General features: G+C 42.3%; 5 protein-coding genes across 8 annotated transcripts; 3 read left to right on the top strand and 2 right to left on the bottom strand.

Moving 5' to 3' along the window:
• Nucleotides 1–4149: 4149 nt before the first annotated feature.
• On the bottom strand, nt 4150–18951 carry slc25a16 (solute carrier family 25 member 16). 4 transcript variants are annotated; one of them, XM_036546941.1, is made up of 11 exons: nt 18882–18951; nt 18747–18795; nt 17712–17855; nt 14304–14396; nt 13394–13527; nt 12143–12206; nt 11824–11945; nt 11323–11389; nt 10240–10402; nt 9713–9781; nt 4150–4310 (listed from the first exon to the last, which is right to left on the bottom strand). In XM_036546941.1, the coding sequence occupies exons 3-11, from the start codon at nt 17806–17808 to the stop codon at nt 4154–4156; spliced, it is 966 nt and encodes a 321-aa protein (XP_036402834.1). In that variant the 5' UTR covers nt 17809–17855; nt 18747–18795; nt 18882–18951; the 3' UTR covers nt 4150–4153. The 4 variants fall into 4 exon arrangements, with proteins under 4 accessions (XP_036402834.1, XP_036402835.1, XP_036402832.1 ...); XM_036546942.1 differs by having other exon boundaries at nt 17712–17843; XM_036546939.1 differs by lacking the exon at nt 18882–18951 and having other exon boundaries at nt 18747–18873.
• Nucleotides 18952–31256: 12305 nt separating this feature from the next.
• On the top strand, nt 31257–91082 carry tet1 (tet methylcytosine dioxygenase 1). Its single transcript, XM_036547312.1, has 13 exons — nt 31257–31312; nt 31375–32145; nt 33118–33493; nt 66484–66534; nt 72682–74905; nt 75291–75381; nt 78038–78131; nt 80274–80482; nt 83022–83172; nt 85912–86001; nt 86961–87098; nt 89088–89418; nt 89824–91082. The coding sequence occupies exons 1-13, from the start codon at nt 31257–31259 to the stop codon at nt 90981–90983; spliced, it is 5742 nt and encodes a 1913-aa protein (XP_036403205.1). The 3' UTR covers nt 90984–91082.
• A 7301-nt stretch (nt 91083–98383) lies between these two features.
• eif4e1c (eukaryotic translation initiation factor 4E family member 1c) lies at nt 98384–113351 on the top strand. Its single transcript, XM_036546359.1, has 7 exons — nt 98384–98479; nt 100083–100171; nt 105606–105701; nt 108550–108613; nt 110796–110909; nt 111057–111196; nt 112185–113351. The coding sequence occupies exons 1-7, from the start codon at nt 98462–98464 to the stop codon at nt 112297–112299; spliced, it is 636 nt and encodes a 211-aa protein (XP_036402252.1). The 5' UTR covers nt 98384–98461; the 3' UTR covers nt 112300–113351.
• A 2915-nt stretch (nt 113352–116266) lies between these two features.
• On the bottom strand, nt 116267–127053 carry si:dkey-228d14.5 (uncharacterized protein LOC796266 homolog). Its single transcript, XM_036546358.1, has 7 exons — nt 126732–127053; nt 122804–122851; nt 122454–122525; nt 120724–120791; nt 119948–120078; nt 118498–118675; nt 116267–117462 (listed from the first exon to the last, which is right to left on the bottom strand). The coding sequence occupies exons 1-7, from the start codon at nt 126791–126793 to the stop codon at nt 117275–117277; spliced, it is 747 nt and encodes a 248-aa protein (XP_036402251.1). The 5' UTR covers nt 126794–127053; the 3' UTR covers nt 116267–117274.
• Nucleotides 127054–132396: 5343 nt separating this feature from the next.
• zgc:110319 (uncharacterized protein LOC796111 homolog) lies at nt 132397–138678 on the top strand. Its single transcript, XM_036546357.1, has 9 exons — nt 132397–132478; nt 132607–132721; nt 133364–133464; nt 133753–133888; nt 135450–135516; nt 135998–136109; nt 136661–136727; nt 137342–137516; nt 137965–138678. Exons 2-9 carry the CDS (start codon nt 132657–132659, stop codon nt 138034–138036), a joined length of 795 nt encoding a protein of 264 aa, XP_036402250.1. The 5' UTR covers nt 132397–132478; nt 132607–132656; the 3' UTR covers nt 138037–138678.
• The last annotated feature ends 5501 nt before the right edge of the window (nt 138679–144179 follow it).

Here is a 144179-nt window from a genome sequence, read left to right as displayed (position 1 = left end):
TCTTCCATGGCCCACCTATCACACCCTTTCGCGCGTACGGTCACACCGATGTGATTAGCTGTTTAGCGTGTATGCTAAAATTGGTGCGATTAGAACACGAGATTGGAAAAACTCTAGCTAATTTTAGCTTTGAGGAAACAGCGATTTAACATTTAAAAATATAGCAAACTATGAGAACGCTATAACGCTAATGAAAACATAACGAGCCATGTAATGTAACACACACGCTACATAGCATAAAATAAGTTACATGCGAAAGGGTTAGCCAGGTAAAATAGCACATAATGTGCCTAATGAGATTTGACATGGAATAGAACTGATGTGGTTAACAGATTGATTGTTGACTGTTCGAACTGATTGACTGTTTGATAACAATAGCTGCACTTAGACACAAGTCTACTTGTTCTGATAATAGGCATGAGTATTTCAAAAAACTTTCAACAAGAAGTTTGATAGTACTGAATGTTTGTATTGTTCTGGTAATTGTACTTATAACACTGAATCTAGTATGAAAGGCTAGCGTACATTCTGTTTTACTGATGAGAGAAAAAAAAACAAGAGCCTGTTAACTCGCCTAAATGTATTTATTTGGTCTCATTTATAAAGTATTTAACGTGTATATGTTTTCAGTAACACGTGCGTAAAACGAAGTTGTGATTTATCAAACGTATATCTCTTTGAAATGGCTGGTCTACCTATTCAAGATAATTTAAGGTGATGCAGAAATGGCAGTAAAAATTGTCAAGAACGTTCATTTAAGCACAGATCTACTCTTCTCATGATTTATAGATAAGGCCTATTATGAATTGGGTCGTTATGGTTTGTCATTTTTAAAAAGTGAGTCCCCAGGTAAAAAAGTTTGGAAAACACTGATCTAATCTACCCATGTGCCCTTGTTTGGAGATGATTGTTAATCGGTTCACCTGTGAGTGGTCATAATGTTTTGGCTCATCAGCGTATAGTAAGGTAGGGGTGGATCTTTCGAATGTTGTACAAAAAGAATCTGCATGCCCGACTCACCACTGCAACCTGAAAAAAGGACAGCTGGCTGTTAAGTATTTCGCCAAGGTTAGTACTAAGACTTAAAGGAAAAGGGAGGCACTTCTCTTCAAGCAGCTTTAAATAAGCAAAGAAGTGACCACATAATTTAGACAACACAACAGTCATCTTCAGAATACTACTGTGGACTGATTTTATTGTAACCAAAAATAACATTTAAATTTTATTTTAAAAGCAAAGCTGACAACTCAAGCAAAAAAAAAGTAATTTAACATTACAAAAGAAGCTGTCACCATTTATCATTGTCTTCCCATGTTACAAATGGAGCTCCTTGAAACCCACCACAGGATTTGCTGTGACAATGCTTCCATTGCAGTGAAATTATGAAACACACAAGAAAATATGAAAATAAAATGCAACAAAATTTATGAACAATCCATTCCCAGCAGCAGCTATGTGAAGAGTGGTTTAAGATTCCATGGCATTATTTTCAACCAACACCGTCTTTTTGTGATGGTGGTGGTGGTGGTGGTGGTGGGGGGGGGGGGGGGGTGCTTTCTTACTTGTTTACTCTATTGTATTGGTTCTCAACCAGTGTGGGTCGAGAGATATGTGTGGAGAGAGAGAGAGAGAGAGAGAGAGAGAGAGAGAGAGAGAGAGAGAGCTTTAGACACAATTATAGAAACAGTAAGGATCACTTCACAACTGACCATCATATACATATAAAAATCATACAAAAATAGTTTGTAAAGATGAAAGTTCTTTGTTTCATGTTATTGATAAATGCACCTCACACACTGAAAAAAAGTCTGAAGATGAGTTTGCTTCGTAGAAGAAACAAAGGCCATGACACTCCTGGAACATGAAACGGTAAATTGACTGACATATCCTTTGGTAGGCAGAAGACATGTCAAACAAGATGGGTGTTTTGGAGAATACCAGGCACATATTCTGGGCCACCCATGTCTACATTCCAGACATAAAGACAGGAAATTATGCAGCAGATGCAATAAGTCTGAAAAATGGAGAACATAAAGAATGGAACATAGAGTACTGACTAAGACTGCCACCCTGTGGACACAAAAAACACTGCCCTTATGACAGCTCTTGTATAAAGTAGTTGGGCACCGGGTGAAAGAGCCAGTTTGGTACAACAGTACAATTTTGATACCAGTGTGATTTTCTATTAATTTCTTGTTAATATTACTGCAATTATCATGGATTTCACTATTTCTCACTCAGAGGATATTGCATTATGTCCGTTTGTCTGTCCGTAGACATAGGTGGAGTAAGGACGTTTTTCGCACTGGGTATCAAGGTTGCGCCAAAAAGGCCAGGATCTGTGATCTCTGGACAGGTATTATCTAAAACATTACAGGAGAAAGCTAGAATCTATGAACAAAACATTGAATGCACTGAGGCTAATAATTTATTTACAACCCAGTATATGGGCCAAATCTAAATCCTAACAATGAGGCAGTTACTTCTTACAGTGTATATGCATTTATATATATCAAGGCCACAGTACAGTTGTTCAGAACAGCTAAATAATTCAATTAAAGACACCTCAGAAAACACCACAACACTTGATGACTATATGGGAAAAAACCTGACAAAACCTTTAACCCGCTTGTTTTTCATTTAAATTTATACGACAGGTACTTTCATTTATACGACAGGTACTTTCACTTCACACACTACACAACCTTTCCTTGAAAAAGGTGCGTAGACAACTGCGCCAAAGAAAACATCAACAATTGACAATGTGACAACACATTCATAGCTCATATCTGACAAATGCAATCATTAGTCTGCACAGATTAATCACCGATGTTCATTGTAGTTGGTGAATTGCTATCCAATCTCCTCAAATTTTTGTTAACATATTTCCTTTATTAAATTGCTCCTATTCAAGTAAACAGTGACCACAGCAACAGTATCTTCTAAGAGACATCCCATTAAAATAAAATGAGTCTATGGATTTGATAGGCAGAGTTCCCAAGTACACAAACATGCTTTTGTCTTTTACGTAGCAGTTGATCAAACACTACACACGGCATTGGACCCCATACCCTCACCCTAGCAGACACTCACAGAATCTCTATGGCCGCTTAAAAACTTAAGTTTCATCACGTATATTTGCATATTATGAAATCATTCATTACTGCATCCACAACTTCTCAAGTACAACAACAGCTGAAAAATAATTGTTTGGTGTAATTAATATCCCATTAATATCACAGAGGGTGTAGCAGTAAGACTTTAGGTGGGCATACAGGGGAATAAAGACAGAGCAAATGGCACACATTTTGAATATAAAATATGAATAGCATGTCCGTCTAGTTAAAGCACGATCAGTCATAATTCCCTGCTGAATTCTACGAGGATGTGAACAAATATATAATTGCTACTACAGAGGGCCTTGAGGAAAGGACCACAACTGCAACTTCCTGTGATGGGCACGCAAGCTCTGCCTCCACTTTCTCTATCCAATCTGAAACAGGGTTTGACTTTGCCCTCTGCACTTCAAATCCTAAGATCAGACCTGTAGAAAAAGCACATCCCATATTCCACTTTCTGAAATGCATGTGACCTTCGATTCACACGCCAGCAATGAAGCTTTAAATTGATAAGTAAGGAGCTTAACTGCTTACACAGAACAATACATGAGAGCAGAGGGAAAACAAAACTGACAAACACAAAATCAGTCGTGTATTTCCTCGGGCTTCCAGACTAGAAATGGTGCCAAGTATTCAGGGAAGCTAAATATCCATTAATCTGTTAAGGCAGATTGTTTTTGGCTAACCCCCCCCCCCCATTATTTTTTTTTTTGCAAATGGGATGTCTGAAGGAGGAGATACGAGAGCTGGTTGTCATGGCATCCTTTGTGACATTGTTGGTTCTACCAACAAACCATGCACGGAGAAGCAGGGACAGTTGGCAACTGCGCGGCAGTTTCCAGGGTACTGCATGAAGCAACACACACAGAGGTGGATGGCAGTAAGGGTTCAATCCCTGTCCCTTGAGGTCGCGGAGGGCCAGGAGTGCAGCAGGTGGCAGGGGTGGGTGTCACAGGTGGACAGCCGTGGCTGCGAGGCCTCCCCTCTCCACCCCCCCCCCCCCCAGCTGAAGGCCCCTGAGTTCCCCACGGTTTTTAGTTGAGGTGCAGGACCTGCTTCATGAACTCATAGGTGGTGAAGGCCACAGCCTGGGAGGGAACGCAGCGGATGTAGTTTAGGGACAGGCCGCGGTAGAGCCCCTTCTTCACCCCATACTGGCTGTACACATACTTAAGGGTCTTGGTCAGAGTACTGTGGGGGAGAAGTCGTCAATCAATCAAATTTTATTTGTCATAGCACATTTTTACAAACAACATTGTCAAAAAGAGCTGTCCATACAGCACAGTGCATTTCTAGAGGGAAAAAAAAAAAACTCAGGCCAATTGGGGAAAAAACATTGGCATAACACATAAGAAAGCATTAGAACAGTTCACCAGAACACTTCCATCCATTTCAAATACAACTTGAGAAAATACAAATCCTTGTAGTGTCAGGCTGGTACCAACATTAAAAGAAAATGCTCCCAATGCAGGGAGCTATGATTTATAAGACTGCGTGAGGGAGGTGTCTATAATGTAATGTGGGCTGTGAGTTACAGGGGCTCTCCACCTGAAGCCATTGCAGGAATTGCAGCAGTATGCAACGGTCTTTTTCCTAAAGCGTGTGTGCAAGGAAATGGCCACAGTAATTCTTGGATAATGATCCACAACATGTGTGGATCATAAAAAGAGCCTTGCCTGCTGACCAGGTATCGACACTGTACTCTCAACTCTGTGTGAGGGGAGTGTGTTCATCAATTAACAAACCTTAAATGTGTTAAATTTAACATCTGCCTTTAACAAAGACGTACCACAACAAGAGCCTGTGACTGAACAACTTCTGAGATCCTGGGCAACTGAATGACTGAATTATCAAGCCATGGACAATTTATAAAGAGGACTCTATCGGCATTTAGTGGGTGGCGGAATTTACTGCAGTCTGAAAACAGCTCACAGCCCTGCTTAATAGTAACAAAAAGAGTATGTAAATCAAAACATCATGAAGTTTATTTGCTTACAAAAACCAGCCTACTGGAATAAAATTGGCTATTTGAATTGAAATGGCTATTGAAGATTTGTGGGGAAAAAAATCACTTCTTTGTCCTAAACCCCTGGCCCTAGGATAGCTGTACCATGACCTTTCACTACCTACAAGTACACAGAATTGCGTACTTTACTCCACAGGTTGGGCCTAATTATTAAACGACAATTAAACAACAACCTCTTCCATTCACGTAATGTCAGTTATTTTCATATTATCTTCAAACATTCAAAATACAGACACTGCAATTACCGTAAAACTTCCAATAAACGCCGCGTGTTTATTTGCTTTAATTACGTAACTTTACCGGCGTTTACTCGGCGATAATAAGAGACCTGCGTTTATTTCAGTTAAAGACCTGCGTGAAGTTGGCACCCCAAGTATTTAAAAAGTTCGAAATAGTATTACTGTTCGTTTGTGCTACGTTTGTGCCATAAAAATATTCGTTTGTGCTGCTATGGTTTTTTAGATATAAACATTGCATTTTTGGGCGATGACGTCACCCAGCACCCAAGCTTCTCCGAATTGCTCCAAAGTGGTTTCCTTCGTTTGTGCTACGTTTGTGCCGTAAAAGATTTCGTTTGTGCTGCTATGGATTTGTAGATATAAACTTTATATTTTTGGGCGATGAGGTCACCCAGCACCCCAAGCTTCTCCGAATTGCTCCTAAATGGTCACGTTAGTTTCTGCTACGTTTGTGCTGGTTTGTGCCATGATAATTTTCGTTCGTGCGGTCATGCTTTGGATAAACACTGTACTTCATGGCAAAAACTTCCAGAGCGCTGCTTTCTCCATAACGAAGAAAGTGGCTTCTACTGTGCAACGTTTTGCTGGTTGGTGCCCTGAAAAAACTTACATTACATTATTTCCTGATAGGCCTATGTGAGATACAGGATATTTCATGTCATGTAATATTTAATATGTTTAATAAACATAAGCCATACGTGTGTGGTCCTGCAGGTATACAGGTAATCTTGAATGTCTAATAGACACCGCCCCATTTCATTTTTTTCCTGTACTGTATTTTAACTGCTCTGTTTGAGTGTAGAACGCACGAGACCACCTGCGGGTATTTAAGCTGTGGGAACGCGCTGTGTTCTTCAGTTGGCAGTTGACATCGGCCGACCCCCAAATATTTGTTCATTCATTCATTCAGGTGGGCAGATATCACCATAACCACTGGTACACTGTATTATTAGCGTACGTCGTCTGGGTAGTGAAACTGTTACTGCCATGCAGCTCGTTGTTATTACTATATCAGTTTATAGCAGAATCGTTAAAATGTTACCGATATGCGTATGGTAGCTTGCCATTTACGTTGTCAAACCTAGGATCAACACGAGTATGAGTGAGTCAGATGTAACGTTTGCCTGACTCCACGGATGCAAATTCAATGACAATAATCCAATAACAGACTGTTTTTATGTTATATGCTGTGTAGTTTGATTATTTATGTTTCCCGTAACTGTAATAGAATGTTAACAGATTAGCCAGAGATCGAACGGCTGACTAGCCGCTTTAGTTTATCGTTGCCAAGGCAACCTGGAAGCTCACTGGCTGTGAGGCGTCAAACATAAACAGAGCATGCCTGAGATAATGAAGCCTAGTTGGGGTGTGACTGAGAATAAATGGGAATACAGTGACTATTTCACACTTGTAATGACTTGTACAAATTGTAGATAATCTAATGTTACAGAATAATAAATTTACCTTTATACAGAATTGATAATTTTCCAATAACCTTTTCCAATAATACTTTTATGATTCTGAACTGAAGTAAAAAAAAAAAAAAAATCAGCTGACCCACAAATATTTGTTCATTCATTCTTTCAGAATCCACCTATTAAAATATGTCACCTGTGGAGTCATCTCACACTCCATATGCGTAACACCTACACAGAGCGCTTCAATGCCAAGAGCAATAACATTACATGGGATCCCAGTAAATTTACGTTGCAACGCTATTTGGAAATATCCACGTGTTTTATTGCCAGCGTTAATGTATTATTTTTACCTAACGTTAATGACACAACGCTAATTACCTTGACGGCTACTACGTAACTAACGTTAACCAGCTAATTAGCAAATGCAACTCAGGCCTTGTAAGTAATTAGCTGGCTTAAAAAATAGCTACAAGTGCTTGTCATTTTTAAGTGTTGGATATTTCCAAATAGCGCTGCAACGTAAGTTTACTGGGATCCCATGTAATGTTATTGCTCTTGGCATTGAAGCGCTCTGTGTAGGCCTATCAGGAAATACTGTAATGTAAGTTTTTTCAGGGCACCAACCAGCAAAACGTTGCACAGTAGAAGCCACTTTCTTCGTTATGGAGAAAGCAGCGTTCTGGAAGTTGTCAAAGAATTTTTGCCATGAAGTACAGTGTTTATCCAAAGCATGACCGCACGAACGAAAATTATCATGGCACAAACCAGCACAAACGTAGCAGAAACTAACGTGACCATTTAGGAGCAATTCGGAGAAGCTTGGGGTGCTGGGTGACGTCGCAGTACATACAATATAATTTGTTATATCTAAAAACCATAGCAGCACAAACGAAAAATTTTACGACACAAACGAACAGTAATACCATTTCGAACTTTTTAAATACTTAGGGTGCTTACTTCACGCAGGTCACCTAAAGTCCTGCAAGTTATTGGTAGCTGAACTGACCAGGAAAATTCACCATTTTTTCCCCAAGTAGCCCACTTAAACATTATGCAGTGCTCTTTGGTAGCAACTCAAACAGGAATCACAAATAAAGTAAGCTACACATTGTCATTGTAGCCTATGATGGGAGAACAAAGTCTGTAAGGATAGCTTTATCACTGTAAATTTAGGCTACCATGATACAAAAGACAGCTTGTTTTGTTCGTTTGTGTTTAATTTAATTCGTGAACAGATGGGCACGCATAAAGCAAACTGAATTCACTAAAACAACCTCATTTAGGTTGAGTATTTGTTTGTGCTGCAAAGTCATTAAGAAATAGGCTTAAAGCATCCCCAACAAAAGACATAGGAAACACACCGGCTAAAATTATGCTTGCAAAACGATTTAATTTACAAAATCCAAATTCCATTTAACATTTCAGCTATCTATACTATGCCGTAATGTTTCAATTAGCCTCCTTTATTCTCTGCTGTGATGAAACTTTCATAAGCACAATAGACTACGGTAAAGCATCTTCAACATATTGTAACGTGCCGGTGTCACGTACAGTTCTTCCCAGTGTATAATTTTTCCCGGGCATTTCCGGTTCCGTCGCTCGCCACATGACGTGAACACCTGTTTAATGCCTGGGAATTCCAAATAACCAATCACTGCTGACCTGCAACCAGTAGTAACATCCATTTAGTTGAGTGTTGTCCAATCAGAAAAAAAACTTTCCGTTAGGAATTTCCATTTCCTATAGAACGCATTGTTATAAGTAACAATTGCTACAGGTCCATTAAATCTACGTTTTAACCGGTCTATACTTACACAGAAAGCTAACTAAATTTTGTAATTACCCGAGGACGAAGTCAACAGATAGTGACAGTATGAACTGTCTTGTACAAAGCTGGCTAGCTGGCTTAAAATACACTATTATTAACATTTTATTAAATGTGCACAAGCATGAAATATACAGATAAAACGGACTTCGGTTTCTTTTATTACAACAGACGTCCAATAACCTTTGAATCTTATCCAAGTGCTAACACTTACAGCTACAGTACTTTTGCAATTAGCTAGAACGCCTCTTAGCGAGCTAGCTAACTGCAAAAAGTATTGAAGTATTTAATAAAATTACTTTTTTTCTCCCCTCACTCTCTGTTACCACACTGTTTAATGGGAGTAGGAAGTGATCAGATTTTGTAACTCGCATTAATCCATAAAATATGGAATAGAATAAAATAGGCGACCAGCAGGGTGAACTTTGAAAAGCATGGAAGGCATGCCGCTGCAGGAGCCTGGAGCCTGTGACCAGGTCCCGTGTGCTCCAGTCATCTGCAGCATGTGATTAATGCATAAAACTGTGGCATCCCCCCAGGCGAACAGCTCAAGCTTGCTTTAAATCACCCATGCCGTGGCCTGCAGGAGAGCGCTGCCACACTAGGGCTGCGTTCTTGTGAAAAGCGGGGTTTTCTTTTTTGGCTCCTGATTGGATCTCGATGAAGACAGTCCTCTTGCTACAGTCAGGGCGGAGGAACATATCCAACCTGCCTTTTACGCTAAGGAAGAGTTTATATTTGATGGGTTTAGAAAAAAAAAAATACACTCTGTGCTGTCTTCCACACCACTCAGTTATACCAACATCCGGCTTGGTTCAATTTATCACCTTATTAACAATTACTACCCCACTGGGACAGAAATCTACTCTGCAGTCATGGGGCAACCAATGGACCTGCAGCAAAGTGGTTTGGGATTCTGGCTTGGACACACTAACTCAAAAATCTATCGTGACTGAGCTGTTAAAAGCAGACAGGCTTCATGAGCAGATAGGCTCTGCATGAGGCCAGGCTTCGTGTGAGGTGTATAACAGCACGTGGCTGCTTTGGTAGAGACACAGCGCCCACAGGTGGGGGGGGGCTCTTACCGACAAATCTCAGAGTCTGGGAGGACAGCCCCCAGCTGCATCCTCCTGCGTGCCACATCCAGAGGGTAGCTGGGAAAAGAAAGGCATCCAGTCAGACATGGCCGTTTCCAGCAGGAGCAGCGACATTTGGAGGAAGGGTTAATTGCCCCCTTCTCTGTGCCTGGTTTCTCAAAGGGGTGAGGCCAGTCTGCCCTCTAGGAAAATTTTACTTTCCTTTCTTAGAGTGTTGAAATGTGCATGTTGTGATTTGCCCACTGGCATGGACTTCGACTTCCACGTGAAATAAACCAAGATTGGAGCAAAGAATTAGCAGAGAACTTTGACACACTTAGAGCTACTTCAGGGAGATGCTTCCTGACACAAGCTCCAAGACCCACAACCACAGTATTTACTGACTCGTTTGGACAAGCAGGTAACAGCTGAAATTAACCAAGTTTATGCAGCTTGTGAGTCATGTTTGAAGCCCCAGCCCTTGCCGAGGCTCTCCCTAGTGCATGTGGTGAATGCACAGCCCCCCACAAACTCACGATATGGTCTGTGCTATCGCCCCAGCAATCCCCCCACACAGCAGATTGATGTGTGTTTTGAGGACCAGGACGTCGGGGTTGTCAGAGGAGGGACGTCCCAGGAGCTCAGGGGCGTGTTTCAGGCCCAGACTCTTCAGGGTGCCAAAGGTGAAGAAGGAGAAGCCTGCAGAGGAGGGGGAGAGGGGGAGTCAAAAGTGCCTCTTTTAGGACAGTCCCTAGAACAAATGCATTCCCTTCCAAGTTCTGTAAGGAAACCTTCAAAAACATTTCTGATGGCACCCTCTCATAAATACATCTAAAGGCAACTGATATAGCGACACTTTGCAAAATGTAACTAGCAATGGTATTCACAGTGAGCACTCCACTGCAGCACTTGAAAGTGATTTGTTATTACACTGTTGCTCTTTACAAGCATGCCGAGACATGAGGAGGAAAATCAGTGCAGGAAAAACAGCGAAACACAGAAACATAAACAAATTTCACTCTCACTTTACTTAAGATTGCTTTATGGATACAGCTTAGTAATAACAGAGGGTGCATGGTCCATTTTTAGCACACCATTATATGTATAACATATGAAAGACAGAGACACTTTATATTATCAAATAGCATAGTTCAAGGTAAAAGTCAGTACACCCATTTTGGTACACCAGCTGCTCTAGTCTTGCTACTGGTATGTGTGTATTCCACATTCTGAACTGCAAAACAGTTGGTGTTTGTTTATAACAGTGGTTTCACCTCCATTTGGCAAAAGAATACACCTCTGTGTATCTGTAAAAGGAGTGCATGTTGCTATACTCATGTGCTGACACATGCAAAAGGCAAGTGAATATGTAACATTCTCAGCACAGGACTGACTTCAAATGCACTGTGGTGAGAAATGTATTTATCTGCACTGCTTTGGTTAAATGCATGATGTTTACTATGTGTGGCATGGAAACAACGTTTAGTGCATAGCCATGTAATGTGTTCACTGATTCCAGTGTAAGATTCAAATGCAAAGAAGAGACTGTAAAATGGTATAGATAATGGAGTTATAGGCAGTGGTTAAAGGTTAGTAGATCGGGGGGCGTGATGTCTCACCTGCGTACGGCGCCATGCCAATGATGGTGGGTGTGAGCCCTCTGTAAAAGCCAGACACGCCCCCTTCCTTTAAAGAGAAAGATTCTGCATTCAGTTTCCTTTCCACCTAATGACACAGTGTTTCTGCTGACATCTAACTGATTTCCACCTAAGAACATGACAGTGCTTGTGGTAAAATTTAGCTGATTTCCACCTATGAGCATGACAGCATTTATGCTTAAATTCAGCCGAATTCCACTTAAAGCCATGACAGCATCTGAGCTAAAAATCAAATGCTTTCTACCTAAGAACACAACAGCGTTTGTCTTAAATCTAGCTGATTTCCACCTAATGACATGATAGCATTTGTGCTTAAATTTAGGTGACATACCAGTATAAGTACTAATATTTAACTGATTTCTACTTAAGAACATGACAGCATCCGTAATAAAAGTAAACCAATGTCTACTCAACATCCCACTGAAACAGGCACGTGACAGCTGATTGTGATTGGGTGCTTACCTTTCGATAGATGGTCTTGAAGGCATTTCCGATGCCTGTGTACTTGTGTTCCCCTTTCACCTGGAAGGCCAGTCGGGCACGGACAACATCCAAAGGGTAAGTGCAAATAACTGCCGTCATTCCTACAGGGAAGAAGGTAGAGGTGAAACGGACACAATTAAAACATACTGGATAGAACCCATACAATGGATACTTATTGTACTGTGTGTTGCAGTCATAACAAAAAATGACAATAAAATCAGTCACTTCACCTGTTAAATACTGTGTTATGGCCAGAGGCAATCTCCTCCTAATATAAGAGTAATTAAAAGGATCTCACCTGCCATAGATCCTGCCATAAGGCGATGAATGTGACCAGAGATGCCAAGTTGTTTGCTAAGCAGCTGTTTGAATTGATAAAGACAGGAATGAAAGAATGATTCCAATGTGTGAAGTCTTCCTAGGCAAATTATACATTGTGTCAAAGAATCTAACAGATTTACATGGTGAAATATTTACATGTCATTTGTCTACACACAGATACAGGCACAGTGGCTTGCATATGTTTAAATACTAGGAGTGTATACAACACACTTGTCTACATTTTTTTCCTTTGCATCATTTCATTGTTGTTATCATTCAGGTGAATACATTTGAAGGCTGCTGTTCATACAGCACACATCAGCCCTAGCAAATGTGTACCAAACAGTTCCCAATCCATTAAAAATGAATACTTCATACTTGTCTCACTTGCTCTGCCATAAACTAAGTCCAGACTTAATATGGTAAGTATCAATCTCAAGACTATAATGATGTATAGTGATATTTATTTGTTGCTTAGATAATAAATAAATATTACATTCTGGCACTGACTGACTGACAGCCCGCCCCACCTCTGACCCCTCCTGCTGATACTGGTAAAAGCTTGAGTACACAGTAGCCTGTTGATATTATAAGCCTTCACTGCAGGTAAAGTTCAATGATCAAAACTTTGTGGCGATAGAGGCCTTAAGTAATACAAGCTTGGTGGCCACAAACTGCAATAGTAGTACATGGCTCTACACCTGAATCCCACAATGGAGCCAAAATACAAGTTTGGTGCTCATGATAACAGTATCTATACAGCTACTTGCTGAACTCTATGAATGCACTTTTTGTAAGTCACTCTGGATAAGAGCCTCTGCCATATAAATAAACATAAGTGTAAATATACGATCACCACAATTAACTCACTTGGTAGACACTCCTATTAAACAGTAACAAAACCAAACTAACAATTGTACACCTTGTGCATTTGGTCCGTTTATATGGATGAGTTTTCACTGGGGTGACTGGAGTCAAGCACTCATCTAAGGAGTGCATCAGCATCCTACATTTGCAGTCAAACTTAGACCTGCTCACAGAGTCCAACACACTCACAGTCGGAGTCTGACATGCCGCACCCCTCACCATCTGCTCACCACGTGGTCCGTCATGCTATTTTTACCCCACAAACCACCTCAGAGAGATGCACGTCAGCGAGAAAGGGGCAGTAAAAGCCTCATGTGTAGGGGTAAAGTTCACCCCCGGCTGAGATGGCAAGCCAGTCTACCTTTTTGTAGTTGTCGAAGGCCATGAACTGGATGGCTCCGTAGGGGAAGATCCTGACCATCATGGCCCCATTCCCTTTGTAAAGGCCCAGGAAGCCCTCCTTCTTTGGCACCGCACGGAGCGTGGCAAACACCCCTACAAAAAGAGGAACACCAAAGGAACACAGGACACATTTAGTGAGCCAACAAACAACAGTGTACCCCTGATAACTGGAGATAGTTAAGGTTTATTGTTTTTTTACGCATCTAAATCCTTATACAACACTGTTTTATGATCTGTAATTGTATGCTAGGTTCATCCTGCTGTGATGACCACTGCACTTACACTGGAGTGCAGAAGCACCAAAGTGGGATGAATGAATCCAATACGCTAGCACACAGCCAGCAGGTGTTTTTCGCACTAAAACCCACACAGTGCATGACAGTGAAGTACACCGCAGCTCACTGGAGGATGAGCACTAACAAACCCAATTTCTTCTGCTGCTGTGGGCTTCCAGTCACTGCCGGCCAGTGACATGGCTTAAATAAAACCTGGGCCATAGAGCTCAGTTTGCGCTCAAGGAGAGCAATTTGCAGGCTGAACCACTCAAAAGGTCCAGGGTCCAGTGATGACCTTTTGTGCATCTCTCAAAGTGAAGTGTGACATTGAGTAAAATTGCATTTAACACATAAGTGATAGCATGGCCTTTATAATTTGGGACTGCGCTCAAAAAATTCCAATGCATGGCTGTGCTGCTTCCAACTATGAAGACTTACACAAACAATAAGGGAACACACTGACAGATGTGAAAATAAACATTCAGCATCATCCACAAAACGTGTCTGCAAATTTCACATTGTATTTGTGTTGCTCAGGAAATCCTTACACATGCAATCAGATTAGAATCAACAGAAACTGATATTTCCACTTACCAAGATGTTTGTAGTGGGGATTCTGAGCTTGCAGCAGGATCTTCACTCTGTCCAGAGGCGCAATGGTGGATTTGGCACAGCATCCTGCAACACCTTCACACAGCAGGAAATACATACATACATCAGCCTTCAAAAACCACGAAGTACAAACAGACATCATCCCTCTCAGCTCATAATACAATCATAAAATGTCAAAACAGCTTTTCACAACAACAAGCGTGTGTGCTACTGAACCACCATGTACAGATAAAGAAAAACAAAAGGCATAATTAAAGAATCTGGATCAAAACATGCTTGGCCTCTCAGCAGGTTCCCAAATATCTGTCTCTACAGTTATATTTCAACAAAGACACTTGTGCATTCTACCACTGTACCTACACCAGGTCCTTATCAATGCAAAGCAGCTGTATGCAGGGAAAAATAACCAGTGTGAACACCTCTGTGTAGTAGGAGAATGACATCAGGTATTCTGTAGGTAGGTCATAGACATGACATGCCAGATTAACCTGCTGTGGACCTCTTGCTTTTAAATCCTGATCTGAGGTGGATTACTGCACTTAATTCAGGTCAGTGTTCAGCATGTGGAATGTGATGAAATGACCCCTCCATGTGGCACTCTGCCTCCTAAAGACAACACATGCACAGAACTCTGCCAAGTGAATAACTCCCTGGAAGCTCCAAGACTTTAAGACCTTTCAGAATTCAGGATGAATGGAGCGTTTTCTGTCTGGCCCCTAGGAACATACCAAGAGAAAACAATCACTGCAGTCATAATAATCATTGCTGAGAATGTGGTGATCATTCCAACATTTGCACAATCAATTAACATCAGCAACAAATACTGTCTCTGTGATGGGCTGAGGGGGAGGTAGTGACTGAATTACAAATTGCCAAAAGCATAACACCACCAAACAACTGCACTGTTTGTAAAATCTGAGTTACAAATTAGCTAACACTACCAAAAACAAAATTAAACCACTTAAATGGCTGCTATTCTTTAATTTAAGACAAGTTTCTACACAAGGAAAGCCTGAGCAAGATGATGTGGATCTAAATGACACCTTCTTCTCACACAAGATATCTGACACCCTTCCAATCAAAACAGTCCCCTTCACCATGGATGAACTTCAGATATGCTTAACCAAACAAAGAAAATCCAAAACCCCAGGTCCTGACAACATACCAGCAGTCATCTGGAAAAGCCATCTCTTTCAAAAACAGCTTTTACGGTTCTGTAATGAAACTTACAATGGAAACAAACCTGACGTCTTCTCAAAGACTTGCATCATTCCTTTACTAAAGAAAGGCAATCTTCAACTGCCTCAAAACTACAGAGGTATCACAATGTCTCCCATTGCTTGAAAATCTACAACTCAATGTTCCTTAACAGGATCACACCGCATCTCGATCCTATTCTTCGACACAAACATAACAGTTTCAGGAAGGGCAGATCAACTTTACCCCAGATCCTTGCACTTAGAAGAATCATTGAAGAGATGAAAATTTCCAAGAGAAGAGCAACCATCGGGTTCATAGATTTTTTCAAAGGCTTTTGACAGTGTCAACAGGGAAGTTATGCTGCATATACTTCTGAATCACGGCATACCCAAGGAGATTGTAAAGGCAACTGCAATCATGTACAACAACCCCTCAAGTTTCATTCAGAGCATAGAAAAGAATTTAGGCACCTCTGGTTTAGAAGAAAATATTTTAACGGGAGCAGAGGAAATTGAACTTTATTTCTTATGGTTATAATGTCTTATTTAAATTAATGTTCTGTTTAATTGGTTGGGTATTCATGTGCAATTTGTTCAATAAAAGCATGTTTGAAATAATTTATGTTATTTCTTTAATCAATGGGCATAGGCTAGTCAATGTTTGGGGTCTATGTTAGCAGTGTACCTATTAAAGCAGAAAGACATAGCAACTGTATAGATAATATGCATACTTCAATATTTGTTTATTTATTGCAAGTCATATCGTCATCGCAATACTGAATAATGTTATCGCACATCGCAGATTTTCCTCATATTGTGCAGGCCTAGCTGGTATCCTCCAAGGAGACACATTGGCACCCTATCTCTTTGTCATTGTTGTCAATTACATCTGACGACAGTCAATGGACCCTAACCACACCAACAGTCTCACTGTTGAACCTCGTAAGTCCAGGAGACACAAGAGTGAGCATCTCACAGATCTTGATTTTTGCTGATGATATAGCACTTACAGCTGATGAACTCCAAGCAGCACAGGATCTTTTAACATCTCTTGAAGAGGCAGAAGCCAAAGTAGGTCTTTTTCTTAATGTGAAGAAGACTGAATATATGGCAAATAACGAAGAGAAGGGACACCAGGTCATTCTATCTTGTGATGGCACACCTATCAAAGAGGTGACTGGTTTCAAATACCTAGGCTCATACATTGCGGATAGCAAGAAAGACTTGCATGTGCAAGTGACAAGCATGGAATGCCTGCGACAAACTACACCACATCTGGCACTCTGACATTTCAGAACAAACAAAAGTAGCTTTCTTCAAGGCATGTGTGGAGAGCACCTACAGATGCCATCTACACAAAACTTCTCATGAGGGTCAAGAACATATCCTGGCAAGAACATCGAATGAAGCGTGAATCTATGGTGATTTACCACCAGTTTCCACCACTGTAGCACAACGCAGAGCTAGATTTGCTGGTCACTGTTTGCGGGCCAAAGTTTTCTCAGACCTTCTATTATTGAGGCTCCCCTGCCATAACAGGGGTAGGAGACCTCTAAATTACACCGATACCGTTGCCTTCAGCTGCCAGCGGAAGATCTGGCCAGACTGCTAGCAGATAGGGAAGCCTGGAGGCTTCAAGTGACTTCGATCTCGGCTGAGGCCAAAGGATGATGATGATGATGATGATGATGATGATTCTACATGAACTAGATTTGCTGCAACCCACAGTACGTATATTAAAAGAAATGTCAAGGAAGCAACCTATATGTAATGGTTAAGACCACATAAATTTTCTATGTACTAATGTCAAAACTATAACGTATCTTGTATACCTATCCTTAACCCCAACAGAGCTCAAAGTGTTTGTGATGTCACTTCCTGGAATCACGTTATGAACTGTTCATAATCACATTCTTACATTTGGAAGGTTGACTCAGGTGATTATGGAAGCTACCGCTTAAACATGTGCCAAAACCATACTGGTAACCGGGGTGTGGTGTATTACCAGTGCAAATAAGTATCAAATTTGTACTGCAATACTGGTACTGTTAACGTTGGGGGGAGCCAGAAGCATGTTTTTCAATCACTAACATACTATAACGTGCTAGTTAAATGCCATGTATTCACGTAAGTATCATTGCACTGTAGCGGTCTGTTAACTGTTAGAATTGCGATGAACTGACAGTCTTACCTCCGGCTACAAAGGAGCGCACCCAGTAATAGTCCCTCTGTGCTGGGTTTGGTATCTGTGGAGGGCCAGTTGCTGAGACAGATGCTTCTGTAGCCATTGTGGATATAACTTAGCGGTCACATTCATCCATATCTAGCGTGCACCCTAAAAACGAGCAAAACAACAGTTGAGAAATGCGTATTTAAATCTAAAACAAACACAACTGTCAAATTTCACTGACGGTGAGAATGCTAAGTGAAAAGTATCTGACATGGCATTCAGATAATACACGGTCAAGGAGGACAAACTATTTCACTTAAGACTGACTGGGATGAAAACGTTAAAACAGACTTCTTGACACGTGATTTAAATGTTCTGTGATGTAGAAGATGTACAGACACACATAATCTAAGGAAATGAAAATATCCTTTACAGTCGTCCTGCCTGCAGAAAGACCCTGATGAAGTCCGTAGTTATCAAATTGGTGACTTAAGGGGCAACGTACAATTCTCCACAAATTCATAATATACAGAAACATTTTCACCGTTGTCACATCGGAGACAACGCCCTGTCCAGCTACCTAGAAAGCCTGCAACGTAGCATTCTCCCCATGTAGACAGCTAACTAGCAAGTTAACTAGTTAACAACTAACTAGCAAGGTAGTTTGAAACCCAGCTAATCAACGTCTTTTCATTCATTCTAGCTAACCAGCAAGCAAAATGTCAAAGACTGGCAAGCAAGACCGGCGCTCAGTTGCCAGCTACCTGGTTAAACTAACTAAGCAGCTGATATTAAATCGATATTATATCGTCTTCTGACGTCGAGACTATTTAGGCGCATACAAGTTATCTCCGTCCGTGTCGTTGGCAACGCTGCTAGCCAGCAGTTCGGGAGCTAGCCTGTTAGCTGGCAACAGGAAAGCAAGGTCAACTGTCAGTTTAACGTTGCACAATGTAACTAGCTAGCTTACCACGGTAGCTAACAGTTCCTGTATATTTTCTTGTCTCTACATAAACCAACCAAGCGCAGAATGCGCACTTTCAGTTTAATACGTACCGTGTTCGACGTTACATTTCCCCCGTTTTTCACAGTCAGCGAGGTTTTGCTGGAAAGTAAAAAGATGTGCACATAGCTAGTTACCTTCCGACCTATCTTAGAATATTTATGAAAGCACGTGTCTTTAGTGAATACCAATCATCGTTACGGTGTCCTTCATCCCTCGGCTTCGGTCGCAGAGTGATGGCATCAGGGTGGTTCCGAGAGGTGGGAGTGGCCGGGGAGTTCTGAGCTCGATGACGGATGAATGTAACCTCCAATCCAATCTTAACCAGTTCATTTATGCTGTTTCACAGTGAGTTGGTGGGATCATTCACGCCACGGAAGAAGAGGAAAATAAAGAAAGAAAAAGGAAAAGAAAAGTTTGGCAGATGTCTCGGGTTTGTCTACAGTATCTTAGTATGTGTTCCAAATATTACAGCTGTTATTCAGTGAACATGGTATCCAGTAGCAGGCTGATGTTAGTTGCCTGGTCAGATCAGGTTGTACATTTGAATAACTGAGCATACTGCCACTTTGGTGGCCAGGCACATACAGGATCAAAAAGACAAGTACATTTACATTTATTCATTTTTACATGCTTTTATCGAAAGCGACTTACAAGTGAGGTAGAGTACAACACAAGCAAAAAGCCATATATAAGGGGTCTACAATATTAGAAATCCTGCATGACCAAGTTTCAATTGTTGGCCAGACAAGGTAGAGACTTAAGCTGTGTGTATATATACAGACAGATGACAAATTAAAGGAAAACCCTGAATAAATGAGTGGAGAAACATAACGAATGCAGATGCTTCCACACAGGTGTACTGCATGGTACAATTAAGCAATTAACATCCAATCATGCTCTGTGACATGTATAAAAATGCTGAGCAGACCCAGTTGATCTCAATTTTGGATCAAGATGGCAAGAGGAAAAGATCTAAGTGACTTCGAAAGAGGGTTCATTGTTGGGACACGGGTGGCAGGAACTTCAGTCGCAAAGACTGCTCAACTGGTTAGTGTTCCAATAGGAACAGTGACTAAAGTGACATCTGCATTTAGATCTATGGGAAAGACATCAGTAAATAGGGTCGGAAATTGTGGTCGACAGCGCACATTCGATGACCGTGATGCTTATGCGTTAGTGTGATATGTAAGGAAAAACAGAAGAGCAACTCTTCCTCAGGTGACTGAGAATGTCAGTGCAGGACGTGATCAGACTGTCAGCAAGAACAGTCCGTCTACAATTACATAGAGAGGGATATTATAGTAGGTTAACAGTGCAGAAACTCCTCATTACAAAGATGAATGCACATTTGAGAGTTCAGTGGTGCAAAAACCATAGGCACTGGTCTACAGAGATGTGGAAAAAAGTGATATGGTCAGATGAGTCATCCTTCACCATATTCTCAACTAGTGGGCAAGTGCATGTGTGGCGTACACCAAGAGAACGGTACAGGCCTGAATGCTTGACCCCTACGGTGAGGGAGTCCAGTGGCTCTGTTATGCTGTGGGGGGGCATTTTGCTGATATGGTTTGGGTCTACTTGTCCCCTTAGAGGGAAGAGTCACTGCAAATCAACAAAAAGTTGTTCTATCTATCCTATCCTGATGGGAGTGGTCTCTTCCAGGATGACAATGCCCCCATCCATAGGGCACGAGGGGTCACTGAATGGTTTGATGAGTATGAAAATAAGAATAAGAAATACTTTATTAATCCCGAAGGAAATCTGAGAATCATGTGAATTATATGCTATGGCCTACACAGTCACCAGATCTCAACCCAATTGAACATCTATGGGAGATTTTGGACCAATGTGTTAGACAGCGTTCTCCACCATCATCATCAAAACACTAAATGAGGGAATATCTTTTGGAAGAATAGTGTTCCAGTAGAGTTCCAGAGACTTGTAGAATCTATGCCAAGGCGCATTGAAGCTGTTCTGGCAGCTCGTGGTGGCCCAACACCTTACTAAGACACCTTATGTTGGTTTTTCCTTTAATTTGCCACCTGTCTGGGTATATATATCCTAGGTTTCCACTAGGATTTTTTCTTATCCAGTCCGGTGTTTGAAAAGAATTTATTATTATTATTATTATTATTATTATTATTATTATTATTTATTACACATATATGACAGTCTATGTTCCAAACGCAAATATAATGTACACCTAGGTTGATGAAAGAATGACAATGACCTCGAATCAGTTTGACTATTTAATGAACAGTAACAATTAAGCAAAACGAACAGTAATGATTGAGCTCTCAACATTAGCTGATAAAATGTAGGCTATTACGAAACATCTGTTTTTTTTTTAAGGAAAACAAAGTTTAAGACATAAGAAGTTGCTTTAGGTGGTAGTGTTTCATGTGAGCATGGAAGAGCAGTGTCTTCAGATGTTTCTTGAAGACAGAGAGGGTCTCAGCAGAACGGATGAAGTGTGTGGGACAACAGCAGAGAAAGTTCTGGATAGTGATGAAGTGCTGCAATGCAACGGGACCACCAGACACTGTCTGGTAGCAGAGCGTAGCAGTCGGGGGGGAACATAGGCTTGTAGTGGTGAGTTCAGGTAGATAGGTGCAGTTTTGCTGGATGCTCTGAGTGCATGCATCAAGGCCTTGAATTGATGCAGGCAGCTACAGGAAGCTAGTGGAGCAAGACAAAGAGATGTGTGACATGGGCCTTCTTTGGCTCGTTGAAAACCAGAAGCTCAGCTGCATTCATTATCAACTGCAGAGGCTTGATGGTGCATGCAGGTAGGCCAGCCAAGAGAACATTGCAGTAGTCCTGAGATGAAAGGAGCTTGGACAAGGAACGGTACAGCATACTAGGGCCTGAGGGCCTGTAGGGCTTGATTTTCCTTATGTTGTACAGCACAAATCTGCATGATCTGGCAGTCATCGCGATGTGGTCAGTAAAGTTTAGCTGACCATCAAACGCTATCCCCAGGTTCCTTGTAGACCTAGATGGAGTTAGTGTCATTGAGCCAAGCTGTAAGGTGATGTCGTGCTGAATCGACGGGCTGGCTGGGATGACGAGGAGCTCGGACTTAGATAGGTTCATTTGAAGGTGGCGCTCCTTCATCCAGGCTGAGATGTCTAAGAGGCAGCCAGAGATCTGTGCTGAGACCGTGGGGTCGTCAGGATGGAATGAGAAGTAGAGCTGGGTATCATCAGCATAGCAATGGTAGGAGAAGCCATGTGCTTGAATGATTGGGCCCAGTGAGGTTCTGTATAGTGAGAAGAGGAGAGGGCCAAGCACTGATCCCTGAGATACCCCAGTGGTTAGCCAATGTGATTTAAACACCCCACCTCTCCAAGTAAAAACATTAACAAAATCATTAAGAGTTAGCAATAAAAATTTTAGAATAACTGTATCCAGAAAGTTGTGAAAAAGTCTAAAAAGATATTGTGCAACAATTTTGATTTGCAACAATTTTGTTGTCACAGAGAACCAATGTTTAACCCATCTACTGAAAAACCTGCAAACTATGGCTAGTCCTTTTACTCAATCTGCCTGTACTTGTGTATGAAAGCTGTTGTAATTTAATGCATATGATGCAGGCACGCATCAGACCTTCAAAGGTTTATCATATTGCTGGGGTCCTAATGAGTTCAGAGTTCATAGAGAGTGCAGACTGAATGTCAAGAACATTGTACAAGTTCTCTGTCTATCTATTTAATTAATTAATTTTACATTTAGTGAAATTACTTCTTTCCCACTCCCACAATATCTGCAATAAAATAAAGTATTACATTATTAAAACACCAGCTTATTTAAATAAATAAATGAGGACAGTATGTTAAGCCCAGCTAGCTGGATAACAACGTTACATCTATAGGGGGCTTGACATATAATTCCCTCACACCTCACAGACTCCCATCCTTCCCGACTTTGCACTGAGTATTTTGACTGTTGCAATTCTGTGTCATCCTGGAAAGACAGATGCACTGGGGCCATTCTGCACTGTGACATGGTGAGGGTTGCTGGTTGCTGTCCAGTGTTTCTGCTGTTTCCAAAGCCCAGGAGACAGAACCTGGGACATAGGTGAGCTGAAGATGTAATACATGTAAAAGATGATCAGTAATCAGCCCATCAGAAGTTTCGCTTGTTGAAATCAGGTACAAAGGTACCGGCCACTGGGAGATCTACATGGACGCAGCCCCTGTGTGGGCTAGCCTTCCTCTAACCTGCTGCTCCTCTCACCAGCACTGGAGGAAGCTTGGCCTCTGTGGGAGAACCTCCCTCCGAGTAGCCTCGGTGTTTTATACCTTACTTTCATTATTTTCTCTTGTTTCCGTTTTGTTTTTACCCCATGGAAGGAATTTTGAATGGCCATTGGCTAAGCTGCAATACCTGTGTCTATCCAATCACCAATCAGCATGGTGGATGCAACAAGCAATGAACTGCAATATACTGCAATAATAACTGTTACTCAGTTGTCATCCATGTTATTTCTTTAGAAAATAAGTCTGCGGGTTGTTTTCATCTATATGATATTTATGATGTCATGCCCATGTGCAAAATAATATATTAATATATTAATAATATATTAAGAATACATATTTCAGCTGAATTAAAATATTGAAAATATGTAAATCATTGCTGTTTTGGTATATTGCAATATATCTCTGCTTTGCTTTGATGAATTTTACATTTATTTGCAATATATTCGTGGGCTGAACAACATATGTCTCGGAATATTACGAATATATTCAGTTTTCATATGGATGTCAATGTACAAACTTGTGAGAGATTTAGATACAGGAGGAATTCAGTGTTCTTCCTGATCTTCTTGTTTTTCCTCTTTTCCATATTAATTTTCCTGTTGCATTGTGCCATCAAGAATGTTCCTGAAATTTATTTTTCTCACCATTGGGCCTTCCTCATATTCAAGCAACTGCCACAGTGCAATTGACAGTGCTTGAATGTAATAAAATGTTGACCAGCTGGAAACTGTAAAATTCACAAATCTGCAACTAAGAGCCCAGAAATATATTTATATTAACCTAAAAGTAGAGGAAGACGACACATCATATTGTTATCCTCATAATTGTTATCATTATAATCATAAACATAATAAACTTTTGCTACTTCTCAAATGTGTCACGCAAAGCACCAACATGAAAATAACAGGGAACAGATTTTGACATAAATAATAAATGATCAAAACATGTATAAAACAACACAGTATTTACAATGACATTTGGAGCATTGCTAAAGCACGAGAGGCACATTTCAGAGAGGGGTGCTTAAGAGTGCTTTAAAATTAGTAACTTCAAAGTCCTGGTGTGTCTGTCAGGTACTTCCATAGTCAGCATGGAAAAGGCTATGTCACCCTTTGTGTTTATACAATCGAGGACATGCAGGAAGCCCAGCGGAGTGGAGATTATTCTGAGGCACGCCTGAACTCTGGTATGCTCTTGGGTCAGAGATGGTTATTAAAGTGATAAATAAAACCTTAAGATATACTCAGCAATAAATATGGTAGCCAATTAAGGGAGGCCAAGATTTCAGTGGTATATGTCTCCCTTCTTATGATTAGAAGTCTCATAGCACATGTTCATCTAGTGGAGTTGTTCATCTAGGTGTTGTTCAGAACCGCTGGATGACAGATTAGATATAATTTTGGATATTTGTTTTCAATTAACTGAAAAGAGTATGCCTCAGATGCTTTCCTGATAGTGGATTGCTGCTTTTGACCATTATTAAAGCTTCTGTGTTTTAAAAGTTCGTCTGGAGGAAATCCCAGGACATGTGATGAGACATTCATGAGCAACAGATATAGTACTGATGTCAGCTGGTTTTACTGTAAAATATGGTTGAGTTTCATCTGCACAGTAGTGTAATGAGACATTGCATTCAAAAATCATGTCACCAAGGGGAAGCATACAAAGACAACTAGGATTGGGCCTGAGCTATAGCCCTCAGGGACTCAATAGATAGAAGGAGCACATCTTCACAGAGGTAGAAAACTATCAGCCATATAGACCGGCCCAGCACATTTCCAGCGAGGCCCACAAAGATTCAACCAATCAGACGGAACTGAAATGGAGGATGTGATAGAGACAGTTTTCATTGGCAGTATGTTTGTCAGTCTAACACCGGCAGTTTAAGCCAGAGCAGGCACAAGAATTACATTTTTTAAAAAGGTTGTTGCTATTCAGAAAAGCAGTTGTCTGCTTATGAACAATGGGAGGGATCTTTCATATATCATCCTTAAACTATAGTTTCTAGGAGTGGAAGTGACAAAATAAGACTTTTATGGAGGTAACCTACATGTAAAATAAGTATGAACTACTGTATATCAGTAGGAAGTAAGTGTTGATAATTATAAGATTATGACCACACAGTGATCTGAACATTTCTTTCAACAGTCTGTTCAGGAAACAATCAAGTGAAAATAGTTCCTATGCAGTGTCAGCTTATTCATGGTTTCTTATCACATGAAAGTATTCTTATGCTGTGATACAGTGACAAACCACATTGGAATTTGGGCTCTCACCCTATGTCATTGGTGAAGAATGACATAGTCTCACACGAGAATGTCTCACACGACACAATCAAGGGGTCAAATTTAGCCTGTGGTGAGGAATCCATCAAATCATCAGTCCTGGAGTCATGAGTGATTAGTGTGAGGTACTAAGAAGTAATATAGGAATATGGCCATTTTGACCAGATTGTTGGATTTCAGCATAATTTTCACTTGGTAGTGATACATCATTTCAAGACCTTTTTTCTGTCCCATTTCTCTGTACAATGTTGTTTTTGACAACAGTTAATCTGGGTTTTTTCCTTTCGTAAACAGTGGTTTGGCTACACAGTCATTAACAAAGAGAGTCCCAGAGGCCTCCTTCAACATGCCTAAAAAGCTGATGATACATTAATGATTGTTGTAAAATTTCCTCAGCATATATGCACTATGCTTTTCATATGATTTAATGACACTGTTGAGGATTTGCACTGTTCAGAATCCTATTTCTGTGATTGAGATGAGGAAATCCTGAGAAATAGACTTCTAAAACATTGGTGGCTTTAGCAGTTGACTCTGTCAGCATCATGTGGCTGGAGGACTGAAACGCAGTTTAAAAAATTGTCAAGCTTTTACTGTTCTATGAAATGTATTTCTGATAAAGGCTGATGTTACATCTTTGCAGCCCATTAGCTTTGTCACTGTCACTGAATTTCACCCTTACTTATTCCACAGTTTCTTCTGTCTTCATCTTATTTTCTCTCATGTCTAAGGCAGGAATGAACAAATTGAGCTGCTCCCTTCACAATTTTAGCATTTTCACCTAAAAATAGTTTGGGCAGAAATGAACAACTTCAGGTTTTAGTGTTTTTTATTGTTATTTATTGAGTATTTATTGTGTGCATTTTCTTTCCTATAAAGGATATCAGTCACGTGAATCGCTGTTTAAAGAGTGTATCTATCACCATCAACTGAGTCAACAGCTTGTGCATATTTTGACTTTCCTGTAGTGACTTTCCTCTCTGTTTCCTCTGTTGCTTGCTGACGGTACGTGTGAAGGACTTTATTGATTGTGATTGGTTGCCCGATCTCACCAAACACATGCTTCCCCTTCTGCCAGAGCATGCAGAACACAGGAAGCACATGTTCTGGCCAGGGTGAAATCGGCCAACCAGAACAAGCAACAGAAGGGACTAAAAGGTTTGTGGGGGGAGAAAAATTAATCTTAAAGAAGTTTAGGAGAAAGACTTGCTGTGCAAGCTTTACCTCCTTGTTCATTATTCATTAAATGTATTTTTGTACCAAATTGTAGATGTCAGCCATTTCACTTGACAATGGTTTGTTGAAATGCATCCTTTATGTTTTGTTCATCATTAAACATGAAGGTTGAAGTTAAAATGAAGGTATTGTTTATGCATCCCCACTACATAATAGTGAGTCCTTCATCACCCCTTCAGGTTTTCCAACACTGCCAGTGCATCAGTAGGGGTAGATACACTATATGGACAAAAGTATTCGGACGCCTGACCATTACATCAACAGGGACTGTAATGACATTGTATTCAAATACATATACTTTAATATGGAGTTGGTCCCCTTTTTGCAGCTATAACAGCTTCCACTCTTCTTTGAAGGTTTTCCACAAGATTTTGGAGTGTTTCTGTGGGAATTTGTGCCCATTCGTTCTGTAGAGCATTTATGAGGTCAGGCACTGATGTTGGACGAGAAGGCCTGGCTTGCAATCTCTGTTCCAGTTCATCCCAAAGGTGCTCGATGGGGTTGAGGTCAGGGCTCTGTGCAGGCCAGTCAAGTTCTTCCACACCAAACTCATCAAGCCATGTCTTTATAGTCCTTGCTTTGTGCACTGGGGCACAGTCATGTTGGAATAGAAAAGGGCCTTCCCCAAACTGTTGCCACAAAGTTGGAAGCATAGCATTGTCCAAAATGTCTTGGTATGCTGAAGCATTAAGATTGCCCTTCACTGGAGATAAGGGGCCTAGCCCAAACCCTGAAAATCAGGTGTGGCCAAATACTTTTGTCCATATAGTGTAGATATGCCTCATATTTATCACATTACATTATTGTCATTTAGTAGATGCCGTTACCCAGAGCATTTTATATGTTATCCATTTATACAGCTGATATTTACTGGGGCAATTGTACATTAAGTACCTTGCCCAAGGGTAGAACAGCCCAACTCATTTCTGTATTTATATAGCTTTGGTTCATATTTCACTTAGAGTCTCTGTACTATAACCACCTCAGGAGTCTTCATTAGGAATGATTGCCCAGCAAGCATTCCTAAGACAATAATCAATACTTAACAAACATTCCAAAAGAAGTCTATTATTCTTTTCATGGAAAACTTCTCACAGTTAACAATACACACATACAATAACTCAATTATCTGTGGTAACCAGCTAACTATATGTAGAATAATTTGAATGCTACCCTGCAAGGCAGCAAGAATGGCTGAGCTTGGACTTGCTCTAATTTTATCCCAATAAGAATTTGCTACCTTAACTATTTTTATGTAGTAAGTACTGACTTTTCCAAACATTCTGTTCTATCATTATCTATTATCTGTTCTATCATTGGTGTTACACGGTAGCTTAATGTCCCAGTGACCTATTACATTTAATTACAGTTTCCATTATAGTTTCTATTTTTGTTGTAAGGTTATATTTATAGCCATTAACATATGCCCAATACATACACACAACATTCAAATATCAGATATATTGTTACATGTATTTATTTAGAAGGATCTGTTTCAAAAGAGGAAAGATGTCTGTAAAATGTGGGTGTGTTCACATATTGTTCCTGCTGTTCACATATCTGTAACCATGGGGCAACTAACTGTCCCATGCCGAAGGGGTCACTCCTCTCAGGCACGATTCCTGTCTGTACTGGTCCCTCGGTGGATGGAATGAACTTCCCACAGGGGTCAGGACAGCGGAATCATTGGCCATCTTCCAACGCAGACTGAAGACCCACCTCTTCATACTGCATTTTGGTTCCACCCCATAACTGCTACTTGTATTACTTGCTGTTTATTTTGTGTGTAGTATCGTGATGTGTTTTGGATTCTGTCACCTAGTGACTGTGAGGTATGGTAGTATACTTGGCTTCACATGTCTAGTCAGATTGCACATATTAACTTGTATATTATGCTCACACTGCTAAATGAATGTAATGTTATAATGATGCTGTAATTATGAATGAATCAAATGAAAGGTCTGTTTCAGATTGAAATTCACTAAACTTTTTTTTTTTTAAATAGCACCTCTGGTGGTAAGAGGAAGCAAGCGCTGCAAATTCTCATTGAGGCTCACTACACAGCTGAAAGTAGAAACCGCAAGCAGAATGGAGAGTTCTCAAGAAATGTATTGCTGGCGATCCGTATATTTATACTGGAAAGGAGATAACAACAGCACATCTCAGTTTTAACAGTAGTTTCAAAGTGAGTGTTAGCTGTAACACCCAGCCCTCCATTATCTGATTGCTTTGCACTATAGAATAATGTATACAGCTATAATTTTCTTATGAAAAAATGACATTTGTGTGTCTGTGTGTGGCGCGCGCGCGTGTTCATAGCATATAACAAACTGAAAGGCTCCAATACTTAATCAACCCCCGTGTCTGTAAAAATAAAAAAAGCATATGTTCGTGGGAAATCAATACATTTGTCTGCTACTGTCTCACTTTCACTGCTTCGTTCATCTTTAAATCGTTATGCAAGTCTGAAGTGCAACCATACACTTGAAGTAAACCGAACTGCCTATTGTCGAGGGTAGTGTTATGATTAAGCATACGAAATATATATATTTTTTTTCATTTTATGGAACAACATCCATAAATAACGAGTACAGAACAACTACCTTTGTATTAATCAATAGTTACAATAGAAGGACCGTTAGAATAATATTTAGTTGAAGACCTTTCTTATGTGGGAAATAATTAACAATATCTAATTGGATATTTGCTATTGTTAGTTTAGAGAACGGACATTGAAATGATGCCGCACTAATGCAAATCCGTTCCAGGTTTTTGCTTCAGCCAGCGAGCGTCCATTAAAGAGCCGAGTTGAGTCGAGACTGTAGGTCGCGTCTGGGAGAGGGGCTGCCCGGAATGGATTGACATACCTAGCGAGGGAGGATTTACGTTTTAATTGGTGCTTTAACTCTCAATAGCTATTTGAGTGTGTTACTATCGCAAAGAACACTTGATTAACACGCTATTGCTGGTTTGCCTTAATGTATTATCGTATTAAAGTGGTGCTGTTAACTATATTTGCAAAGGAAAAAAATACATGGATCACCAGGGTCTTGCAGGAGTGGAGTATTATTAGCAATTGAGGCAGTGCAACTGTCCTTCTGGTATGTAAAGTATTTGGGCTGTCTTTTAAAGTGAAAGTGTAAATAAAATAACACAAAGAACAACTATGCAATGTGTGTCACTAGTTTAACCAATTCGATCAAGTTCGTGGGTGGGCAAGTTCGTAAGAATTACGTTAGCTATCGTTAAGATAACTAGGTGTCTAGGAAGCAACTGTAACTAGCTGCGCTAGCTTGCTATGTAGCTACAAAAGCAGACGCGGCAGTTTAGCCACCTTGCCCGCCGGAGTTGACCAACTAGACCTGAAACTTGTCAGCTAACAACGGGCGAGCTGGCGGGATGCACCGAAGCCTTAAGAACCAGCTACGCATGAACGAAATAGCACCTGGCACGCTGGCTGGCTAGCTATCTTATTCACGTCTTAAACATGTAACTAACGCTCGCTAGCTAGCTACTTACAGAAGCCTAGCTGTCCGTCCGTTTAACCGCAAAATAACCTTTTCGGTTTTTTACTGGATAGATAGTTGCTGGCGAGCGAACTAGTCTAGTTATTTGTAAGTCAAAGAAAGCATTTGAATGTTAGCCGAACGTAAGGAGCTGTGTCTTATTCGACGCATTCTGCTTGTAAAGGGTGCAGCGTGTCTGTCCCTCACGGGTTCATGGTTTGACAGGGCGTTCAGTGTTGTGACCATCCGGAGGGTGAATGCCCAGATTACACGGCCCATCGCCATTCCATTTCTTAAAGAGGCACGACAGATAAAAGATTATGGGATCATGTGGTGCAGCGATATAATTTAGCCCATATCATTTAAACATTATTATACTTACTGATACGTCAAAAGACCTGGTTTATTGCAAACTATTAACACTATGTTACACCAAACAATCACAATAAATTAAATCAATTACATATATCATATGGCCTGCTAACTAGTTTACTCTCTTCCCAATAGGTTTCCTGGTTATTTCCTATATTTACACTTTAAATACAATGTGCTAAAAATCTATTATTTCAAATAAAATGTATGTGTTGTGTTTTATTCTGTAATGAGTCGCTTATATTCTTTAAAACTAGTCTTGTGAGAAGAATATTTTTTACGTTTCAATCACCAAAGTTGTTTCAAGACACGAAAAGTGTCTGAATTAGGAATAGATTATAAAATATGATTGCTCAAAGGTGTGCATTATAATGCAGAATCTAAAGGGAATGTTTAATCAGAAGAGTAGTCACTGTGCATTGTTTAACAACGTGTAGTACAACTGAAAAAAAGGCTGACTTTAGCAACTTACAAGTTGATGTACATAAATCTTGCTGTCATTCAGTTTTCTTTCTGTTGTTTTTTTTCCCCCAGTGTCCTTTTACCAAAGTGCTAAAATGGAGCTATAGGCCATCACGGATAGGAGTCCAGAAAGCAGACCATAGGAGAACAGAAAGCTTTTTTTTGCGAAGAATCGCAGACCACCTGTCGCCCATGACTGCACCCTTGCCCCGCCCCCTCCCCACACGTGTCAAGCCAAGCTATGCCTCGCGTTCCCAAACCTTCCAGGAAGGCCCCGCCTCGGGAGAAGAGCGGCGGGGGGAAGGTGGCCCAAGCTGTTGCCAAGCGACAGGCCTGTAACCCCAGCAGAGTCCGGGGGAGGACCGCACAGTTGAAGGTTAAAGAGGCTGGGAAGCCCAGGGGCAAGCAGGGCAGTCGCACTGGCAAACCCGCTAATGATGCATTGCGGGGCTCCCAGGGCAGTGCAAAGAGGGCCCCCGCTGCGGTGGAAAGTGTAAGGCTCAGGCGTGGGTCTTTGTCTCGGCACGGCTCGTCTGAAGACCCCTATAACCGCAGGAAGTCGCTCCGAGGCACTGCTTTCTCCCAGGGGCCACCAGTTGCCCAGAAGGCCAGCAGGAGGCGACAGGGTGGGAGGGGCCGGCCACATGGTGGGCAGAAAGGAGGGGACCACCCAGGACGCGATGACCGCGCAAGTGCCGACAACCAGGGGGAGGAGGTGCCCAGCCCTTGCAGCAAGGACTGCACCATTGGTGTGAGATCTGAGCCCATTGCAGAGGAGGCAGAGGGTGAAAAGGTGCCCTCGCCTGGCAAGCTGGAAAAGCCAGGCCTTATTGACGGGGCTGAGGAAACAAAACCCAGCACTGCCGACCCCGAGCAAGCAAATCAGTCAGACTCAGAGGGTGCCATGACGATACAGTCGGTGCTCACAGTGGAAGCGGGAGGAGTGGCGGGTCTAGATCCCCAGGGCCCCGACGAACCCCCCCTTCATGGGCCATGCATCACAGAGACTTTGAAATTTGAGGCAGACACGAACCAAGGTGCTGAAATCCACAAGAAGGTGTTTTCCACTTTTTTCCCTGTAAAAGACAAGGTGGGACGGGCGGCTCCTACAAGCTCAAAGCCTCCAGATGCCTCAGTGGCTTCCCCCAAAGCTGCTTCTGAAGAGCTGCAGGTCCACGTGACATCCGAGCACCTCACTGCACCTCAGAGCACTGAGACATGGCCTGTTGCAGTAGTTCCAGGACCAAGAGGCGTTGAAGTTCAACCCCACATTGTGGTTCCTGGGTCACAAAGCATTGAGACTGTGTCCCACATGGCGGTTCCAGGGTCTCGGAGCATTGGAGTTCAACCCCACATAGTGGTTCCAGCTCCACAAAACGTTGAGATTGGACCCCACGCAGTGGTTCCAGAGTTTCAAGGCACTGAGACTGAAGCCCATGCAGTGGTTCTAGGCCCAAGAACCACTGAGGTGCAACCCGACACTTTGGTTCCTGGGCCACAAAGCACTGAGACTCTGTCCCACATTGTGGTTCCAGAGTCTCAAAGCAGTGGGGTTCAACCCCACATAGTGGTTTCAGGACCTCAATGCACTGAGGTTCAACCCCACATTGTGGTTCCAGCTCCACAAAGCATTGAGATTGGACCCCATGCAGTGGTTTCAGAGTCTCAAAGCAGTGGGGTTCAACCCAACATGGTGGTTCCAGTGCCGCGAAGCGTTGAGATTGAATCCCAGGCAGTGGTTCCAGGACCAAGAACCACTGAGGTTCAACCCAACAGTTTGGTTCCTGGGCCACAAAGCACTGACACTGTGTCCCAAATTGTGTGTCCAGAGTCTCAAAGCAGTGGGGTTCAACCCTACGTTATGGTTTCAGGACCTCGAAGCACTGAGATTCAACCCTACATAGTGGTTCCAGTGCCACAAAACATTGAGATTGGACCCCGTACAGTGGTTCCCAGACTTCAAAGCATTGAGATGAGACCCCACAATGGGGTTTCTGAGCCACAAAGTACTGAGGTTCAGCCCCACATTGTGGTTCAAAGACCTCAAAGCATTGAGACTGGACCCCACATTGTAACCCTAGAGTCTCGAAGCACTGAGGTTCTTCCTCACATTGTGCCTCCAGGGCCAGAAAGCACTCGCATTGGATTTCATATAGGGCCCCAAAGCAGTGAGATTGGATCCCACACAGTGATTCCATGGCTACAAAGCACTGAAGAGACCAAAGATCATCCTGGAAGCTCGAAGCCATTGGTTAGACCTGAGGGGGACCCAGGAGCTCCGTTGTTCCTCTGCTACAGCTTGGACGTATCCAGTCCCGCTTCAGGTTTGAACTCAGCACCAAAGACCACCTTGGGCCTGGAGACCAAATTCTCCTGCAGCTCAGAAAGCAACCCCTCCTCCTTCGACACAGAGTCAGAGCCTGGGTGCCCGGACCTTGTCCTTGACCCCCGCCCCCCAGGCGCCTCCCCGCTCCCAGATGGGGGGCGCTGGCAGGAGCAGGAGCGAAGGGAGACAAAGAAGCGCAGCCGGTGTGGGGCCTGCGAGCCGTGTCTTCGAAAGACCAGCTGTGGCGAGTGCAGCTGCTGCCTGAACCGCAAGACTGGCCACCAGATCTGCAAGCTGAGGAAGTGCGTGGAGCTGAAGAAGAAGCCCTCCACTCCCCTTTCGACTGAGGTAAGCCCCTGGGTCCTCCCCGCCACCGTGGGGCAACAGAGGCTCTGGCCTACGGCGCAAGCCTAAAGCTTCCACCAATCTGGCAACGCCTTGTTGTCCATTCAGCTTCCCTATTTGTTTCAGCTGCTGGCAGTTTCAACATTGTGATGCTCTGGGGCAAAAAGATAGTGGCCTTTCCCAAGATTCCCTCAGACAATGATAACATTCAGAAACATTATGGTTTGTCTACCGTGTGTACGTAATGCAAAATACTTTTTTTCTGATTTTGCAGTTGAAGGGTTGAAGAAATCATTTTAATTTTTCCCGATAATGCTTTACACCCAGAGAACACTGGTTGTGAGGCTGTCTTATACAGTCATGCATCATTGTGCCCAGATGTACACCCAGAGAATGTGCTGTGATATCACATAGCTTGCTCCCAGTTCTTCCTAAAATTTCAGACCGGCAGTCTGAAGAATCGTTTTTGGTGCTTTCCATCGATAATTAGCCGTGGATAGGATGTGGTGATCTGACGTTTTACCTGCCTGATGGAATTATGGAAATGAATTCCCCACCCATCTGTATGTAACTTAAAACAGACAGGAAAGTGTCAATGAAAGGGTTTCAATGGTTTTGTTTAGTCCCGATGAACTGTTCTTTAAAATAGAAATGATCTTTAAAATAACTGTTCTCTGTAAAATACCTCTTTCTCCCGGAGGTGAAAATGCACAACTGCATAACTGGGTTGATCCAGGTGTCCAGTATCAAAACTTCCTCTGCTTCCTGACACACACAGTACCCTTAATAATTCAGGTGAAGATCCAGAGCGTACCCTTATCTCAACTGCAGGTGATGCATTTCCCAGCTAATTCAGTCAGTGAAATGCTGTTAGCCTTTGCGCTATCACACTGGGGGAATGCTGTTAGTGCTGTTGCTGTCCGTGTCGAGCGTTTCTGACCCGGTTTTTGCTTGTGGTTGAGCTCTGCGCTGGAATGGCGCCTGCAACGATTATCAAAGGGCCAGACGGCGAGCACGCAGGCAGGGGAGGGGAGCGCCAGAGGGGAGGCACACCCCTCGTCGACGAGGGAAGCCCTGTCACGTGCGCGGCGGCCTGCTCTGCTCGCGACGGCGGCATGAATGAGCGGGTTGCCCACGTGCAAGCCACTGCCGCTAGCCACCCCCCCACAGCGGGGAGAGGAGGTGTGGAGCTCAGGCCGCAGAGCTGCGCCTGACTGTCCTGTGAGCGGGGCTCTGCATCCGAGCCTGCCACAAACCTCTCCGGGGAAACAGCATGGGGAGAGGAGGTCCAGAGAGACAGTGAGAGGGGCTCCTTGGCAGGTTTTCTCAGTCAGCACTGACTCACCCATATGATAGGTAATCCATATGTTTACTCACCCCCAGACACTCTCAACTTCTGACTGCTCTAACTGACTTAAGCAGTGGAACAGTTGAGTGAGGAAGCCCTGTGTACTGGCTGGTAAGTTAAGAACTTACAGCTGTGTAAGATTGGGCTGGATTCCCTAGGCATGGTCAAGGACTAGTCTCCGGATTGCAAATCATCAAACAAGGACAATATTATAAGGGTGTTGGTCCAACAGCATCTCTTGTTTTCAGCATGCTTGTTGTGCAACAAAGGAAGGCAATAATTGAGCAGTTGTTTTCGATAATTTGATCCCTGCATTTGTTACTCTGTGCACTTTGTATTGGGGAGACCCCTCATAATCTAAGATGCACATGAATATATGAGATACAGAAAATAGAGTGGTTTTCCTTGTACCAAGACATTAAGGGTGAACCCTAAGGAACATGCATACATCACTGTCAAAATTAATACCTCAGTGCAGGACCTGATCTAAAAACTGCATAGAATAACTATACAGAATGTAAATGACTGTGATTGTACTGTCCAAGTTGTGAAACCTCTTGTTGTAATAGTTTATCAGGGACTTATTACCTTGAGCTGTACTATATTGTATATTGATCAGCCAATCTGTCCCCATGGTGATGAACGACTGCTGAAAGGGGACACAATTGTATCAGCTCCCCCTTGGCTTTTCAGTGAAAGTTCTGTGTATTTTAGCCTCCTTTGCAGAGCCAGCTGGGTTTGAGCTTCTTGCAGAGTGGTATGGGGGAAAAACTGGCAGCTTTGCACGTGTTCAGTATACACAGCACAGTATGTTCAGCAGCTGTGAAATCTTAAATCCAGGCAAGTCACTTTGTCTTCAGAAGCCACCGGCCATTTGAGCTTGGATAAATAACGTGCAAAACATTTAGAAAAAGTCATGATTCGTTTGAGGTGATGGGTGGACCCCCCCTCAGAGGAGTGTGCTGTCTGACTGCGCTTTGTGTCTGTGGAAACACTTCTTACAGATTCATTCATAATTTTCGGATACCATTCAAGAGTGCTTTAGTTTGCATTGGCTGAGCACCACTGGCTTTCCATAGCAATCTAACTAAAACCTTTGCTCTTCCTTTGCTAGAGTGGCAAGTTGAGTACGACTTGGATCCTTATCCTGACCACTGCAATGCCTCAACAGTTCTGTGCTGCTGTCCAGTCAGGCATCAGTTACCCCTGATTTTCTTACAGTCTCTATGCAAGCATAGCAGTGCCCTGTTGAAGTTATGTTGCAGTCGTTGGGCTGGTTATTTGGCAAAGAGGAGAAGAGCGAACTATGGTCTTTTGATGTGACTGGTTCTCTGCCCATGAGGTTGGTTTGGCAGCCCTGTGTCTCTGAAGAACTAGACAGCCATGGTTTTACCTGGCCAGAGTGGTGAGCCCTGCATCACAGAGGAGATGGAGGCAGGATTTGGCATCTGATGGATTAATGAGAAGGAGAAGGCAAACATTGTGTAACAATGGGAAAAAGCCATAGAGTCCAAACAGGCTTGCCATTCTGCCTGTCATGGGCAGCAGTGGTAAGGAGCATGGTTCAAAACCAAAACATAACCACCTGGTTCGATTCCACACTGGTGCACTGCTGCTGTACCCTTGGGCAGGGTGTGTACTCCAAAATTGCTTCAGTAAACATTCAGCTGCATAAATGAATAAAATTGTTAGTCACTCTGGGTAAGAGCATTTGCTAAATAAAAATAATGTAATGTTATGTAATGTAATTCAAACTGCGGTGTAGAGTGTCTAGTAGCATGTCAAGCTCAGTCTTGAACACTCACGCCCATTGTAACACTTGAGAAGAGAGGGTGGTGTGTAGCATCATGGCTTACCTACACTCTCTGAACGTCGTTTCTGTTGTGTCAGCAACCCGGGGTTGGGTCAGTTTTTGTAAAACCGGAACAACCGGCCGCTTGGCACAGGTTTCACATGCTGAGATCTGGTAGGAGGAACAATGCTTCAGATGGCAAGAACAACACGAAGAACATCCCCACTGAGTGAGCATTCACTGGTAAAGCCGTGAGTATTTCTTTATACAGTGAGGGTACATGGAAAATTCAGAGGAAGAGATATACACTGCCGATAATTTCATGCATTAACACGGAAGTGACATCAGCCAGAGAACTGCACAGGGTTGCGCATCATGGCCAAGTTTGAAAAAAATCTAAGATTAGACTGTAGCTGTATTGATAATTCTCTTAATATAAACTGAATGTGAATTGAAGGAAGGTCCAATATGTTGTGAGAATGTTTCCATTGTTGTAATATTAACCACAACATTTAGAGGTGATATTAGAAAATATCCACACATATTTTTGGTTGAGATTTAGATTATGTTCCATTACATTTCACGTTAATAGGATTAGGCATCACACATTCAGAAATCCTCTGATCTAAATCCTCTGCACCAGAAGGACCTGTGCATACAGCTCCAGGTCATTAGCATGAATAGATTTTTCAGTGCTCCCTGTTTGTGTGTGTGTGTTTGTTTTCTCTGAAACTGTGTTTACATGTATATGTGCGTGTGTATGTATGTGTATGTGTGTGTGTGTGTTTACATGTGTACGTGTGTGTAAATGTACCTCTCTGTGTGTGTATGCGTGTGTGTGTATGTGTGTAATGCATGTGAAATGGATCTGAAGCGGAGCTCCAGAGTAACACAGTCTCTGCTCACTCTCCTCTCCTGAAGCCTATGTGCTACAGCTGAATCTGGCACAGAAAGTGCACAGCCAGCACAGAGCTCTCTCCCTGTGCACTCCCTGTGTACAGACTGCATGCCTGTTCCCATGTGCTGGGTGGGGAATGCGCTCTGTCTGGTAATTGGCCAGGCCGTCCTGAGTACTTCATATCCTCTTCATGTGATCCAACACAGTACAGCCTTCCATAAAGATTCAGCAATACTTAAACACTGTCACCCAGACTATGTTTGAGACTATAATTTAAGGACAAACACATAAATGTCTATTGGAATAACAGCATCTGGAAATGGTCTTTATTATTTGGAAGTACTGTTTTTAAAGCACTCTCAGTTCATCTATTTTGACTGGAGAGGACAGTTCTCTGGAGAGAGCATCTGGAAGTAGCTTTGAACAGTTGGAGCTCAGTTACCACATACAATCCACAGGGTATGTGTTCACTGAAGTTCTTTCACATTAGATTTTAAAGTAATAACAAGATATAGTCTAACCCTTAAGGGTTTTTTCTGTGTTGAATGGAGTACAGTCTGTGGTAGGGTTGCAGAGAGTCATTCTCTTGCTGAATGGTAGAGGTGATGTGTGCTAGGCTGCCTGGGCAACATCAATAGGCCATTCTCCTGGACTCTAGGAGTTTAGTATGACATAAAGCAAATTAAGAGCCTCTTCGGTTGTCATTAATCAAAAAGTGGGGTTCTTTGATCCCACTTTATGTCTTTTAATGCCGTTAGCCCAATGTTTTATGTCTTTTTGGTTGCTGTTCTGTAATTTTTACAAACACAAATGTTATCACAAAAAATGAAAACAGCTGGCAACACATGATAATCAGAAAAAAATCAGGGCCCGGGCCTCCCTCTCAGTCTTTTCCACAAAGGGCTCCCTGGGTTTTAGCGTTGGGTAGCCTTCGCAAAGGAGAGCTTGGCAGGGGTCGGGGGGGGGAGCTAATGCTTTCATGCTAATTGGTCCTAAAAGCCTGAGAGATGCATGGCCCAGCTGTGGGATGGCTAATTCTTTGATTTGATTACTCAGGTGTTCTATTATTTATTGGATGTGATTTAAACAAGCAGCTGGACTTGCCCTCTCTAATGGACTCCCCAGGTCTCTGTCTCAGGATGCTTTAATGCGTCAGAGAATCTCAAATCTGCTGTTTCTGACAACAAAAGTTTCAGCTCCCTGACACTGAGGTGAACAAGTAACTCCTGCCTGACTTGTGCTCTTAATCCACATGCAGTGAAATTCAACTTGAGAGAACGCTGTGGCTCCAAGGACATATGTTCCTACAAAAGATTTGGAACAACTGTACAAAATGACATTTTTTTAAAAAAAAAATATTAAATGGGCATTCACCCCAGTCTTTGGCTTTCAAAGAGAGCGCATGGTGCCTGAACTTCAGTCTTACACCTAAACCAGACATGTTAATGACTATCCGGGTATTTAGTTAACCATTAAAGTCTGAATAACCTGTAAGGATTAATGGCACACATTTCAGAATCAAAAAGGTCTAGGTGTTTTTTTCATTCCTCATCTCACAGAATAATATCTGAACTGCACCCTTAAATAATTATGAAAAATCACTGTTAGGGGTCAGCTATTAATTTGACTGGTGTGGGGAGTGGGGGAAATGCAGTAGGTTTTCTGGTGATGCAGTTTGAACTCTCTCTAGCGGCAACAAAACTTGCATATCTATGCTAGCCAGCATGCAGAAGTACAGTTCTGTGCGCAACCTTGCACGAATGCCAGTTTATCTCTCCCTACCTCCTGTAAGAAGTGTTTGTTTTTCATCAAATAGCCTTTCGATCTGAGTTGCGAGACCGGTTGTGCTTGTTATCCAATGAATTCATTTTAATGGAGCTGTGCTATTGTATAGAATGTGTGAGTACTCAGGAAAATAAAGTCACCCCTTGCCAACAGTGCAATTCTTTTATTTTGTAGTGAGACCTACCACGGTCCAGGTTGACAGAGAGCTTAGACTGTCAACAGAGGGAAATAAGAGCACTTCTGAGAAGTCTAATTTTCTTTTCCTTTATTTCCAGAATTCTCTTTAGCCCACAAACTATAGTACTTTCAATATCATTATTTGGACATGTCCATAAAGGACAAGATTAGTTCTGAGTGAATAAAGTCTGAAGTCATGAACTCAACTTCAGTCAATGAAGATTAACCAGGTAATCCTTAACATTGAAACAGGCACAGGCAAATGCATTTCCAAATACTATTTACAGCCTTAGCCTAAACATAGCTGCAATACTGAACACAAGATGATTTACAGGAAATCCTTTCCTTGTAGTCTCAAAGCCAAACAAACTCGGAAATATATTGTTTGCCCAAACACTGCCAATAGGAGCACTACCTTTTATAATGTGTAAACCCACGTAGACTTCAGGGTGAATTTATAGTCTCCTGGCCCCCATACATTCAGATAAAAATAAAACAACTGAGCCTACACCTCCGGCCCTTCACAATTTCATCCATAACGCCTCCACAAATGAAAGAGTAAAAATATCCCAGTGTAAAAAAGGATGTTTCTGAACAATGCAATAACTGGCCAAAATGCAAACAGGTAATTCAGATTTACAACAAATCGTCTTCCTGTCATTCTCCTTTTATTAAAAAAGTAGCATTTTCAGATTTTCAAATATTGTGGTTCAAGCTGCCACAGGGTAATCTATGCAGTCTTGTTTTTGCTCCTTCTTTAAAAAATAGCTGTGAAATACTGTATGTCATGACATTAGGCCTGAGGAAGAATTCCACAGGAGCCAGTCCTGTGTCCTAATCAGCCTTAATCTTTTAGAATTGACAGACAGCTTGCAGGTGCATTGGCAGGAGTTGTTACAGAAACCTGGGTTTGGTAGATGCTAAATGTGTTCAGTGAGCACCAGGGTTATTTTTTTGCACTATGCTTGTTATTTTTGGCTGGCTGTTTTTCGGATGTGTGGGGAGGGTTTGGGGATAGTTTGAGGTTGTATTACAGAGCAGTGTTTAAATGTCTAGACTCCTGAAGGTTGTAGGTTCATGTCCTGGGTCTAACAGAGGCCTTGCCCAAAGGCATACCAGCAGTTCGCCACTGGGGAATCAAGTCAGAAACCTTTGAGTTACAAGCCCTGCTCCTTAACCACAGCACCACTCTGATGCCTGCCAGTCTGCTGAACCATGGAAGATTAATGCTCTACTTGATCATCTCTAGCAGATCTCTTTCCTGTTTTGCCAGAAAGACAGAACCAGGCTCACAACCTGTGGTTTTTGCAGTGCTGTGATGCATTCTCCATAAGCTTACACCTATCCACAGCTTTACCTGCTGCGTAAAAAACTGCAGGTGTGCTATGGTCTCATGCACAGTACAGTAAGCGGACTTCAGAGTAACCAAAACTGTTCCAGACTCAGGGGTTTTTACTGAACCACTGAGCTCTGGATGGGAGAGGCGCAACCTATAATTCAAATACATTGTTTATTTTATCTGCATACTATAGCCATAACAACAACTATGAATCCATTTAGCTTAAACATCATAGCTTTTTTCTGTGAGGAAATTCTGTGTGCATGTGTGCGTATATGTGGGGGAGGGGGGCTGCAGTACATTTTTGTCTGAAATTTAAGCACATGTCCACATTTTTCATGAGCTGCAAAGCTTAAACAGAGCCAGGCCATTATGACTTAGACCATATGTTAGGACTTGGGCCCCTCATTTATGGTTTTCGGGGCTCCCCACTCCCATTGGCTGGGGTCTCTGTGCAGAGATTTTTGTATATGTAAGTTTAAACAGTCACATGACTGAAGGGGTCTGGTCATGGCTGCCGACACAGGTGCAGAGTGCAGCATTGGGGCGGGGAGGGAGCTCTGACATTACAAATGGTTGTCCAGCATACCACGTAGGCCGAATGGCTGTGACCTGTTTGGTAAGTGCAGCAGGAAGGGGTTGATTCTCTCAATGCCGGCCTAAAGCGGAAACAACGCAGAGGCACTTTTATCTGGTAAGGCAGGGGTCAGTCACTCCAGAATGCACTCTGTTTCCACTCACCTGCAAAGGCTAGGATGTGCCACCAGGCTCCATGCCACAGGTGTGCCTCAAGCCTACACCATGAGCCCATTGGTTCTCACCAAGGACCGCACTGCTGATCAGGGAGTCCCTGCTGCTGTAGATTCAGACTGGACAAGAAGCACCCAGCAGGAAGAATCATTTTACAAATCCCTTTTTTTGGGTGTAGGCCACTGGAAAGTTGCTTTTGTCTCTTTTTAGATGCAGTGAGGGATGGTTAAGTTCAATGGAAGTTGTGTAAGAAACTGCCGTTCTGTAACCCCGTCTGGATTCCTGTGTCGTTAGAGGTGCTTTACATCACAAAGTGAAGCAGAGGGACGCATATGGTTTAGTGTAATTTAGGTCCAGTGGGTTATTATTAAGCTGGCGTAGGACGGGGGACTGTGTGCCTGGAGCTGTGCAGATTGCAGTACTGAGAGCGTGGTGGCAAGGCTGGCTCAACGGAAAAGTAGAGATCAAGGCAGCAGTCTGCTTTAAGGTGGGGGGAGTGACTCTGTAGTCACTCCATGGAAACTGAAATCGAGGGGTCCCCAGGGCCCACCTCTCCTGTGTGCCCCCAGACAAACACACCCAGCCCTCATGCTCTCTCAGGGCCGAACGCACACAGCTGGGGCTTTGTCCTTTGATGCCTCCACGAAGCAGAGTGTGCTTAGAGGGAACTGAAAATAGACCGCCGGCTCTCTTTAATCAAAACAGTGACCCGCCATGTAAATTGGGGGTAAAAAAGCAGAATTAAAGCCCTATGCAAACAGTAGTTTGCATGTTTGTTTGTATTCCCCCCTGCACGCTGTTGAATAAATGCTAACAGCAGAAGGTTTTGTCGGCGGTGATTAGCAGCTTAAGTTTGCCCCTACGGCCTACTTGTTGTTTGGCTCAGGGCACTGCAGATACACCAGTGGCATTCAGTTTAATGCCTGCTGATGTCTCAGTTACTGTATGCTTTTTACATGCATGCAATCTGTCACATCAAAACACTGACATGCTCAGGATACCCCTCTCGCCTTAGGAATCACATTGTAAGCATGGCACTAAAAACAATGTTATGCAAAGATTAGGTCTCTCAGTCCAGCACCTAGGCATCCTTAGCACCGGTTATTTGATTAGTGGCCAAGTTTAGGCTCCATCTGTCTGTGAGTGTGAAATGTGTGACCAGGGGTGGGAGGGGTGGGGTGGTCAGGAAGCCAACAGCATAACACATCACACATCTTTTCTGTTCTCTCTGTCATCAGTTTGGTATATTGGAACACTGTCTTGAGTCTGTGTGAGTCTGTCCCTGCCTGACCTTGGAAAAGAGTGCCATGGGAGTTACATTTACATTTATTTACATTTATTCATTTAGGGGATGCTTTCAACCAAAACCTAAAAGTGAGGCAGAGTACAACACAAGCGAAAGTCACACACGGAGTCCCAATATTAGAGGTGCTGCATGACCAAGTTTCAATAGTTGGCCAGACAAGATAAAACTTAGCTGGTAGAGACACAAATACATTAAACCATTCAATTTTTTGAATGAAATTAATGAAATGAAGGCAGGTAGTGGAAAGTCGAGTCTTCAGTCGAACTCTGGAGAAAGTTAGCAGGCTGGAGTCCTCGGTCCATGGTACCAGCCGTCAGTAAGAGTGAGCAGCTTTGTACGTGAGGAGATGCGTCTTTAAACAGATTCTGAGGGAGATTGGCGTGAAAGACAGGGAATATGATTCTTAAACCTGGCCTTGGTGAGTGAGGTGAGCGGCTGAATCTGGAACAAGCCTCAGGCTGCTTACACAAGGATTTGGACGAGCACATCAGGTCTTTGCAGTTGTTTTCCACTAAGGGCTATAACAACAAAATGTAAAAAGGCAAGGAAGTTTAACTCAAAATTCAGGACTGTCGGGGCATTTTTAAAAGGAGCACTTGCACAGAATCATACAAATGTGGAATAAACACCTTGGGGACACGGGCAACATGGTGCTTCATTTGGTGCCAGGGCAACCTCCCCCCAACCCCTGCACCAGCCCTGCGCATCGTTGGCTGAACTGATTCTTTAAATATAGCCATGGTGCACAGTTTCTGACCTCAATCGCGTGATGTCACAATCGACCCATTTCTCCAGTTGTGAGAACTTATGCACCATAAGCCTTTTCCTGAGTCAGTGTAGTGTAGTTTTCTCCATGAGGGTTTGACCGAGGTGAAGATAAAATCCTTTTTTTCTCCAAGCTACCTCCATACTGATCCTTACACAAAGACACAGCGCATTCATAGCCATGCCATTACTGTCACTGTTACTGAGTGATTTCAACCATCATGTTTTTTAGCTGTCTAATCCTCTGCCTGTTCTGGCTTATGGTATCGTCTGTTTGTTATTAGAAAAACACTGTATAATATTTCTGCTGTTTGCCGAATACATTTTCCTCATTGAACATGCTGTCTTAAATTTGTTCTTGACTTTACACCCAGTTCCACCACACAAAATCTACCCCTACCTTTTTTGCTAAATATGTCAATAAATGAAATTAATTCAACTTCCATTGAAATGCAGGTTTTAAATTGATTAAGGTCTAATTCATCGTGCAGAACAGAATACCAGCATAATTTTGCCGTTAACAAACGCACCATTGTCAAAGGAACAGTAATGTCCTCCTTTTCTGTAATAATTTCCTCTCTGCCTCAGACTAGATGAAATAATAGATTTACTGTGTGACAAACTGTATTATAATAGTGGGACTCTCCAGGGCCTTGGCAATCACTGGCAGCATAATCTCTGGATTTGGTTCCAGCTTTATGGGTGTTTATATTTTCATCGAGTGACACAGCAGCTCCCAGAGTGCACTGTTGGACTGGACTGTGTGATTTTCACGCCTTTCAGCTGAACGGAAAGTTCCTCAGTACTAGGGATGTGCATCTCCATCACTGAGGCCGATGCAATACACATCTCGATGCATTGCCAACGATCCGATACATTAAAGATAAATATGAAGCGCCTACTAATGCGATACGATATGATTCACCCCTACTGCGATGCAGTGCGATTCGACACGATTTGATTCAACACAATGCGATTCGACGCGATACGATGCGATGCAAGAGAATATGCCATGCAATTTAATATGGCACAGATAGTTTGATTTTATTCGTGCTGCCTGTGTACTTAATAGCGGCACGGCATACTTTGCAAATTGCATGCGTTTTGTCAAATTGTCCGTCTCTCTTGAAAAATCCGAAGTGTCGCCAAATATTTGATTTGTAGCAATTCGGTGGAACGTGTAGCTCTTCCTCCTCCATAATAATCTGTGACTCGCCCGGACATGCCTCCAACTCGCACGAGAATTGGCCACTGACAGTTGTGGAGATGAGAGAGCGCGCTTAAGAAACAGTTTGGAGAGGAGGAATCAATCTAAATACAAAATTGTTGGTCACATTTCTAAATAAAAAAAGCATATGGCCTCTACTAATAATTATGTATATATAAATATGTATTATGTATAAACAAATCGGATTTAACCGTTTCTGGTTGGTGTTTGTGTTTATTTCAGTCCCTAGAAAAAATAGCCTGTTACTTAACGTTAACTCTAGGTTACTATAAGTTATGGTAACAATTAAAGGACGCTCTCAACTGCATTTTGGAAAAGCGTTTTTAATATGGAAAAAAAAACTGCTTGGATCAGCGGTTTTCATCAGAAAAAGACGTTACGCGTCAACACAGCCTAACTTTGTTTAGCTACCAAGCCACGTTAGATACTAACGTTAGTTCAGTCGAGGTATCTTTATGAAACGTCAACTAACTAGCTTCGCCTGGCTAACGTATCTTCATTCAGTACACGAATATCTATGTAAGTTAGCTAGGTTAGCAATTTCTTTAGTTGTAAAATAGGGTACATTAGTTATATCTTCTATCTGCTGTCGCTATTGTTAACATCCTCAAGAATTACTCCCTAACAAAAAAGTTTATACTTCATTCATTCTTTGTTGAGGCTTGCTTATCCGAGTCGATGGTTGAACCAGAACAAGAGCTAGAGCCATGTAGAGAGAGAGTCGCGTCTCCGTTCTCTCCAATGCACCGTTTTCTTATAGCAATGGCGGATCGTGGAGCCTCTCAGTCTCAATAGTTCCCGGAAGTTAGCAGCAAATACTAGCAGCGCAGCACAGTTGAAGCAGCAAAGACCGTTTATGATGCACTTTTAAAGGGTAAGGCGTTTAAAGAATCAGATTGTATATTATCAGCACATCTGAATCAAATTAATATGTGCATTAAAGCATGTTAGTGGATTATCCCCCACTAAATTAGTCGATTTAGGGAACGTTAACAGATAACAGATTAGGCTAGGATACTGGATAAAATTAGCAACACATAACGTTACCCACGAACAGCCTTTTAGTTGTAAATTCCGTGCTCTTAATGCCATTTCATCCAACGTTGTGGAATTAGAGCCTTTCCCTGTTTCTTATTTTTAATAAACCAAACATTAAGCTTCCCAGTAGTGTGGTCTTTGTGGAAAAAGTGCAAATGCAGTGTTTGGCTATGTTACCTAACAATTTTTTGTTGTTGTAAACTTTAGTGATAGTAAGATTGCTCCTGCTGACTTGAGCCAACCTTTTTTGCTCCTCTCCGTGTCAGTGGGCAAACCGTATGTTTCGTAATCCTTTCTTCGAGCGATTGGAGCATCCCCATGCAGCACAGCAAACTATGGTGGAGACTATATGCAAGGACAACACGGAGGAAAGGGCACAGGCAAACTGCTATTAATGTTTCTGAGTTTATTAGAGATTTATTTAATGAATTTATGACAATCATTGATAGGTACCTGTCAGTCTCCTTCTGTCCTATCTAAAAGTCATAAAGATTACATTATTCAATAAGTCACTAAGATTACTTAGGGCCTCAGTTACCATGGGGTTACTGAAACCACCATGAATTAAAGAAATGTTAGAAAATTAATCAGATCTGAATTTTGAAACATTCCTTCCCTTCCCCTCCCTCTGAATATATCAATAAACATTAGGATAGGATTGCTCTTGACTACCATACAAGTTTAAGAACATAATAATAAAAAAGAATTCAAAGCAATGAACAACAGCAACACGCTCTTTAATCAAGGTAACGTTAGCCTAAAATATGTCAACAAGGCAGGTAACGCTAGCTGTTCACACTAATCCTCAAATAGTACTGAATTTTTCTTTTTAAAAAAACATATTGATGTAACTACATACACATGTCGGTGTGCTGTATAAATATTGTAAATCAATGCATTTCTTGACTGACCAGAGCCATGGTTGTAACTACCATCCTGAGTTGATGGTACAGAGAAATATCCAATCAGCTGTTTGATTAGCTTGGCGATGAGCATCTGTTACACACCAATCACACAAAAGTTTGTCCAGACACTGATTGTTGATTGGCAGGTCATTCCTGTTGCCAGTTTACCTTTCCGTTTGAGATCAAGCCACTTCTCTGTTTTTTTTTTTTTGTCAGCGCATAGAACTCTCACTGTTGTTTTTACATTCCTTCTGATATGTCGCCTAAATGCCGTTTTATGTTTATTCGGCTTAAGGCGCTCCGCAAAAACACTTAGGCGCAGTGCCTAAGCCTTTCTATGGTAGGGAAAACCCTATTTCTTTGTGTGGTTAGTGTTTGTGTGGTTCTGGTTGAGATTCTGCTCATTTGTGCAGATGTGTGGTGTGATTGATGACTCAAAAAGTGCTTGCTGTGGCATTGTGGAATCTGCTTGAGTTTTGAACATCCTCTGTCATTTATACTGATCAGCTAGTGCACAGGAATGACTCACTTAGCCATCGATCTGCTTAAATGACAGGTGACTGTCAGTACCTGTCATTTACTGAGTTTGCGGTCACTCCACCCTGTGATGCCTGCCTCACGCTGAAAGAAACCTGGGAGTGACTCTGAATACTGTGGTCCCCCTTCCCATTATCTCCCACCTACATGAAGTTCCATGAATGACGAGGTTGAGACTGACCTGCACTGGGTAAAAGCACCAGTCACCATGGTCATGATGTGACTTAGTCTACTTCTCTGACTGGACATGGATCGTGCTTATGACACTGGACTGATTGAGCATGGAATGGAGAGCATAGTATAGGGTGTGTACAGCATTGTTATTTTTTTGTATAGGTATATGTAGGAATATTTTTAATGTATATGAGTGTATACACACACTCACACATCTAAACATATGTAGTTGTATAGAATATTATATATAGTATATAAACTGTGAAAGCTAATACTCCTTCATTGCTAGGGTGAGGCAGTGTAGCATAGTGGTAAAGCGCAGGGCTCGTAACCGAAAAAGGTCACCGGTTCGATTCTCCACTAGGGCACTGCCCTTGGGCAAAGTACTTAACCCAGAACTGCCTCAGTAAATATCCAGCTGTATGAATGGATAATATGTAAAATTGTAGCCTATTTAAGTTGCTCTGGATAAGAGTGTCAGCCAGATGACTGTAATGTAATGTAATGCTGGCTGCATCTGTAAGCTTTCTAGCAGGAGTGTCCAAGATGCTTTTTGCTTAGGAGAAAAACAGGCTGAGCTGTGACCCCATCTGACACTGTTTTTTTCTCTCCTGTGTCACACTGGTCTCGCCTGGGGGACCATGTTGGATGACACACCTCCCAGCCATCGCTGTCAGCCAGTTGTAACAGCGTGCGGATAAATTACTGGAGAATGGGCTTCAAAGCTTTGACTGAGAGCTGCTTGGCTGCCACACTTGGAGCACACTGGAACACATCAGCTGCTGTTTTTACGGTTGCTGCATGGTTTTGACAGTGTGTTCAGGCTGGTGGAATGTCCTCCTGATGCTCCTAGCTCTCCAGCTAGCTGTGTGACCTCTCTGTGACCCTTGTCCTGGGTCGGGGCAGATTGACTCAGCTGCCTGTCCATGTAGGAGGCACGGTCCCTCCAGTCATTGGCAGTCACTCCTACTGGATGTCAGAACAATACAACCCCCCCCCCCCGCCCCGAGACGAAAAGGGGGGATGAGGTGAACATAGAGGGATTTCCAGGAGCGTGAGAGTAGGAGCTAGCATCCACCCCTGGAGGGGTGATCCCGCAGCTTCTGGCTCTTTCTGCACAGCTGGCCTGTAGATGCTGTTAATGTATGGAGATTTCGCCTAAGTAGACCCCACCAATTGAGGCTAAAAAGGGGTTAAGTGAAATAAAGGCTGCAGCGCTATCTGGCTCTCCTGGGATGTGCCCATCCCAGCCTACTTGAGAAAGAAGGCGCAGGCTTGGACCATCCTCGCGGTGTACTGCTTTTTTCATCTCAGGGCTCAAGGGTTTATCTGTGTTAGAGAGGGGGTATCTCTATAGTGCTGGAGTCTGGGGAGAGGGGGATCTCTATAGCGCTGGAGTCTGGAGAGAGGGGGATCTCTATAGCGCTGGAGTCTGGAGAGAGGGGTATTTCTATAGCATTGGAGTCTGGGGAGAGGGGGGATCTGTATAGCCCTGGAGTCTGGGGAGAGGGGGATCTCTATAATGCTGGAGTCTGGAGTGAGGGGTATTTCTATAGTGTTGGAGTCTAGGGAGAGGGGGGATCTGTATAGCACTGGAGTCTGGAGACAGGGGTATCACTACAGCATTTGGAGTCTGGAGACAGGGATATCGCTACACAGCGTTAGAGTCTGGGGAAAGGGGGATCTCTATAGTGTTGGAGTCTGAGGAGATGGGGATATCTATAGTTTTGGAGTCTGGGCAGAGTTTCAGGCTGTGTGTCTGAGTGTAGGAGGGCTGCAGTCGATAGACAAGCATGCACGTACACACGCATGCATATACAAACATGCAAACCCACGCATACACACACAGATGCATGCACACACAAGCACAAACACACACACAGCAGGAGTCACCCGGGTGCTGCAGCGTGGAGCTGAGAAGTGGGTGAAGCTGCAGCAGAGCGCAGCGTGGGAATCGTGAAATGCCAGTAGCAGTGTGGGCGCGCTTGCTGTGTGCCTCCTCCCCATGAGTGCTCCATTCGCTCAACACCTCTTGCCCAAAGCTAACCTTGCTCCCTCCCATGTTCAAGAGGGCACTTAAAGCCCCCCCCCCCCCCCCCCCCCACTCCTTCAGTATGGAAAAGTGATTTCCCAACACCCGCTGAATATCCATCAGACCCTGAAATATAAACAGCTGAGATTCTAAATGAAAAATGATGTATTGTCATTGTTTAAAAAGCAAAAATCACAATCAGTATAATGCCCCCTACGTTTTGGGATTATTCTTTTTTAAAATATTCCTTGTGTGCTTTTTCTGTACAGTTTTATTAGTCTGTTTCATGGTTGAATCTGAAACGTTCAGAGGTCTGCATGGGGTCTTTGAGGTACTTGATACTACAGATACTACAGATGCAGTAAGGAGAAATTCACTGGGCGCAACATTTTTGTCTCTTTTCCCCCCATTATTTTGGCCACATTAATTTGGATGCAGAGCACCATAGATTAAAATGATTCATGTTCTCCCAGTGGCAGCTTTAAATAAGTAAACTACAGATAATAAGCAGTAATGGAGCACGTTGGTCTGAAAGTCCCCAACCCCCGTTGCTCAGGTAAACATAAACAAAAGCTTCTGATAATGGGAGCATCTGGCTGCCTATGATTGTGCAGAGGTGTGGTGTTACTGCTACAGCAGGGCAGTTTCCTGTGATGGATTGGTACACGAGGATGGTGTCTCCCACTGGATTGATTCAGCAGGATGGTTTCGCCAACCGAGTTCTGCTTTTCTCTGTGAAGACAACATGGACCTTGAGGTTCTGGAGACCTCTGCCCAAAACGGAGCGAAAGTTTGCCTGCAAGGGACGTTTAATTGTTTTAAGCCATTGCAGTGATTTACCAGGGGCAGCACATACAATGAAAAATGTCCTAATGCTAGTCATTGCAAAGACTTAAAGTCATTGGGTAATTTATGCTGACAACAGAAGATAATACAACACATACTTTGAAAATAGCTTACAGAACCGTACACAGAACATGTGTAAGTTCCAACATATTGGAAGAGAATATAGCATAAGTTTTTATCAAGATTGTCAGTGCCAAAAACGTAGTATGATTGTTTCGATAAATCGCTTGCTATACTTTGCCTGAGATCCTTCCGACAAACCGCCCATGAATTTAGCCGCATACCATGTCAGAGATCCTACATTAACCAGCACAAATGCACTTTCACCAGATGTTGCCATGGCAGGATTCGGTGTCCGTCAAAAAATGCCGCCAACGCTCGACTTTAACACTTGCTCTGCGATTCAGACTTGGCTGCCAAAGTCCTCAGTAATGGACCAGGCTGAAAAAGTAGGCGATGCAGCTTTGAATAGACACTTGTCATTGTGGACACCACCAGGTGCTTTCATGTTGGCATTGTTAGTTAATGCAGACAACTTGCGCGCTGAAAGGCAATGGAAGCCACGGCAGCCTTGGTAGCGCGACTCGGTGCCAAGCCGTCTCCTCAGTGATCAATGCGCAGGGCCATTCAAAAGTAAAAAGCTCCCTGGAAAGAAACAATGCGTGCCGAAAATAACCCGGTGTTCATTTCAGCCAAGGAATGTTTATTCTAAATCTGTCAAGGTATAAGTGATTAATCGACCCTGAGAACATTTATTGAAGGTTTTTTTTTTTTTCTAATATGTATATTATCACGAAGTACTGTCGAAGAGAATTGTAAGCCTTTTCATCTGCGGTAGAAACAGTCCATTTTAAGATGTGGAAAAAACTCGATACGGAAAGTTTTTTGTATGTATTAGCATCACTTTGCCGGTACTGTTGCCGCCTCGCGTACATGAGTATGCGTGCCATGTTTTCGCGGGTTTCGGTCTGTGGCTTGGCTTTGAAGCCGTGACACTTGATTTCCCATTTTGAATAGAAACGCCGGCTTGCTCGCGCACCAATAGAAGCCAGCTCTGTCCTCCTGTGGGGCTAACAATAGCCATCTGGAGAAGCAGGAACAGTTCAGCCACCAAACTCTCAAAATGAAGACAAAAACACTCCAAGAATTAAATCTCGCCGCTGTTAAAGGGCTTTGGTTCAGCTGCTTGCGTCTCATTAGCATAGATGCAATTTTCAGTTCTTCACCTGTTGTTTAATGACTTGTTTTTGTTATCAAATGAAAGACCCTCTCTACCATCTGAAAGAGTTTGGATGAACAGTACTGCTTTGTGGTTTTTTATGGGCTGCTGCACATTTGTGAAGAAAGTAGGTTTAAAAGTGCAGTCATAAACTCGATAACCAGATGTAAGCCTGTGGGAAAAAAATGGTGGGCCCCTTAATAAAGGAAGACTCGCGCTCCTGATTTATTTCTCGGTAATCTGAAAAGGTTGTCTGGTGAATTACAGGGTAGGTGGTTAATACATATATTCTGTTGGGTATTCTATACTATCTGTACTTTTTATACTCTGCTTAGTACTTTTAAAATATTGTCTTGGATTTTAACATTAGGCTATTAACCTTACTTCCGGTAAGATGTAGCCTAATGGAAGTTATGGAAGTAGTCTTTTGGATAACATAAATTTATAGCGGTCCTCTGAAATATTTATGTACATCTTAGTTTCCTCTCCTGTTGTTTCTCTTAGGAGGTTTATAGAGTGGGATATAATGTAACAGAAGAAGAAAGAATAACTTTACAGTTGTGAGCCAAAATTTATCATCGGCTTTTTGTCATAAATGGCAATACATTAAAGCATGAAAGCAAACACTGCCGAACCAAAGGAGGTTAGATTAAGTACTGCTCATGTGAATAGGCTACTGCGTATACACCCTGTTAAATAGGCGCATTGATATTGTACATACGGTTAGTTAAACACCCACCCACCCCAGGCTTCTGGCTGCTTCAAAGTGCAACACAACAAAACAACATTGTTATTTTCGGTCTAATATCGAAACCATGGGAAACGTACGTAGACATACAGTAGCTGTAGTGAATGATTCACAGATCCTGGGTGTACCTCGTTATCCATAGTTAAACACTTGTTGAATTACTTGCTTGACTGCTTCCCCTTTTCACTTTTTTTGGCGTGGAAGGTGTGTCAGTGCTAACTTTTAAGTGGAGCCGAAACACCCATGTTCCTGGCTAACAGCCAAACGCCAGTTAGCGAGTGCGGAGTATTGCACCGCAACGTTAATTGGGCACGACTCCGGGCTGCCTTGTAAGCCTGAAGTCTTATATAAATCAGGTAAAACAGATTCTTAAATGGCTCTATGCGTTGCGCGCCCATACCAACTCATCTCCGTACCTACGGCCTCCCAGACACATCTGTTTCCCGTCAAACCGTCACTGAGATTACAGCCCGCGCATTTCACGAGCTCAAACGGATCGAATGTATCCCCGCTCTCTGATGCGGACGGTAAAAAGCGAGCGCCTCTCCGGGCTTTTAGGTTTGCACCGCTGGCTTTTCTGCCTGACTCAGCGTGTTTGAGTCGCGCAAGCTCTTCCTCGGAAATACTAGGGGCCCCCGTTCCGCGACTGCAGCAGCTCCTCCTTGCCAGGCTGAAAGAGGGGCCGACTCTTGGCCTGAGAGGTCCGCACGTTAGCTGCTGACCTCGGTTTCGGGGGTGAGTTTACGAAATGTTTGTCAAGCTCACTCACCGTGCACTCCGAGGTCACAGGGAGGCCATCTCCATGACACAAAAAGTCAAATGAAAAGGGTTTCGTGGGTTTGATGGTTCCTTAACAGTTACTTCGGCGATTGTAAACGCTGCGGAACAGGTTTTTAAAGCATTTGCTATTTTTTTTCAAGCTCTGAATCCCTGCAAGTTATAAAATAACATGAAGCTGGAGATTTTAAAGAAAGCAAATTGAATGTGGTCCTTACAGGCTTATGTTGTTTATAGTATATGGGTTTTGAGAGAAACATCAAGCAGCATTGGATGATCTTTAATTTGTTTGCTGGTAAATCATGTAATGTTCTGGTCTTTTGTTATGCCCATCTGATTCAATCAGGCCATAATTTATTTTCAGATTAACTCAAGTTCAGGTTAATTTCAGGTGTTTAAAAGTGTACAAAGATTAAGGATTGAATATTAACCATTTGTGTTACAGGTATTTGTATTTCTAGTGCAATTGATTTGTTAAGAACAACAAACCACAAGTGGCACAGTATGATGAAATAGGTCACAGTAGCTCATCGATCATACAACATGAACCACTTTCTCACTGAAGCTTATCAAAGGAAGTTCCGCCACTAACAAAATCCCAAAATAACCTCTATTTTCCCAAACACACACACACAAACAGATTTTTTTTCCAGTTTACCCTGTTTCTGTTACAACTAACATTTTGATAATAGCAGCACCCAGCTTTGGCTTTTTAGGTGCTCAATATTATGAGCCTTTTCTTCAGGCAGATTAAACAGGCTTTTGTAAACATAACATGAGCACAGTATCAGTGAATTGAAGACTGCAAAAGCCTGCCACAAGCTTTAGTGTTGCTGTCTCGGTGACATCAGTTGGCCTTGTGCAAAAGTTTAAATAAAGGATTTGAGAAGAATAGACTATAAAAGCATAAGTGATTAAGTGCTCTAATATCCAGCTTTGGTTTCCCTGGTAGATCAGAGCTTCGGTTTCCCTGGTAGATCAGAGTGCATGAGTGCTGTACAAGCCAGCAAAAGACTGAATTTCAGAGCCAAAGCGTCGGTATGACGCACAGTTGCAGCGCTCCCTCAAAGGCGCTGAATCTGCTTCTGTGTCCATGGCCTGCTTGGGTTACACCTCGCAGAGATGGTAGTTATCACTGTAAGACGAAGCCAGCAATGTCCATGGCTTGTTGGCTTGGCTCTAGTCCGACCTCGACACGCGCAGGGGTCCCAGGGGGGCAAAGCGAGGAACTGGGCACCGGCATTGTCTGCTGTCTCTCTGATCCAGGATCAGCTGGGCACCACGGAGGAGGGCTTGACCAGTGTTTTAGATGGTAACATTTTCACTTCGTATGCTCTGATTAAGCTTGTGGGCTTTTTGGTCAGAAGGTGTTTTTTTTGTTTTCTTTTTTTAGGGAGGAGGTAAGCAGGGTTGATTTTATAGAGATGTGTCAGAGGGCATGTTGCGTCAGCTGTTGGGAGTACACATTGTGGGGGGGTGTAGGTGGTTCGAGAAACTGTTTCAGGCGAGTCAGCCACTGTGTTGTCATGGAAATTAAAAAAAAAAAAGCCGTTGCTCCCGAATCCCACGGCTTGCTCACTACATTTTTAGCCTGACCATTCTACGCCTCATGCGGTGTCAGTGAACATTTTAAGTTAAACTTTTTTTGGTTATTTAATGAAGTTATCCTTCTTTGGAGCTGATGAATAGAGCAAAAGATTTGTTTATTTTTGCATTTTTGTCTCCATTAAACATGCTGGTTGAATCCCTGGCTAGACAAATTGACATAGATTTTGTTTGGGCAGTACAAAATGTGTCCCAACTGAAATATTTAAGTCCACTTTCTCATATCCAGAGCTGTTAATTCCAATTTCTCATTTGGCGGAAGGCTAGCTACAGCTTTGCAGGTGTTAACCCCTCATGGAAGACTAAGCAGTTATCCCCCTCAGTACACGTACTGTATATATGAAGTACTGTGAGTAACACCCCACTCCCCCCAGGTGAAACATCATATGTTTTTTTGTCCAGTTATTAACAATTACTCCTGGGTACTGTGTTCGTGCCTTTGATGTTTGAAGTCAAGGTCTAGAGAGTTGGACATGTCTGTTACCAATTTAGGCCAAGCCAATGGAAGATGTTATGAGGAATCATAATCTAGTTAAATATTGGTGGCCAGGGTCTGGTGAACCTATAAAAAGGAAACTTATAAAAAGGAAAGTCGAGCTGACATGAAAAAGAACATACCTTCCCCATTAATGTAATTTTTGTGTTACCTGTGGCCCGCATCTGCTAGAATGAGCTAGTTTCTTTAAGGGGCTACATGTACATTAGAGTGGAGCTGCTGAATAGTCATATTCTGCTTAATGGAGTGGAATTTATAGTTGAAGAACGGAGTTTCTTTCAATCAGTAATTCAGACGTACAGAACTACAGGAAATGATAATGGACTTCCTGGTTATTTAGCACCTCAAAAAAGTTTATTTTCAGCAGGAAAAAAGGAAAAACAGACAAGTCCTGCCAGTAATGTTGTCTGTTAAGCTTGCACTTCTGTACCACATGCATTGCACTGTATAGGAGGAGATTTTCTGTGAAAGGTCAGTAGGGGGCGCTATCAGCCCTCCACCAATTTTTGATGATGAAGTGAATGGACAGAGATTGCAGACGTCCCCAAGGGATACGAGTATCACACAAAGATCTCCTGATTTTGCAATTGGGTGGCAGACACATCCACTGGAAGGTTCCACCTGAACATGCCTTTCCATTACAGTTCTGTATTCCACTAGGTCATGGCTGGGCGATCCTGGACGAGGGCAGCACTGATGCAGTGAGCTTCCTGTACTGTAATTAATTCATTCTCAGAGATTCCTAGTCATTTAAAAACAGCTGGAAAATGTGTTGGAGGGTAGCCTTCCTGGACCAGGTTTTGGCACCATGTAAACCACATGTGAAAAGAGTTTCCATGCCTGTTAGACATCCCAGAAAACCTCCCCTAACTTTGACACTCTTCTTCCTTCTCAGGTTATTTTTTATCCTCTTAATTTCTCTCTCTCTCTCTCACACACACACACACACACACACACACAGCAGGGATCAAACCAGCAACCTTTTGGTTACGACTCGTGTTCCTTAACCACTATGCTACTGAATGAATTTAGGGCAGGCAGTGAAATTTGGGGGCAACGATGAAAAGAACAGCTCTCAAGTACGAGTCGGATCCCTTCGTTCGCACCAAAGAGCCGTTCAAAAGACTCAGATCGGTTGCTAACGTAGCATCACTATTACGTGAGCCGTTGGCCAGCTTCTCCGCAGGTCTGCGCACTGGAGTGTAATTTGCTGAAATACTAAGCTGGTTAAGTATTTCTTAGCCTTTAAGTTTTCAGCTGCACGTGATACGTCTACTATATACATGATATGGAGTCCATTTACCTAACTCTTTGGTCACGGACCAGTCCAAATCACTAATGCCAAATGGAAGAATCTGGCTCCAATGGGTAGGATGTTCATGCAGACACGACTGATTTTATTTTGTATTTATTTTTCCCTTCTTTGGTCTGACTTTGGAATGGCTCTTTGGGAGTTACTTCGCACAGGAAAAAGCTAAAGCAAGCTTGTTCTGATTGAAAAAGTAGTCACCATAGAAAATGTCAGTGATGTGGTAAAGTTTGTGACATAATATGCCAACAAAAACATTTGCATGCAAACACAATGTTATTTTCCTTCTCAGTTTTCAAAGTATGTGGTATCAAATATGTGTCAAATTTGCCATATATTTGTTTGAGTAAAGTGCGTCAGAGGATTGCATACATGCGGACAAGCGTGGTGAAACTTTTTTTTCTTTCCATTTTTTTCCATTGATGGCATAAGTGGTCCCTTGTTGGTTTGACAAAGTCCATTTTTGTAGTAATTTGAAGTTCCTTATGATTAGGCCTTGCTCCATTACATTATGCAGGACTATTAAACAACACAGATACTCTACAGTGTAGTGTTCCACAAACACTGCATGCTGTGAGAATATATTTTAAAACACATCTTAAGAACATGGAGAGCTTTTGTTTGATTGCTTGTACGAATAGCTGAAATAAAATGACTAATAGTTTAAACTGAGCATAGGATGGATGGATAGGAGTCCTGCTCATAAGGGTGTATTTGTACATACAGTTAATGTCATTACAGGAATAGCGATTTAGGTAGTTCTGGAGGTCATCCCCCAGAAGTGTGTGGGGTAATCTCAGTTCATCTAAACATGGTGCACAGTTGATTTGTTTAAGGAGCAAAAGCTGGTGTTTGAAGAGGAGGGCCCATAACCCAGAGATTGCCCTTTTAACTCTAAGGTGGGGACACTGCTGTTGTACCCTTGAAAAAGGCATTTAATCTGAACTGCCTCAGCAAATGCCCAGCTGTCCAAATGTATGAACCACTAACAGACATGGCAAGGTGCTGTGGATAAGAGTATAGCCCTCTTGTGGAATTGTCATGACATTATAGTTGCTCAAGACTAAATAAAGTACACACATGCAGAGAAGACGTCTGTTTCAGGTCAAGGCCTAAACCACACCGTGTCATTATCTCTGTTTTTTAGGAGGGAGTGATTTCACAGACTGAGGCCAGTGTTAGTGAAGCCCCAGGGGCGAAGCGGTGTGGTCTTTGCTTGGTTAATAAATAGCTTTATCACCCCTCTGAGTTTTCACTGTGTGCTAAGGCCTGTGCATTGCTCCAGTCTCTGCCTTTCCTTCCTCCACCATGTCTCAGGTTAATTTACTGTGTGCGATTGCCAGAGACGTGTCCAAGCACATGGAGTCATGTTTTCCCATGGCTGTCACCGCCCGCTCCTCAAATCGCTCAAGTGCAGCCAGCTTTTTCCACCATTTCTGCACCCAGCCGCCACATGTTCCCCACTTCCCTGCAGCGAGGGGCGAGGAAGGAATGGGGGGGGACTGTGGTTCTAGCCATCTTACCCGCTCTCGGTAGCAGCGCACCGGTGCTTTGGCTTGCCGGGTGACACTTTGACGTGTCGCAGCGGCTGGCAGCCGTCCCTTGCCAGCACGCAGGAGCTGAATGATTAATACTCTGGCTACGTGGGAGTAATGAAGGCCCGGGCAGCTCATTAGACCGGGGTGCATGGGACATTTTTAAGACCGGGGCAATTAGGAGAGCTGTTAAGGGGCGAGAGACGAAGGGGAGAGGAGGAAGGCAGTGCTCTGCCTGCTGTGTGAGAGTGATCATCCTGTTGCTCGCTGAAGGAAGTGGGCTTATGCTCGCAAGATGTGGCTTTCGCTTCTCTCGCTTTAAACTGTAAACGCCATGAGAGCAGCAGTAAACAGGCTCAGGTCCTGCAACCTGCTTCGAAACCCCGCCTGCTATGCCAGAGGGCCTGCATTTCCTTGACATGTCTGACTCGCAGAGGTCTGTCATGCACCTCTTTTGAAGCCATAAAGGAAATCTCATTGGCCAGTAAGAAGGGGGTGATTGTGATGTCATCACACGCACACTACCAGTTAGGGTAACAGCAGCCTGTTCTAAGTAATGACTGTGTTATAAGTGGTGGACAAAGAGATACCCCAGAGTCAACTGGGCTGGCAGCTCTACAGGAGAACAACAGTCGTGCTGTTAAATCTGTGCTCTTTCCAGATCAGAGAAAATCAAGTTTGATGGTCTTTCATTTTTTTTTCTCACTGCAAGGTAAACCTGTTGACTTGCCGAAATACGGGCCCTTGTACCATAATTGCACTTTTTTACTAAGTCAGTGACTTTTGATTTTGAACACTGGTCATAAATGCTGCTCTTGGGGGGGGTTAATTCTCAGATCTGTCTCCAAAAACACCGCTGAAATTGAACGCACATTTCTAACAAGGCATTTTGGGACTTAGTACAGACGTGCTAAATGTACTCCAGTGGCACAAACATAGTTTAATCCTATATGATAATGTGGAAAGACTGGCAGACAACAGGTCCAGTCTTTTCATGCACCTTTGACTGATACCAGAGGGTACAATTTTCACCTTCCGCTCGGGGGGCCTCTCATTTCTTATATCATGTCTGTGTGGTCAGCTTTCCCCACTGTCATCATGGGTCAGGACTGTGTCGTTCTGCTAGGCAGCATTGTGGTGTGGTGGTAACGAGCAAGGCTTGCAGTCAAAAAATTGCTGGTTTGAAGGTTAGCCACTGCTGCTGTACCCTTGTACAGAACCTGTTCAACTATAAAAATGGTTAACATTGTAATTGCAGTCACTTTGGATCAGAGCCAATCAAATGTATTGTATAGTGGCTGAGAGGCAACACATTCTGGCAAAGAGGTTTGCAGTGCTGTCCCCTTGCATGTCCGCCTGGACCTTTGGACAATGTTTGTCAGTTTGGATGTATAAATGGAGGACAGAATAAAAAGTAAGTCACATTTGATGTCATTCCAACGTTAGCTCACAGTCATCTGACCTTAGACTCGTGCAAGACAGAAAATGTTTATATCCACTCTTCAGCATTTTTTAATTAAATTCCAGTTCCCATTAAATTAAGCGTGGCCAAATGTTCGTCACTGAATTATTGGTTGCAACCCTTTTTGTTTAGTAAGTTTAGCACTCAGTTCAGCTGTCAAAATGTCATCTTAATAATGTCCACTTGCCGTGTATAAAACATTGGGATTTGCAACAAACGGCAAACATAACTTTCTTAGCTCCCAGACCAGTATTCACATGTTTCTGTGCCACAGGACATTATGAGTTGGAGGCTGTTTTCCCTGTAGAATCAGATGTGCGGGTGTAGTGTTGTTTTTCCTGCCTCTTTGGCTTTAACCGTTGGAGCATGATACTGCGTGCTAACATGCTAACATGTTTTTGCCTTTGCAGGTACTATTTCCTTGTTAATAACACAAGCTTTTGCAGAATTTAAGTCAACATGCTTTAGAGAATAATTGAAGTCACTGTGGCTGCGTAGCAAAACAGAGCAGGCAAAGTGCCGCTTTGGGGAAATGGCTCTTAACTGTGTAGGCACGGTTTGTGAGGTAAGAAAATGAGAAGACTTTGACATCTTTGTCAAAATTTTAGCTGTGACGTTTACCCCCATAGACACCAGTTTGACTGTGTGCCATTGTCCCAACTGTCCGTCTTCTTTTCGAGGTGAGACGGGAGGCTGTAGCACTTGTAGGTTGAAGAAGGGTGATGTTTCTGGAGTGATGCTGCACCCTCCATATTTTGTCAAATTTAGCACAACAGTTGAGTATAGCAAATACAACACTGATACAGTTTACAAAAGGTGATCATACAAGCAAACATTGTACAGTGTCAGTACCATAACTGGACCTCTGGTTGAACAATCAGCTGCAGGAATAAAAATGCCATATAAACACTGTAAACTACAAGTTTCCCAGTGTACAGTCCTAAGCACCCTAAAGATCCTAGCATCAGTAAAAATTACATTAACAGAGGCTCTCATCCATAGCTTAGTTATCTGTATATACAGTAGGCTATTTACTGAGGCAATTCAGTGTAAGCACACATTTATATATACACCAGTTACATTTGTGTATGCACATTCCACAAATATATGCCTACGACAGTACCAAGCAGTAATTTGGGTCTATGAAGGAATCCTAACCCATAGCCACAGAGTAGTGATGGCTCTAGATACTAAGTGGGAAAAGGAGAACATAGCTAATGATGATAAGATAAATTACAGAGGATTGTGTGAGAAGAGATCTCAGTATGAGTTAAACTAAATTGATTACTGATAAGCTGTTTGTGATTCATATGAATGTGAAAAATTCTTAGCGGGAAGTTTAGAAATTCTAGCCAAACGGTGAACGGACAAGACAAGAGTTTATGGGACTCTTTTTTTGTATGTTTTACATTATGCTAACCATTCTTCCTTGAGCTAACGAAATGTCTGATTTACGTGAAGGCAGTTGGAAGTCTGTCTTTTTCCTCTACCTCGAGCGCTCCAAGAGACCGGGCATTCGTCTCACCGTGATGCTATCAAAGCAGATGATTAACAGCACGAGAAGCACCGATTTTAGACTCCCCTGTACCGTCTGCTGCGTCCTGCGTCATCGCTGGCCCGTCTGGCCGGGAGAAGCCGCGAAACAGATTACGTAGATCGTGGTCACTGCTGTAGGAAGAGAGGAAAAAAAAAAGATTCGGCGTGGCACTCCGCCTCGAGACAGGACGGAGAGTGCCGCTTCGTGTGCGCGCGTGTGTGTCTGAGGAGAGGTCGTGATTTCAGGCACTCGCGTTGACTCATGCGCTGGAATCTCAATGGCTGCTTTACGCAGAGCTGCGTGAGTGTTCCTGAGCCGAGATGCTGGGACTGGGCGAGATGTCGCCCCCCGTTATTTTTCAGCCGAAAAAAGACCGTCACGCGGTTTTGGTCGTGAGCAAGCATGTTTTAAATAGGGAATAACGGAATCTTTCTCATTCAAGGTTTAGAAAACAAATACGTCGTGTTAGGTTTTGGGAACTTCTCGCAACAGATGTCAATACAGCTTTGACGTAACAACTTCATAAGAAAAAAATGAATGACAACAAGCAAGCTAAGCAATGTTTTGTTCTGTTTAATTATTGACGCATTCATTGTGATCATACTGGTCGACTGAATTCGTGTTTTATGATCAGCATAGTTAATCAACGAGACAGACAATAGGCACGTCTAGTACGTGCTTGCAGGCAGTTGCACCAGTTACCTGTTCACCAAGTACAGCTAATATTAATCAGGCAATATTTTAATTTTTAAGCTTACACGCCTGCTACCTTACCTTACACTGTCATGAGGCTAGATAGCAAGCTGTATGATAACCTGGGAGAAACATCTGTCTTATTGTATTGTAGCTCCTACTAGATATTTAGCATTTATTTTTATGCTAAATAAAGTTAATAATATATATATATATATATATATATATATATATATATATATATATATATATATATATATATATATATACATATAACATCCTTAGTAGCTTTATCCTGGTGAGTTCAATAAAAGAAATACAACATGACTAATTAGGAACACCATGCAGGGCACATGTGAAAAGTTCTCCATGAATTACCTTAAGATCTTTTTTAATCACCAGAATCAGCTGTTAAGAGCCTCCATGCCTCTCCTTTGATTTCTTGCTGAAAAATTAATCTTGAGCAAGCTTGTGGCAGACCATAATCCTTAGCGTGCCACATGGTTTTTGCCAGATGGTGACCATCTCTGGCTTGGCAGAGGGGGTGAAAGGGGGCACAGCCAGACACCCTCATGTGACATTTAACTCTTTGAGTCCCATTCAGTCAGCATTGTGTAGCATGTTTGAATCTCATTTGATTATAATTCGTGTGGTTCCTTACCTCTGGAAGTTGTTTGAAGTGTCAAGAGTAGAAACCATGTTCTCTTTTTCTCAAACCCTGGTTTTGGTCTTATGACCTCATGAAAAGCACAGGGTTTTAGAGTTGAGCCACTGGACATTGAGTTGTTGTGATTTACACAGCAGGACCTGACTTGTGTGTCATTACTCCAACCACCTGGACAAACGTGTCTCCTCTCCAGTGTAGCAGGTCTTGTGAGTGCACTCGTTAAAGACACAGTGCATATAGACCGCCATTCTTTTCAGCACAGTTTTTAGATCCACTTTTTAAGTTGATGTGGGGTTTTTCATTGCAGACTGTGTGCAGTGGTGCTGACAGGATGACATTAGTGCAGTTTGAAGCTGCATCTGTTTCAGCATTTCCCAGGAATGTTTCAGAACATGAACGGTCATTTGCTGCCAAAACATAAGTCAATTGTGCAATTGGGAATTGGGTGACTGTTAAGAGCCCAGCGTGTCTTTTTCATGGCATTGCACATTCTCACATTAGTTAGCTTATTTGTTGACATACAGACCAGTTTGACAAAGTCAGCATGCTCCAGACACACCCATGTCAGAGCGGTTCTTTGCAGTAATGAGCCCCTTGCATTGGCATTCTGTAAGGCACTCTGAGCCATTCCACAATACTGCGGAAACCCACAGCAGAAAACCTGGACAGTGACAGAGAGTTGCGATCAGGCTCTGTGATGGCAAAAATGCACAACTCGCCTCAGATTGCGAAGCTCAGCAGCCTTCCGGGTGAAGTGAGGTGAAGGGGTCATAGAGAGGGCTGTCTGCTTTTGAAATGGGGACAAAACTGACGTGAGGCCGGCCCCTCTCCTCTCTCCTGTGGCAGCACACCGTTTGCTTACCCGGTCTGTTCTTCCTGGCGTTCGACGGAGCAGCGAAGGTGTTTGCTGCTCTCGCCAACCCACAGCTGGCCCAGCAGAGAAGATGCCCGAGCCACCAGAGCACAGAGCTGTCCTCACACGACCCTGCCGCCGTGCAGAGTGTTTGACTCTGTGTTTTGTCGCGCGGGTTTAAACTTTTCTGCCGGGGGCTGCTGGCTGCGTGTCTTAGCCCACTTATTCCCAGATCCATGCAAGACCCGTGTCCGTATGCCCTCCACCATCAGGATCTCTCTCGAAAATATTGCGCAGACCTTGTCTGTGAACACTTGTTAATGTATTTAAACATCAGTTTGAGCTCTACAAAAAGTTCTTCTTTCCCCCTAATTAAAGCCAGTTTGGCACTATCTTTGATGTGCTCATCATTTGTGTAATAGTCCATACTGGACAGCTCAGTCTGTGAAAATATGTATGTAGAAATGTGTACTTGGTTCTCATGTTTAAGATCACTTTTTGTTACAGAAACCTCTACAAGCTTCTAAATGAGTAGACATATACGTCAAGTCACTAAAGATAGCAGTATTGGTGTACATTGGTCAGTATTAGACCATCTTAGTGGCTTAGTGGCCAAGGTGACATAAAGGTTAAATAAATTTATGGCGTATGTTTGAAAAAGTCTTAGCACCTGTAGTTTAAGAAGGGTCAGAGCTCTGCAGAATGATGTGATCAGCTGTTATAGACCATTGGTTGCATCGTGTACAAGCACAGTCCTAGTTAGGGTGGATGTGGGACCTGGATGCAGGTGAAGATGAGAGAATGAACCAAAGTTGACCATCCACAGTGATAAGAAATGGACACGTTTGGCACTTACCTGCAGTGCAGGTCGATGAAGTCCGGATGCACAGAGGTTTCACTGGAAAGCAGACAACAGAACAAGCAACTTCTTGTTCCGCCTCTCGCAGCCAGTGTTGCCAGATTGGGCGGGTTCCCGCCTAATTGGGCGGTTTTGAATTTGATTGTGTGGGTCAAAATTGGTTTGGGCGGTTGAACAAAATCTGGGCTGGTTTGGGATCAGGAATCCGCCCAATCTGGCAACACTTGCTTTTCTAAAAAAGCACGGAGACAGCACGCAACAATGTCTAGTAACGTCGTGATGACTGATTGGATGGAGACCGCGACTGGATGTGATTGGACTGATTGGATGGAGACTGCGAGCAGTAGAGAGAAGCCCACCATATATACTATATATGGAGGGCAACACTCCAGTCCAGAAGGTGGCGGTAATGCACCTAAAAGCTGTTTGTCAATGGCCGATAAACAACAGAAGAAGAGCGCTTCTCTCTAGAAGAGCAAAGCTGAACAAAACTACAAATAAATAAGATTCATCATGTGAAAGCAGCCTAACGTTGTCGGGGTTTTTGCTGTGGTGGTTTGCTGCTGCTGTTGTTTGTCGCTATAGGATTCTTTTTGCATGCTTTGGCTGCTGGTGTGCATTGCTTTTAAGTATGGTACAGTAAGTAATCGGGGCAGTTAAAATACTCAACTAAATATTGATCAAATATTTTGGGTGGTTTTGTGTGCATTTTGGTGATTTTTGAACAGTTTTTGGGCTGGAAACCACCAGCTGTATCTGGCAACACTGCTCGCGGCCTGCTTGAATCACAAAATAAAGCAGTATAACCATATTTGTTTCTTAGGCAATGCTATAGGTCAGTGGAGTGTAAAATACAAATAAAAAATGGCAGTTGTTCAGGTCATTTATTCAAAGCTGAAGGCTTTGTTCATGGATCTTTGTATTTACCAAAAATGGGTACATCATATTAAGTGAGATACATAAGGTTGTGCAGAGATGCATGTTTGTAGGGGTTAAAATGTACACATTGATCGAGCAGCCCTCAAGGAAAGGAAAACCAGTGGGAAAACCGGTGAATTGACTTACTCATTGTCTGAGCAAACAGAGTAACCTTGGCAGGTACGGACACATTTTTGTGATCAAACAACTGCCTTGAGCCTGAGTTATAATATCAGCCTTCGCTATTCCACTCCTCCTGGGTTATTTCACTGTGATTCATTTGCTAAATACTACTAACAAGTTGATGCCAACTACATTCACATTTTATTGACTCTTATTAGTAAAGATTTTATAGTTAATTGTGAACATGGCACATTACAATAGAGGAAACTGGAATAACTAAAAGATACTCCAAATTTGTCCGAATTGTCCAAATTAGGACAGAATTATACAGACAAGTATTTAAAAAAAGCATGTAGCTCGTTGTTCTGGGCATCTCTTTCAACGGGCACATTCAATTTCATGTATTCATTCATAAATGTAAATAAATAAATTTTGCTGTGCTCTAGTGCAAACATTTCCAATCACAATTGTCAAATTATATTTACTTTTCATGTAATATTCATACAGACTATTGCAGCCAAACTTAGCAGTTCCAAAAATAACCAAGAATGAATTATTGATTTTTTTAAGCTCGTTTCCAGGGATACCCCTTACTCACGTATACTGTTCCCTCCCTGCATGCGTGAGAGAGAGAGAGCGAGAGAGAAAGAGAGTCACCTCTAGTAGGCGTGACACAGCTCCAGCTCCGTTCCGGTATTCTGGAAAGCTCCGCCCCGCAGTTTGCGTCTCTCTCTCTCTCTCTCTCTCTCCCCCTGCGTAGCTGTGTAGAGTAGAAAGCCCACATAGGGGTTCCTTTGTTTAGGAGGGCCTAGGCATGGAAGATAATTTACAAGCCGCTAAGGTCCCACGCGATTGGCTGGCCAGGGGCTGCCTGCGTCTGCGAGAGGCATGGCCAGAGAAGCGTCTGCAGGAGCAGCAGCAGCAGCAGCTTGCGACCGCTCAACAGCGCTACGATCATGATGCCCGCGGCTCGCCAGGAGCCAGCTACTGTAGCCAGTCATTCTTCTAAAGCTGAACAAGGCAAGATGGCTACCTTGTAGGATATGCTGCCCAAAATTGAGGGTCTGCTTTTGAGAAGAGAAAAGGTGAAAACTCCAGTCAGTTTTTCTTTTTTTTTTTTCTTTTTTTCTCTAACCCTCCCCCTTCCCCTTATCTACTGCCTGGGTTCATGTACAAAAATTGTCCTTATGCACTGTATTGTTTTTACCTTTTGTTAACACCTGCTAATTTACTGTACGTTAATGAGCTCTGTTGGGTTTTTTTGTTTTGCAGGTGGGGTGCAAGGATATTGCCAAACCACGGAAAAAGAAACGAGTTTCCAAGGTAACAAGGCACCCACTTTTTTCTCCAGGTCCTAAGAAGTGTTGGTGGCGCGCGCAGCTCCGGGTCCTTTAAAGAAATCCATTATTAACAGTAATGTGAAAGCACCTGCTGTGCCTTTGGAGAGGTAGAGGGGCAGGAGTCCGTGTGGTGGAGTTTGTGCCGGCCTGGCAGTGCTCACAGCATTAACCTCAGGGCTTTGCTCCAGTCAGCCTGCCAGCTTTTCAGAACTCGACTTTTTGCGTTTGAATTTGGCGAGCTGTGGCTTCCCGAGGCAGGAAGGGGCGCACTCTATGAATGGAACGAGTACTCGCAGGGCGTTCTGAGAAACACATGCACCAGGAAGGAAGTTTCCCTTTTTTATTTTTTTTTTTTCAGTCAAAAGCACACTGAGTGACAGGGTGCTACCATAGCAGGTGGTTTGTGTTGTTTTCCTGTCTTGTCCTTGAATGTGAGAGGGCTAACAAAGGTAAAGATCTACTCAAGAACAGCAATAGAAAAGCAGGCTGAAATCAGAGAGAGCTCAAGATACAATGCACTTATGACAGTAATGACTGCATCTGTGTGAATGCTCAGCATGGCATAAGATGCATAATTTTGTGGAAAACCTCCGACAGAAACTCAGTCAGGTGGTTCTGTAACATCTGCTAAAGCACCTGCTTGTAAACCAAAGTCTGACTGAGGTCATGATAGACAGCCGGAGAGTACCGTCATTATTTTAGCATCTAGAGCTTTACACCAGATAACATTTTTTAATGTACAGTGTTAGTAGCCTGTCCTTCCTGAGTTCAGGCTTGCGGTGAACACTATCACCGAATGTCTGGCTGTACGGCTCGCTCTGTTACAGACTCCCCCCTGGAAGCGCTTACTCTAGGGGGAACGATCTCAGAATTCTGGGGGCTAGTCTGAGCCCTGTTGCTAGGCGGGAGATTGGGAAGGGAGCTCCCTGTTGAAAAACAGAGGCGAGACAGAGTGGTCGGCAGTTCTCTTTAAGGCTCTGGGCTCGCAGGCAGGGAAGGAGAACAAAGAAGAAAAAGGGAGGAAGCAACAACATTAAAAACCAGGAGAGAGACAGTGCTGTAAACGAGCAAAAGAATTATCCCAACAGCTCTGTCCCTATCGACAGGGAGACTGCTGCTTGGAGCTGTCTGCTTTTGTCAGTTAAACGGAATATGTGGGAGAGAAAAATATAACAGCATGCGTGCTGTACTTTTGAGTTTTGATTTTGCACAGATCCAATCAGAGGTGTGCTTACCTCCTGCTCAAAGTGTTTTCTAACTGCCTTACTTGGCTGTCACTTCACCTTGTTTCAAATCAGCTGTAAAAAAGGCAGGTGTGAGTAATGACCTTGCTTCCTCTGTAAGTACAGTGTCTATTCCCCATGCCATTGCACAAAGTTAGCTCCCTAACAGCCAGTTGGACTGTGGACCAGCTGTGTGTTTAAACACCAATGCAGCCAGGAGGCACAGGCGAGGTGTGGCGGCATTTAAGTGCACTCTCAGCGCCGAAAATGGTGACCTCACGGCAGGGCTGTTCCGTCACGAGCGCAAGCTGCGTCACCCATCCCCAGTCCAGCGCGTCTGAGGGGAGCCTCCGCTCGGCAACCCAAAGCAACAGGAGGTTTACACAGACAGTCCATAAACCAAAAAATCAGAAACTCATGCAGAGCGCCATGCACAAGAGGAATCTCTGCAGCTCAGCGATGTTTTGCTTAGCTTGGCTACCTTAAAGGAGATTAGGACATTGCTAGAAATGCAGGCTTCATCCTAGTTCAAGGACATGAACTATCACAGTATCAAAACTATCAAGTTTGAGCGTTAAAATGCAGAACACACAAAAGGTATCTGTGAGGCATCTGAAGAACTGTGGGGTTTGAGTTTTCCATCTGAGTCTGCTGTCTGTCAGCTTGTTGGTGGAAAAAGCAAGCTTTTTAGGTCCACCTGAAAAAGTCAAATAAATAAAAAAGAATCAAACTAGATCTGGAATAGATCTAAATATCTACCTACTAGCTGACCAGAAATGTTTAAGTCCAGAGCAAATAACTGTTAGTGTTTTCTTATCAGTGTATGAGCTCCCTACATTTGAAAACAAGTTTTGATTAAGCTTTGGTGAATATCCGTTGAAACAGATGCATGGTGAGGCAGTGTTATGTCTCCGTGTGGAAGTGTCCATGTGGCAGTCTGTTGTGTCTTTTAGAAGCTTTCCTGTTCCGTTGCAAATGGGCAGAAAGATCTTCAAAACATTTATATAATTGATTGCTTTTGTTCACATTTTCTAGGGGTTTTGGTTTTGTGAGCAGATGTATTTTGAATAGACCCTAGATAGAATAAGTTTCTACTTAACACTACAACCAATGTCTGTTGAATAAACTCTGGATTGAACAAGAATTCTTAACTCTACAACCAATATCTGATAAAAAGTCCTTAGATAGGATAAGACTCTATTTAACCGTTCAACCAATGTCTCTTGGATGGACCCTGGATAGAATAACTCTTTACTTAACTTTACAACCAATGTCTGTTGAGCAAGCCTTTGATACAATTAAGTCTTTACTTAATGTTTTTGAATAGACTTTTGGAAGAGCTAAGTCTCTGCTCTACTGATGCTTCAGATCCTTGTGATGTCATAGAACATCCTAAGAATATGCTTATGGTCTTGTCTTTACTGTAATGTCCATCCATATGATTTTCAAGGGGAAACAATATTACACGTGTATGCAAAATGCTCAGCTTGTCCAGTAGTCCTAACCCTGTTTTCCTAAAGAGCCTGACTGTCTCTGTTACGGTTGAATGTTACACTTGATTCCCTGAAGAGAGCAACAACTGGAAGCTGTCATATGAAGGTTTCTGAAACAGCTCCAGCAGATTTTTTTAACCAAATTGAGGCCAGTTTGATGGAACCACAGCCCCTGTCCCTCTGCCCCCCAAATGTTTTAGTTTCATTTTGAATGGAAAACCGTGAAAACTCAGAACGCTACAGTCTACACCTTCAAGTTGTAACAATTGCATCGGCAGCCAAGCTATTGCCTCAGCCTGGTTTCAACCAAACTATTGCGTCACCCTCCTGTTGGTGGTTGAGTGGGTCTTAAGTGAAAGAGTGGTTCCCTTTACTACAAGTGCATAGGGTGTTCACACAACAGCGCAAAAAGGCAATGTGATGTTATTAAAGCTTTTCTGTTCATGAGATTCAAATGCTTGGTTCTCCTAGAAGCTGGGGTCCACATTCAGCGTTTGCTTGATTTCCTTCAGTGTTGTATGCAGGTAGGTGGTAAATCTAGACTGCCGGGATAGTTTGCAGCAAGGCATCGTTGCGGAGAAACAGACTGTTTGGTTTACTTTGCTTCAGCCGTGTGGAGTCACGGTTATTTACCAGCACCCAGGCTCTGGGGCCTGAGGTTCGGCAGCCCCTTAGGTGGAGTGCATGGGGATAAAAAACAAGAGAGAGTCGCCCCACAGCCGCTGTTTATGTCATCAGTAGGAGACGTAATGTTTACTCACGCAGGGGTTCAAATAAGGTGAACAAGGTGATGTAGCAACTGCCATCTACCTCCTTCCCCCCTGCAGTTAGTGCTGTTCAGTAGTTTTACTTGAAACTGCATCTGTCTCTCTTTCTCTGTCTCTCACGCACACACACACACACACGCACCATAGTTCAGTCATGGTCTGTGTGGTGAACAATCACGCCTCATGGCACAGCAAATTAGTTTGAGATGTTTTAGATCCCGTTTGTTTGGGTGAATTTTGGCAAGCTTTGTATCTTTTCATCTTTGTAGTGCTGTCCTCTCGGTTTTAGTCAAATTTTATGCACTGCTAGCCTATTCAGTAGTTATTAAAATGTAATAATTATACAAGCTTGTATCAATACATCTCTCCACTGGCTTTCTTGAAAGTAAATTATCAGTGAGTGGTATGATCCAGCAATGCAAAGATGCTAAGAAAGCCAAAATACATAGTCCACAACTATTGTGAGTGTGCAATAATTGCCATTGGCTACTTTTATTCTTACAGTAAGTAGACCACACATTACAGTAATAGACATCACAGAAGACTATTCTTTAAATGTAATGAAGGTTATATGTGTTATATTGAAGTTTAATTCTGGTGCACAAGACAATTTATTGCCTTCCATTTGCAGGTGGTAGCACTGTTAATAAAGCTTATCACGAGAAGATGCACCTATTTTCAGAAACAAATATTTACAAATATGTAACTTAGTGCAACATCTGTCCAGAATTGTGACTTTTATTGTCTGTGTGTGACGGAGTGCCGTCACTACGGTTGAGTATGCGCTCTGACTGCCATACCAACGAGCCTGGCTCTTTGGCGTCGCGGTCAAAGTCGCATGGTTGGTACCCTGTAGACCCGGGTTCAAGGCGGGGTGGGGTGAGGACCCCAGAGATGGGTGAAGCACGGTGTGAGGGACCCCAGAGATGGGTGAAGCACTGGTGAGTGGGCTACACTGTGTTATTGACAAATGAAAAGAAGTGGTACTTTTTTCAATACAAAAACAGATTTCTGACATTTATTTTGGTGATTTCTGAACTCAACAAATTTTGTGGGGAAAGGGACTACTTACATTATTTATCAGATTAAAATATAAAAGTCAAAGTAAAACATAATTTATAATAAAGCATCACATTTAAGGACAAATGTTGACTGAGTCCAGGGAAACATGTGGCATTGTTTCATTGAAAGCATTTTCAGTAGTGACTGAAGAGTTTATAAAGGAAGTCATATATGGAGATTGGTTTTAACCATAGCGAAACATGTTGATGCATTTTGTGTTTATGCTAGAACTGTAATAGCTTTGGTTAGTCTGGTTGCATAATACACTGGGCATACACTCAGTAGGTGACTGTTTATACAATTGTGGCTGGTTTGGTTTTGAACAGGCTTGTCTTGGTTTTGCCACGTGGCCTGGCATTTCACAGGGAAACATGGCCCCAGTTACCTACTGCGGTGATGCAAGCGGGCAGATTTGAACTCTCAACTCATCAGCATCCCATATGCTCTTTCTCAGCATCCCATATGCTCATATTAGCGTAAATTTATATTGTCTACAGAGTTATGTACACATTATCTCATTTTGTCAAGTGCTTATGCAGCAGTTTTCAAATATACGTTAGCACCTGCCAGATATTTCAACAATGAACCTGATGCTTCCAAGAAACTATTATATAGCTATATAATTCTGGATTACTTTTGTATAAAAATATAGCACATTAAAAATGTTTTTCTTATGTAGTTCCTCATTGTGTATGGATGTCCTTTTTCCTGTAATCTAAATGTACATTTGAAAGTGTGCTGCTCATCGGGTGCACCTTTGATTACATATTTGCTTGTGAGGTGACGCTGAAAAACACAGTGGTAAGCTTAACATGAGCTAAAGCACAAAAATACATTATATTTTTGTAGGCTTACATTGGTCTGCTTTTTCAGACTTAATGAGCCAAACGTGTGTAGTATCGGTATTCTAAACAGAAATACGAGGGTTTGGCAGTCATCAGGTGTCAGTCCAGCCAGAAGAGGCGAAGAACGCAGAACTTATGTCTGTGGAGCTCTCCATTATCTATTATGGCAATGGAAAAGTGTGAATGCAAGGTAATGATAGTTAATGTACAGTAAGTGATTTTGGGCATGCAAAAACACTCCAGGTTTCCCAGTTCTCGTCTGAATGCCGTTTTGGTTTCAGGTTTCAGGTGAGGATAAACAGCATGTGCTGTAGAGCCAAGGGAGATATGAACATGTGACAGCATTAGATATTTTATGAATGCTATTAGTTGTATTGGAAACAGTCAGTGGGTCAGCCCATTTTGTTTCCTCATCCATGTTTATTTTCTGCGCTTCTGTTCTTGGAATGATCTAATAACCCATTTTCCTCTGTAGTTTTTTAACTGTGTTGGAAGGGTGAGATACGAGGCTCCTGGTCTGTTAGTACGCGCAGGCAGCGTTGTTGCTCTGGCGTTATGCTTATGCATATTTCCACTTAGTGCTGGGTTTCTCTTCAACCCGCTGTGCAGCCGTCTGTTATCCCAAGCCCTGTTACTCATTGGACCGTTTTGCTGCATTGTTCTTGTGCCAGACTTGTTGTGTCACCACAAATAAAGCTTTCTGTTTGAGACACTTTGCTTCTTCTCTGTCTCCTGCCCAGGTTGAGCCAGCAGGAACCCTAGTAAATGGCACGCAACCGGAGCAGATGGAGCCTCCCTGCCCAGCGCCCGAGCCGGGTCACGCCTCACAGGCTCATGCACTGCCACCAGAGCCTGGGCGGCCACAGGGCGACCCGGCCGCGATCTGGGACCAGAAGGCCGGAGAGGACGAGAGCCTTCGTTTCCACCAGTGTGTCAAGGGCCTCGAGCGTGTGAGACCCCATGGCGAGGGGCGGACAGGTGGTGCAGGCTCCTCGGCTGAGCCCAAAAGAACTTTCCCCACCTGGCCCAACTCCAGCCTTGCGCTGAATCCCGCACCCCTGCTGGATGCGCCTGTCCCCCCAAAGAAGATCAAGTTGGAAGAGCCATGGGGGCAAACCGATGGTGAGCCAAGCCCAGGGTTTTCGGAAGGTGGGGACTATGAGGATGCACTGTCCACGTTGGCAGCTGTTGTCTGTTTCTCAATCTCCGACAGGAAGGGGCTAGAGGAGCGGCTCTGTGGGCCTCTGCGCCCCGGCAAACAAGAGCGCAATGAAACCGCAGGTCACGACGCTTGCCCAAAAAACGCTGCTATCAGTTTGACAAGTGATGACTGTCCCCATGGAGGAGACCCACAGAGGCTCTCCCTGTCAGGCCTCGAGTCCCTGGTCAAGCAGAGGAACATCAGTATTGAGCAGGCCATTGCCATCGAGGCCCTGACCCAACTCGCGGTCACCCCATTGGCAGCCCCCCTACCAGTGGTTGATCTCAGCCAGAGTCCGGACAACAGGAACTCCCTGAGTTTGGCTTTGGGCACGGACGCACATCTGCAGGAAAGCAAGTCGGCATCAGGTTTGTTTTCAAACAAAGTCCCTGTCATCAGCTCAGCATCCCACCAGACCTCTGTCATTCAACCTCCATTAGACAAGCAGAACAATTCCGCCCTCGGCCCCCAGAGCCTGCCCACCACAGGCAAACTGTCCCTGCAGGATCTCTTAGAGGCCACCTCAGAAGCAGACAAGATGTCTCCCCGCACCAACTATGAAAAGCACTTCTGTGACCATGAGAGAGACCCGAATGTGAAAGGAGAGCAAGCACTTTGGCAGGCAGAGAGGTTAGATGGCACTTTTGAGGGACGCGCAGATGTGGCCGGGGCCTTGCCCCTTCACAGGATCATGAGGAACAAGGACGAGGAAGAAGTGGCGGCCCAGCTGGCGCAGCTTGCCTTCATCATTGAGTCGAGTCACAAGCAGGGCGCCGTCTGGCCACCTCAGCCTCTGGAGAACAGACCTCTCCAGCGATCACCGGCCCGGATCACTAAGAACAACTGCCACCCGCTGTTCCACGACTCACAAAAGTCACCCCTGAAGAAGCCCAAAATGACGCCTCCTAAACCCAGGGTGCCGAAGAAGAAGGCAGGAGTGGTGGTCGAGGGGGAGACCTGGGGGCATTTGCAGAACAACAGCAGTCCCCACTTCCCAAAAAGGACGCCCAATGGCAAGGCCCCGCACAAGACGAAGGTCCAGAAGGTGTTGCTGCAGCAGAAAGTGGCAGGACATCACCGACTGTTCCTTCCGCAGGCCCAGATGGACCTCAAAAGATACCTGGCCGAGGCATACCAGCAGAGGTGTCGGCTTTACCGCCTTGGTGACTCCCGCCAGGACACTGAGAAAGAGCACTTAGAGCGGCAGCCCTCACCGGGGGCTGTGAGTCAGAATGGCTTCAGCCACGGGATCCCTGAGCCGATGGCTGCCCTGGACTCCCACAAACGGTGCCCAGTATGGAACCTCCATGGGAGCTCCATTCCTCGGAATGGTCACCCAGACCCTCCACGGTGTGACATGATCACTCAGGTGCCTCAGCCTGGCAACACGCTACATCACGGTGCTTCCCCGTGGGCTGGCCCCACAGTGACCAGCACAACCAGCCAAGGCTTGGTCCACGGGCCCACAGCCAGCAATGGTGACCAATCACCAGTGGTGGCCAACAGCTTCATCCAGAGGTCGTCGTCTGCTATTGGTGAGGGGCTCTTCAAGGTGGAAACATCCGGCTCTGTGACAGTGTTGTCCACGCAGACCCACAACACTGAGGGAGGGGAGCCAGACTTCCCTGGGGAATCCACCCCCACCAAAAACACCCTGGACAGCTTCCTGGAGTCCCCTCTGAAGTTCCTGGACACCCCAACCAAGAATTTGATGGACACCCCATCCAAAAAAGGAGTGGATTTCCCCAACTGTGACTGTGTGGGTAAGTCAGACCTGTACACACCACCTGGTCCATTTATGCAAGCTGACCAAATGTACAAAAGTTGCTGATTATGTGGTTTAACCTCTACATGAGGTCTAAATATTTACTTGACAGTATCCAATGCAGTGACCTTCGCAGTAATCCATTTGTTTTGGGGTGTTCTACAGTGTGATTGACAGTGCTCTTTGCACAAGAATTGAAATATTCTCTGAAAAAACACTGAAAACTTTTCTTATTACTTGGCAATATGGCACTGCACTGAGGCTGCAACGCTCATTGTTGTAGTCACTGATTTGAATGTCAAGAGATCAGTCTCTGTTTGTTCATTGAATTCATGTATGTGAATCTATGTTTGTTGAAAGTAAACGTTCACCTCTCTCCACAGAGCAAATCATCGAGAAGGAAGAGGGGCCATACTATACCCATCTAGGATCTGGCCCGACTGTTGCTGCTGTGAGGGAAATGATGGAGGACAGGTGAGTCACATTGCTCAGCATCACACTTTTTCACTGCTTGATCATGAGGAGAACCTTCTGCTCAGGGGTCTCATTTTTGTTGTATTAAGTACAACACCATAAAGCCAGTGGTGGCGGGTGAGCTGGAAACAGGGGTAGGGGAAACATTACCTTTAAATCTATCATTACTTTCAACCTGTTTCCCTTTATCCTCCTTGATTAACAATAAAACAAAGAATTCACAATAGTTGACACCAATTGTAAATAGAGTAAATGATTATGCTTGCGAAGCAGCACAGATTGTCTGTAGTTTGTTATTTTGAGCATTTAAATTTCTTTAAATGCTCAAAATAACAAGGATGGCAATTTGAATAATTAAGTGGCAAGTAATCCCAAAGCTTTCTCTTAAATGTTTCAAATTATAGCTTTCTTGTGTTAAAAAAATTCAAATTACAAAACGGAGCTAAATGTAGTTAAATGTCTATTTAAATTACTGAGAATAAACTTTCAGGTTAGGTTGAGTGCAATGAACAATAACGTTTAGAACACAGACCTTACAAAAGCTGTGATGTGTCATGAGCATTTAACGTAATTTACATCGATAAATGCCATCCTTGTTAATTGAACAATTTCACGTTGTAGCTTTCGCAAGCACACAAACAACAGACAATCTGCGCTGTTTCGCATAGCATAATCATTTACTCTATTTACAATTGGTGTCAATTATTCTGTGAATTATTTGTTTTATTGTTAATCAAGGAGGATAAAGGGGAACAGGTTGAAAGCAATGATAGATTTAAAGGTAATGTTTCCCCTACCCCTGTTTCCAGCTCACCTGCCACCACTGCATAAAGCATACATAAAGCTTACATAAGCATGGCATAAAGGCTTTATTAAGCATTCTCAGTGTGTTGTTCATGATACATAACATTATGACATAATAAAGTGTGTTATCTTGAAACGGCGGTCAAATCCAACTTTATCAACATGACACATAAAGACATAACTGGGGCAAGAGATCATATGACATGTGATAATATGAGGTGAACACCTGAATTGGCAGAAGGATTAGTTTTGGGTAGCTGCCTAGTCCAATGAAGCAACATTACTAACAAGTGGAACTTGGGAAGTACCCATTAAGTGATTAAAGAATGAATCGTCCTAGGTGAGAATATCAGGTATATTCATATATGAGGTACCATTAGAGAGTGTGCATGTGTATCTGAAATTGAGGATCCTCCTGGACAGTGTGTATCTGTTGCATTATTATTTACAGATGTACACACCGGTGGACTAAAGTCCATGCAGAGATCTAATTCCAGTATTTAACTTAACTTAATTTGAATATATATATATATTACTGAATAATTTTACTGATATTTATTTGTTATTCTTAGATATGTCTTTGTCGGTATTTTGACGATTTGAAATGCGGTGAAAAATACCAGTAAGCTGCTACAAAGAAAGGAGGATCTTAAAGACCTCTTTGAGATAAGCTAAATCTGCAGCTTAATCTGAATCAGATGGCAAAGAGAGGTGATCTCTGTTGAGGCTGGCAATTGTTCATACCATTTAGCGTCAGGACAGGGGCTGTAGCCTTGCTGAACTCAAGTCTGAGCAGTAAACCCTGGCCCTGTCTTTGTGAATATTTTACATCATACCAAAGCCTGAGCATTTTTCTTTTGAGGTCCTTGGGTTCAGAGTTGCTCTTTTGGAAATGCTGAGCTGTCTTCTCACCATATGGACCGAACGTTAGCATAAGACAGTGCAACCACTGTAGACTGCTGTGCAGCCATTGTGGACTGCTATACAGGCACTTTAGACCATTGTGCAGCACCTGCTTGCCTGCTGCTACACTCTTTCCCCTCATAGTGTATTTTATTTACTGGGGCTGCACAGAAAGGAGAGCTCTGTTAAGCTGACTACACTCACCTACAAGAAACCTCCAGGGTTCTATCCCAGGAGTCTCCTCGGCAGCCTCTAACTTTACAGTTTCTGAAGCCTACATAAGTGGTATTCGTCTATTTTCACTATGAATCTCACCCTGGAACAAAGTATGTTTTTTTGTTATTTGTGAAATTATGTGTATTTAGCTTCTCACTGACCTGGGTGTGCACAAAAACCTTCAGAATGACTCTAAGCTGTTTATGTTCCTATATTCTCCTTGAAAGCAATACCTCATCTTCACACAAAATGTTATGTATTTGTACCCAGTGATGTCACTTTGATCAAATATTCTCTGTATATTTAAGTTATGTGAAGTAAGTCGATTTCTTATAAACCCCCTATATTAGTTTGTGTAAGCTGTCTTGACCTTGATACACAAACAAATACTGAACTTGCTAGATGATGAGGTAAGGTTAGGATCAGAGGGATTCCAATAGCTCACTCGAACTCACCTTTGAAATACAGAGAATAAAAGTCGATAGTTCACTGTTCAGTTGCTGGGTGATGAATCTTCCTCATCTTGAACCATGTGTGTTTTTGGGGTGTACAGTAGGTATGGACATAAACTTTTTTGATGGAGTTCTGTAAGCCGAGCTGGGTGGATTTGGGGTTTATGCATGGACAGAAAGGCTCATCATACCTATGTGTATATGGGGGGTGTAGTTCCTCATGTTGTGTGTGTGTTTCAAGGCGTAGCTCCTCATGGTTCTGTGTGTCTGGGGGGGTGCAGGTATGGAGAGAAAGGCAAGGCTGTGCGGGTGGAGGTGGTGGTGTACACGGGGAAGGAGGGCCGGAGCTCCCAGGGCTGTCCCATTGCCAAATGGGTAAGTGATCTTCCCTAAGTGCCTTTCACATGGGCAGATTATGCTATGCTCATTGCAAGCAGAATAAACACAGTTTTAATGAAATATTTCTGTATTAATTGAATATGCTTATGATAATGCATATAATACTGCTGCTGTTATATACATAGCATTAATACCATAAATCCTCAGCACTTTAAAGACTGGAACATGAAACAGTGTGACTGTTCAGACTTTTCATGGAACATGGAACCAGTGCACCTATCAGTTCATTTTCAATTTTGAAAATAAATTGTACTGGCTTTCAATTTCCAATCTGAAACATGTACAAGGGGGATAGAAGAAGAATGTGCATCACAATAGATGTGTATTATTCCATGAGGAATGCTGGGCCCAAAAAATCATTGATTCAGTTGTAGCTCAAAAGAGAACAAGGTGGCACATTCCACAAATAAAGATGAAAATGACTGAGTACTTTTGAATTGAAGTGCTAACGCATTTTGCCTATCCAGCCTTCATTAGAGAGTATGTGATGAAGACTGATGAAGGTTAGATAGCCGAAACACATCATTTTCATGAGCGGTGTCTTCAGATGTTTCTTGAAGACAGAGAGGGACTCAGCAGAACGGATGAGGTGTGGAAGTTCATTCCACCACCAGGGGACAATGGCAGAGAAAGTCCTGGGTAGTGATTTAACGCCACGATGCGGCGGGATCACCGGCACCGTTTAGCGGCAGATTGTAGCAGTCAGGAGGGAACATAAGGTTGTAGCAGTGAGTTCAAGTACTTAGGTGCAGTTTTGTTGGCCTTGAACATGATGCGAGCAGCTACAGGGAGCCAGTGGAGTGAGACTAAGAGGGGTGTAACATGAGCCCTTTTTGGTTGGTTGAAAACCAGACGTGCAGCTGTGTTCTATATCAACAACAGAGGTTTGATAGTGCATGCAGGTAGGCTGGGCAAAAGAGCATTGCAGTAGTCCAGTCTTGAGATGACCAGTGCCTGGACAAGGAGCTGCGCAGCATGCTCGGATAGGTAGGGCCTGATTTTCCTGATATTGTACAGGGCAAATCTGCATGATCTGGTAGTCATAGTGATGTGGTCAGTAAATTTTAGCTGGTCATCAATCACTACCCCCAGGTTCCGTGCTGAGACAGTGAGGTCATCAGGTTGGAACGAGAGGTAGAGCTGGGTGTCATCGGTAGGAGAAGCCATGTGCCTGGATGATGGGACCCAGAGCAGTTGTATATACAGAGAAGAGGACGGGGCCAAGCACCGATCCCTGAGGTACCCCAGTGGTAACCCAGTGGGGCTTGGACTCCCTTCCCCTCCAGGATACCTGAAATGATCTGTCTATGAGGTAGGACTCAAACCAGCAAAGTGCAGTGCTGGTGATGCCCAGTTCAGCGAGGGTGGACAGGAGGATCTGGTGGTTCACAGTGTCAAATGCGGTGGACAGGTCTAGTAGGATGAGGGCCGACGACATGGAGGCAGCTCTCGCTGCCCGCGGGGTGTCGACAACAGACAGACGGGCTGTTTCAGTGCAGTGGCTTCTCCTCCTCAATGAGAAGGAGCCACTCCACTGAAACTCATCTTTATTTGTGGGATGTGCTACCTTTTTAGCATTTGGGCTACCACTGAAATATACACAGCATGTTTAAACAATGTGGAAAGGAACTTTTTCAGGAAAAAATCACTAAGCAGTGAAGTTCTGCAAGCACAGGGGGCTGTTCATAAACCACCACTTGCTCATCAGTGGTGGCTTGCATGTTGAGATTTTCTTTGGACCAAACTTTTTCAAACAATCACAAACATCACATAGTTTGTTGTCAGTAGTAAGAGCCGGTTTCCACCTTGTTATCGTGGGGGGGGTCGGTTCCTTTCCTCAGATGTCATGTTGCTGACTTACATAAAATATGTTTGTGTATGTGTGCCTCTATGTGTATGCGCGTGTGTATGTGTCCCAATGTGTATATGGGGTCTGTGCATGTGTATGTGTCACTGTATGTGTGTCTTTCTGTATGTGTGTGTGTGTGTGTGTGTGTGTGTGTGTATGTGTCTCTCTATGCATGTGTATGTCTCCGTATGTGTGTGTGTGTGTGTGTGCGCGTGTATGTGTGTTTTCCCATATGCGTGTGTGTGCCTGTATATGCATGCCTGTGGCAGGTTATTCGGCGGAGCAGTGAGGAGGAGAAGCTACTGTGCCTGGTGCGGCAGCGGGCAGGGCACTGCTGCCAGAACGCTGTGGTGGTCATCCTCATCCTGGCCTGGGAGGGCATCCCACGCACCGTCGCCGACAAACTGTACCAGGAGCTGACCCAAACGCTGTGCAAATACGGCTCGCCCACCAGCCGCCGCTGTGCCCTCAACGAAGAGTGAGTACCCACAGTGCACTGGGGCTGCACACTGATTCACATACTCCAGACATGTCACAGAAATGTGGAGCAAATACCCAGAGTGGCCATGCAGCGACTTACAGGTAGCCTCTGCCTTCAGCATCTGATGTAGACCTGTCACAAGAATGTGGTGGGTACCTAGACTGCGTTGCTCTTTGTTACCATCGGCCAGGGTGTAATGTAAAAAGGGGTCATTCTGGTCTGTAGCATGTCCATAACCAGCTATGACCTCGGTAATTTATTTAGAGCTAAAAATAAAATTTGAAGCTACATACAGACGGAGACGAGTGCATGCTTAATTCATTTTAGTGTCTGCTCTGTGTGTGAGTTGTGACAGAAGGTGCGAGCGCAGCCCCTTGCATCATCAGCATTTCCACTGATAGCAGCAATTGGAATTTACGCATGTTAAATTAAACGTAAAATTAAGTAAAATCCTTTTTCAGTCCTTTTTCCTCAACAAAATAAATATCTTAGTAGAAAAATTAAGTGCTGCAGTGTGATACAGCACACATGTAAGATGACTCAGACTGCTAAGTGTTTTAAAGGATAATGTCAATAAATAAAACAATAAATAGACAAAGAAATCTTAATTCTGGTCAGCGTGCCAAACCCTTTGTACAGACGGGTTGAAACATTTTGTAAGTGTTTTAGCTGACAGTGTAAACAAAATAAATAGATAAAAGAAAAATCTCAACTGTGGTCAGTATCTTCTCTACAAGTTTTAAAGAAGCAAAGCCATTACCCTTCAAGTTACGGGCAAGAAAGACAAGACTGTCTACAGTCTCAGGTTTTAAAGCTGCCCTGTGACAGCTGATAAGCTACTTGAATCCCTCATTTTTGACAGTGCTAATGGGAAGAATGTATTTTGCAATGCAATATGCAATTGCATTAGTGATGTCTTTGTGTCTTTTCATTTTTTTATCGTAAGGCACGGTGCTGGAAAATGCGGATACAATCGTTTGCTGCTGGGTAGTCGCACTGGGTACTGGTCTGGTGCTTGTCGAGGGTCCACTAACAAAACTCGTTTGGGAACTGTAATTTCTTACTTTCTGTCGGTTCTAACGGGTGATATTATTTCAAATGATGAAACAGGTTTGTGCTGTTGCCTGTCTTTGATGTCACGTGTCTTCGGCAGTTTGCAGTGCACGCTGCTCTGTTTTTTGTCAGATTGTAAATAGCCAAAATATCTCCAAACTACTGAAGTTGAGTGACCTTTCTTGTTGACGATGTCTTCGTCCTTTCAGCTGGTCATGGGCACTGCTTTTTCTTCGGTGTCGCTCAATTTTGCTTATTCCGCTCCAACTACAAGCCTGTCAGCCACTGTGTCTGTAAACAATACGACATGCTGGCCTGAATTTATACCTCTCACCGTGCAACCTAAATGGCGCAATGCATACCTTTATTCCTGCGACATGATTGGCAGTTCATGATTAATTTCTGTGCCTGCTATCTAAGCATGGAAATTAATTATATCGAACATTTGCTGTATTTATATTGAGGAAAATTATATTGTGATAAATATTGTTTTATCGTTTTATCTCCCTGCCCTACAGTTATAACTATTAATTACGAAAGGGGATGGAAAAGGAAAAGCATTTTAATTGACTATTACAAGCAGTGCTAAGGTTTGCTAACTAGACTAAGTTGTCAATAAAAATGTATGCCTGGTTTCTTGAGGCAAACAGTGGATGGTTCGTGTAGCACACTTAAAGGAAAAAGTGTATTTCTCAAAATTATGTTGTAGGTTATTCCCCAAACACCTGAATAGTCTTTTCAACTTTCCCTACGAATTTAAGGTGGGAATAACTGACATTAACTCTAGCTATTTTTTAAATTAGCGAACGTTACTATCATCCAAAGTAAGCTAGTAACACCCTGCTCCAACGGTAACTAGTATTACTATGCAATAGATAAACTATTCATTCATCACATTACCTCTGTCTGCTTCCCATTTTTCCTCCTCTTGTCTTCTTCTTTTTCTTCCCTGGGCACGAGAGGGCTTCGGTCTTTTTGACATGATTATGCTACTGATGTTAGCCTAACCGTGTCACGTTTCACAGTCACTAGCTCAGATAACTTGCCCATCCCACAACCAGGTAAGTCCAGGGGGGGGCTGGCAATGCATCAGGGTGATGCTGCGGGCAACCCAGAAAATAGGCTAAGTAGGTATGTTGTTGTACAATAGTACTAGTAAAAAATAGAAAAAGTTGAAAATTTTGATTTTTTTTCTTCCCTCATTTGGGGCGCCCCTATCGATGGACGGCACCCCTAGCATTTGCCTATACCGCCAATGCCAGGAGCCGGCCCTGCCTTAGTGGCAAAACATTGTCACTGCACCTATGTTCTGCATTGCATGATTGTGAGAGCAAATCCCCTCTTACATGGGAGGAGCAGTCACATCCAGGCACATGGGCACGGTGTGATCTGTGACCTGGGGGTCCAGGACGGTCGCATAGGACTGGAGCATCGTCCAGTCATTTCAGGCGTTCACCACAGCTCCTCTTCCCTCCCTCCACAGCCGAACCTGCGCCTGCCAGGGCCTGGACCCAGAGACCTGTGGCGCCTCCTTCTCCTTCGGCTGCTCCTGGAGCATGTACTTCAACGGCTGCAAGTTCGCCCGCAGCAAGGTGCCGCGCAAGTTCCGGTTGCTGGGAGACTACCCCCTGGAGGTGGGCAGGGCCTTTATCAGAGCACCACACACACAGTCATGGCCAGAGCCACGATACACGTCGTACCGCCTGTAACTGCCTGCTGTTACTATCGAACATGGCCAAAATGCCTCCCTACCTCCCAGGCAAACCTTAATAACAGTAATATGCAGGGTGAAGATTGTTGGCATTAAACCATTTCAACTGTAGCCTTTCATTTATGTTGCCTACAATTAAAGGTACTATGAGATTTTAGCATGAAATCCATTTTTAATGGTAGAACTGATGAAAATCTGCCTAGTATTGTTTTGAGAAAGTCAGTGTATTCCAGTAATCCTTACGTTTTCTCAGTATGTCTAACTGGACAGCTGTGTGGTGTAGTGGCAGGGCTCATAACCAGAAGGTTACTGGTTTGATTCCACAAAGCTAAGCCAAAGCTGTTGTGCCGTTTGGAAATGTGCTTAACTCACAGTTGTCTCAGTAGATGTCCAGCTGTATAAATAGTTAAAATTGTATGTTTCTCTGGATAAGAGCATCTGCTGAATGAAAATAATGTGATGTGATTTCAAGTTCTTCTTTAGTTAACTGCATTCACTCTGCTCTGTATGAGCAGACAGATTTAATTAGTACATTCCAGTACAAGGTGTTATTATACTTCCTTAGCAGATGCAGTTATCTGAAGCAGCTTACATAGCTTACACATCTCCACTCACACAGTTGGATGTTTACTGAAGCAATTTGGTACACCAGGGCAGAACCCAGGGGCACCAAGGCAAAGCCTGAACTGAGAGCTGAATCCTCAACCTTTGGGTTCTGAGCCCTGATCCAGAACCACCTCGGCTCACAGGCCTCACGGTATCTTTAATATTAGTGCATGTCCATGCCCCTCCCAGTGGAATTGTGGGCTGTAATTAGAGGAATTAGAGGTGCGTTGAGTTGTTTTGCTGTTGATAGAGAGGCACAGAAGTCCCTACACTGTTTGTAAGGGGTTTTAGCACGTGCAGAACAGCGGTATTAGTGTGGATGTAGCAGTATGGTATAGAGGTTAAGGAGCAGGGCTTGTAACACAGAGGTTACAGGTACACCTCCCAGGTGAGGCATTGATTTTGTACCCTTGGGCAGGGTTCTTAACCTGAACTTTCTCATTATGCATCAATCATAAATGGATATTATGTAGAAATTGTAAGCCATGTAAATCGCCCTGAATAGGAGTGCCTGCTAAGGAAGTGTGACGTAGTGCAGAATCACAGTGTGAAAGAGATTATTATTGATGAGAACCTTCTCTCCATAGGGGAAGTTAGGGGTCATGACTGTGGGACATCCAGTTCTTTCACAAGACACAGGAACATACCACTCACTCTTCGAGCACTTAGAGACACCCAACCATTCAGTATATTGTATGCTAAATTTAAGAGCTGTGCGTGTTAGTGTCTGTCAGTAGGGGGGCATCAGATCAGATCTTATGTGCTTTTCTCCTTTATACAGCCCTCTTTTTGGATTCAGTAACTGGGTAGGTCTGTCTCATCCAAACAACGTGCTAGGGCACACCAGTGGTGCCTTTTTCACATGGGGCATCGCCCACCTCAGAGAGCTAAGTATCTCTTTTCATGGCTGATTAGATATGAGGAAGTAAAAAGCACTCAGATCTCCCCTGGTTAAGACACTTGCTTTGAGTACAAGATCACCCCCACAGCCCAGGTTCGATCCCAGCGGTGTCATCAGCTGAGCTCATATTGACAGAATAGACTGGCTTGGTTGTGCCGAGGGTGGGGCGGTCTGCTCTTGGACACTGACTCATGAGGCGCCTGCCAGTCACTTGGATGACGTTGGTGAAGCCACGCCCATCCTCCAATAGGAACTTAGTACACTGTAGTGGCTGGGCGACTTGTAGTGTGAATAACAGTAATGTTGCTATGCCTATGCATCATCGGACTGCATTGATCACGCCCTGCGCTCCTGCACAATTCTAGTAGATGTCACGGTGAGAGACCAGTTGGAAAGGAGGGGTGCACAATGGGGGTGAGCTGGTATTGTTGGATTTTCTTATAATTTTAAAAGTAAAAAACCGGACCAAAAGTGCGCTTGGAGAAAAGCTTTATTTGGTGGAGATGGAATCCGGCAGCATTTCTGCCTGCAAAGCTTTAACTCTTTGTTAAAGAACTTGTTTGAACTGTTACCATGAAACAAACAGCAACAGACAATAGGTTTACAATGTTGCAACATCAACCTATGCTCCCAATGCAAATCAGATGCTTGGTGTTGATGCTAAAGGCCCCTTTGTCTGGTGGTGGTCGCCAATTGTCCACTCCTGGTTGTATTTTACAATTGATGGCTGTCGCCTGCCTTAATCAATTGCTCTCGCCTTCAACTGTAACCAGGCACCAGAGGCGTGGAGCTTCCTTTGTAACTACGATAGTAAGTCCGTCAGGTTCCACAGTTCTCTTATTCTGAACCATGTCTGATCAGAAGTTACTATAATTTCTCACAGTATCTTTGACTGTTTCACTTCAGGCTTCACACATTGGCTTAGTGTATGGTTTACTGGACCTCCTGCCAAAGCTAACAAGATCAACCAGTCAGTTCTCTCCAGCTCCTGTGTCTCCAGCAGGCTGTTTGTCATAAAGCTAAATACAGAAGTTAGTTGCAAAATAACCCATAAAAGGATGAAAAAGTTTCAAAACAAGCATTGAAAAGACCTATATTCCAACATTGAGTATATTTCATAATGACCTTCATCTTGCTGTCGTTATGTGTTCACAGGAGGAGAAGCTGGAGAATAATCTTCAGAATCTGGCCACAGATCTGGCACCTGTATATAAGAAGCTGGCTCCAGAGGCATTTCAGAACCAGGTAGGTCACCTGAATATGATATGTATCCAGAGCTGCTGTATCCAGCTGTATCCAGAACTCGGGGGGACATCTGTTTTCTTAACAGAAATATCAAAAACCTTCACCTTCAGCACATTTTTTCCAAAAAGAAAGGAAATATATTTTCTGAATTTTAATCTTCTAGTTGTAGCTTGCTTTTATTTACACTGCACGTTCATTTCTTGCCAATATTGATGTTTTTTTTTCTTGTCAAATTGTGTAATTAATGTTCTTAACACACAAAAGCTCACAAAAACCTCTCTCAAAAGTACCCATAATTGAAGTTATTTTCAGTTTTTAATTTTAGTTCACCTGGGACAGCATGCCCCCAGAGCCCCTTATCCCCCCCCAGTTCCACCGACACCCTCTCCTTTGTTAATATTTTACAGTTCGGTCATTGCATGCATTATTTCATCAGGATGTCCCCGCACTCAGCATTAGCCCAGCCAATTCCACACCAAAGTCTCTATGTGTCATGGGTAGGCTAATAGTCTCACTGGTTTTAGAGTTACCAGTCAGGGGGCTCGTGAGTGGACTGCTTTCCATAATGGCTTTAAATGAGCAATTAGGGGCTGAGGTTGAAGGAAAACTGGAAGCTGCTGCATATCTGGAACCCTGCAAGGGCAGGATACTCAACACATGTGTGTTCCTGAGAGCAGTGCCAAGCATTTGCTTAGTTAACTCGTACTGTTTTGAGTTCTGTGACATTTTTGATGAATTTTGCATTCATCTCACAAAGTTCATCTCGCTTTTCCGGGCCGCCCCATTAATGATGAGAACATCTGCAAGTCAAGAGTATTAATCATTCCAACACACTATTTAACTCTTTAATAAACTGTGTTTTCTTTAGCCGTCATTGTCTCACGCCTTATTGTCTCTGTGTTAGCCTTGCCACGCGCACTACTGCTCTGACTCTGAGGTGTCTGCGCCTCCTTTCACAGGTGGAGCAGGAGCATGCGGGCCTGGACTGTCGGCTGGGCCTAAAGGAGGGCAAGCCCTTTTCGGGAGTGACAGCCTGCGTGGACTTCTGTGCACACGCCCACAAAGATACACACAACATGAAAAATGGGAGCACCGTGGTATGTGCTTAAGCTTAAGTCTGAGCATTTACTGAGTCTCAGTGCTTACAGAGTGTTTACTGAGTCTCAATAAGCACTGAGTCTTAAGTGACAGAGTCTTAAAACTGACAGTCTCAACACTTAAGAGTGTTACTCTTAACACACTGTGGTATGTATTTGATCTTGTATCTGAACTCTTACTCAGTAGCCATTTTCACATATGAACTCCGGACAAAGTGCAGAGAATCAGGTCCGCAACTTGGCCGGAATTGCCCTTTCACACATGTAGCACGCAACAGGAGATTGTCCGTGACAGACACGTTCTCACCTACAGGAAATATTCCGGTTTGGTTTAGGTGAGGGGTGGCGCCTGGGTAGAGTGTGCAGGAGGCAGGACATGACGCAAAAAGTACGCTGCAGAAATCACAGTGGCTGTATTCGAAACCGCCTATTGCGTACTGTGTACTGCGTACTACACAAGTATATACTGTATACTGCATGCTATTTTTCAGTGTAGTACCCAGTATGCGACCATTAATAATTACATTTGTAGTATGTTACATAGTCACTTGAAATCATTGTGAGTTTAGAAACGTCCAGATTTCCTTGTGGTATTTTCCAGTTAGACGCCACTTGCATTCTCACGAGGGAAAAGTATTGACGAGTTCACAAAAAGCATTCACGAGTTTAAGTATTTTCAGTTTTTTTCTTTTCAGTTCCTTACCTTTTGGTGGTACGGGTACATAATGTGGCACGGAGGAGGAGAAGGTGAACATAGCTATTGTACTTCTGGGTAGCCTATAAAAAAAATCACACATAGCCATCCAATGGTGCTACCAGTACACATAACTTATTATTAATTTTACATGTATTATAACAATAAGGTAAGTTTTTGTTGTTCGCTATGTAATGTTAGGTCACCAGTTCACCTATCTCACTATACCTATCACTATTACTTAGCTACAGCTTAGCTAGCTACTAACCAGATAATAAACTACAAACCAACGTTATTAATCATCGTAAGAGACAAGTTTTGGCAGTATAGCTATAGCTAACTATCTCTTTAATGATCATTGTACTCAAAATAGCATGTATTTGGACATATCCGCAATGTCAATGAAACAGTGGAAAGCAATGTACAGGCGCGCGGAAAAGAGTACGAGGCAGATGTTTGTATTCTTCCGGTTTCGTGCCAGTCACATAATAGAAACGTCATCAACACGCCCACTCGCGGTGGATTCTCTGGAACGTTACCTGCTCTATTCACACATGGACTCACTCCGACATGAGGCGGACTATGTTAGGGAGCTGGCAGAACAAAGTCCGTCACATGTCCGGCCCGACTGATTCGGACATTTGCATTCTCACATACAGCTCCTCCGGCTAAGGGCCGGATACGTTCCAGCGTCCAGTGCATGTGTGAAAGGGGCTAGTCTTAACATGTGCTGAGTCTCAGGGGATACTGAGTCTTATCACTTAACACACCATGGTATGTGTTTGAGCTTATGTCTCAACATTTAAAGAATCTAACTTACTAAGTGTCAGCACTTACTGGGTCTTACAACTTACAGAGTCTTAACACTTGCTGAGTCTTAACACCTCTCTGAGTCTTAACACTTAAGAGTTGCAGAATTCTCACAGTTTAAAGGCAAGCAGTCACCCTGTGAATGAGCTGTCTTTCAGAAAGTTTTTCTCTGCGTGGTTAAGGAAACCAATGGCCCAGAGCAGGCCGTAATTGGATAAGCAGAGAGAAATTGAGCATTTGAGGTACTTTCCAAAGATCCTAAACAAGCTCTCAGATCCGAACATTCCTTGGCAAGGAACGCAGCCTCGCAGAGGGTAATCGGTTAGAAACCAAAAGCACGCTCACGCGTCTTAGCCTGGACGTGACAGAATGATGAAAATGGGGGTTACACTCAGGTCAGGAGGTCTCCTTTCTTAGAAACCAGTCCTGACAGTCCTGACCAGTTATGACAGTCTCTATCCCCTGTCCTCTGTCCTGGTGCACAGGTATGCACTTTAACAAAGGAGGACAACCGGGCGGTGCGGAACATCCCGGCGGATGAGCAGCTGCATGTGCTGCCCCTCTACAAGATCTCCGAGATGGATGAGTTCGGTCGCGCTGAGGGCCAGTGGGCCAAGATGGAGTCTGGAGCCCTCCAGGTGCTGACTTCCTTCCCGCGTGAGGTGCGGCTGCTGGCTGAGCCCGCCAAGTCGGCCCGTCGCAAGAAGCTGGAGGCCAAAAAGGCCAACACCGAGAAGCTGAGCCTCCAGGACAGGAAGCAGGTCACCCCAGTGAAGGCCAAGCCCGAGCCCGGCAGGGGAATCCTTAATGGAAACGGTAACTGACCCACTTCGCTGTCATTGGCAGTGTGCGGGGTTTAGTCAGGGAGGTTTATGAGAGCTCAGTGTTAACATCTTACCTTCTCTACTGCTAACAGCTGTAGCATCTCATTATTGTGTGATCACCATCACCAAGACATTCTGGGCCCTCCACAGACATCCTTAGTCCTATGCATGTACTGTTTTGAGGGTGTACATAAGTAAATTAAAGTAAAGCTCTTACACTGAAATCATAAAGGTAATATTTAAGTGTTTCCTTTTAGTTTGTAAGCAATGGTGATCTTGGTTTGTTTAACAATGTGTTTTTTTTTACTTGAATTGGTGATGTTGGATGCTGGCCCTGCGCTCTTGGTGTCTGGAATCCAATACTCAAGAAGCGTGTCTTTCCCTTCCCTTGGAACAGGCATCTTTGTTACCCCAGCGAGTTCGAAGAGCACTTCGGCCGAGCAGTCACCATCATTCAAAGTGGAGCCTCACAGCTACTACAGCTCATTCAAATTGCCCAAGCCAGCGGGCACTGGAAACTATGTAGTAGAGAATTACAACCCTGCCCCCCCCTCCAACCTCAACAGCCCATACCCTCTGTCAGCTGTCACACCTGACCCAGGCATGGAAGCACTTTCACCACTTCGCCCCAGCGTCCCTCTTTCCCCATATGGGTATCTTAGCCTACAAGGGAACCAGAATTGTGGTCCTTCCCTTCTCAAATATGGCACACCAGCCCCCACCATTAATGGTTACTCCCCTGGGCTTGCTGAGCAGAAACTCCTCCTAAACCAGCAGATGGTAGGCTCGCCGGTGTGTGTGAAGCCCCAGGAGGGACGTGACTACTCCCATATCTTCAAAACGGAGGAGGGGGCTGAGGAGTATCGCAGGTCCACTCTCCTACGGCCGCCAGATGAAAGCACCCCTGAAACGGTCTCATCGAAAACCCCTGAAGGCCTCAAAAGCAGGCCCAACGGGTACCACAGAGCCACACTGGGCAAGGATGACCCCAGTAGCCTCCTGGACCCCCAGCTGCCCCTGCAAGGCCAGGTGCCGGGGGGTGTCGAGGACGAGGAGGTATGGTCGGACAGCGAGCACAACTTCCTGGACGCTGACATTGGCGGGGTGGCAGTGGCACCCTCTCATGGCTCTATTCTTATTGAGTGTGCCCGGCGGGAGCTGCATGCCACAACGCCCATCAGGAAGCCCAACCGCAGCCACCCGACCCGCATCTCCCTGGTCTTCTACCAGCACAAGAGCCTCAACGAGTCCGCCCACGGGCTGGCCGTGTGGGAGGCCAAGATGGCAGAGCGGGCCCGCGAGAGGGAGGAGGAGGCGGAGCGTCTGGGGTTGGGGCTGGCGGCTGGGGGTGGGGCCGAGGCCAGCCCAGGGAAGCTCAAGGGGAGGAAGGCCAAGGGCGGCGGTGCAGGCGGGGACAGGGAGGAGGCATTCCCTGAGGAGGGCAACCTCCTGCAGGTGCCCACACGCCGAGCCCTTACTATCACCCGTGATGGGGTCGTCACCATGTCCTCATACGCCCTCACCCAAGTCACCGGTCCTTACAACCGCTGGGTGTGACCCTCCCCCCACCTTCCCCTTTCTCCAGCTGCCTTACCTCAGTCATCTTTAAACGTATACATTTTCTGTTTTTATACGCCTCGTTTTTAATGTTTGTCATCTCAGCTATCATGAGGATGAGGGTTTACAGTTGGGTTTTTAACTGTGAGTATTTGTGTATGTGTGTGTTTGTGTGTATATATAAATATGTATATGCATATGTATGTGCGTGTATACATATATATGTATATATGTATATGTTTTAGGGGGTTTTTTTGTAACAAGAATGGTGCTCCAAACAGATTTTGAAGATGTTTTGAACAGGTTTTATATACAGATTGAATACGAACATACATACAGGATGCGATTATTTATTCTGATCATTGTCAAAGCTATTTTTTAATTTAATTTCTGGTGCAAGCCTGTTTACTGCAATCGTACTGTGTGTCAACCTACATTTTACTTGCAAATAGTAAACACTCTGAATTTACATAGTGAAATATTAATTGTATGCTGTTCGTTTTTTATATATACATATATTCATGTTCTGCGATGTGCTTGGAAATAAGAACCAGCCTCTGGTGCTCTTTTTAAAGAATGGATTTTAACAAATATTGCATTATGTTATGGTGCCATTGTAATGGTGACTTCCTGTAAGAAAAAATTGAAAAGAAATCATAGAATGAGAAGTGAGAATATGGAATTTGTTGTTGCCATTGATGGGGTTAATAATGAAAAAATGTAGCATTGTGCTTAATTATTCCTTTTCTTACTGTGTTTCGGGCAGATTACAGCGTTGGCAATGAAGGAAAGGTACATCTTTTTAGTGTTGTTTTGGTTTGTTACGTTTACTGTTTTTGGTGCAACGACGACATATTGAGAAGCACTTTCTTACTTTCAAAAGCAACTTGAAATAGATCAAATTTATGCGGATGCAGGCAGCACGTGTACAGTGTGCCTGTCCTCTCCTTACACTTTGCAGTCACTTTGTGATATTTTCGGTGGTTTCTCCTTACATTGCATGTGCTGCAAGTTCCTTCAAAACTGCGCTGTTCGAAGCAATAATTATGGAATGTTATGTACCACGTTCGGAGATGACATCAGCTGTATGGCGTTTCAGACCTGTTGCTCAAGTAACATGAAGTGATTCCGCCTGTAACGTTACGACTAAATACCACGGTCTGACATTGCATATAAATGTGGAATATTACACAAAAGTACAAATAAAGAACAATACATATCAGATAATGGGCACTAGCCCCTGAGCTTACTTTGGTTAAAAATCTACACCACCATGACAGTTATTACAATTGTAGATTCAACTAGTGCTTGGAAGTCTTAGCCCTCTGGAAAGTCAGAAAATATTTAACCACCATGTAAAACTGGTGTGAAACAAGCTTAATGGAATTTTATCCCTTTGAATCATGCAAACAATGACCTGATCTCATACTTTATAAGCATGTATGTATACTGTACATGCATATTATGATTATTCTGTTACAGTATAGAGGCATTAGCAATTGTGATTGTCCTGACACAACGTGCGTCCTTCTGCACTGTTTAGCAGTGCAAGGGGACACTTTGACTTTGCCTCAGTGGCTAGTTCCAACAAGGCTTCTGGAAAACTAAACCATATCCTTGATCAAAAGTGCTTTAGATATAACACCGAAATGCTATTTTCTTCATCAAGACAGACTTTAAAAAAAAGATTTACAGGCATCCTTTTGTTTCGGGTGTTGGGTCTTCTCTTACATTCGAGACTTGAGTCTGAGCTGAATATTTTTTGCTTCTAACTGTGGTGCTACGATGGCTTATGGTGCACACACACAAGGTGCTTATGTAGATCTGGGGCTGTTATGAGGACGAAATGAGATGCAGCCTCATTCATAAGGTGCTGTTGCTCACCAGCCATTTTTGAGTCCAGACAACGCATCTGGCAACATCCGTGCCCAAAGCTGAGATAATGTATGTACAAACACCAACCAATCGGAAGCAGCAGGTGTTTTCACCTGCTCCATGGTTGAAATTGATGGTGCACAAAATTACATTTTCCCGAGTCTTGATGTGAAATTCTTAGCCACTTTAATTTCTGGTGCTCGTTCTCACAAAACTGCCTATTTGTTTCACCCGTCAAAATGGGCGTAACTGTGTACTGTACTTTCCTCACCTGGACTGCAGTAGAAAGTGCAGTTTTCAGATGGTGTTACTGTACCTTAGCTGTCTTTGAAGGTTAAGAGAAGCAACCACAACCATAAACCCGCAAAAGACACCCTCGAAGTTTCACTTGGGAATTATGAACCAAGTTGTGCAGTGGCATTAAAGCCACGTCTGTCTGCTGCATCCTCTCTGAATACTGTATCATGCACAGCCTGTGGGGCGGTAAAGCTGAATCACCTACAGCACAGCACTTATTAAGCTGGCCTCCGTCTCTCCCCCAAAATGCTGAGCTTTTCAGAGAGAACCTCGCCTTTTGAGGTCTTTACCCGCAGAAGGGCTGAGTGACAAATCCACCTGGGAGGACCAGCTTCAGTGAGGAGAAAGCAACTCAAGTTTTTGTTGGTGCTGTAGTAGTTTTTTGCTTTTCTTTTAGAGGACCCTCCTTGCACTGACTGACCGTGGCAGTATCTGATACATGTTTGTTTTGTACGTAAGCACGCAAATTAGCCCTCCCCCACCCCGAGAGCCACGTCACCCGTTCGCACGTGAGTGACACCCAAACACATGCCACATTGTTAGCGGTGGGGGAAGCGCACCTAGAAAATGAGGTCACTCAGAGTTCCCAGAGAGGTCCGGAGGGGGGCTTTCAGGCTGTGTGACGTCCCCCTCCATTTTTTCCTCCACGTGTAAAGCTGAGGCCAAGCTCCTCCCTCGCCCCCAGGTGCTAGCACGTTTCCAGCACAGGAAATGAGGTCATGCTCCTCTGTCACTCCAATGAGGGAAAATATTGTTCATGTAGTTTGAGCATCCTAAGGAGACCGGATGAACACGTTACTGTAACGTTTCTGTAATGCGATGACATCGCTGCCGTGTTGCAGCAATGACACGAGAACGGGGTTGAGCTGGGCACATCGTCTACCCCACACATCACAAAAGGTGCTGTTGTGAATCAAGCATCAATCTGTGGCAGCTTCGACTGTGATTCACGCTCTTGCCACATCAATTATCTGTGGGGTTGCTTTGTTTTTTTTATTTTAATGTATCTACAGCTACTGTTATTGTGACCAAACAACAAATCGAGTTAAAAAAACACCTTTTATGTCAAGACTTTTTTGTTAAGTTGTCTATCCATGAAAATGTGTTCTACAGTGTCCCAAAATCACTGAAAGAAAGTCCATCTAGTGTTTGCTTCATTTTCTAAGTAAATAATCTTTGCTTTTGGCCATTTTAATCTTAAGTCAGCTTAGAGAAACTATGATAAACAGCATGCAGAGACAGCATCTCACCGTAAAAAAATGCCCTCAGCATCATGTTGTTGTAAGCTACATACTAATGGGGTCATTAAATGAGTAATTAAATGTCCGACCACAGAGGAATGACAGTATTTGTCATGGCAATGAAACAAAACAGTACAGCCCCTGGTTACAAGGATTTAGATCATTTTATTTCAAGATTGTGCTGAGTTTACAAATCAAGAGGTTTTGTTTTTACAAAATTTCTGTTTGGTAGAACATTAAGTTGTTCAGTGTAAGGTAAATTACCCACATGGCCAAGTCAGAGTCTCTTGTTATACCTCACAAAGTTTTTTCTAAGTTTCTGTTTTAAAACACCACCATTTCAGGACCCCAAATCATCATATTTGTATGTATGCATGGGTGCAGTCTGTAATCTTCTGAAACTGTTGTTTTTGCTGTGGGTCTTGACAGTTGTGTCCAAGAGAAACAAAAAGTGATTTTTTTTTTGTTTTGACTGTTTGTCTCTTGCAAGTCAGGGAAACCCGCTTAAATATGGTGACTGTTAGCCGTTTGTCATTTGCTAATGTCTGTCAGGGAAGTCTCCTTTAATTTTGCGTATGTTGTTCATTTCAGTGATCAGGCTTGTGAAATAAGACTTGTAAAATAATTATATCTTGTATTTAAGTTGTACATTGTTTTGACCTTACCATATGGAATTGCTTTTGTGTGTTTTTTGGAAGTGTTTATACATACTCCCCAAGTAAGCTGAAAGTTATGAATCAACATGGAGTTAGCAGACTACTTTGGTCAGTGAGGGAAAAAAAGCTTTGTAATGCTTTTGACTTTTCATGAAGTGCCCCCTGGGGTAGGTTTTGAGCTGTAGAAATTCCCCATGTAACAACAAAACAAAAACCACTTGCATTTTGACCCCAGGCAGCAGCACGCAGGTGTCTTGCATAAAGCACAAAATGTGGAACTCATCAGGCTACTGTCTTTATCACGCAGATCATAGTTTTACAGAGAGAATCAGTAAGTCTTGACACTGACAACAAACTGGCTACTATTCTTTTAGAGCTGTGGCCCCAACCATCACTCCTATCCAGGTTATTGTGGTCTCAATAAGAACTGAACAGTTGATTGCTGTCAGTCATTAGCTATTATTTCTTCTTCTCTGATTTGAAGTAGTTTAGTTCAAAAGTCTCCATTTATCCAGACTACAGACTCTGAAAATGTCTTCTTAATAGTCTTCCAAAATCAGTTACATGTACACATTATGACAGCTCGTTCTCGCTACAGTGACATGAAAAGGGACCTGTCACAGAACGTATACCAGACATGAATCTTTTGTTTTGTTTTGTTTTGTTTTGTTTAAAAAAAGTTCACACCATAATGAGTGGGAATCTCTCACACTTAGACAGTTAGGGCCTATTCAAAATTACAACGAATGTAAGTTGTTGTTTTTTATTAATGATTGTAACACGCAAGGCAGTGAGGCAGATCTGTATAATTTGGAAAACCTTCTACTCCTTTTTGAGCTGTACCTAATGCAGAAAGGACATGTCTCGTGGACACTTTCATTACCGCTTGCTTTACTTGAAGACTCCTGAGTTTGTACCTGTGTGTAACTTGAAACCTGTCTCACGACAGGGGGCATATAACCAACACCAGCTTTTTTAAAAAGTCTGAGGTCTTTATCAGAAGAAAAAGAACTGTAAAGGGGACATCAGCTACATGTAAGCTTATTATTATTTTTTTCCATGTGAAACCAACTGTTGTATATTCTTGAGTTTTGAAACTGTACTTTCCATGTTGTAGACCAAGGTTTTGCTTCCTTTTTTTGCTTCTGGTTGAAATGAATTACTGTACATAAATGCTAGTTATCAATTTTACAGACTTGAGGAAAATCCTAAATTTAGCATTCCTAATGATGCCCACCTCTATGGGTGATTTTAAAATAAAGATATATTTATATTTTGCACTTGAACTGTTTTGGTGGGGTTTGTGTACAATGCTGACTGAATGCACCGTCAAGGTCACGGAGCTCTTGTGGGTTCACTGTAGCACCCACGCTTTGAGACCATGAGAAGGGGCTTCAGCAATGTTGAATGTGTGAGGGTTGATGGAGCATCACAGTTTGTCACTCTTTATTGTGTTTGAAGCATCCTGGCTTTCCTGTCAACTCCAGAGGAGGCTGCAAACATTCCTTTGTGACTCCTATTAATTCATTTCATGATTAAATTTGAGATTGTTTGTAAAATGGACCAAAGCTCTGCTCATTCGGCATCCTCTTTTAAACTGTCCTTGAGCTATCCATTGTGCAATAAAAGATTGGAACCTGTGGGATGCTGACTGATACTAACCAAGACAGTACTAGTATAGATGTAGTCAACCAGATGAAAAGAGTCCGTCCAGCACCAAAAATGTACATATTTCCACACCAAATGTCTTACTGCCTCATTAAAATTGTTCCTTTTCCAGTCATAATATTCATCAGGTGCAACTCACGGGGACATATAAACACCACACATGCATGACATAATGGCTGCATTACACTGTAATAATACATTGAGCATGATACATGTCACACTTTATCGCATGTTATAAAAAGTTATGGTGAAATGAAAGTCACATCCACACCTGCCAATAGTGTCATGTGACATTTATGGAAAGGCTGGAGCAAGAGCTGTTCCAATGTCATGTGAAACTGTTCACAGGGTTGGATGTAATATAGATTTCTGCATGATGCATGATAAAGTGAGTGATGTGTAATGCATTGCATATTATGAATGCTGAATGCAGCAATTATGTCATGCTTATGTAACCTTTATGTATGTTTTATGTAGTCAGCACTTAATGTATAATCTGACCAATTTTTCTGAGCAAGCTATATGAAATGGGTATAGTCTCAGTAGTGCTGTGGTGTGATGAACCGTATTCTTTGAGCTATTCTGATTCTTTACCAGCAAAAACAGTGATGTTCCACATTGGATCAATTTACACTTTCACTGCTCATATGATGGAATATTTCCCCTGATGTCCACAGGGTTCAGCGGGTATTGGATATCAGAATCTACACTTCTAACTGCATCCACATTTTAGCAAACATATTTCCTCATCTGTACAAATGGAGGGTTTGAGGCCTCAGAAGGAGGCCTCAATGCATCACCAGAGGAAAGTTACTGTTTGTGTTCTCTGCATGTAATTATCTCCCTTCAGCTATTATTTACTTACAAATACACTGCATTGAAAAAGTCATTAAGACACATTCAAGAGTTATAATACTTGGATATGAGTATGTTCTTTAATGGGTAAGGTCACTATAGAATTGTGTCAATAAAGAAGGAAAAACACTGTGAAACAGCTCACATCACTCCCAGTTTAAGGTGTGACATTTGAGGCATAGTCAACAAGTAGGAAAGTCATCTGAAATTACCAAACCCAGGACTGGAAGACTCTAAAAGCTGGAGAGAAGAGAAGATCATTGAAAACAAAGAGCTGACACCATAACTGGCAGAAGGCTTGGATGTCCCTCTCTGTCCATCAACAGGACAGATGACATTCTTGAAATGAGGACTAAGGATGTGCTGAACAGCTCAGGTAGGTATGACAAGGTAACTAGACCAACGTTTTAGTTTCCTTATCCACCCTATTACATATTATTATATCCTATTATCCCATTATTATATGCTTTGAATATATAGTTTTATATACTTTGTCCAGCAGTATACGAAACCAGAGGTGACGTATTAAACGACACAGTCTTCCTTTTTACAACGAAAACCCCCGTAAGCACTTTAATTTAGTAGTCGCATGTTAGCAGTAGCGGTAATAAAATGAAATGATGAAGCAGACAAAAAGGAATTCGCTGAAAAAGTGAGTAAGATCTCTGTCTTTTACCAGAAACGTCGAGATACAGTTAGCGTTACAATCACGCACACAGTCAAGTGACTCAAATAGGAACCACGAGCAATGACTCATAATAGAGACGCAGGACCGGCGCTGGCTGCGTCAAATTGGTGGTAGTATGGACTAAGTTGACTGCCGTAGTTCTGCGAGCGGCTGTGTGACGCACTAGCGCCGAACGGGCCGGAGAATCATACAGGCAAGATGGCGACATCGGAGCCGGTAAGGGAGAATGAGGTGTCGGGCAGCTGGAGGTCTCAGACGATAGGAAACAGCAAATAAATACCTTTAAGTTCATGTGCTGAGCAGTTAGTCACTATATAGGTACAATCAAAAAGTTTTGAAAGGAATCTATAGTGTCAGAAGCGGTATTGGGGATGCTGTCTGGGTTCCAACATGTTCACCCAGAATGCTAGCTAGCTGGCTAAAGGATGGAGGGGTGGTATTGCTGGTGACAAATTGGTTAGCACGGACTGGACAGTGGTGGTGTAGACATCTGTGGTTGATATATCTGTTTTATATGATTTGATCGGAAACTTTGTTAGCTGAAACATATTTTTAAACCAGTATTATCTACATCCGTGTACGATTCGCTTGTATGACAGAATTGCTGGCAAGACACGTGTGTTTCTGCTAGCTAGCTAGCAAGCAACCCACCGCATCGGCATTACCAGCCTAGCTAGCTAATTAGCTTTGGTCGTTAGCCCGCTCAGTGATTCTCGTGCAGTCTGGGTGTAATGCCCAGAAAAGCAATATAATTAGTATTATCTGTGCGTTCTTTGAAATAAATCCCAATCGGTCATTTATTTGTGTACGTTTCAATCGTTTTGCTTTCAATGCCGCTAGCTAAGAACGTGTTGCTACCGATACGTATCCCTATTAAATTACAGAGTCGACTCCACTGCATCAAAGGAGACGCTGGCGTTTCAAAATATAGCTAGCTAGCTTGCCAGCCAGGACACTTCCCTATCCGTGTATACGTAAACCTTATAAAACCTAGCTATAAACATCTATACCGAAGTTAACTAACTAACAAGGTATGGATTGACCTTTCCACTTAAGTAGTGCATTGAAAAGCCAGCAACCTGACTAATGTACAATTTAGCGTTAGTTCGTTAGTTTTTTGACAGTAACTAAAACGTAATGTACAGTGGGTACCTCGATACATTAACTAACCTCAGTAAATCAGAAGTGACAGATCTAAGATTGTCCTCTGCCGCAGACGCTCACATAACCTGAAGCTAATCAATGATAAATTCTCCACAGCGCATCAGGAATTTCACCTAGATGTCACTTTTGCTTGATTCACAGGCAAGAGGAGTTTGTTAACGTCTCAGATTTACGACCAACAATTCTTTCCAGAATAGCTTGGTCTCATAATAGCTAGGTGCTCATGGAATTTGTCAAACCACATTCACCGTACTTTTTAATATTACTGTATTCGATTACCGATATAAAACGTTAATCTTCAGGCGAAAAGTCTATTCTTTTCGGGGACAGTACAGTATAGTGTATTAAATATAGTGAGTGCATTTTGTTGCCGAAGTAAAGAACGTACCAGAACAAATTCAGGTTGAATAAGTGGTTTGATATGGCAACTGGACAGTCAGTAGACGTTCTCCCTGGATAAACCACAGGCTATTCAATCACTGCTGTCCTAAATGTGAAGAGATTTGGGGAAACTGCTTGGGAAACACCAGGAACCCTATGTAGGCTGAGGGCAAGCAGACAACAGACCTCCACGCATTTTGACTCAAACCTGTTCGAACTCAGCTTGTGAAACTGAGCAAACTTTTCTTACTCTCGCTCTCTCTTTTCTAAACAGCGTGGAGCTGAACCTGAAGAAGGATCCACTGAGACTCTTCCTGCAGTTTCCAGCCAAGAACAGTACATTAAACACCCTTTGCAAAACAGGTAACAGGGTACTGTGGTGGCCTGCTTCTGTGGTCTTCAGAGTGCGAAATTGTGTAGGTGTGTTCTTTTTAGCACGAGATTCCATCAAGTGCTTAAGTGAACGCCCTGGGTTTGAGCTGACCGAGTACAGATCTGCTGCGACCTAGAAAAATTGGGGAGCGAGGGGTGTTGGCTTTATTTCCTCCGTCAGTTTGCACCTGCTTCTCCGAAAATGAACGCTGTGGCATCAGAGCTTGTGGTGTTGGCCAGCAGTTGTCCCCATAATAATAGTTCTCTTTGGGTCTGGGTTTCATTATTTATCACTAGGTGCAGTTGAGAGAGGTAACTCCAGGCCATTCTAGGCTTTATGAGGATCTTGCCAGTGTGGTGAGGGGAAGCCAGCTACGGATGTCTCAGTAGATGAACATGGCAGTAGTGAAACCTGGAATGGCTCAGAGCATGTTTCACTAGGAGTGCCATTTCCCACCCATGCTTTGGAACTTCAGAGGCAATACTTGGTTCTCAGGCCACTTGGTTCCCTCGTTTGTAGGACTATACTGTCTGATGACTTGAAAGGGGCCTGTTACATCTACGTATCAGGTACTCGGAGTGGTATTATGGAAGCGTTTGGCACATTTTGCAGCAGGTTTAGCGTTGTGGCACTGCTGAGCTTGGCCACCAAGCCTAATCTACTCATCTGGGTCAGGGATTGGCCTATTTACCATAGGCTTAAAAAAGGACCTACACATTACTCTTCTCTGCCAAAGATATGTTTAAATAATTATATCAATTCAGTTATACAGTTATATTGTATATTGTATATTCAGTTATATTGTTTTAATTGAGCAAGAATTCTCTGTGGAGGAGTTGGATAAACACTGAAGGATTGAAGTGAATTGTGAATTTGAAACCAAGCACACTGATCAAGTTTTATGGCTCTGAAAATTTAGTATAGTCAACAGGTTCTCTAGTCCTACAAGCTCCTCTCAAAAAATCGTTGTTTTTGTGGTCATAAAACTCGCCACCATCAAAGTTATCTATGTTGAGGAAAGCTGCTCCAACCACTGTCAGTATGCCAGCATAGCAACTGCAATCCATAGCGTTGTTATAGCAGTGGACTTAAGGTCAGCTGAACACATTAGGGTTATACTTTGCTGATTTCATTATCAGACATTGTAAGTGTGACGGCTGTTTAACATGAACTATATTTAGCTCCATTCACATCCGGCTCACCAGCTCACCTTTGTATTCTTCAGGAAGTTGCTTCTGGGACAATCACATGTTACTGGTGATCTTGCCATATTGCACAAATACAAGGTGTTGGCAAATACTGACCGCATACAGGTTCAGTAAGTCAAACCTACATTCTAGTCACATCCACAGATTAACAATGTTCATCTTCCACTTCACAGCTGAATGCTGTTGTAGAATAATGCTACTATTACGCTCTGTCAACAGAGTCTGTTGTCAGTCAGTTTGTTGCTCCATCACAAAAATGACTTTCAGTCCAAAACATTCCCAATTTTCCATACATTTTCAATTTCATTTCCCTAGAACCCTATTGACTTTCAGGTCACAAGCTTTGATTTTTCCCCCCCAATTTACAGTCTCTTGAATTTGTTAATTATACATGGGTTTTGAGCCTCCAAATTTGTACTAATTCTTAGGCTGCAAGGTCAAAGGTCAAGAACAGAAAGACTCCTGACTTTATCTGTGTGATTTCTACCAACCACAGTGGTCCTGCAGTTAAACGGTCAACTCTGCAAGGTGCCAGAGGCTCCTTGAAAATTTCCTCATATATTTCATTTACTAGTTAGTTAGTTATGCGTTCACAACTTCCTTTCAACCAGTACCTTTGTCCCTTCATTATGCATGCTTGAACCTTCTTTACATAATTCATGGTGACACAGGTCACCACAGCAGTGCGACTAATCATACGGAGGCCCTCATTACAGCTTCAGTTTCTTTGCTTTAAATGAATTGGATATTTGTACTGAAATTTTATAGTCCTTCATCCTGCGGTGTCCCCCACACACACCCATCAAAGACTGTTTTGTGTTGAATTTTTGTGGTGGGGAGTTGTGAAACACGTTACGTTCTGTTTTTGCAGGCCTTGCATGGAGACAATTTAAGCTGTGTGCCGAGTCCACTTAAATCCCAGTGGCACCTTGATTTTACTTTTAGCCTTGCAGTTACCACCCAAAGTCACAATAGGCTAACTGCGATGGCAGACAGAGCAATGAGGACAAAACCCAGAGAAAGAGGATTCTTGATTTAGAAATCATTATGGCAAGTCACCATCTAAAAACTTGGCATCCCAGTGAATTTAGCAGACTTTGTCGTATGACATGCTGCTATTGGACTGTCATTGGTTGCAGTGATCGTGATGAAACTGAACTCATAATACTGATACAGTTTTGACTCACAAATACCACAAAAATAACCTGTCCATTTAATTGTATTGAATTATAATAATATTATTATATTATAATGCGGCTGTTTTGTTTTAGAATTGTACATGAATAAATGAGTCCTGAAAACTGAGACAGTAATTTATGGAGGTAGCAGGCAGATAATCCAAAAGGCAGATAATCTGTGTTCTGTTCAGTTTCACATAGCCAGCACCAGTGGAACAGCATATCAACCCTCATTTTTATTCATTCAAAAAGCAGGTCAGTGATTTCATAGGTCTCCAGCATATAGTTGCCTAATGAGTTGAAATAACTGTCATCCCTTTAGACAGTAACTCAGAATTTCTCCATAAGAGGATAAAACAGTTATGTACCTAGATGGTTGCAATCAGATGGCCAGTTCCCAGCTGTCAATTTTTGGCTACGGTAGAATGCAGTACAGCTGGTTGGTGGACTAGAGCAGTGCTTTTATAGAAAGTTAGATTTCATCTGCACTGGGAGTCACATGAAGTACCTGTTTGAAGAGGTTCTTACATTGGTATGGTTTTGAATGGATTCCATAGCGATGTTTAGATGAGGAAATCACTGTAAGGTATATCTGGATTCGCAACAAGTTTCAGAGTGTCTGATTGGCTAGTTTCAGCTGGTTAGCTGATTGGCCTGTTTGTCTCATAACTTCTACTGGCAATTCAATCAAACTGGAACAAAACTGTTAGTGTTCATGTCTTTGCTGGCCTACATAGAAGTATTACTTGTCTAGTAAAGTAATGGTTATTGTAAACTAGTTAGCAGGTAGCCACCTGCTAGATAATCATTTAGGTAACGAAATAATATACTGACAATAACGTTGTTCATACTTTGAAAGATCATCTCTGTATGTGTAATTATTTATAAATATTGACAATTCTGATGAGAGGATATTGCAAATTGGTTATAGTTAAGCTCTCTCTAGCTATTAAAAAGGTAATTGTTGACCACTGGAGGTGCACTTTAAGAAGTGGGCATGTTTAAGCAGATGGCATAATGGAAGCCAGCAGGGTAACATGATAACTCCTCCAACGCATGTTAAATTCATCAACCCGCAGAGTGCGACCCGATCCCGCCACTGCCGCCAAGCGGGAGCGAGGTGAAAATGCGGAAATGCTGTGGCCAAATGAGGAAGTGGCTGTAGGGCCAGCCATGTGTCACCCTGGCTGTTTAAATCAGGTCTCCCCAACGGCAAAAGAGTGCAACCAGGTTCTGATTCCACCTGGCTTTGCTGAGGAAGCAGCATGCACATGCACCTTTAGAGAACTCTGCTGTATGTCTTGGATTGCTCTGGCATTGGAAACATTGTTGATCAGCTGTTTGAGGCCCCGGTTTGGTCGAATGGTCACCTCAGAGTTTCCATGAATGGAATGAACAAAACGCTGGATAAATTCAGGATAATAAAATAGGATTGCAGAATGAAAACCTGGATGATCTTCCTGGGTGATCGAATTGAAACCTGGCTGAATTTTGATTTAACCATAACTGGGATATTTTCTGAACAAATTTAAGTAGTTTCTCCCAGTTATTTGTGTAGATGCGTTCATCTGGATGAATTGGTGTCTGAAAGGGTAGCTAAGAGACAGTGAAGCCAGATGGGCCAAATATACCTCAAGCAGTCTCCATACTGATTTTCAGGATTATACTCAACACGTCAAAAATGACCATTGTTTATGGAGCATTTAGATTACAGACTGGCTTGGTGCATTGAGTTGTAGGTTTCTTGTTTTTTTAGGTGGGGGGATGGAGTTGAAAGTGTGTATAGACTAAACGGAGGGTTTTAAGGAATGACGCTGGTGGAGCTTGACAGCAGTGTGGGTAAACCGGAGCGTGAGAGGCGGCACTGCCAGCAGCAGATTATCAGCGATTTCCCCCCCACAGTCCCATTCAGAGGGGCGCGGGGGGGCGGGGAGAAGCGCTGACCTCACCATCTCTGCGGACTCTTTCCAGGCCTTTCCGCCTTTTCAGCCAGCCGCTCGGACGTGCATTGTCCACTCCGCCACAGAGCGGGAGGGAGAGAGGGAGGACGGGATCCTGTCAGCACCGCAGGGCTTGCGCACCTGCGACTCTGTAGCAACACGCCGGGGCCTGTTTCCACCACCTTTATCGGATGGACCCACCTGCTGGATGGGGAATCATTGAGAAATAGTAGATTCTCATCAGTAGTGGATTTTTGCTGCTCCGTGGGACTTGGCATAGTGTCACAGGCTTGCCAGATTGTACATGTGCTTTCCCTTTCCCCCGTTTCCCTTGTAAATAGCAAGGATTCCAGCATTAAGACCCAGTGTTAACAGCTAGAAAGACCCTCTCTGAGCCCAGACTGCTCAGATGGCACATAACCGCGCTGGGAGTGCTGGCATTTCACAGCCACGCGTGTTTAAAGCCATCCAGCCATTTCTCCGCCTGTACAACTCAGCAGTGCTGCCCCACCACTGCTCCTTGGATTAGCCAGAAGAATGACACCCTTGAGCTGGGAGTATTCACTGAATGTCTGCCTCTCATTTTCCTCGTCCTCCGGTGACAGCGAGAACAGATCAACAGCTGTTTGAATTGTGTGGATCTTCCTCCTCCCCCTGGTCGTTTTTCTTTTAACAATTTTACTCCTCCTGTCAGAAATCCTGACCCACAATCCTCAGTCTCTCTTCTTTAAGTTAAAACATTATTATTATTATTATTACTATTATTATTACTTACTGAGTTCTCATGTATTTCTCCCTATATAATGCTTATCTTTATGCTTTTATTTATGTGTGTATATGTGTATGTATGTATGTACATATGTGAATGTTTGTGTACATATGTATATATGTATGTGTGTATATATACAGTGTCCTTTAGCAGGAGGATGCTCAACAGCAGGCCTGTTCTCCATTGTTGTGCTTCCTGCTCTCTCCCTTACTCGATTGGGAAAGTATGACACAGCTCTGTCCTAAAATGAACTGGAAAGAGCCTGCCTAATGCCTGTCTAATGAAAGGGAATCTCTGAAAGGTATTTTTCTCTCTTGCTCATTCTACAGATGGGCCCTCTGGTATTTCAAAAATGACAAAAGCAAAAGCTGGACAGAAAACCTGCGACTCATCGCCAAGTTTGACACAGTGGAAGACTTCTGGGCGTAAGTTCCCATCCTCTGGCCTCCACTCTTTGTTCATGACATCACAATAGATCCTGCGCTCCATCCTCACAGCAGCAGTGCATGATGGAATTCCTTGAAAATTAAGGCTTTGAACACCTTTCTCTCCTGAAAAAAATGGGAAAATGGTGATAACGTTGCACATGTGAGTGGTTTTGATTGCAAGAAAGATCAGATGAGTGTTGAAAGTGTTAACTGCTCCCAGGTGTAGTTTTTTTCAGAAACACTTTAGCACACATTATACATGCAAGTGATATATCTGTACTGTTGTTGAGAATAGAAAACAGGACTTTTTTCTTTTTTCCTTCCCAGAAGAATACTCTTCCTCAAGAAGAATACTGAAAATGCTCGAATAACTTGAGCATTTTCATAATTTGAAGTCACAAAGCCATATACATAAATACAGATACATAAAAGGCAATGTTGTCAAAGACTTAAATATGTTATTTGTCTTTATTTTTCAAGCCATATTGGCCTCTGTAAAGCTTGAGTTTGAACAATTACATTTATTAATTGAAACCTTAATTATTACCTGGATGTTAGATGAATATTTTTAGAACTTTATATACTACGTGCTTGTCATGAACACAAACTGTGTGTCAAAAAGACATCACTTTCAGAATAATTGAAATCAGAAATACTTTGTGTGATGAAATTCATGGCGAGGGTAGATAGGACTCAAAGTGAGTGCTGGGTAAACCAATGTTTTTAATGACGTTCCACGTCACAGTCTGGAGTAGGCTGAGGGACATGCTAGGCCTGCTACGCCTGCGAGACGATTGTACTGTGCTTGACTAACCTTAGAATACAAGGCTAATCTAAGACAGATAGAGAAGTGAGAGAAATACTGTCACACGAGCTAGGAAGCAGTCCCCTAGCTCTGTATGAATTTATCAGAACTGTGTGATGCTGAAAAACATGCCTCGTTTGCCTCATGCTATCAGCTTAGCTGTGGTTTAATACTGAGGTGCAAGTACTACACTGGTGCTGCATATCGCAGAACCATAGAATTGTTTTCCTTGTTAACCCACTCTCGATTAAACCGTACATCAAAATTTACTTGAAGCAAGTTGTGCAAAATGTCACGGCAGCTGAGTGTCCAAAGTTTCTTTAAAAAGCCCAATAATTGTGATGGCATTGATAAACAAGGTGAAAAAGAGAGATTGATGGGGTGCAGGACGAAGGACAAGCAAGTAATACTGACAACGTTTATCAGCCAGTGGCAGCTAATGTTACGGGGCAAGCAAGTGGCAGCAAGGAGGTCAAGAGGAAGTACCGGGTTCAGTGGGAGCACTGTTCACGTGGCTGAGGAAGGAAGATTAGGGTTGGGTATTGTCTGGGTTTTTTCTGATACCGGTGCTAAAGCGATACTTTTAAAACCGTACCGGTGCATAAACGGTGCCTGTACAGTCACACCGGTGTGATCAGCCGTTTAGCGCTTATGCTAAAACCGGTGCGATTAGAACACGAGATTGGAAAAATTCTAGCTAATTCTAGCTTTGAGGAAACGGCAATTTAACATTAAAAATATAGCAAATGCGGCGGTGAAAACTATGAGAAGCTTAATAACGGTAATGAAAACATAACACACCATATAATGTAACGTACGCTACATAGCATAAAATAAGTTACGTGCGAGGGCCGTTAAGTTTTTTTTTTAAAAAAAAAAAGCACAAAACGATGGTCGACGACATTAAAGAACAGCTTTTTTATTGCTAAGGCAAAATTGAACTTGAAATTGAACAATATATTAGCTTAACAATTTAAAGTATACTTAAATATATAAAATTTAAAGTATACTTAAATATATAAATATAAATAAATACAAAACACTTCACATAACAAATTCACATAATAAATAAAACCTAACCCAACTACAGTAATTTAACACTAAATAACAGTACTGTAACATCCGTTTCAGAGCACCAGACGGCAAGTATTTCAATCGACAGCGCTCAGGCAATTAAGTGGCACCGAAATCTGCGTTGCGATTCGGTCCGGTAGATACCGGTCGTATAGGAACCGGTGCCATATTGGCACTGGGTTTCGGTACATAACCCGTGTGGTGTTGACATGAAAAGTGACCACACGGTCAGTGTCTCTGTTCATCTTTTCTCTCCATGCCCTTATAAATGCATAGTCTATAAGCTTGTTCTTTATATTAATTATTAAAAAATGATGAAAATGCTATGAAATATGCTTTAATTATTATGATTAAAAAATGAAAATTAAAATAACAGGTAATAATAGATTATGATGGAATTTTTACAACCCTGTCCATCAAAACAACGGACAACGAGAAAGTCTAACGCAATCTCTAGTTAGTGGTCAACAATACCGCAAACCAGCTACAGAACCCAGGTCCGAAGCACGCAATGTGGAAGTGCTCTATTTCATACCTGCTCCTTTTCTCCTGCAAGTGGGTTCCAAGGTGACCTTTAAATGAAAAATCATGGGTTGAAGGAAATATCAAGATCAGTTTCTGCCCCAGCTGTTAGAAGGAACACCTTCTGCCTGTGATTAACACCTTCATGGTTGTGTAAGTCCCTGAAGTAGCGAAAAATGCTTCATGAACATTTAACACTGCATTTGAATTAGCAGAGGCTCTTACCCAGAATATATTGATAGAGCTTACAGTTATAACATGTTACCCATCTGTACAGTTTGGTATTTAACCAGACAAGCGGGGTAGAGTGCCTTGCCCAATGATACAACAGCAGCATCCCACCTAGGAATCAAACCAGAAACCTTAGGGTTAACCTTAGACCTTACTGCCACACTCATCAGTGGTCAAATGTACTGATTAATCTTCCTGATTTTTTTCTTCCAGATTATACAATCACATACAGCAACCTAGCAAGCTTGGATTTGGGTGTGACTATTGTTTATTTAAGGTAAGTCATGAAGAGTGGAGATCTGGGCTCTTGGGGTGCTTAAGATCAGCTTTTGCAGCAGTTAAACCATAAAATGTAAGTCTGATACAAGACGCTTGACAAAACACAAAATGAGCAAAATTAACCTGGTTTAAGAAAAGACCACAGAAATATATTTGCTGATTAACAAGGAATTCCATGACCAAGTCATGCCATATCTGAGACATTTGTATACTTAGTGTGGTTGCCCAAATGGTTAAAAAAAAAAAAAAAACTAATTCAAAATTATAGGAAGTAAGTGTCCGTGTTTGAACAGTATGTTTTTTTTTTTTTTTTTAAACTGCCGTGTCTCTGTGAGTACTGGCTCTACAGGCATAAATTATGCATCAAAATGGAGGAAAACTTCTGCAGATTCTCACCATGTCCATGCACTGTGATGAACGGTTTTTGAGTTATGAGCCTTTGTTCGCTCTTTGGTATCCCCTTATTCTGACCAGTTTACCATTTGATATTCAAATTGTTGCCATGGAGCCAATCAGAGACAGCTGGTGTCAAGTTACTGCTCTGTCTCAGGCTCCAGCGCCAGACATGTAGGGGGGAGGGAGACGGCAATTCCAATGCACACAAATTCGCACGTATGGTCAATAATGCAAACAGGCAACCACACTTCACATTTTCTTCAGGAAATTAATGCTAATCTAATCTAGATCATGCATAATCAACTACATTTCCCATAATTTGCTCTTGGGATAAGGGTGTACATTTTGAAATTCCCACTTTCTGTTGTGCATATAATGACTCACTGCTAGGAGTTCTGCTCGGTCTTGCTGGAAGGAAGATGAAACCCAAAGACCTACTCTGTTGTGCAGGGTTCATAGACATTCCTGATAGGCCCTGAGTATTGATAAGGAAATATAAAAACTGGATATCTTCTTATTATATTTATTATCTATTTATTTTGGGTTCAATGCTAATTTAAATACTGATCCAAGTCATTGATTAGAATTGTATGCAAACAGACAAACAACTTTGTTAACACAGCAGCTAACTACAGGAGAAAGGTGTAAGAACGGCTGTGATAAATAACCATGATAAATCCTACAAACATGCCGAATCTTTCTTTTGCTAATGGCCAGGGTGGCTGAGAAGATACACTCGCCATGCTGGTTTAGGGGCCATTGCGTTGGGCTCTTCAAACACACGGCAAAATCGTGCCCCTGTGCCCTGAGAAGATCAGTGTAGAGAGTGGTATTCTTCCAGAGAATTAGCAGAGGGATATTTCTCTGGGACCAGAATGGAAAATGTGCCTGTAACAGTCCTGGAAAACACGGCACACGTAAAATATACAAAACAATATTGAAAAGTGCATAATTTCCATTTAAAAATCAACCTCCATAAAAAAAAAAAAAAAACAGGAACCAGAGCTGTTACAAAATAAACTGCTCAGAATGTGACCTTCACTCTCCTGCCAAACACCTGTATTTAATGAGCCTTTGGTTTGACAGGTGGGACTTATTAGCCAGTGGCCAGCCGCCTGACACACAAAATTATCTCTTTTTAAATAAAGTTAATCACAAGAGATCTGCTAATGGCAAAATTATAAAGAGTAATGAACAGAGGATCCTCAGTTAACATTTACATATACATTTAGCAGTTTGAAGTACACATAGAAGGTTACCTGTAAAGCGCTGTTTGTTTTTATGGAATGGTCGAAGGCCCTCACAATGCAGGTCTTCCACTCACATCACCATGTACTGCACTTATTTGCGGAGTTGGCAGAACCTTGAATGTGACCAGCGAACACTGGGAATCGCTGCCAACCTCTTTAAGATGGCCTAGCTGTAAAGAACACAAACGGGGCGAAATTGCACTCTTGTGCGTAAAGAACATACACTCATGATATAAAGAGAGTAGCCACATCTTGGTGGCTTCTATATGCAAAGTGTGTGTTATATAATAATATACTACAGTATCTAGGCTATAGTGTATTACCTGTTCAAGCATTGTTGTATGAAAATGTTTTTTATTTAATGTTGGTTGGGTTAAAAGTGCAATGGCTTTTGACTGCGGATAAACAAACCTCACAGCAGAGACATGGCATGGAACTTAAGTTGGCATGACCCGTTTTGGCGTGCACATTCAAAGCACTTGCACCTTGTGACCCTTTTGTGACATTGGGTCCTGTGGTACCGTCTCCTTTCAGGATGGGATCAAGCCCATGTGGGAAGATGACAGGAACAAACTGGGAGGCAGATGGTTAATGACCCTCAGCAAACAGCAGAGACACAACGACCTTGACCGTTACTGGATGGAGACCGTAAGCTCTACCGCACACCCGTTTTCTGGTTGGATGTGGAGCAGAGCAGTTGGGCCCTAGTTGGTGGTGTGCATTCGGGTGGCCTGATGTGTTCTTGTTTGATTTATTTATTGTTTTGAAGTTAATACTGCTTGTTTGTTTTTGAAGCTGTTATGCTTAATCGGCGAGTCCTTCGACGAGGCCAGCGATGATGTCTGTGGAGCTGTTGTCAACGTGAGACCGAAAGGGGACAAAATAGCCATCTGGACTGGAAACTGCCAAAATAGGGAAGCCATCATGACAATAGGGTGAGTCTGCTGCAAAACCTATCACTCAGAAAGCTCCTGTTTGTGCTCTCATCTGAACCTTTGCTTTTCAAAGTCTACCCCCCTGTTTTCCTGGAGGTTTGGATTGGGAGAGTTTCTGTGGTAGATTATAATGTCCAGTACATGCAAACAAGACCCTGTCAAATTTCAGGGAAGGATTAGCGTGTGTTCACGCAAAGGCTTTCTTTGCTGGCTCTGTCTACTGTGGACTCCTCTGTTTGGTACAAGTAAAATTCTCTGTATCTCCACTAGGTGGTGGCAGTGTGTTTTTAAATAGCTCTCCACGTTCCGAGAGAAACCAGTACACTGATGTTGAATTTATGTCAGATATTTCCTGTACTGACATGTAGTGTTGAAACCCCTGACATCTTATAACCCCTGGTTAAGTTAATTTTGTGCTGAAGTGTGCCTGTAAATATAAATGTAAACACACACATTATATGAATCAGTAATGTTGAAATAGTAATGTACTCAGATCCATGAATGATAGAGCTGACTTTTTTTTGAAAATCTGAGGTGGCCAGCTGACCCTGTGTAACACAATTTTATATATATATATATATATATATATATATATATATATATATTTGTTGCCTCTTATAGTTCCTCATAAAGTTACTGTAGTACCATCCAATAGCTTTTGCCCTCAAAATACAGCCTAAAAAAAGCCAAGAAGTGAAAACAGTGTTTTAATCAGCAGTAGAAGAGTCTGTGGTGCCAGACTCTTGAGTCCTCCTCACAGTGCCCCTTTGGAAGCTTCTGCCTCATTCAGCACACCTGTTTATTTAGTGTGATTTTTCACTTGTGTTTAGCCATTACCATCTGCTCTCTCTCTCTCTCTGCCTCTCCTTTCTCTCTCTCTGAAATGCATTATTCGCATGAAGTACATTTTGTAATTATTGCCCCCTCTCCCTTCTCCATCCATTCGTCTATCTCTCTCCCACTCTCCCTCTCCTTCTCTCCACTGCAGGCGGCAGTATAGGGAACGTCTGAGTGTGCCAGACAAAGCCCTGATTGGCTACCAGTCACATGACGACACCTCCAGCAAAAGCGGATCCACGACGAAGAACATGTACACAGTTTGAGGAAGAACTGCTTTCGTTTTTCTGCCGTAGGTTTATAAAATTACCCATCTGCATCATATTAATACTTTGAGTTGTCAACTACTGTAGTGTCCTTCCTTTTTAAAGAAAGAAAGAAAAAAAATGTTTAAATATGTATGATAATACTTCGACTTAACCGGTTGGCAAACGACAAGTGTCGGCAGGCTGACCAACGGATGGTGAAAGGTTTCGCCCCCTAAAGGGGCGTGGCATTAACATGAGCCGAGACTTTTGGGATTGAACTAGAATTTACTGATGATTAATTATAGATTTGGGGGAAAAAAGAAAGTGTACGACTAATACCTGACTACCCTAGCTGAAGAGGTCGCAAGGCTTGAATAAATACATAAACACCTTTCTCAGCTTTTGCTTTTCTTGATCTCGTGCAGAACACAGATCCACGTTTATGAAAACATCTCTCACTGCCAGAACAAAAGGAAAAAAAACGAACACAGGCAACTTCACCTTGCTCCGTGCAGAAACTTTAAGGCGTTTTTTGTTTGTTTTGTTTTTTAAAACTTGCTTTTGCTGAGATGTGTTTAAAGCCAGAAGTTTCGGCAAATCGTCAGCTAGAGTTGAAGCTCACAGATTTTAGGTCGGCCAGCTGTGGCGTCAGCAGCAGGTTTCAAACTCGATCGCGACCGTTTCACGTGTTCCGCTGAAATCGAGGATACTTGCGTTGTAGGACTATATTGATTTTTTTCCCCTCCCCAGATTATTTATGATGAAAGAATTGCGGGTTGATCTAAGTTGGAGGGCAATCATGAAATTCAAGTCCTTAGTTTTGACCCCCCAGGACGTTAACAATGTGGACTGTGGCTTTATGATATTTTATACCGTTACTGAAACAGTTATGAGCTTGGACATCCATGCTTTTAGGGGTGCTTCTCACTGTTACCTTCCCAAAAATATTGCTGCCATTCACCTGGTCACGCTCCATTTCAAGGTTACTGCGAACAGAACGAATATCCATCATGACATGATTTTGCTCTCTATGTATCTTTATTATCTGTATTTCCAGGATGTATATTAAGTTTTCAAGTAAAGGTTAAGTGCTTTGCATTAATGTCAGATTCAAGTGGCTGTCTTTTTCATGTGTGTGCTCTCCCTTTGAAACCATTTGTTGGGCATCACCAATGCAGGATTGCTTGTTTTTTGTGAATAAGTTGGCCAAAACTTCTCCCATGAAAAAAGACAAACATAGGAATGAAGATGTATAAAAAACAAAGAGTGCCACTTCTGCACAGACACACCAGTGCCCTAAAATGCCTGACTCAAGCAGATGAGCAGTAAGCTGAGAGGGGGTCTAATTAGCCTCCCAATCGTGTTGGTTTACAAGGCAAGCAAGACGGCAGACACACTCAAGATACTAAAATCTATTGACCTTCAGCTCCTCTCTCTGTTCACAGAAATAACAGACTGAAAAAAGAAACTGAAACGGTCATCCCCAATGGGGAAGCAGATTGTTGTAGCCTGCGATAACTTTCTGTATTTGTTTTGCCACGTTGTCCAACTCTTGCACTGAGTCCCCAGTCAGTCTCTCTCTCTCACTCTCTCTTTCCTCCTTCACTCAAGTCAGATAAGCTTTACTGGCATGATTGTTCTAAATACAGCATTGCCAAAACAATATTTAATGTATGTATACTATTCAACTTAAAACAAAAAAATGTTAAAGTAGCTAAGATTGGTAGTCATTAAAATAATAATAATGATAATTTGTACTAACTAAAATAAAACTAAATAAATGATTATGAACATTAATTATTTCTCCAGTTGCCCCAGCTGACTGTCCCCCTCTCTCTCCTTCTCTTGTGTCTCTCTCCCTCTGTTCCTCTGTCCAGGTGAAGGCAGGCTAGCTATATAGTGTAGGTGTAGTTGTAAACGGGGGCTGCCTTTATTGCCACCAGGACAGGGATACTCTGACCCTAATTCTCAAGATTGTTGTTCATCTGGGTTAGATGGTGCCCTTTTAGTTCAGAGCTGTATTGCCTTCTTTTTCCAGATATATTTTTATGCAGACTACATACACAATGCTTTACTGCGCACTGGTTTTCCTTTTCCCATACAAACCCCACAATGTGTCATTCATTTCTTTTTCACCTTTTGCTCATTACTCTTGTGCTGCTGCGAGGAGCAAAATCTCAGGCATTCAGAAATGGATTCCTTTTTTGAACATTTCCCAGAAATGTTCAGAAAGCTCAGCCATGAAACTTTTTCTGCTTAAAATTTTCTGTGCGTCTGTCAACATTGCTGTTGAGTCAAACATGTCCCTCAGCAGACTTCCCTTTGAGAAGACCTCATGTTTTGATGAAGCACCACTATCACATACAATTTTGTGATAATGCAGCAGGTTGAGTTTTCCTTATACATTGTTACTGTGGTTTTGCCAGGATGCATACGTTGCTCTGATGTCCTCTTATTTCATGCCTGCACCTCACAGCAAACAGTCACCAGAAAGGTCAACAGTGCACTGCGGTTTTCCCTGTGTATCCGGGGTCAAACTCCAACTCTCTGGCTCATTGGGTGACGCCTATTGCTGCACAAACACAAAGAAAGGCCTCCTATCACCTATCACCGCGGTGTCTAATGAGTACACACTCACCTGGGTGATGTAATGCATAGCTCCTTCAGGGCTGGCAGTGTACAGATTTTCCGCTTCAGTACCTGAAAACTGGTTCATTTAAACAGGTGATTTCCAGGACTGGATAAAATGTCAGAAGTGAATTACTTGTGTGCAATACATTGGTGATGCATTTCAGCATTCCGCAGTTGACATGGTGAATAAATTTTATGCACACAGTGAAATGTAAGTTGTCACACCGGTTGCCTCTCCGGCACCTGTGGTATTTGCATGGGAAGATGGATTCCCAGAAGAGACCCCATTTTGTTTCCTTGACAGATTGCGATCAAGTGATTGATACTTGAATGTGCTAAAAAAAAATTGTTTTGGGGAGTTGTGCATGTAAATGTCATATAATCTTGTTTTGACGCCGCTCACTTAAATGGCAACTCCTGCTGTTGCGCTTGTCTGTAATATTGATTATGTGGCAATTTCAAATGAGTTTTACCAGCTGAAGGTTAGCTGACTACAGTTGGTAACATGTCAGGTCTCTCCCTTTGGTAAATAAAAACCCCAGCCCACACTTGACCTCACCTAGACTGTCAAGAAATTATGTAAAAATGATTCAGCATCACTGAATGTTGCACAAATGCAGACAAGTGTTTTCATTACCCTGGCATTTTCTTGACAAACCAGTCTTTCGTGATGGGACAGCCCCAAGAGGATTGCCTCGTGGAGCATTCTGGCCCTTTTGTTTGACTTTTTGGACATTCTTTGGCTGTCGTTGCACAGTCTCTCACGTTAGCAATTTAAGTAGCCTATGCAGTACTGTCTCTTGTCAAAAAATGAGTTAGCACCAAGCTGGGTTATGTTGAAAGCTGCCATGTTCTGGCATTTTGGAAATGAATGAAAAACAGATCAACTTCAAGTTAAAGTTTTATTGCACTTGCTCGGTATGTGTTTTTGCACTTGTTTTTTGTGCTGTTTCAATATGATCTGAAGCACACAGAATTCTTCAACATGTTCATCAGTCCTTAAGCACAACTGTTTTACTGCAATTACCCACCTCGAAAACCTCAAACAGTTTCATCATACCCTTAAACTCCCAACTTTAAGGGTATGGTGTTTTTTCAGATGGATTTCCAACATGAAAATTGCAGGTTGTAAACCACAGTCTTAACTCTGACTAGACACATGACTGAAGAAGTGCTCAAGATTGCTAACAAACATTCAGTTTGACATTGACATAACTAACACATCTTTCCTATAAACCCCAAACATAAATACAACTGGACATTAAATACAACAGATTTAACTTACTCAGACACTAAATCTTGAGATGCCAAAAAGAAATCTGAAATTTATGTACTGCAGAGCATAATTAATTGAAAAACATTTAAATGCTTTTTAATAAAAAAAGAAAACATTTGTTCTTCTGCAATACATTGAAACCGCACCCTGGTTGTGGCTGTGTCAAAAAACTGCTGGATTTGAATGGAATGAAAGTTGTCATATGTCCCATTTTTCAAGAATTTAAAAACTCCTTTCAGAGAAAAATGAGTACATAATTACGCAAAAATGAAAGGTTGTGAATGGCGCATGTCAGCTAAAGGCTGCTAAGTTAGTAAGGTTAACTTTGCCAGGCCTACAAAAAAAAATCATGAAATCAATTCATGACTTGTACAGTACTTGCAATCATTCTAATTGCTGCAGAAGACAGAAGAGTAGCAAAGCTTGTTTTGCCTGAGAGAAAAAAAAAAACAGGAAAAAGAAAAACACTTACAGCCAATGTGTTTATCACAATATCCAAAATTTTGTTCACACTTAAAGCAACTTCAGAGAAGAAAGTGGTTAGGTGAGTGCTTATTTGGTATGCTGTGGATTTTCACGTCAACCTTTTTGTGTATTTTATCACAGTACAGGCTACAAACAGAAAGTGTTTTAGCTGTAAGATGATTCTCTCTGTGTCTGAGCTCACCAGTGGATACAGTCAGCTCTACCCAGGTCAGGAAAGCCCAATCTGTTCATGGTTCATTATAAAAAGTAATGTTAAAAAGTAGGGTTGAAGTCAAAACTAGTGCTTTCAAATTCTGGAGGAGCAGTGAACACCTTTGTCCATTGCTGACTTGATTTTAGCCAGTGCCTGATCCAAAACTGATTAGTTACAGTTAAGTTCTTCTTTCCCAAAGATTCCCAAAGGTCCTAGATGAGATGAGATGAAATTCAAAGACTGGCATTGGATACATTCCTCTCAGGAGGGTTAACAACAGAAGTATATAAATCCTAAAAAAAAAGTGCTTTAAAAATGCACTCATAGCTAATGCACATGGCGCCAGTGAAAAATCAGGATCAAGTTTATTCTCCTTGCTTCCTACACACCCATCCTTCACCTCGGACTCATGAAAGAATGAGAGACTTCTCCTCGTCCTTCTTCTCCAGCAGGACAGACAACATGGATGATGAGAAATTGTAAAACTCAAACACAAAACTCAGCTCAAAGAGTTCCAGGTTGACGCTGAGGGTCCATTCAAAAACTGCTGACATGTGCTTGTACATCCACTCCTCCTGGGCAAATAAGATGCAGTCTGTTGGGAGTTTTGTTAAAGAGAACTACTTTTAAGCTGTTTGCAACAGGCCTCTGCCAATCCTTGAGCACATTTGTGCTTGACTGACTCTTGACATTACAGTTTTAGACACCCGGATGGCAAAACACTTACCTACTGAGCAATATGTCCTACGAGACTACGACATATCTTGGATAAGACAACAATAATGTCATATGAAACAAATGATCTCTTTGATAAGACATACCAGGAATGTACTTTTAGCAGATTCCATAGAAGACTACTTAGTTATCTGTATTGTGTCTACTGGCTTTGACTTGTAAACACTAAATTTTTCAAAACTGCCATTCAATTCTTGGAATACCCCTGTAGGGAAATAATCAACACAAGTATAATTTAATAGCAACAATATCAGTCAAAAACCAGCAGCAAGGTAAGTCTTAAAAGATTGTGCAGTCTGTGCAGTTGTCTTGTCATGATATAATGTATCACTGTTTTTCTACCCATGTCCATGATGGCACACCCTGAATTCTTCATGTGCCTCTAAATTCAGGCAAGCACCTTCATTTGCGTCTCATGGATGGGAAGATGAATTTGGATTTTAGCAGGTTTTTAACAATGAGTGACTTTGTTTGCTTGTTCTTTTTATGGCTGTAGGTAAACAACAGTGAATGTTTCTGTTGCTGACTTGAAATACTACTAAACTTTCCCATTGTGATTTTGAGTTTTTTTCTGTGTACACCTGTAGTGGGAAAGCAATCATCCATTGCCTGAACGTCAAAGCATAGTGATTTGCAAATAGATAACTGTGATGCATAGACAGATGATATATGAGACAGTATTACCCAATAATACAAAAAATAAAAGGCTCAAAATCACACTGGCTGTAAAAGATTATCAAATTACTCTCCACCATGGTCATGCATGTAAGACAGACTAACAATAGATGTGTTTAAGTTAACCGACTAAGAAAAATGCAAGAGCCGACAATGTGGCACAGCTCTTCGGTCCTGCAAGAGCAGAGCCTGTCGTCACGGCGACAGCTGGAAAGGATACAGCAGATGGTGACTAAGATCTGGACGCAAGTTGAGACCACACGTGCCGGGTACAGGATGTGCGTGAGGCCGGTGAGTGTGCACTTGCCGGTCAGCACGGTGAGCAGCAGGCAGTAGAAGCAGAGGCACACGAAGCTGAGTGCTGCTCCCAGGTAGTGCAGCAGCACCAGGTACCTTGGCTGGAGGGAAAGAATGACTCCGTGAGAGGAGGGAAACACTACGGGAGCCTGGGGATGTTAACAGAAGAAGTTCATCGAAGAATGTATGGCCATCAAAGAAAAATGGGAGGAATATTAACGTACGTTTGCAAATGTAGTTTCTCCCTTACATTTATTAAATACATAATGTATAGAGATAATTATTTACTGATTATTGTGTGGATTTTTTTTACTTGATTCTACCTGAGATTTTAATTAAATTTATTCAATTAATTTCAATTTTAAATAATTTTCCTTCCAAGTATACATTTATTATAGTGCCAAAGTGTGTTTAATTGCTGTGTGATATAAAGCTGTCCCTTGGGAAAAGAATGTGATGTAACCTTCAATCAGACTTGCTGACAGCACATTTTGACATCACTGTTTGCATCCGGTTTTGTTCGACTCACAGAAACAGCCCCAAGGTACTTACAAACCACGACCAACAAACACCCACTATGGAAGAGGAACCAGAAATGCTAGAGCTTGTATTAAACATGAGTCTCCGTATGAGCGGAATCCTTATGCCATTATAGTATGGCATAACTGAAACAGTGAAAGAGCAATGCTTTTGATAGTCAGCCATATTTGACAACATGCAGCTGTTATAGGTACAGTAAGGTGGATTTTTTCCTTTCTCTTTGTGTTAAGCAACCTGTCTTTGGCAAACAAAAATGCAACATATCCAGGAAATTCCTCACATGGGGCAAATTTGCTAGTTAGCATGTTTGTCCTTGAATTTTATTCAAAACACTGTCTTTGTGTAGGTTTTGCTAGCCATTGAAGCATTGTTTCTGACTGCTAATGTTATCACACAGTTTGAACATCAGCATCCAGCAACAGTAGCTATTAGCCAAGGGAGGACATTTTTCAAAGTAAAGACCAGCCATGGTGCACATGTCAACAGGGAATTCCTGTTATGGAATGTACGTCTTTAAAAATGTGGAAAAACTTGGGGGTTTTTAGCCCGAAAATAACAAGGTACAGGGTGTTTTTAACAAACCTATAAAAGACACACTAGTTTTAAAGCAGCACTATTACTTGACTGAATGTAAGATTTTGGAACTGCAAAGCCATAGGAGTTAAGAGTTGAAATTTTTAGTAGAAAAGTAAAAACTCACACCATCATGTAGGCCAGCATAACATCATAGACTATGCAGACTGATTAAAAAATTCAGACTGGCCTTGTATCCAATCAAATGCCATGTCTGTGACACGCATATCTGGGGCTGAGCAAAAGCTAGTGAGTCTTACATTGCAGTTCCCAGCCATGAAGGCCCCGATGGCAGACACGCAACCGAACACCAGGGCAGCCTTGCTGAGCAGGGATTGGCTGCTGTTCCGCTCCAGGACATGAGCATGGTGGAGGATGCAGAACACCATGACTGAGGAGGCGGGAAGAGACACAGGGTAAGCAAACACACACGCACCTTACTGACTGTGACGTCACACTGTTACACAACACAAGGGCATAGTCCAGAGAGCATTAAAGGGAGTAAACAAACAACACAACACAGCATGCTAATCGGACTATTTGTTATATCATTTCCACACTGAACACTAGATGCCAATATAAATATATTAATGATTTAAATATAGTTTTGCACTGTGCCTGTCAGCAATATTCTTTATTCTTTCATAGTTTGATCAAACCCACCCTGCAAGGGAAGTTGTACCCCAGGTCGAGGTGCACTGTATTAATGGATGCAGCTGATGCTGCAATAGGTCTTGTGTCTTTGTATCTTTGACAAGCACTGGGGTCTGCACCACATAACAGGACATGTTGGAAATGCTATGCTATAAAGACTCTGGCTCTCCCCCCATCTTCCCCCTGTCTGTCATTGTGAAACACAAGAGCCCCCAGGCCTGTTATTTGTTGCTGTGGCCTTGTTTAAAACTAAGCAGTCAGCTCCACCAAAGCAGTTGTAAGTGACATTCAGTGTTTTCCAGCCAGAGGCATCTGCACAGACGTAGTTCACCCAATTTTTCCATGAGTCCTCTCTGCAGGTGGAGGGTTTGACCGTACTTACATAAGAAGGATCCGGCGTTTATGGTGGCCGTGAACAGGGAGTTTTCTGGTGCATTCGTCCCACTAGTGCTACAAAACAGGAAGCATGATGGAGTAAGCACAACAGAGCAGGACCAGGTAGCCCATTCTCATTTAACTTCTTACTTAGCCACTTTAGTTAAACACCTGTTATTTACAAGGTCTACAGGCACATAATTTCCACTACAGGAAGTATCTTAGAGGGTGAGCACAAAAAAAAATCTAAGCCTTGTTTACTAGTGATTCCTAATAAATACAAATCAGGGAGAGAGACTAACAAAGCAACCATTTAGGTTTATTGTGTTTATTGTATATCTGTGAAAATTCTTGTTCTTGTCTCTCAGTGTCACTGTGTTATGTCGAACTATTGTATTGTCACCGTGGGCCTGAGAGAAACACAATTTCAATCCTCCGTATGTCCTGTGCATATTGGAGAATTGACAATAAAGTTGACTTTGACTTTGACTTTGTATAACAAAATAAATAAAAAATAAATAAAATAGATCAAGATGACTGTTCTTAATAACAAATAATGTTAAGATCAATGATGTCAATAACAAAACTCTTTTCACAAGAGGCAGCCAATCAGGGTAGCTGTAAGGGACCAAAGTTTCCCCCCAACGGTGGCAGGGTCACATGGCCATATGAAGACAGCTCAGGTCAGGTGACGGTTGATGATTCAGTTTTCTCTCCAGGCGTATACTATCCATTTCATGTGCAGTTTCGTAAGTGGAATTGGCACAGAGATGGCTTTTATTTCACGCGATTTGTTTCCTGAAGTGTAAATGTGCTGCTTTAGGTTGTAGCGAAGCAGCTGTATGGAGTATTGCCCAGACCAATCCTCTGCTTCAGGCTAAAGAGAGGCCTTCTCCTCTCCAATTTGTATTTCCACTAACCCATGTCTTTTTCCTTACTTGGAAATATTTTCCTTCACCTTATTTTAACTGTATTCACTTTTTGTGCATTAACTCAGTTTTAACCTGATTAATAGCTTCTCCATTTGCTCTGGTGTATTTTATTCAAGATCATGTTTGGTTTTGTACTTGAATCATCACTTATATGCCACCCTGAATATAGGCTGTCAAATGCTAAAACAATACTAATACCAAAACTCCAGCAAACATTACTACCATTATAACCACTGTTAGTACTACCTATACTACTAGTACAGCTGCTCTGACTCAATATAATGATTAATAACAAACCATAATAATGATTTGTCATTTTATATGCATTAGCAGTGGAAATGGATGTTATATGATGATTTGGAACATAGTGAGGTTGCCATCAACTGTTACAATATACATGTGTGACCTTAAGCTCTATGATGTCAAACAGATGCAAAAAAAAAATCACTTCTGCAACTTATTAGCTGATGCATCAAAATTTGGCCTTTTTCAAATTTTCTCAATTTCAAATTTTCAAATGAAAAATTTTCAGAAAAATTCACAGCAAAAACAAAGTTTTTAATTCAACATTATAAGTGTAAAATGTGACTATATTGATACTGAGAGAGTTTAATGAATATTTATAGTGTTGAGTTAACACAGTTGATTTTGCTGTGCGCTTAGAGGAAACGGTCAAAAATAAATTTTGTCTCTGCACCTTCCCGTTGTTTCCTTGAGAAACATATCCGAGATCGTTTTGCCCAAGCTGACTGTCTATTCAGCCATTCAGTTTATGGGCAGGCTGTGAACTGTGGTTTGTACTTACCTTATCGTGGGAATGTTAACATCTGTGCAGCACAGCTCTGAAGTATTCAGCTGACAGGAGTTCCTGTAGTCCCTGTGAACATACAGTGATGTCACAATACAGCAGTGAATGGGAAGCCATCATTCGCCACTTTTGCACACCACACAGGAAACTGGGATTATAAGCAGGGAGCTGCAGCTTCCAATCACTGGAAAGTCTCTTTAATTGTTCCCTGGTGGAAGGTAATTGCTTTAGTAAATAGTCAGTAAATACATAAAATATAATCAGTGGCAAGCCACCCTGGATAAGCAGATACATAACCCAATGAAGAGGAAGGCACATTGCTGTCCCAGATGGGGACATCAACTCACCAGTTACTAAGGGAGCAAACATGATTGTAACTCAAGGCCAGGCCATACCTGCAAAAAGAGAGACACACACATACTCAAAGGTTTGTACTGACTGGCACTGGTGCCAGTAGTTTGACTCCCTCCCATAGCTCCGTGAAAGGGTGAGGAGCTTAAAGAGTAACCAGGAACTGATCCGTTAAGGGCCCAGGTGAGTGTGCACAAAACCCTGTTACTGGAAGATCAGCATTCCCACCCTCTCCCTCAGCTTCACCGTCAGCTTTTCAAATCTGCCTTGGTCAACAAAGTCCATTGTGGAAACACCATGCAAATTTTTCAGGATACAACAGATTAGATCTTAAAATGTATTTGTTTTTATGTAGGGTATACATTCACATGATTTATGTACCTCTTTATGTAACACTTTTTGATTTAGTAAATCCTATATACCAAAATAAAGCTTACAGAAAGGAAATATATCTCAGATATTTCTCAATATAATAATAATGTGTTTTTATAATGATATGTTTAATGTGTAAACATTTATAAAATAATAACCAATTTATTGATACTAAACACTCACACAGAGGGAGATATTGCCAACAGATCGTCTAAATAGTTTGGAAGACACTGCAGGTAAGTTAATAAGCTTTTTTTGCTGTAAGTATCATGTTATTTACCCAGTAAACTGTCAGATCTGGGAGGACTTGCTCCAAAAACTGCATTAGATTACAAATATATTTAATTTATTTACACATTTCCACTTTTGAAGTAAAATGTTCCGCATGTAAGCAACCTTAAAACTTACCATGCCGGAAGAAGCAATCAGTTATCAAACTAAGCAGGGCGTAGCTAAAGAGCGGAATGCACTGGTTGAGAAAACATGCTTATTGTACAGAAAGCCTCTTAATGTCTGCCTAGAAGCGGCATAGGAAATGGTTCCTTTGATAAGTACTGCAAAGTCTGTTTGACTTGCACCACACCACACTCCTTTGAATGATGAAATTCATATAACACTGGGCAGAAACAACAGCACTGCAAAATCACAAATCTCCCCTTGTTACACCTCAGGTTACACCTAAAAACATGAGTTTGTCTCTCAGAAGTGAGACAGTGAAACTAGGGATTCACGGATATCTGCATTCTTACAAAAGGAACAGTAATTCGCCAATAATCTCAGACTGTGGTTTAATTCATGTCCTGCGAGTCTAATTGTCCCTGTGCTGCTGTAGATATTTTAAACAATGCTTCCTTCCAGGTGTGGTTCAATTCAGTTCTATCATGCTGCTTTAAATTTATAAGAAAAAAATACTGATTTCACATACTGTAATTGTTTCATAAGATTTTGATACAGAATAATGACAGTAACCATACTACTCTGCAGCTTCCTTCCCCTTGATGGCTGAAGCCAAGCATGGATGTGCTTCATTAATACTTGGATGGAAGACCTGGGAAAAACTAGGTTGCTGCTGGAAGTTGTGTTTTTGGGCCAATAGGAGGCAGTCATCCTTCTTGAGCCAGCAGGAGACCAATCCCCCAGTGATGAGAACACTGTGCTGTGGGAGATTCTGTCTTTCAGATGAGACATTAAACCAAGGTCCTGACTCTCTGCGGTCATTATAGATCCCATGGCACCCCCTGCAAAGGGCAGAAGGTCAACCTGGTGTCCTGGTGAAATTCCCAGTCAGTCTCTTTCAGTCTAATAATCCTCCAATGTAATTAGCTGACTAACTCCCTCCTTCTCCACCCCATCTGATGTGTGGTAAGCTTTCTGGAGCAAAATGGCTGCCGTGCTTCACCCAGGTACTTGCTACACATTAATGGTGGTTGAACTGAGCCCCCTCATTCACTGTAAAGTGCTTTGAGAACTTGACAGGTGGAAGGTGCATAAATGCAATCTATTATTATTATTTCCTTTCAGGAGGCACAATCAGCAGAGAAGGAATGTGACACAACTTGATTTTGACACAGTGAAGGTGAAGCGAAGGTGACATGACTCATTGGTATTTGCCACCATTGCTACAATAGCCGTAAAATGACAGGTGTACTGACGTTGTACTAACGCACAAGGTACATTTTTGGGTGTAACGTGGTCATTTGGTGTCATATTGTTGCTGTCTAGCATGCCCCACCAAGCAAAACCAACCACACCCTTTGTGTGATTCAAGTCTGTTATTACCTGTCTAAATATACCCGTCTGAAGGATAAATATTTGCTTTTGTGAAAGTGTGCTGGGCAGGACGTTTCATGCATGGCCTCATCAGGACATCCCAGATGTGCTATGGCTTTAGCTGTTTTGCTGTATCTCAAAAATGTCATCCCAGTGTAAAATGTTGCAAAATATTGACTTTTCACTCATGGAGAGGATGTCCATTTGGGTACATGCAAGGGTTTGTATTTTACAATGACTAAACTGTGTCACTCACACATTTTATCAGATACCCAACCACATTGCTGAAGGCAAAAAAGTGAGATGTACACTGAAGGCAACTGTGCTTTCCTTTGTCTTTGCTTGTTAGGAAAAACAAGGAGAAGTTATTTGTAGACAGATTAAGCCCAAAAATTCATTGTGGTTAATCACATTGTGGTCAGGGAATGCTATTGGCCTTTGGGACACAATTGCTTTGCATGAGGAACTATACTGTTGTAATATTGTTTGTAATATTGTTTGGGTGATTTCAGGAATTAAACTTCCACAATGGGAAGATGGTAATCACCCACTAAAGATTAATATTGAGTTACATTTTGCAATGTTGTCCAGGTACACCCTTGTTTTGCTCCTTTATGTGGTCATGGTATTTGGTTATGACATACTGTTGTTAACGATTCCCTAGCAAACGTCATAAAAGCATATCTTCCTTTGTGTCAGTCATGCAGATGTAAGAAATTATCATTGGACAAAAAATATGAGCTATGCAATGGGAGTTATTTGTTTTATATATATGTGTGTGTGTGTGTGTGTGTGTGTAGTACTCAGTACGTCATGATAAAACCCTCACAAAGTAGTCACTGACACTTTTGCAATATCACGCCTGGATTCATATATCACATTAACCAAAGAGCTGAGGAATTCAACATGGTGAACAGTTTCTGTTGTCAGTTTCAACTGTTGGGAGTCAAACTAATTCTTACATAATTAGGCAGGTTGAAAAGGATAAATATTGAAATGTATTGAAGAACATGAGATGTTGAATGATGAGAAGAAGCTCTAAAGCCCAAGTGGGCTCGTCATTCTGCCCAAAGTGTGTCTAGCATTGTGTCAAGCCTGGTCTTGAACACTCTCTGCTTCAACTACGAATTCTGGTAAGCTCTTCTATGCTCATGTTTGTATTTGTATTTGTTTTACAATTGTCTGAAAATATATTTCCAGTTCATGTTTTGTTCTGCCTCTGAAAGCTGTCTCATCATTTGTTCACATGCTAAAACCAAAACGGAGAAAATGGGGCACACCACATCACCGCCACACACCACACCACAGATAGACAATTTACATTCTGTCCAACATGAATTGTTATCTAGGCTGATAGGATGCTCAGCTATAACTTGCATTTCCATAAAACAAAAAGCCATGGAGCAGAAACTCAAACATGCCCACACTCAGAGTGTTGATGAAGTGATACCATGAACTAACACAGCCCTGAGAAACATTACCTAAATATCACTGGCAAAAACCTCATTCTAAACTTGATTCTACAATATTCAAACTTAATACCGACAGGGACTCATTCCGGACTTCACTGTAGCTGAGAAGTCGCTTAAAGCCACGAGAACACCTATCCACTAAAAACTAAAACTTGGGGCAATTGTTTTGTGTAAAGCAAACACAAGACACAGAATTGGTCACAATACTTGAGGTCAGCTTTAAGGCCATTTTACTGTGTCACCCCAAGATTGTTCAAATCTTGCAACCCTTCAAAACCAGAAGAAAAGATAAAAGCTTTGTGGAACTCACACAGCCCAGGATCCAAAGAAGGACACACAAGCGAGAGCGATGGGGATGATGACCCAGATCATGTCTCAATGAGGGACGAATCAGACGGCACACAGGGTCTGGGAGGGGGGGGAGAGACAAGTGCTGCTGGCAAGTTGTTTGAACTTCAGAGGTCCTGTGAAAAGAAGCTTCCCGTAGTCCTGCGGCTGCTTGTTTTATCTGGCTAGGCAGGTGTTTGTTCTTGTTCTCACAAGTACATCAGCCAGGCCTTTCGTCTCTCCTTTGCTGGGAGATTCCAAAAACGAAGGAATCTGCGGTCCGTCTTGTACCTGTCAAGCCTGTCGTACACTCACCCTGATAATGCAGTATGTAGTGGCAGTTCCCCGTGGCCACTCCCTTTGTGGAGAGACGCTACACCCAGCCGGCACAACAGCAGGAAAGCAGGAGGGAACTGACTCAGGGCACTGTTATCTTCACGTTTGTTTAACCCTGCACGGGCTATCAAACCCCCAACTCCATGAGTGCACCACAGAGCCACAAGACATGCTAAACAAACCACTGTGCTTTCCCTCAGTTCTCTGGGCCATTTGTGCACAACAACATTCTGCACTTTTGCAAGCTGTGGAAACTACTCTTACTGTTGTTGTTCATTTCAAAGACGTCAGGGCCTCCAAAGGTGAGGTTTGGAGGGATTAGGACAATGGTGCTGCCGGCTGCAAACAAAATGGTACTTCCTGCAGCCCTCCGCCATCGGATTTTCATGGGTCTCCCTTGCATTTGTCTTTTCTTAAGATGCTGAGGCAGATTCTGAAAACTTTACGGTGGCAGCATTAATCGCCCCAGAGAGACCTACTGCTACTGGCTGAATATGTCTTACAGACAATGTAGTATTTTAAAAATCATTTCTTAAGAATTTAAGTGATCATTACCAGGTGTCTTTACTGAGTTATTTGGTATATATGACATTACATTAACAGAACTGGTTGATAGTTGCTTTCACACCTGTTTTACATCACATTACATTTACTGAAATAAGAGCCTGTGTTTTACATCAAACAAGGATTTTGGAATTCATTAAGGGCTGTATTTGCCTCTTTTGATCGTCTAGTCAACGAATATGACATACCAGAGACACATTTTTTCAGGTATTTGCAAATTCGAGACTTTGCACAAAAACATTTCATATCCTTCCCATTGACCCCGCCCAGTAGTTCTATGCATGATTGCATCCACCTCAATCCCTTTTTGCCAGGGTGTGTCTCCAAATTATACAATATAATTCAAGGTATTTCCAGCCCCTCTCTAAGTCATGTTAAGAAGGCATGGGAAGAAGAACTACAGTTAGACGTTTCAGATGAAACATGGCAGGTGGCCATTGAGAAAATACATAAGTTATCAATCTGTGTGAAACATGGGCTTCTTCAATTTAAAGTCTTACACCGTCTGCATCTTTGTAGAGCCAAACTTGCCAGAATATACCCTGACACAGACCCCACCTGCCAAAGATGCCTCAGTGCCCCTGCCACTTTATCCCATATGTTTTTCTCATGCCAATCAGTTGCCCCCTTTTGGTCCTCTGTATTCGATACACTGTCTCAGATGTGTGGCCATGACATTACACCACACCCTGTGACTGCCATCTTTGGTGTTGTCCCAAAAGAGATCTCAAACAGTCAATCACAAGCCATGTCCTTTGCATTGCTCCTAGCTCACCAGCTCATCCTTCTCAAATGGAAGGACAGAATTCCACCATCGCATGGCCAGTGGGTTAAGGATATCATGGCACACCTTAAATTAGAGGAACCCCCCCCCCCCCCCCCCATCCCTCCTTCTACCCTAGTTGTTTACTTTAATCTTTTTATTTACTTTATTTTTTTATTATTTGTGTTATTTATGTTATTTTGGTTGGTTAACTTTTATGGTTGCGTGCCGAACCGTGGGGTGGTGGGGGGTGGTCTGCATGGATCACGGATCCGTTACACCACTATTAATTATACATTTATCATAACAGGAAGATAAGTTTTTGTTGTTCGCTATGTAATGTTAGGTACCAGTTCCACTCACTATACCTATCACTATTAGCTACAACTTAGCTAGCTACTAACCAGATAATAAACTACTAACCAACGTTATTAATCAGAGACAAGTTTGGGCAGTATAGCTAACTATCTCTTTAACGATCGTTGGACTCAAAATAGTATGTATTTGGACGCATCCGCAATATCAACGAAAGAGGGGAAAGAAATACACAGGCGAGCAGAAAACAGTGCGAAAAGGGTGTTTCTATTCTTCCGGTTTCGCGTCAGTCGCGTGATAGAAACGTCATCAACACGCCCACTCGCTCGCTGTGAACTCTCTGGCAAATTACCTGCTCTACGCACCCGGACTATGTTAGGGAGAACGAAGTCCGTCTCATGTCCATTCCGACTGATTCGGACATTTGCGTTCTCACATGCAGCTCCTCCGGCTAATGGCTAGATAAGTTCCGGCTTTGAGTGCATGTCTGAAAAGGGCTTTAGAAGCACGGGTGCCGTGGTGTATCTGAAAGTGTTGGGGTAAAGAATCAACTCTCATACAAACCCTGGAATACTGCACCAAGCCACCCCTGTTATGATTACTGTATCTTTTTTGATACAGCATGGTGATAGCACACACTAATCCATGTGAACCTAGGGCTCAAATATCCAGGTGGTGAGTCTCAATCAGACTCCTTTTAGAGAGAACAGTGATTAGTTTTGGCTTTCAAAAATGGAGAATCTTGGCAGAAAAAAAAGAGTACAAATATGAATAAAAACACAGCTCTGGGAAGAACCCCACCCCTCATGTCTATGAGTCTCATGCCCACAATACTAACATGCCGATGTGTGTCTCTGTTGCCTTATCTCTCACATACCTCCTTGTACTCGATGCAGAAGTTACCCCTAAGTGTTAATCGAGGACCAAGTTCCCCAACTAAATTCAAACCTTGACCATTATTAGCTAAACAGCAAAACTGGTTCTAGATCAGCACTTACAGGCAAACTGGACCTCTTCATGCCTTACCACAGCTGCACTTGTTCTTAGTATGAAAATATCTAAAATATCACAAACTTGCAGTCAGACAGCATACAGTTAATTGTAGATTATCATCAAGGATTTCCACAGAAATAACCACAATGACCCTGAAGACAAAGTACTTACAGAAATATACTTTTGTCTGATATAACCTCAATTACACACATTCACGTGCAAATTCATACCATGAAACAATAAATGTCCAAACTTGGACAATTTTGCTTTTGCTTACTTATTTCTGTGTCTATTTCTTTACCTCCATTTGATTTTCTTGCCCATTACATCACAGTATTTACTCACCCATAATAACATTTCTAACCATTGGTCAGTCTTGACTGGATATCCATGATCAACCTAAAGCAACATATGTTTAATGTGAGCCAATTGCAGGTTTACTGCTACCTTTGACAGGCAAAGCCATGCGGCTAATATTATAGGCACAGACACCTATTTATGTGTCCACAAGGGTTTAGCTATAAGAAGATAACCTTTATTCAGCCCAACATTATGTTCAAACACCACAGGTAATACTGGGTGACACTAGAGCTCAGCTGCAAATTTACCTCTCCATGCACTCTCACATCTTAATCTGAACATACTTCCTAACTGTAGAGCCCAACAATCAATTTGTGGTGGTAGCATCCAGGATTGTTCTATGGCAGCACTTTGGAAATGTCCAGTTCACCAACACATTAAAGTTAGGACACCCCTGCGTCACACCACAAGAATCCAGCGGATATTTACACCATACATCTAGCGTTCCTTTGTACTTCATCTACAATTATGCTTGTTTGTTTCATGTGCCCTCCAATGCATTTACTGCTGAGTGTCTGTTTCTCTGTGTGTGTGTCTTCAGGTTTGGTTGGTTTGTGATAATAAAATTCATCTGCACAGCATCATTCTAACCAAAGAGGTTTTAAGGTCTATATACCTCTGTTGTAATCCATAAGAAACACTTCAAGCACACAGAACTAACAAAAACACTTTCATCTTCCAAAAAACACTGTTACTCATGTAAAAGTGACATCTTATCTATGAGTCAGTGTACAATTAAAAAAAAGTTTTCCATTAAAAGTATTGCCATCAATATACCACAAAATTACACCTAACAGTTTGAGTAAGGCCACCACAAGGCAAAGGATGAGGTTTGTGCACCTCATTGCACAAACCAAAGAGCCTGTATGCAGAGTGTGGTAAAGTTGGTTTTAGATTGGGATATTCGCTGGATATTCGGTTTTCCCTCACCTATATCCTGAAGACAGCACTTCTTAAAAAGACAAACCCGAAATTATCTGCTTCAGGAGGATATACAGAATCTATTACAACATGACATAATGGCTGACTGAATGAAGAGAGGGGTCCAAGCATTTATCAATGATAATTCGGTTATACTCTCCTTCAACTGCTGGTTGTAGTAGCAAATGGCATGCTTGATTTCTTAAAAATGAAAGGTGCATAAACCTACCATTATAAAAATGCAGTATATTTAATTTTAAAAGCTCAATAAACATCAAGTAAATTAAATTTTCTAACTCTGATGTTTGTAGCAGGCTCCCAATGAGATGACAGCCTTAATAATGTAATGTTATGCACTTAATAAAAATGTTATGTAAAAGTAATTTTGTTGATTTTCAGAAAATATATTTCAAAGCTGTTTAGACAAAATATTTATTAAAAATCAAGAAAATGACTTGTTAACACTTTGAAGGTTGTAGTGATTCCACGGTGTGATGACTGACTTAACTACAAGTGAAATATTACACAAAAGTCATTTTGCTGGTTTTTAGTGAATGTGTTTCAAAAACATTCACTAAAAACCAACAAAATGACTCGTGTAATATTTCACTTGCGGTAAGTCATTCATACCAGTGTGGAACTACTACAACCGTCAGAGTAAGTCATTTTGTTTGTTTGGAAAATGTTCACTAAAAATTAACAAAATGGCTTTTTTGTACTATTTCACATGTAGTAAACCACTCATATCAGTCTGCAACTACTACAACCTTCATACTTTGAAAAATACATTTTGTTGATTGTTAATGCATTTTTCCCCCAAAATTTATTCAATAGTGTATCCCTATAACATGGACTGAGGTGCTGCAACTCTCGGTCATGTAGCGCGCTTCCTGCTTGCAGAGCGTCTTAAAGTTATTCATTCAGTGCAGTACGTGCACTTTTTTATTATTTATTTTTTTTTAATTTTCGAAATAACGAAAATTTCAGCCACTATGTCATTGTAGTAGATGCTGTATATTCTCCTGAAACAGATAATTCCGGTTTGGTCTTTTTAAGAAGTGCCGTCTTCAGGATATAGGTGAGGGAAAACCGAATATCCAGCGAATATCCCAATCTAAAACCAACTTTACTACGCTCTGCAAGCAGGAAGCGCGCTACATGACCGAGAGTTGCAGCACCTCAGTCATGTAACTTGTCCTCTGTGTTTTCACATTTTAACATCTGAATGAAAGTGGTCTTTCAGTTTTGTTCTGTCACATTAGGGTGGGATATGCCGTTAAGGTGGACAAATACGAATAAAGTAAAATGGAAGAAAGCACATACGACACCGCACAATAACACCCTTGCATACGATTTCTATCTGTATGCCTTTTTCTACATAAAGTCAAAGGCTTAGCACAACCACCACTTGGATTAGTTGATGACTGACGGCAGGCGGTATTCCGGGAAATCGGTGGAAATCACGGGAGAGCTGCCCTGTCAGATGCCGTATTTATATTCCACATTGCATGTTTATTTAACCCAATAGAAATATTGTATTCATCGTGCGTCTTTTTGGTGGCGTAAGTCGTACGCTTTATTGACAAATCTCGTTTTTTCCCAACAGGATATAAAATGACTGCAATAGAATAGGTCCTGAATTTAAAAACAAAGGAAATGGCGGCGATCAGAAGATGGAGCCTGCTGCAGCTTTTGCGGTCACGGTCACCAGTGTCTGCCAGGTTAGTGTTCTCACTTTTCGCAACTGTATCATCACGGCTTTACTATCTTATTTTATGTTTGTAGAATATTATTTTTGGATTGTACTGTGGCTTGCGGATTTAGTGCCCTGAGGTCATTCTAAGGCCGCTTTGAATAGCTAACGTTCTTCATTGGCAACTCCCCATCTAGCAAGCTAAGTAACGTAACTAAGTAACCTAACTACTACCAACTAGCTTGTTTGCTAAATCTGTAATACCACTCCGACAACTAAACTTGGTGTGGTATCTTGGTAGCTAACTAATCTTATACCTGCAAAATGTGTCAATGTGGAATGTGCTAGAAAGATACGCATGAAGGGGACTGCACTGGAAAATTACTTCGCCTCCTAACGTTAGCTGTAATGCAGATTGCCAGGTGTTTGGGTCACGGTGAACTATACTTGCTTATTGCTTATTATTAATGATCGCTACTGTAACAACCAAGTTTCTACAATATTCATCTACTGGATTGATAACTAGCAACTTAGATAGCTAGCCAACTAATTAGATAAGGGCACCGGACTGTCTGTTGCTAGCATCTTTTTGGTGTACTTGTTACAGTATTTAACTTGGTAGGTAGCTAATACTTAATACGACATAATGTAAACTGAATCTCTATTTTAGGCTTCCAAGCAGGGGGAAAAATCGGCACAGCTCGTCATATTATCGCCAGAGCAGCGCAAAACCACAGTTATTGTGTCAGGCAGCAGTGAGTCGATTTTCAGGTGAGGAGTTGTTAAAGGCACCGTCAGTTTTGTGTTTTGTCTGACTGTTTTGGATCCATAAACCAAGTAGTATTAGGCATTTCTAATGTGCATTGATTTAGAATATTCGTAAATTATATTGTAAAACGGATCATATTATGTTAAGTGTGGTTCTGTGTTGAGATGTTAGAGTTGGTGGTATAGCCTCTGTAAATATGGGGCTACTGGATGTTTGCTGTTCATTATGAGGTTGTTATTATTGCTTTATGGAAAGAACTGTGTTTATAGTAATAATTTTGTGTGTTTCAGCGCGATGCCTATTCATTCAGACTCAGGATACACCAAATCCAAGGAGTCTGAAGTTTCTCCCAGGCAAGCCGGTTTTGGGAACTGGAACATTAGATTTCCCTAATCCGAGCGCTGCCGAATTCTCACCTTTAGCCAGGTTAGCACGTCGCACGTCGTTTACACTGCTGCATGCTGCATGCTTTCAAAATCAATCAATTTAACAAAACACTTCCTCAGTTTTTACTTAAAATCAAGAGGTTTTAGTAGTTTATACATTACAAATAAATATGGCTCTACCAAACACAGTATAGATTTTGGTGAATTTAACGAACCCCATTGTTTTTTTTAAAATGCTGCATTTCACGTAAACCACGAAAGGCCAAATGTCAAAGCGTTACCAATAATCTATTTAAAATTTTAACCTATACTAGTCAGGAATTTTATTAATGACTCCGCCCCACTAACCTTAATGGTTGTACAGGTCGTTTCTGTGCTGTAAACACCTTTTTATATTAGTAATAACCGTAAACGACAGCAACATATCTACGCTCAGGCACAGCCTTCTCGGTATCGACAGTTCGTTGGTACTGACACACAGTTCCAAGCTATTTTAGCCAGGGACAGGATTCCTTCCTTCACGGGTTCCTAAAATTTGAGAACTTTTAGGAGTCAGCTTTTGTAGCAGTGTGTTGTTAATTGGAATGTGGAAATTATGTGTAGTGCGTATGGCAGGAGTCCTTTGAGAAATGATTTGAACGCCTTCGACGTGTAAGCTGCATTGTCACTGATAAAAGCACTCATTTTAGATCTGTGCCATATTTTAGATAGCGTTTGAATTATCGTTCGGGAACCAGTGGCTTAATTAATTTACAACATCTAGACAAACAGTCGGCAAACATTTCTGTAATAGTTCCTGTCTGATTATCTTTCGGCTTGTCAGGTGGCGGGTGCAAAATGAATAATTACCGGGACTCGTTAGAAATAACTGAAATGGCTTGCACGAGTTTTTACCTCTTCAAAGTGAGCCTCAGTTACCTTTGGAATATGGCCCTGATGGAGTTTACTGGGAGTTGGTAGAGAACCAGTGTTTTTTCACATTGCGTTGAAGGTAATCCTAGGTTTGGAATGATAGTTTTAATGGAGTACGTTGGGGTACTGGCAACTGCCTTGACTAGCTCCATGATTGCCGAACAACAGCTGTCTGCACTTTTGGTTGACTTTTTAAAAATAATGGCAAGAGTTTTCTGCTTCTTTGGGATGTGTCCCTGACTCCCTGCCATGCGTATTCTGTGCAGGCCCCTGTTTTACATCTGTGGGTTTAGCTCTCTAAATGACATTTTGCCTTTGGCTTGTGGTCCAAAGAGAAATTACAGCAAATACAACAAAGTTTTCTGCCATCTACATGAGGCAATCTACATCAAGCAATTAGTCTAATTTGGTCCAGAAATGTGTATCTCATCGAAGGTGCTTGATTTCATGTCCAGTTATTTGTCAGTGATGCATTTTTCACAGTCATAGAATTTGGTAGGGTCCTACAAATAAGGTAGCTTGACAGATTACAAATCCATGTAAAAGAAAATTTGCATTTTATATTTGGCATTTTAACCAGATACAATTACATACTTGTACTGGGCTAGCTAAAGTCATGCTTGAGGTGTAATGGTGTTGAAAGTGACATTTATATATATATATATATTTTATTTACTCAATTTCACCAGGGACCTCTTTCAAGTGGAAGGAGTTAAGAGTGTCTTCTTTGGCCCTGACTTCATCACAGTGACAAAGGTACCTGTTTCAGTTATTAAAGGAGGGCTGTTTGGATCCTACCATGGACACCCACAATCCATCAGGTTCTCCAGCTCTCTTCAAACAGCAAACTGAGCTGCGGAAGGAATTTCAACCACCTCAATCAATACAGTAGTTGAAGTGGATTATTACATTCTTGACTGAAGAAAGTGGATCATGGTCCTTGAGCTCCATGGTTGAGTAATTCTCTCTGGAGTGGTAAACCCATGTCACATGCTGAAAATAATTATACCCCGCTCCATTCCAGTAAAAAAAGCAATTGCAGGACGGTGAATCGGTGAACTTAAATAGGTGACATTTTACATGGCAGATGACAAAATGTTGAAAGCGACATTTGCAGTTTTTATTTCTTGTTCCACAGAGAAGGGAATAAGGAGGTCTACAGTTATGTTGCTGTTCAGTTTCTTGCACGTCTACAGGATATTAAATGTGTAGTGCATTAAGTTGCTGTTCTTCACAGAGGGATGACGATGTGGAATGGATGGACATTAAAGGTCATGTAACCGAGGCCATCGCTAAGTTCTTCGAGAGCGGGGAAGCTATAACTACAGGAGAGACTCATACAGAGAGTGGTAAGCATGAAGCTGTTGGTTGGTCCTGGCAGTCAGGTGACCCTGCATTATAGAGATTAGGACTTAGAGTGACCGCAGATACAAGCACGGAACACAGTGCACTTAATGCAATCCCAGGACAAGATATAGGACAACCTCACCATTAGTTAGATATTATACCGTACTAATGATAAAGACTTGCGTGTAAAGGGGGATTTGTTCCTGACACAAAACAACCACATTTTTGGTGTAAAACCCAGAAAAGGTGTGCTAATATGTGCTTATGTAGTAATGACAGAAACCTGTGTGATATGTAAGAGACTGTGTGGAGAAGCTGGCCCACACGTCTAACAAAACTGAACAGAAGGAGAAAATTACTTTGTAAGGTAACTTTAAAAGTAACAGAGACCAGCCTGCCAAGAAAGTTAGCCTCCTGGTCTGCAGCCACACACCTGTATTTCTCAAGCCTGAATAGCAGGTGAGGCTCTTTAACCAATCACTGGTGTGGTGCATGGGTTTGTCCTATGCTTTTTTCAAACATCTGGACCTATTTGACCCTACTACTTTCCCAGGGCTCTCGGAGGAGGATGATGATGAAGTTGTGTCCATGATCAAGGAGCTTCTGGACACACGGATAAGGTATTGCTAAGATGAGGTGCCAGTTAAGGGAGATGTGAAAAGGTGTTCTCCATGCAGCATGGACAGCTCCTTTCACATTGCTATTTTTGTTATTCCAATGCATGTTGGATCCATTTTTTAAAGCTGCTTTTTCCTGTAGTGTTGCATACTTATTTCTAACATTAGGAAGATTTCATCACTCATAAGAGTCACTTGCCTAGTTAAAGGGAATCAATACCACTATGTAAAGTTGTGAAGTTGTAACTCATGGTTATAAAAAAAAGTACAGGAATGGGCTCCAGGTACATCATGTAGATGAATTCTAGCATAGCATGTGGTACTAAAATGGTCTTCAGGACCAGAGTTGGGGTCAGTTCCATTTCAGCTCGAAGAATTCAGGGAATAAACTGAATTTCAGTTCATGAACTGAGGATTGGCCATCATTTTCTGTGAAGATTTATGAGATAATCTAAAAGGAATTGATCTAAACTCTGTTCAGGAGGCTCCTCATAGATACTATAAAAGTGTGCTATCTGCGGGAGATGGGTTTTGTGTGAACAAAACGCGCATCCCACGATACTGGCTGTGTCTCCAACCACACCTATCATCACACCTATCATCCCCACTTTGGCCAGGCCCACGGTGCAGGAGGATGGTGGCGATGTCATCTTTAAGGGCTTTGAGGATGGCACGGTGAAGCTGAAGCTGGTGGGCTCGTGCACAGGCTGCCCTAGCTCCACCGTCACGCTGCGCAATGGTATCCAGAACATGCTGCAGTTCTATATCCCTGAGGTGGACGACGTGGAGCAGGTGAGGGCCTGCCTGGGTGACACACAGTGGCCATGTTGGGCAAGGACGCTCACCACAGTGCTCTTCCATTATAACTTGAGGAAATGTATCAGGAGCACTTCTGTGGTAGACACTAAACACAAAATGCAGCTCCATTTCTCCTGTGAGGCTGTTAACAGGAGGGGGATCTCAAAGTTCAGGGTGCTCACGAAATTTCATGAAAGCTTTTATAAAAGTACAATAAGTCAAATGGGCAGTGTTTCAACCCATTGGGGCTGCCCATTTTCATCAGCACAAAGGATGTTATTGTCACTCCTGTATAAATAACCTCCAAAACAAGGAAATCTTTGAAATCATGCAGTTGCCTGGACCATCCTGATGCATTTAGGTCAGGAGTGTGTCTTGACATAGCCAGACACAGACAGGTGGCCACAGTTAATGGAGTCTTTCATTTTGTTTGTTTTCACAGGTGGAAGATGAATTGGACGAAGTCAATACACGCGTGTTTACAGAGCTAGAACGCAAACTCCAAGACTCGTAATACTGCCCCCCCTCCCCCTAGCCCCCAAATCATGCCCACAGTTCTCCCAGTAAATGACTGTCCATAAATGCTTAAATAGCAGATGTGAGCTAAATCAGTTACACCTTGTATTGTGCGTTTTCTAGGACCATAGTGCAATATTATATTTGCAAGGAAATTATCTTCCGATTTGCACTTTCCAAATATGTAGTCATTCTGACCTTGAAAGAGGATTTCTCCAGGATGGATATGAATTATGAGTCTGTTACGAGGAAATTTCTGTAATATTTAGTCACCTGCCCCCAATGAGACTGTAAATAGTAAAGATGGAAGATTATTACTGTCAGACGCTTAATATACTGATATGAAGGCAAATTTTTTTTCTTTTTTTCCCCATAGTCAGGTTGTGGTACAAGCGTATTTTAACGCCTGTATTTTGAGAGGGAAGTTGAAATGCACAGGGATGCTATGGCATCGTTAGGTCTACCCTCATAAGGACAACATTTTGTTTAAGTTCCATCGAATGAGCTGTATTTACTGTATATTCCCGTGTTGGGAAGTCAAAGGACTCATGTGTTCATTATTCAGATATAAAATTGGAGATGTATTTCAGACTGTAAAATATTCATTTGCTCGATTGCTGCTTTTAAATAAAGTCTTCATTCCTGCTCATCAAACTTGTAATGGTTTGCAGTCTGTGCTTTGTGAGGCCATATTTTAATGTAGATCCTGGCATACATTCATTCCACCGTGGTAAAGTATGAATATTTCTGGAATGATCATCTTAACCTACAAAAGTGTCTTCCAACTATTTCAGACTGTGAAGACATCTAGGAGTAAAATCCAGTTTTGGGGGAATTGGGGTAATGTATCAACTGTCTGATTTGTAGTGGTGGGGATAGTTTGCTCTGTTGGTTTGAGAATACGCAGGAAGTTTTGCCAATGCATGTCCCAGTGTACTCTGTTGGTGGCATCAGAAAACCCAGCATTCCTCCCAAAATGCCCAGTCCCCTTTTTAGGCCTAAAAATGGTTATTTCAAAACAACTGGAATTGTCTATAGTCCATATTTTATTTTACATATTTGTCTGTATAGGTTGCTTTAGTTTTTCTTATAGGAAAAGGGAAGCATTTGTGCAAGTATTTGTCCCACAGTTCATTAACATCCATTCTGAAGATCAGTTGCAATTGTCACAGTTTCTGCTTTTCATTTCATCAGTATCCTGTCCCCAGTGCATATAACATCTACATAAATCAACAGATAGCTAACAGACCTGAGAGAAATTCAGATGGAGTTTTGTGGTGACCTCACCACTCCCCGCCGTTATCTGCTAATGCACATCTCCAAAAATTAATACAAAATATTCCTCAAAGTCTGATGCAAAAGGTTTATTGTACATGGTTCAAAATCACATACAGTAAACCGGGCTGGTCCGTGCGGAGCAGTAGCGTCATCAGTCATAACCCCAAAGCAGTCCCCCAAAGCAGTCCCCTAAGCAGTTCCCCAAAGCAGTAAGGCAAGCAGTCCGGCAAGCAGCCCCCCCAAGCAGTCAGCCCAATCCCCAAATGCATCTCCCTTTTTATGCTTATTCTCTTAGCTTCTCCTGGAGCTTAGACTCAGACCCCCTCCTTCAGTTTCATAACTCACATTCTGTACACTATTTTTCCAAGATCACACCTGTCTAATTAAAAATAATTACCCCGCCTTGGCTGTACACTATTATTTCCAAGACTGCGCATATCTAATCTATAAAAAATAACTGTCCTTTCTTGACCTGCTCTGCCTTGGCTATACTCCATAAAGAATCCCCTGTTTGTGACCCCCCTTTTTTAGAGTCCAACTCTTATCTTAACTAAGGGTCCATCCTCCGAGCAGCGCTCGGACAGTGTCAAACTCTCATTAACAAGCCCCCACAAACAGGCCCTTACTTGGCATACAGGTATCTCACAGCTGCATACCCCTCCCGCAGTCTCCTGTACTCTCTTGACCCTTCTTTCTAGTTTCTGCTCACAGGCATACAAAGTATAATAGAATACATTATTATTTATTTAAGGCTAGCGTTAGGTTGTTAATTAATAGAGTAAATGGCTCTATATTCAATACCCTAAGCAGTTAATATATCAATAACTGCAGTTAAAATAAAAAACTAACATCTATTGGCAATGCTTATAATGTTTGCTGGCAATAATTTATCTCCACCAAGTAACAAGCTTAATCGTACCACGTCAAGCTCTGCTTTTCTCTGGTGGGGTGAAAGTGGCAATGCCCACAACCTCCACATGGGGCACACTTAATCGGAAAATTTCCACAACAGTTTACTCAGTCTTTCTCTTGCTTTGAAATTTTTGTAATACTGCAAATAAAGAGATGTGTGAATCAATTTACATCCTGGAGAGCATAAAGGCCAAGATGGTATGCAATGTGACAGTAAAATTAGTCTAGCAAACATGAACTTGAGCTACATGTAGCTTAGCATAATGTATTTTTTCCATTTGTTTTTACTGTTCAATAAAACAGTAAAAACATTTAGCTCATTGCTGTATGTTTTGAGTAATTTGTTAATTAACAAGACATATATTTGCACACAGTAATCACAAACTAACAAAATTTACAAGCAAGGCCACTCCAAGGCACGAACAGAGTAGGAAATCAGAACACAGTTTGCCGATGCACATGGAGCAGTAAAACTAGTTAAACTTCCTGGCTAAACTCTGACCTTTGAGTCACACCACCTCAATTGACCAATTATAGAATTACAATGAATTGCAATACAAAATAAAAGAAAATGCACATTTTAGTCACTAGGAGCCACTGTTAACAATAAACAACTGATTCAAGCTTCAAACTGCATTGAGAGGGTGGTATTGCACCAGTGAAATCCAACCTGAATTCAAGACCTTGTGGTTTCTGAAGCCTGATTTTAAATTTGCTGGTTCTTCAACAGAGTGCCACTCCATGACATAGCCATGCTGGACTTCAGCTTGGATGAAGTAGCTGAAGCACCTCTGACAAATTGCACTCCATTATTGTCATTAGCAGACACTCATATCCAGAGCAACTTACATAGGTTATGATTTTATGTTTTATCCATTTATTCTGGTGGGTATTTACTGAGGCAATTCCAGGTTAAGGGTACATTATTATTTCTGTAGCCTCCAGTTTCCAGAATGAATATGGAGGCATGTTTGCATTCTGTGCAAAATGCATTTTGGGGGTTGTATGAAACTTGCATTATAAAAGAATTGGTCACAGAACCACAAAGTAATTTCAAATCAGCTAAGCATATGCAGTCTTTATATTGTTGTAATTCAGCACAAGCGTCTTGTGCATTATGCTCTGTGCAAGGGCACCTCTAGGTCAAAGTCTTTACATATTACAGATTTTCCTGTTGAGGTATTTACAACATTTGTCCATTAAATTGTACGTTTAATTTGCCCACCTAACATTGTGTCAGCTATTGTCCCTCACGCCCTCTTGTGTTCATTTAGTATCACACCCTCTCAGAAAGATCAAGATCTCGCAAGGGACTGCAACACAAGCTGAACATTTCCCTGAGCATAGACTGTATAGTAAAATATTTTGCTCCAAAATAATCCAGTCTGAAACTGAGAATATAATCATTTAAGCCTGGCCTGACCTGACGCTAACTTGCAGTGCCTGTCAGGTTCAGCCAGCTTACAAAAATCCTCTGTATAACAGTTGGCAAGTAAGAGTGGCTGTTGAACTTAAATTATATCACAGTGCACTCTGCGACACGTATACCTGCAGTAATTCAACAAAAAATGCAAACTGCCATTTATTGGTCCTGAGGATTCTCATTATGATACAGTTACATAAATGTGAGAACAAGAGTTTTCCCTCTTCTAGTCTTCTAGACACCATTTAGCAGGTCATTTTGTGGCAACTCAACTTCAAGTAACTCTGTGTTAGTTCATTGGAAGTTTACAACAAAATAAACTCACTCTGTGTGTTTGCAGCATAATCCCTAAACACAGCATGGCTGTGCGATATGACGATATATATCGTGTGACGATAGAAAAACGTCTATCGTTTCATATTACGCTCTCTCCTTTACTCCTTTACGGCAATATTTTTCGTCATTTGGAAGACGCTTTGCGTTCTTCCACATGGCACGGATGCAGGCAGAAAATTTGCATGAAGGCAAAACAAACAAACATGGAGGAGAGTGAACTTGAAACAGAACTATAGTTGAAAAGTGTTTTGTATTTACTTTTTTGTTATATTTTATAAATCAATATTTTATATTATATTTTGTTACATGCTTAACCCTTTCGCACGTAACTCTTTTTTATGCTATGTAGCGCGTGTTACGTTGCATGGTTCGTTATGTTTTCATTAGCGTGATTAAGCCTCTCATAGTTTTCAGTCAGCATTTGCCTGATGAGATTTGACGTGGAATAGACCTGATGTGGTTAACGAATTGATTGTTGACTGTTCGAATTGATTGATTGACTGTTTGATAACAACAGCTGCACTTAAATACAAGCCTACTTGTTCTAATAGGCACGAGCATTAAAAAAAAAAATTCAACAAGAAGCATGTTTTTGAATGTTCATTTTGTTCTGATAATTGTACTTATAACATTGAATCTAGTATGAAGCGCTAGCGTACATTCTGTTTCTTTTACTGATGAGAAGAAAAAAAACAAGAACATGTTAACTCCGCCTAAATGTACTTATTTTGTCTAATTTATAAAGTATTTAAAATGTGTATATTGTTTTACTGATGAGAGGAAATAGAAAAAAATGAGATAGCCTGTTAACTCCGCGCAAATACATTTATTTGGTCTCATATATAAAATATTTAAAATGTGTATATGTTTCAATAACACATGCATAAAACGAAGTTGTGATTTATCAGACGTATATGTCTTCGAAATGGCTGGTCTACCTATTCAAGATAATTTAAGGTGATGCAGAAATGGCAGTAAAAATTGTCAAGAACGTTCATTTAAGCACAGATCTACTCTTCTCACGATTTATAGATAAGGCCTATTGTGAATTGGGTCGCGATGGTTTGTCATTTTTAAAAAGTGGGTCCCCAGAAAAAAAAGTTTGGAAACACTGCTGTAAGGTAGGGAAATGGTCCTTCAGGTGATAACTCTGAACCTTTGTTTAATTTTAAAGGTACAAAATCACTGCTGACAGAAAACGGTACATGGTTGTACTTTTAAGAAGTGTAAGGTACAGGCAAAAGTGTAAGATGCAGCAAATCAGTGATCACAAAATCTTGATTTAAATAGAGATTTGGGTTTATTGAAATAAAATAGGCTACTGGTAAATTTCCATTCAATTCTTGGTCTGTGTGGCCTGGGGATAACCTTATGAGCTTCATTAATAAGTTAGCTGGGTGTGCATTTCAGTGATTTCAGCTAGTCTTTACGTTGCATTGTTATTATGCAAATGATAATTGAATTGTTTTAAAAATGTTGCAGGATCATGATATGGTTGTTCTATTCAAATACCAAGAGGCTGTCAACATCATGTCATTACTTCGAAAGACCAGCAGGAGTCAGTGTTCCGGGTTCATCCCCCATTGCATTAGTTTTCCTGCTTTGTCGAGCTTGTGCACGGATGAACTAATTAAAAAAATAACTGAAGCTGGAATACAAATTAACGAAGAAGAGGCAAGGAAATTCAGGGGTAAGTAACCGGACCTTAACGTTTCTGTTCATGCTGCTGTTAGCTAGCTAGCTAACTTTAACAAGCCTAACTCAGGCTAGCTACATCAAGTACGTTATGGCTTGTTGCTAGATAGGCTACACTCTTATTAGTAGGACTGGGTATTGGCACAGATGCCCCGATTCGATTCGATTCTGATTCACAAGCTAACGATTCGCTTCAATCTGATTTGATTCTATTCCAGTTCGATAAGAATGAGATATGAAATACTATATAGCAACTTTACATATTTGGAGAGATGTTTAAAAAGCTCTAAAGGGAACACAAATTTATAAACGCAGATGTAACGGGTGGTATCTTGCTGCGTTGTGTATTAGATGTTACGTGGGTCTGCGAGCGAGCAAGTTTCGAACCGAGGTTTTTGCTGCTTGTTGCTAACCCCTTAAAGCCAGCGTCGTTGCTGGTTGAACTAAAGGCAAATTGCCTTTAGTCTCTCGGCAACGCTACTTAAGCAGGTCTCGAG

The sequence above is a fragment of the Megalops cyprinoides genome, chromosome 15 (genome assembly GCF_013368585.1).
Source record: "Megalops cyprinoides isolate fMegCyp1 chromosome 15, fMegCyp1.pri, whole genome shotgun sequence".
NCBI lineage: Eukaryota > Metazoa > Chordata > Actinopteri > Elopiformes > Megalopidae > Megalops > Megalops cyprinoides.
The sequence above is the reverse complement of the archived record's forward strand: the minus strand, read 5'-3'. Positions and strand labels throughout refer to the sequence as shown.

Excerpts from the sequence above, each read along its gene's own strand:
- slc25a16 (XM_036546941.1), bottom strand. The coding sequence starts at position 17,808 with ATGGCTACAGAAGCATCTGTCTCAGCAACTGGCCCTCCACAGATACCA. Across the intron at positions 11,946-12,142 it reads TATGGCAGGATCTATGGCAG|GAATGACGGCAGTTATTTGC; the intron begins GTGAGATCCTTT and ends TCTTCCCTGTAG. Across the intron at positions 10,403-11,322 it reads TGGCATGGCGCCGTACGCAG|GCTTCTCCTTCTTCACCTTT; the intron begins GTGAGACATCAC and ends CCTCCTCTGCAG.
- tet1 (XM_036547312.1), top strand. The coding sequence starts at position 31,257 with ATGCATTGCGGGGCTCCCAGGGCAGTGCAAAGAGGGCCCCCGCTGCGG. Across the intron at positions 66,535-72,681 it reads AAAAGAAACGAGTTTCCAAG|GTTGAGCCAGCAGGAACCCT; the intron begins GTAACAAGGCAC and ends TCTCCTGCCCAG. Across the intron at positions 83,173-85,911 it reads TGGGAGACTACCCCCTGGAG|GAGGAGAAGCTGGAGAATAA; the intron begins GTGGGCAGGGCC and ends ATGTGTTCACAG.
- eif4e1c (XM_036546359.1), top strand. Across the intron at positions 100,172-105,605 it reads AAACACCCTTTGCAAAACAG|ATGGGCCCTCTGGTATTTCA; the intron begins GTAACAGGGTAC and ends CTCATTCTACAG. Across the intron at positions 110,910-111,056 it reads ACCGTTACTGGATGGAGACC|CTGTTATGCTTAATCGGCGA; the intron begins GTAAGCTCTACC and ends TTGTTTTTGAAG.
- si:dkey-228d14.5 (XM_036546358.1), bottom strand. The coding sequence starts at position 126,793 with ATGATCTGGGTCATCATCCCCATCGCTCTCGCTTGTGTGTCCTTCTTT. Across the intron at positions 122,526-122,803 it reads GTTTGCTCCCTTAGTAACTG|GGACTACAGGAACTCCTGTC; the intron begins GTGAGTTGATGT and ends GTATGTTCACAG. Across the intron at positions 117,463-118,497 it reads GATCTTAGTCACCATCTGCT|ACTGCATCTTATTTGCCCAG; the intron begins GTATCCTTTCCA and ends AACTCCCAACAG.
- zgc:110319 (XM_036546357.1), top strand. The coding sequence starts at position 132,657 with ATGGCGGCGATCAGAAGATGGAGCCTGCTGCAGCTTTTGCGGTCACGG. Across the intron at positions 135,517-135,997 it reads ACTTCATCACAGTGACAAAG|AGGGATGACGATGTGGAATG; the intron begins GTACCTGTTTCA and ends TGTTCTTCACAG. Across the intron at positions 136,110-136,660 it reads AGAGACTCATACAGAGAGTG|GGCTCTCGGAGGAGGATGAT; the intron begins GTAAGCATGAAG and ends CTACTTTCCCAG.